Source organism: Diceros bicornis, chromosome X, assembly GCF_020826845.1.
Source record: "Diceros bicornis minor isolate mBicDic1 chromosome X, mDicBic1.mat.cur, whole genome shotgun sequence".
Taxonomy (NCBI): Eukaryota; Metazoa; Chordata; class Mammalia; order Perissodactyla; family Rhinocerotidae; genus Diceros; species Diceros bicornis.
In genome coordinates this window covers 19,130,689-19,274,867 of record NC_080781.1, presented here as the reverse complement: position 1 = coordinate 19,274,867, position 144,179 = coordinate 19,130,689, and the positions used below count along the sequence as shown (strand labels likewise).

The window sequence follows — 144,179 nt, the reverse complement described above, 5'->3', positions numbered from 1 at the left end:
CCTCTTCTTGGACATGGGCTCATAGCTGAATACAGCCCATTCAACCAAGAGGTGGCCCAGAGGGCTTTTCTTGGGGACAGATGGAGTTCCCCCCCTTTCAGCATTACAAACATACAGAACAGACAGCCAGGCGCGATCCCAAACAGAACAGACAGGTGCACCCAACAGATTCCAGGTAAAAGTCCTACAACTATTCCCACTCTGGTAGGCCAACTTATTAACCAGATGGCCCTGCCTCGCAAGGAGTTTGGACCCCAGATGGAGGACAAGGGAGTTCTTGGTGTGCCTCTGAGGTGACTTTCCCTACTCCAGATTGAGTCCCTTGACTCACCAGAAGCAAAAACAAACAAACCAACAAACAAACAATTCTAGAGCCTGTTTCTTTGTCACAAGAAAATGTGCCTAGGGTCAGAGGTGCCGGGTCAGAAGGAAAGTACTGGGGACAGTCCCTAGGGTAAATCACCTAGGCAGCTGGTGGGCTGCTTCTCAGGAAATCCCAGTCGGCCCAGGGCCATGGAGCCACGGGCAAAGAGCCTCCTGACTGGCTCACCAAATTGTTACTGGATACATACCAAGGTTCTTTACCCTCCACACAAGAGGGGCCAAATAAACACTGGTATGCCAGCCTTACGGCAAGGAAAGAGTTTTTATTTTGGGTGACATCAGCCAGCAGACGAGAGATCTCAAATTTGTCCCGTCTCCCCAAAAGATGGGATGCCAGGGGTTTGAAAGGTTGCAAGGGAGAGCATGTGCTTGGGTTTTCTGTAAGGGGCGGAGGGGAGCATGTGGCCATGCTGGTTGGCATCTTCCCATCAGCCTGCATTTGGCCTTGAAGATTGAATTTCTTTCCCTTGACTGGCTAGGTTTTTCCGGTTAGTTTTCATCGTCAGCCTGTGTTTGGCCTTGTGAAGCTGAATCTTGATGCCTAGGCCTTGATTTCCTGGGAAAGACAGCTCACTCATATACTGAGGAGGGACAGAAAGACCTGGTTAGTTTTAAACAACGGTTGATTATGCTGAATATGCACAGCTGCAGTTAGCAAAGCTTATCTCCAAGTTTTTGTTCTCTTCTTCTAGCCCAGGGAAGACCTTTTAACCTCTTCGTGCTCGGTTTCAGGCAAGTAAGAACAACAGTATTATCTACATCATTTGCATTATATACAGAAGCCAAACAACAATCCTTAGAATCGTGGGAGTTTAGAGGTGGAAAGGACTGACTTTGGAGAGCATCTCTTTTAACCCTCTCATTTGTAAGGGAGAAAGTGCAGATCTCCAGCAGCCCTGTCCAATGGAAATGTAATGTCAGTCACAGATGCAGTTTTAAATTTTCTAGTGGTCACATAAAAAAAAAAAAGGGAAAAGAGAGACTTCTGTTTCTGGCCGGTATGGTATAGGCACATTTTTCCCTATTCTTCCTGCTTATTTTATTTTATACATAAATCAAACATGAAGAATCTGAAATCCGCAGAAAGAAGGCAGACCAGGTAAGGACTTGGGAACTTGAGGAATGGCAAAATGGAGAGTTCCCTGGGTTGTCTTTTTGCCTCCCTTTATATCCTGGATTTGGGGCTGGAGAAGCCTGCAACCCAGAAACACCCACCGGCACAGCCAAAAAAACGTCCCAAGAAAAATCTGTTCTTTTAAGCCAAAGGACCAAGAAAGGAGCAGCCTAGCAAGAAAGAAACCTTTTTGATGATAACTGCCCTACTCACACATCATAGAAAAAAAAAACCCTGAAACGAAAACTTAGCGCACGTCGCCTGGCTCCATCTGCAAAGGCCGAGCGTGGAGCCTAGATTTCCATCCTCATCCATTGCTAATGAGATATCCCCACTTCTCCCCACTGGGTTGGTGTCTAAGGAGACCAAGTCTCCAAGACTATATTTTCAGCACTGCCTGGAGGTGATGAGATGCCCTCTCCACATCAGCACCACCATCATGTCAGCAGAAACCACATGGGGAGCCTGGATTTCCACCCTCACCTAGCAGTAATGAGGCATACCTCGCTTTCTCCACAGTGTACGTGAAGTCTGAATGGGGAGCCTGGACTTCCATACCCGCCTGTCAGTAATGAGGCAGGACCGGAATCCTGCACCAGCATGTTTTCAGTGGAGGCCTGCTAAAAGGAAGATTTAAATAATATCCAAGTCTCATAATATGCAAAATGTCCAAGGTAGAATTGAAAATCACTCCTCAAGAACCAGGAAAATCTCAGCTTAAATGAGAAGAAAACATCATTAATAGATTCCCCCATTAAGAAGTAATAGACAATGGAATTATCTGAAAAGGATTTAAAGGTAACTATCATAAAAAAAAAAGCTTTAATGAGCAATTATGAACATCTTTGTAACAAATAAGAAAAAAGACTTAGCAGAAGTAGAAGATATAAAGAAGAACTAAATAGAAATTTTAGAACTGAAACATATAGTAAACTCCCTGCATGGACTCAATAAAAAATGGAGATGAAGGGCTGGCCCCATGGCATAGTGTTTAAGTTTGGTCCACTCCACTTTGGTGGCCCGGGTTCACAGAGTTGGATCCGGGGCACAGACCTACACCACTTGTCTGCCATGGTCTGGTGGTGACCCACATACAAAGTGGAGGAAAACTGGCACAGATGTCAGCTCATGGCTAATCTTCCTCAAGCAAAAAGAGAGGAAGATTGCCAATAGATAATAGCTGAGGGCGAATCTTCCTCAGCCAGAAACAAACACACAAGAAAAATGGAGATGAGAGAGGAATGCAGCAGTGAACTTGAAGGTAGAACATTGGAAATTAGACAACTTTAACAACAATGAGAAAATAGACTTAAAAAAATCAGAGCCTCAGGGGCCTGTGGACAATAATAAAAGCTCTCATATTCATGTCATTGGAGTTCCAGAGGAAGACAAAGAATATGGGTATATGGGACAACGAGAACTGCTAACCAGATCTCTAATATGATAAATACATATGAGGTTTGTCTAGGAGGAAAATTTAATACTATAGCCTCTAGGAACCCTTTTATTTGAAGTTGACCTTCCCTCAAATGCAGGGATGGGGTCCTAGCAGCTATGATTTTGTTAGAGGGGCCTATTACAACCAACTTTCCCATCTACAGCACTTGATTGGACCATGAGTGCTGATGTCATGAGCAGATGTGATATAAACCAGAGAGCTGTGGAATGAGCCATCTTCCACCGTGTGCCTGGAGAAACAGCGAAAGACAGTCTGTGGAGGGAGAAGAATGGAGCAGACATGCACAGAGAAACAGAAGTCAAGAACATGCATGTTCCACGGGTAGAGAGGCCCAACAAGTGTGCTCTTCATGGGAACTCCTCCCCAAACAAAACTACCATGTGTTTGGAATTCTTTTGTAATACATTAACATTTATAATTTGTGGGAGTGACGATTAGGTTGACTTGGCCTGAGTGTTCACATCATCTCCCCGTACCATCTTCTCCTGTTTTAAAAAACTGTTGAGTATAAGCTGACTAGCTCTTTTATCCTGGGTGCTTTTTATGTATATCATTTAATCTTTATGAAGTAGAAGTTAAAATCACCATCCATGTTTTACAGCTGATAAATCCAAGACTTCGGGCTTTTATATAACTTTCCCAAAGTCACATAAATGATTGCAGGTGGCCAAAATGAGACTCTTATGCAGGTCTTTCCAACTCCTAAGACTTCACCTGTGACCATTATGTTATACTTGATTCTGAGGGAAGCAACCAGTATCTTCTAAAAAGGGAGAGAGATCTTTCTCCCTCATCTACAGGAACAGTTAAGTTCAGCTTACTCTGCATATTATGCGTGATGTTCTGAGCTCTGAATGACAGAGTGAGGTCTGGAGGAGGTAGTGTCCAGGCAGGCTGTGTGTTTTCAGGAAAACTAGACACACACACGTGTGTGTGTACTGTGGAAAGGGGGTGGAAGGAGGACACTGTTTCCCAGAAGCAGAAGATGCTTGTTGCTTTAGTTAATATCATTTTACACTCTTATCCATGAGATAGTAAATTTAAAATGGAACGTCATATGGTGCTACATGGGAATGCCCGGTGAAAGAGTGTTGTGTTGGAGGAAAGGCCTGCACACAGAACAGAACCAGAAATGCCTGGAAAGGGATGGGACAAGGCCACACTTATTGATTGCAGAGAAAATGAAAACATTTATGTAAAATAGCATACGGGTCCTCACAGGACACAAGCCTAAAAGCAAGTAGTTCAGCCTTCAAAGGGATTTCTGAATATAAGAAATGACTTCCAACTGAAATTTTAATTAGGACCCCAAAACACATCAGAATCCTTATTGCTGAAAGTTTACCACGAATTGCAGGCTTTGGATGATTGAGTGGACTTTATTTAAGCTTGGGTAAACACCATTGCAGACTTTTTACCCTAGAGGAAGGGCTAGAGGAAAAGAAGTTTGCAGTAGGAGAGAGGACCTGAAGGGGAACACTCACACGTGGTGGGAAAGCAATAAAGGCTTTCACTATTGTTTATGTGCCAGGTGAGGAGCAGATGTCAAAGATCATGGCAGTTTTGTGAACTCGAATGGCACTGAACGGCTTCAGCAGTATTTGGGAAGTGAAATGGAGGAGGCAGCATAAAGAGAGAGGACAGTCCTTCCATCTTTCCACTTAATTATAGATTTTGATCCAATTGATACACCAAGAAATCCTGAATTATCAGGTTTTTTTTTTTTTTTTTAAGTATTGAGGGAAGGGTGCTTGGGCTACAGGAAGGGGAGGGGGCAGAGAAATGTTTCACTAACTTTTTCAATATTGTTTTTAGAAAATACTTGCTCTTTGCATTTTTTGCTTTTTACATGGATTTTCAAGCTCAGGTGGAAAAACAAAAATGGCCCATCAATTCGTCTCTCCTTATTCCCCTTCTGTGTAAAAAGATTTCTTTTAATTCCTTGTGTTCAAGGGAAGATTCCCATTGCTTTTGGCTATGTATCTCCATTAGGTAGAATTCTTCACTCTGAGCCCCTCTATGTTGTCGATGGCAAGAAATTCTCTGGTCGGCTCCATTTCAACTCTGTCAGAGCCAATGATGTACTCCAGGTGCAGCCAAGTCTGTGTGCTGTTAAAGCTACTGATTCAGATGACCTTGATATTGGGCCTCTTCGTCCTTTCGACTCAAGTTTTCCCTAACCTCATGTCTTCACACAACTATGTACCAAAGCAGGAAGGAGAGCTTATCGTCACGTGCCTCTGTTCTTAAGGGAGGAAGATCTTTCTTGAAAGTTACCATGCAGACTTTCCTGTGAGTCCTATAGGCCAGGTGTGAGTCCCATGCCTATGCTTTAGCTGCAAGGGAAGCTGGGAAAGTCAACTTCTGGTTTCTCAACCTAATAATGGGAAGTGGGTCGTGCCAGCAAATAGGAAGGGGCATGGGAGGGAGATGGTGGGAGTGGCTGTTCCGTAGGTAAACCACCAGTGTCTGCCACCCTAAATATTGCCAAGGCGGCACTTCATAATTTTGTTTCCAGAAATTCAGATGTTAGAGATGATAAATTGATTACTGAATTTATGACTTGTTACACTGGCAGGTTCTTTTGCTTTTCTTGCACTCCCCAAATATTCCCATCCCTTCCTCCAGCCAGGAATATAAGGCTTCGTTGCAGTGTTTCCTCCTGTCATTTCTCACTTTTCTTTTATTGTTGTTCTGGTTCATGGTTTACTAAATGCCTCAGTGAACAGATATGCAACCATTCTGTTTAGACTGATCTTTCAAAAGGACTTCTGCAAAGTCTGGTTGCATTAATCCATGATTGTACTTCTGTTATTTTAAACTTTCAGTTTATCCTGCTGGTTTCTCCAGTGCTAGAAAGCTACAGAGACACTTCAGTCCTGAGGAGAAGATTAGGGAAAACTTTGTCTAGTGTGAAAATACCTGTACAGGGTAGTTTTTGGTACAAAATGAGGTACCCGTATGGTTTCCCTAAGAATGTCTTTCTCATCTTCTACCTTTCTGCACACTCTACCCTGCTTATTTATTGATCCCATAATTTTCAACACAGAGCTAGTCAGCTCTACTACTTACACGCAGAAGTACGTACTGTTTGAAGTTGGGAAAAGTATGTGACCTCTCTGAGCATTTGTCTGCTGAACTGTAAAACGAGATAAAAATGCCCCTTCACGTGGGTGCCATGGCACAAACAAGAAATCATCATCATGATCTCCCCCTCTTCTTGCTCATTTGCTTTATGGCATTAGAAAGCTCTTTCTTCACATGGACAAAATGGACAATGTAATCTGTATAATTATTTATGTCTTTCTCATTTTATTTTTTCATGTAATTATTTGCTTCGGCCTAAAAAGAAAACAATTCCAAATTTGGCAAGTTAAACCAAAAAGAAGCCACAAATTTTATTTTTGCATAAAAGTAGATCACTGTGGGGCCCGCCTGGTGGCGCAAGCGTTTAAGTGCACCCGGTCCGCTGCGGCGGCCCGGGGTTCGCAGGTTTGGATCCCGGGCACGCACCGACACACTGCTTGGCAAGCCATGCTGTGGCGGCATCCCATATAAAGTGGAGGGAGATGGGCACGGATGTTAGCCCAGGGCCAGTCTTCCTCAGCAAAAAAAGAGGAGCATTGGCAGATGTTAGCACAGGGCTGATCTCCTCACAAAAACAAACAAACAAAAAACCAAGAGGTAGATTTCTGTGATTTTCTGCAGATTGTTCTCTTGAAAAAGAAGCTGCAATGTTCAAGCCTTAGACTTATTCTTGATGATATATATGCCATCTCTTATTTTTGTACATGAAATATTCTTTATTACAAAACTAAGTTTAGTGTCATTGAGTCGACTCCAACTCCTAGCGACCCTGTGCACAGCAGAGCTGAACTGTGCCTGGTCTTTTTCCGCTGCTGTTATCAGACAATGCTCTGCTGCTGTTCACAGGGTTTTCATGGTCAAGTTTTTCAGAAGGGGGTGGTCAGGTCCTTCCAAGTCGGTCTTAGTCCAGAAGCTCCACTGAAACCTGTCCAGCATGGTGACCCTGGTGGTATTTGAAATACCGATGGTGTAGCTTTCAGCATCACAGCAACACACAGCTGCCACAGTGTGACAACCAGGAGGCCTGAGGGTGGGGTTGACGGCCATGGAATGGACCGTTCAGGAAGTGGAGATAAGAGTCAGGTCTTTGCTTTTGTCTGAGTGATCTGGCACTTACAAACATGCATGAGTATATTTACTCATAGTTGTAGTTAGTGTTTTTAAGTATAACTGGAATCATCCTCTTCAACAGTATTTCTTTTAACAATATCATCTGATCATTTTTGACTTTTTATTTTGATATGTAAGAGTCAGAATACCCTGACTGTGAAATCCATGTAACTAAAAAAAAAAAAAAACAAAAAAACTTGGCTGGAGCTGGTGCGTAGCGGTTAGGTGCGTGGGCTCTGCTGCTGGCGGCCCAGGTTGGGATCCCGGGTGCACACTGATGCACTGCTTGTCAGGCCATCTTGTGGCGGCGTCCCATATGAAGTAGAGGCAGATGGGCACAGATGATAGCCCAGGGCAGCTCTTCCTCAGCAAAAGAAGTAAAAGGAGGAGCATTGGCATGGATGTTAGCTCAGGTCTATCTTCCTCACACACACACAAAATAAATGAATAAACAAAAAACAACAACAAAAAAAACAGAACTGGAGTTCCCACTGGTCACATGTAAAAGGACAACAGGTCTCTAAAGTGGAAGCCATGCCCCATTCTTTTCTTTCTCTTTATTTACACTTTTATTGATGTACAAAGAATTGTACATATTTAATGTGTACAATTTGATGAGTTTGGACATAAGCAAAAACCCATGATACACCACAATCAAGGTAATAGACAGATCCAACAACTCCTGGAGTTTTCTTGTGTTCTTTTGGTTTGTGTGTGATAAGAACACTTAACATTATTCTTATTATTAAACAGAAGGTGAGTTATAGGCCAACAGATGTTACCAGACAAAACAAGGAACAGAAATAGAAAAGTTTACTTTTGCTCTATGAAAATAAAATAATGCACTTATTTTCATTCATTCATTCATTCATTTGCTCAGATATATACTGTGCTAATACACTGTTTTTAGCACTTAAGATGCAATGGTGGAAAAGAGACCAGTTTCCTACTAATGATGTTTACGTATTAATGGGGAAAACAGAAGAGATGCTTGTACTTTGAATACCTTCAACTACAATGAGTCTTGAATTAATTTCTTCAGTCATTTAACTGTTCATTAAGTTACTTTTGAAGCAATTATTCAAAACTTATGTTCCATATCATTTTTATTATAGTAAAAGAGATATTATTTTGTAGAAATTTTAGAAAACAATAAAAAGATTAAAACCACCTATAATTGCATAATGTAGAAAACTGCGGCGATCATTCACGTGAATTCATCTCATGTGTTTTTCTCTATATTTAGATTTATGGGGCAATGTAATTTTCTGAAAACAAAAGAATTGATTTTATAAACTACTTCCAGTAGTTTGTATGTTTGTATGTTTGCTTGTATGTTTAATAGTTTTTCCACATTGATATCAGAAATTATTTTACTATATGAGCTTCAAGTTCCTTTACTTTTCTATAAAAAGAAAGAATCTAGTGAGGATTTTTTTTAGTAGTAGGAGTTTTACGGTTGATCAATTGTCCAGGTATGTATGCATATGTATGTATTACGTATTTTTTAATATTTAAAATTTGTTTTGGAATAGACTTTCCTTTCTTCACTGATTTAAAAATTCCACTTTTATTGTAGTCTAGCTTTTTATGCAGATTTAGCTCCGGCCAGTTCTCTCGTGATTTGTCAATCGTACAGGATAAAACTGTTTTACCTGTTATATTTTTATAATGTATTTAAATATTTGATAGTGCCATGTCTCTTAATTCATTTGGATTTTTGAAAATTGTCTCCGCAGGAAATGTCAACTACTATAGTACAGATGTCAAAATTGTTGGCAGATTGCAAGAGCTAGAGAAGCTTGGAAAAGGAGGCGAGCAGATAGGATCTTGGGGAAGATGTGGCACTTTGGCTGGACTAGGAATGATGAATCGATTTGACCTAGCAGAGAGTGAGGAGAAAGAGTGTTCCAAGTGGGGGAAACGTGTGTGAGTAACAGCATCTGGAATTGTGAACAAGCATTATCTCATAGGTGATGGGACAGCAGGACGGAAGGGATCTAATATTTGTTGAGTACCTACTGAATGCAAATCCGCATGCTAAGCACTTTACAGGAATAACTCTGAGGTCAGCTGATTCCTCTTACTCTGTCATATTTTATGTCAGTGCATCTTAAGTGCGTTGCTTTCACTCTGCTCCAATTTGGATGCAGAACTCAGTATTTCTTTGAGTTTCTAAAAAACAATCCACTCACAAAAACTTTGTTGGTCAATGGAAACCACAGTTTCTTGACCTCAGTAGCGTAGACATTTTGGGCTGAAAACTCCATCATGGTAGGGTGCTATCCTGTGCATTATAGGATCTTTATCCCTCACCTCTCTCCATTAGATGCCAGGAGCAATCCTACCGTCTAGGTGTGGGACAACCACAGGTGTCTCCAGACATTGTGAAATGTCCCCTAGGGGGCAAAATCTGCTCTAATCAAGAGTCATTGATATAAATTATACCGCAGATAGGAAAGTTGGTGTGGAGGGTTTTGTACTGAACAGTGCAGAAGAAGTAAATGTCCTGTGCTTGTTTTCATCGCTGAACTCCCTTCGTGGTTTCTCTGCAGTTGAGTTTGGGGGAGAGATGTTTTGCTTAATGCATTGTAAGGTTACTCAACTATGGCACTAGTGACGTTTGGGCCTCATAATTCTTTGTTTTGGGGACTTGTCCTGTGCATTGTTGGATAGTAAGCAAAAGCACTGGGCTCCACCCAGGGTACTCTTCCGAGTTGAGACAACCGTATCTGTCTCCAGACACTGGCAAAATTGGTCCGGAGGAGAACCGCTGATGTAGACTATACCAAGGATAGGAAGGGTGTAGAGTTTGCTTCTGCACAACCCACAAGATACAGTTTAAAAATCCTCTATTTTTCCTCTGAAGTCCTTTCTTGGTAACTATGCAGTTGGTTTTGCTTTGTTTTGTTTTGCTTATCCTCTCTCAGAGACTCTCCATCTCAGCACTATTGATGTTTTGGGTCAAATAATTCTTTGCTGTGGGGGCTGTCCTGTAGATCGTCGGGTGTTTAGCAGCATCTCTGGCCTCTCCCCACTAGGTGACAGTGGCACCTGAACCCCACCCCCACCCCGCCAAAAGTTGAAACACCCACTACTGTCTCCACATATTGTTAATCGTCTCCTAGAGGGGAAGGGCAAAACTGCCCCTGGTTGAGAAGCACTGTTCCAGCTCTACTTACCTTTCCCCATACAGTGACTCTTCTTTTCAGCTTTTGCTTTTAGAAGGAATGCACATTTCTCTCCTTTTCTTACTCCTAGACATTGAGTGATAATTTTTGTTGTTGTTGTTACTTGAACATGATTGAGGAACCTCACTCTGTATCTCAAGTGGTTTAATTGCTACCTTTTTCTCTAACAAATATAGCATTGCCCCTAAGAGGAATTCTGGCAAATAACATATACTCCAACTTGCTAAACATTCATCATTTGTCCTCTGAGTGAACAGGAACAGACCATTTGAGCGTCTCTCACAGGTTCTGCTGTAGACTGCTTTTGCATCAGAGTGAATTTGCACACACCTCTCTATTACACTACATCTGAACACGTGGGCAACCTCAAGACGAGCACATTGTCTTGCACGTGGTAACCGTATTGAAACGAAGAGAATGTGAGTATTGGAATGAGGTCCACTTGAGTTAAAATATCCCTCAATTCCTCTCTAACCAGATTTAGTAACCTTAGGCAAGTCAGTTCCATGACCTGGTTTCACCTTCTGCAAAATAGGGGTAAGATTACCTTCTGAGGGGGTTTTTGACCAAGATTATAGATTATAGGATAAAGCACCTGGTGTATATATCGGGCACTCGAAAATGTTAACCATTGTTATTAATTTTATCAAGAGGGTTGGGGGCCTATAGAAAGAGCTTTTACAGCCAGACTTTAAGCCTCAAATGCCTAGAGTGTTTCCCTCGTTATTTCACTTAATTTCTGACTGATTTGTTGTGGTCACAGTTGAAGCATGCTGGGAAAAATATTGTTGCATTAATTTTTTTGTGTTGCCAGAAATTTAAGGCTTGACTAATTCTAATGTTCTCAAAAACACTGAATCTTCAAATTTAACATCATTGTGAGGATTCCTTCTTGCAATGCAAGAAGATGCACGTTGCTTCTAAATAAAACATAAGAGAGAGAAATATAAATTAGGAGTTTTAATAAAATTGGTTCCTATGGCAAAAGAATCATTTGATTGAGTTTTTAATGTTTTTCCCAGTTGTGATGTATTTTTCTTTCATGTTAATTTTCCCTGTTATGTGTATAAGTAGTTTTGACCTTTTCAAGACAAATTGAAAGATAAAATAGGATGAAAAGAAAATAAAGACAACTTGAGTATCATTTTACAAAAGTCAATAAACTGCAGAATGCTCACTTCCGGTCATTAAAAAGGGGTTCATTGTTCAAGTCGTTATACAGGGATGTGAATTTTCCCTGCATGAGAAAATAAAGTGTTCACATAAGGCTGATCTCTGCCCCTTGGGTATGCTATTATAGAACTTAGAGGTTAAGGAGACCCCAAAATTATTTAATATAACCACCCCAACTTATTAGAGGTGAAAGTGAGGCCGACAGAAGGCAAATGACCTCCCCAGAACTTTTAACCAATGGTTAATGACAGAGTTCGTATGAGTATCTGACTCCCAGTGAGTCAGACGCCCTGCTCTGTACATCCCAGCTATCGGAAAAAATAGAATTGTGGAATCTTCTAGGAGATTTAGCATTTATTATCCAAGGAATTAAAAAAGTTAGGGAATGATAGTCGAGATATTTTTAGGGATTGCTGTGGCACCAACCACCGGGGGAAAATAGAATATTTTGAGGGGATAAGCTTAATGAAAACTACGATCCAATTCAGTCCAACTATCTTAAAGCAAGGAATGCATCCTTGTTGTCTTCTACCAAGTCTTTTAGAGAAGACACAGATGGACATGGCAGGCTCCAAAAGAACCTAGACTTTAACCAACACACAAGATTTAACTCTTTCCCACATAGCCTCTCACGCTCTCAGTTTCAAAACACTTTTGATTTTATTAAGGAACATACACAATGTTGAAAGCTTAGCAGTGTTATTTAAGAATTGGTCACACGTCTTCTAACTGCCAGTATGTTTCCAATACTTCCTTCTGTATCTTGAATGCTGCATATCTTGAACACAACTTGAATCTTCCAGTAGCCTGGCACAACTTTTCAATGTAGACATCAGTGAAAGTCCTTGGCTTTTCCTTGAGGCCTTCTTGATTTTTTTCCCGGGTCGTTTCTTTCTTTACGTGACTTGTATTGCTCTGCCATTGTTAGAAGATCTTCTGGGACACTTTGATTGGCTCTTTTCAGAATCTGAATCAATTCCGTGGCAACCTTCCCATCATCTCGAGTCATAAGGGTAACAGCTACTCCAGTCTTCCCTGCTCTTCCAGTACGCCCTACTCTGTGGACGTATTCTTCAATATTCCGTGGGAAGTCGTAATTATACACGTGTGTGACATCGTTAACATCGAGACCTCGGGATGCTAAGTCGGTAGCTATCAATATTTTCGCTTGTCCGCTTCTAAAGTCCTCTAACGCCTGCTCCCGTTCGCACTGCTCTCTGTTGCCATGCAGGGATTGTACCCGTATGCCCTGGATGCTTAAATCGCTTGATAAGTCATCTGCAACAAGTTTTCGGCTGACAAACACGATGACTTTGTCTTTGGGTGACAGGCTCTGTAGGAATTCTTGCATAAGAGATCGTTTTTCTTCCTCTGTGGTGACAATTATATTTTGCTTCACCGTATTTACAGCAACTAGATCCAGAGTACCAACATAAACAATCATAGGCTCTTTCAAATAAGATTTTGCAAGTTGACGAATGCTATCTGGCCAAGTTGCACTTGTCATGACAGTCTGCCGGTCTGGGCGCACGTCTAATAAAATCTTCATGATCTGGTGTTCAAACCCCAGATCCAACATTTTATCTGCTTCATCTAAGACTAAGTAGGTTATGCTTCTTAGGTTGACAAACTTATTCATTTGCAGATCATTCAGTCGTCCGGGAGTTGCAATAACGATGTCCACGCCTTTGGTGATGTCTTGGATTTGTTCTTTCCTATTTCCACCGCCATATATACAAACACTTTTAAGACCTTTATATGAATACTTAGAACATTCCGCTTCCACCTGCAGAGCTAATTCCCTAGTGGGTGTAAGGACTAGCATGCCAGGTCCATTTCTTTGTCCTCGAGAGATTGGCTGCGAGTGGAGGTGAATAAACCCAGGCATTAAATAGGACAATGTTTTGCCTGTTCCAGTTTGGGCAACTCCTATGAGATCTATTCCTTGTAGAACAATCGGCCACGCCTGTGACTGAATTGGCGTTGGCTTTTGGAACCCTGCTTTCTTGATGCTTTTCATAAGCTCGGGATATTGCTGGAAAGCATCTTCAAATGTACAGGTTGGATTGGGGATGGGACGTTTTTCACCATCTTTCAAGTCGTCACACACGATGTTGAAATTCTCCTTTCTCCAAGCGTCTACTTGCACTTGAGATAATGAGCTTGTTGCTTTGGATTCTACGTAGAAGTGTTTCTTAATTGGGGGTAAATCCGCCCATTTCCTCTTTTCCCACTCCACAACCTCCGCCCTCACGTGGTCCCAATCTATCAGCGGCCGAACTTTAGCAACGTTATCTGTGCTGACGCCTCTTGCAACAGAGGGTCGGGACGCAGCATTATCGACACTGGATCCCGAACCGCACCTCGCTTCTTGCTTTTTAACAAGAGTTTCTATAGCTGCTTTGGCTTTAGCTTTCATTTCTCTGGTGCCGAAAATTTTCACCTCGGCTTCAGAATCACCTTTTATGATCTGTATTTTGGTGCTTGTCGCACTCTGGATGTCTTTTATTTTCGATCCACCGCGACCGATCACCACCCCAATCATACTGTTCTTTAATCTGAAGCAGAGGGGTGGGTCTCCGGAGCTGCAGGCCCTAGGCTCCAGGGAGCTGGAGGGGCCGCTGCCGCCCCTGCCGCCCCTGCCGCCCCGGCCGCCCCTGCCGCTCCAGCCGCCCCGGCCGGCCCTGCCATCCCGGCTGGCCCCGCCATCTCTAGGCTCTGCCCTCTTCCGCTCTGGGGCCCAGGCCATTGCTGCGTAATGGTAGGGTTGGTGAGGGCCTCTGCCTACCTAGAGTTCGGGGAAGACATCCCCTGAGACCTCTCTCTCTTCAGCCTCTTTGACCAAGGGACTCAACCGCCATCAGGTAGCTCTGTGGCTGTTACCTAGGGCATTCTTGTTTGACGTGGCCTCAGGGAGGGGCTTAGATGGTCTGACCAATCACAGCACCGGGACTAGGGTGAGGTAAGCAAGCGCTTCTGACGCGACATTTAAAGCGACACTCACTCTCAGGGGCGGAGCCTAGAGGCACTTACAGGACCCTGGCGGTGAGTGTTTCCTCAGCTTTTGTGTCCTAGGTGCCTGAGTCGTTCGCCTCAAGCAAGTTCTGGCTCAGCGTGGGAGTAGACTTGAAAAGGGCCCTGAACTTCTGCACGTGGTCTTTTTTGTAAGCCAATTATTTGCATAGGTGGAAAAACATAGTGGACTCTTACAAGTCAGCTTATTCGTGTGTGTATTTATTTAGATAGATTTCTTTTTGGGGTACAACAATACTTGGTCTAGATAAAGTCATCCCTTACCCGTCCTCTACTGTAACTTCAATTATACCGTCAGAAGTCTCTTAGCTGCACACTTAAGGATGGCATTCTGCCTCTGATTCTTCAGCTAAACTCTGACAGTCGTTCAGGCAGTTTCTCGATATTATTTCAGGGATGCTGTTTAGAAGAGAGGCAGAGTGGCATCTAAGGTACCTTAGCGGGTGTTTTCAGTAGTTTGCCACTTTTCCCAGTGCCTCTTGATGTTTTTTTCTTCCCAGTGGTTTCATAGATTCAGAGGGCCTTGCACTGGAAGTCTGTATAGAAGTCATGAGATTAGGTGCCATGGAGAAGACACCGTAGCAACAGTCTGGGCAGGGGGACATCCAGCTTCCATTTAAACAGTCCCAGAGGCAAGGAGCTCACTTTGCTTCAGGGGTATCCATCCCATTATGAGGCAGTTTAATGGTTACAAGGATGGTGTCGGAGTAAAATGTGCCACCCCTTGCTTCCTGAGATACTTTCTCTGACTTCAGGGGAAAAATTCCTAGTTTCTGTAACCTTTCTTATATAACATGTTTTCCAAGATGCACACGAATCCTGTTTATCTCCTTTGGGACTGGTTCATTGAGAACCTATTAAGATGTGGCCCCTAGAACTAAATAGAAACATCTGCAGAAACCTACCTTTACTAGTATGTCATCTTCCCTGAGCATGACAGTTCTACCTATGAACTCCCAAGACACATAGCTGCTCACGGGAACATGAAGGGCATTTTTCCTCATCCTGTCCTTAGCGTGGTTGACTTTTGTTTTTCTCTCTGCTTAACTAAATATAGGCTTTATATTTATCCCTTTACATTCATCCTGTTAGGTTTGTTAAATTGGAAGCAGCCTATTCAAAATAATTTTAATGCTGATTCTCTCATCTATCATATTATCCTCTAGTTTCAAGTCTTCTGTCAATTAAATGTTCATGGCATCTTTCTCTCTTTTATTTTATTTTATTTATTGTTTTTAATTATTTGTTTATTGCGGTAACATTGGTTTATAACAACATGGATGGACATTGAGGATATTATGAAAAGTGAAATAAGTCAGAGGGAGAAGGTCAAATACCATATAATTTCCTTCATTAAGTAGTAGGTAATAACAACAATAAACAAACACATAGAGACAGAGATTGGATTGGTGGTTACCAGAGGGGAAGGGGGGAGGGAGGAGGGCAAAAGGGATAATTCGGCACATGTGTGTGGTGATGGGTTGTAATTAGTATTTGGGTGGTGAACATGATGTAATCTATGCAGAAATAGAAGTATAATGATGTACACCTGAAATATGTACAATCTTATAAACCAATGTTACTGCAATAAACAAAAAATTAAAAAATTAACATTGTATAAATTTCATGTGTACATCATTATACTTCTCTTTCTGCAGAGATTACCAGAGAGGAAGGGGGGAGGGAGGAGGGGCATCTTTCTCTCTTTAGCCAAAGTTTCTGATTAAAATTTGAACATGGTCAGATATCAGGTCCAAGTCTTTGATACATTGGCGAAAACTTTCTCTATTTCAGTACTTTTCCAGAACGATGCTTTTTGAAGGAGAAAATAGGTTGCTGCAGACATATATTTGGGAAATATAGCACCCTATATCCCCTCTGTTAGACTAAGACTGCACATTAGGTACCTCAGAAACTCTCATAACTCTTGGAATTGAGAGAGTCCACCGGGCATTTTTAGGCCAAACTTGCCAAAGGAATTTGCTGATGGAAGCTTTTGTCAATAATTTAACTAAAGGTTTTATTAGGAATAATTTTAATTTTACAAAAATGTTGTACAATGGTGGTACAAGGGTTCCCATATCCTCCTCAGCCACTTTCAGGTCTTTCTAATCTTGTCATTTCACGCTGCCGTGGTACATCTGTGAAATAGGAAAAATCAATGTCGGGGTGCTAACATTAACCACACTCCAGACTTTAGATCATCAGTTTTACATCAATGCATTTTTCTGTTCCAGGATCCAGTTCAGGACACCACATTGCATTTAGTTGTCATGTATGATTTGCGACAGTTTCTCAGTCTTTCCTTGTTGTCCATAACCTTGCCGTTTTTAAGGAGTAATGGTCAGATATGTTGAAGAACGTCTTTCGAACGGGGTATGCCTGATGTAATTTCTCAGGATTAGACTTGGGTCATGGATTTTGGAAAAGAATATCACAGAGGTGAAGTGCCCTTCTTATCACATCATATTGGTGGGTGGTGCTTGTTGTAACATGACCCGTCACTGGTAATGTTAACTTTGGTCACTTGGTTAAGTGTTGTCACCTAGGTTTTCCCCACTGTAAAATTATTTCTCCCCTTCCACACTTCATTCTTTGTGAGCAAGTCACTAAGTCTAGCTGACCCTCAAAGGCCTATTTCCTGTTATAATGCAATTCTTATTAACATTTTGTACAACGAGTAATATTCTTTGTAATATGATTTGGAAAAGACTGCTCTGGATGAATGTAGATCATCTGATGAAATTTTCTTTATTCATTTTTTTAAGTCAGCAAGATCAGCCCTGAGCTAACATCTGTTGCCACTCCTCCTCTTTTTGCTGAGGAAGATTGGCCCTGGGCTAACATCTGTGCCCATCTTCCTCTATTTTATAATGGATGCCGCCACAGCATGGCTTGACAAGCGATGTGTCGGTCCTCGCCTGGAATCTGAACCTGCAAACCCCGGGCTGCTGAAGCAGAGTGTGCAGAGTTAACCGCTAAGCCAACAGCCCAGCCCCTGAACCTGCTTTGTTGCACCTGATTTTTCAAATGGATGTATTCTGAACAAATCACATTACAACTCCTCAGTTCATTAACTAGTAAAAAGGGAAATGTGTTTAGTCAAATGTGGCTGTTACTTGTTGAAGAGTATCTATGTTTCCCTGTCTCTCTGTCTTCACGCCTTCATCTTTACGTTGAATAATGCTACACGTTACAGAAACACGGAAATCTAGAGGCGTTGGCTACATCAGAGGTCATCTTGTTCTTCTCCTTCATTATAGAGAGGATGAAGTTGAGGCCTTAAAATCCTTCTGGACTTCATCAGGACTACTCAGCAAGTCCTTGAGAGTATCAAATTGCAACCATTTCTTGACTTACAGACAGGGGCTCTTATTCCTCTGGCATGAAGTGACTTGTTTCTGCTCCTGTTGTTTGCTGTGGGTGATAGGGGAGGATAGAAGAAGTCATGAAAACGAAGTGGAGAAAAGTCTTAGAGTGGGGAGAAGGGTTGTTGTAAAATCTACAAGAGCAATGACTTTAAGATGGAACTCATTGTAGTGAACTACTGGGATAGAAGACTTTTATGGGTATTGCAGGTACTGAGAGAGATTGTGCCTTCAGGGTCATCCATTACCATCTCTGATTGGCCTTATCATTGGAGCAATTGATTGTCCCCTGAATTAAGGGCCACCAGCGTGACATTCTTTGGATCAAATATCTTTGCAACAGGCTTATCTTGGATGTCTGAAATGTTGCCATTAGTTATTTGCCCCTGTGGGTTATGGCTTGGTACCTTATTAGCTTGCTTTTGAAACAAACAGAACACAAAAGTGTGAAGTTATCAGTTAGATGCTCTATTAGCTGGCTAAGAGGTTCTTAAAGGGCGGAGTTAGTCAAAGAAGGAAGGGTTTAACTTTTGGGTAAAGTATGTCTGAAGGCAAGAAGAAAGGTAATGAAAGGAAAACCAGTGATGTTTAAGACATTCTTCACTGTTTTGCTTAGGGTGGTCCCTTACCGCATACTTAACCTCACAGGCAACAGTAAGAGAGTGAAATATTGCAGGCCATGAATTGAGCTCATTTCAATCACTGTAATTTCCACAAAATTTCCCTGTAGATAAGTTAAGATTATTAGCCTGAAGCATTCCTGTAGGTGGGACTTCCTTAGGAACAATCTTGATAGTAGTTTATTTATTAAACATCCTTTGATGATCTAAGGCAAACCAGACTTGTGGAATTCCAGTTGGCATCGATGACTATAACACCTACAGTTGATTTTAAATCTGTACGGCACTTTGCAGTGTATAAATTTCTGTAGAAATCATCTACTTGCATGATGTATATCTGGCCATTTTTCTGTTCTACAGATGCAATATATTATGGCAAAAGCTGCCATCATTACTGCACATGTCGGCGTGTTCACTTTGTGCAGAGAACCATACTCAATACTGTAGAGTCTAAAGAAGTGGCAGCACTGTGGGGTAGTGCTCAAGAACGCTGGAGCCTAAGTAACCAGCTTCAACCCTAAATTCTACCACTTATTAGCTGTGCGTCCTTGAGCAAGTTCCAAGCTTCTTATACCTTCTGTCTGCTGTCTGTAGAATGACATACTAATACCTGTCTCATACACACAGAGACACACACATGGTTACACTGCTTGATTCATAGTAGGAACTCTCCAAGTTTCAGTTATCCACGTTACAGAAACCTTAGGTGCATGGAGATAATCACGGAGGTTTGCAAGTGCCTGTCCAAGAATTTTCCTGAGTTTCCTCTGGTCCGCATCAAAACGAAAAAATTAAGGATAATAAGGTTTTTTCACGAATGTAAATTTATTCAATTTAAACTTTTTGATTCTAACATCATGTCCTTCTATTTTTTTTTGTAAAATATCCTTTTAAACATAAAAGGAGGATCACAAATGATTTTTAAATGTCTTTATTAGGCAAAAAAGTAACACTAATGCCAGTAGCCAGATTCGGTTTTGAAATGTTATTGGTGTGTGAAACCCAAGGAAGTATAACCAGTCATCTAGCCCATTAGCAAAGAAACAATTCAGAGTGCTATTAGGTATTGATCACAATGGCAGGCAAGCAGGGTTGGAAGGAGGTCTCAGAGGCTGGAGAGTTGAGGCAAAGACCTATAAGGGCTTTAGGTCTGATCTTTTACTAAGAAGTGTGAAATTAGAGACAGGAGGATGTTAATGTTTCAGGGGAAGACACCAACGTGGCCTTGGGGAAGAGACGAGGTCGGCCTGGAGGACTAAGACAGAACGTTCAGGTTAAGGAGAAAAGGGTAAGGGAGAAAAATAGTTTGGTTAGGGGAAGAGACAAGGAAACTTTGAGGAACCGTAAAGATAATCATGGAAGTTTCAAATTAATATGGCCAGAAAAGGGAGTGACCCTAGAGTGAAGGAGTCATAGGACACTGTAAGTATTAATTAGGGAAGCAGGTCCATATAGAGAAAGCAGGATGCAGTGAAGTACAGTCAAGAAAGGCAGCTGTGTTTGTGGTATTTTAAGTACATTGGACTGAGAGGCTTGAACAGTGTGGCAGTGGTAATTCAGAGAAAGGAACAGCTGGAAAGCTTGCAAGTAACATTTTTTAGTCCCACTATATGCAAACATTTGAAAAGCATTATATCATTTAATCATCACAGCAACTCCATAGGAGGTGTTTTCTCCTTTTTCTTGTGAAAACGCTGACACTCATTGATCTTATATAATATACCTAGGTTCATGCAAAGGTATGGTATACAATTTAGCTAAATTTCAACACAGGTCTGCCTATCTTCACGGCCTTTTCCTCTCCACTCCACTCCCATTTGTAGGGGAGAACATGCTTGATTTGGTGCCTGATTCTAGAGATGGGATGAAAGGAGTATTTAATCAAAGATGACTCGAGCTTATAGGTAGAAAATTCATTGGAGCAAAGAATCTTGGAGCCATTTGAGAGGAAAGTTGGAGAGCAAGTAATTTTAAGGCAAGAAGAGGAGTTAGGCTTGAGACATGTTCAGTTTGTGGCATTGTGCGGACTTGCAAGTGGAAATGGTAAGTAGGACTAGAGATTTTGGACTGTAGTTCAGATGAGAAGGCAGGAGGAGAGATATGAGAATAATCAGCATAGAAGTTATATTTGAAAGTGGGAGAATGAATATTCTTCCCACGAAATAGAGAGTATCAAGAGAAAGCTGTAAGAATATCTTAAGCAATCAGAGCATTCATATAATTAGACAATGAGAAGAGGAGGACAGGGAGTCAAGTGACGAAACAAAGGAAAAATGAAGAGAATCAGAAGGGAGTAGTATAATAGGAAATAAAGTGAGACAACATGTCAAGAAGGCTTGGTCAACAATGTAAACTACTTCATAAAGGACAGGAGGTAAATAGACTACTGAACTTGGGAGAAGGAAATTTTCAATGACGTTCAAGAAGACCCTTTGTGTGGAGTGATGGAGAAACGCACCTTGCCGGGGAAGCATTTGGGATGAGAGACAACTGGGCCACTGGGGAACTTTGCAGTGATGGGGAGAGAACTTTACATCTTGTCCCGAAAGCTGAAAGGCACTGTCTTACTTTTTAAACAAGGCTCCTAGGAAACCGAGATGTCATGTGCAAGCTACTGGGATTGTTCTGTGAAGAATCCATTGGATTTCAGGAAGGGTACTTAACATGAATATTGGAAGGAAATGAACTTTAATAGTCTTTTGAAATATGTGGGACGGTAGGATGAGGGAGAGACTCACAAGGAAACAAGAACCATTCATTAGCAGTTTCAGAAAAAGAAGGTCTTTCTAAAAGGAGCGGGAGGGAGTACTGGGAGTTCTTTCAAGGAGCTTACAGCGCTATTTTTAGCCACCCATTAAACCTTTCTCCATCAAATTTAGTTTATTCTCCACAGAGGAGGGGGATGCATTACTTAGGTCTATGAAGAAGTGAGGCTATTGAGGTAATTAATTCTCCTTTCAGCACAAAGAGGAAAAAATATCGTAAGCTGATTAGCACCTGCAATACGCTCGTGTGGAGAAATTCTTCCTTACCAACAACTGCCTATGGAAATTTTAACATATTGGCATTCATTTTTAAAATAATGATAACCTTTAATTATCCCTTGGCTCTATTTTGAGGCATTTGAAGGGCTTTCCCGGACTCCAGTCATGCGTCATTTAACGACCGGGATGAGTTCTGAGAAATGTGTCGTGCCTTAGGTGATTTTGTTATTGTGCGAACATCATAGAGTGTCCTTAAATCAAGCACAAGAGAAAATGACGCAATCCAGAGATTGCAGTAAACATGCGATGTATGAGGCTGCTGCCATTGTAAAATGGCATAGTTTTTTTTAATAAGTGGAAAGAGTACACTCTAAAATACTGATAAAAATTATAGTATAGTGAATACATAAACCACTAACATAGTTGTTTATTATCGTTATCAAGTATTATTTACTGTGCATAATTGTATGTGCTATACTTTTATATGACTGGCAGCACAGTAGATTTGTTTATACCAGCATCACCACAAACATATGAGTAATGTTGCCCCATGACATTACAAGAGCTACAACATCACTATGAGATAGGAAGTTTTCAGCTCCATTATAATCTTATGGGAGCACCATTGTATATATGGTTCGTCGTTGACCAAGACATTGTTATGCATTGCACGACTCTATTTCGTTTCTGATAGCTACTATGCAGGTAAGTGGAAAGAACAACAGCATTATCTACATCATTTGCATTATATCCAGAAGCCAAACAAAAATCCTTAGTATTATGGGAGTTTAGAGGTGGAAAGGACTGACTTTGGAGAGTATCTCTTCTAACCCTCTCATTTGTAAGGGAGAAAGTGCAGATCTCCAAAAGCCCTGTCCAATGGAAATGTAATGTCAGTCACAGATGCAGTTTTAATTTTATAGTGGCCACATTAAAACAAAAGTTAAAAAGGGGACTTCTGATTCTCTCCAAGACAGTGAAGGCTCTTTTTTCCATATTCTTCCTGCTTATTTTAATTTATCTATAAAACAAACAGGAAGAATCTGAAATCTGGAGAAAGAAGGCAGGCCAGCTAAGGACTTTGGAACTTGAGGAATGGCAAAATGGTGAGTTTCCTGGGTTATCTTTTTGCCTCTCTTATATCCTGGATTGGGTGCTGGAGAATGCTGCAACCCAGAAACACCCACAGGCACAGCCAACAAAAGTCCCAAGAAAAATCTATTCTTTTAAGCCAAATAACCAGGAAAGGAGCAGCCTAGCAAGAAAGAAACCTTTTTGATGATAACTGCCCTACTCACACATCATAGAAAAAAACCCCAAAATGAAACCATAGTGCACCTCGCCTGGCTCCATCTGCAAAGGCCGAGCGTGGAGCCTAGATTTCCATCCTCATCCATTGCTAATGAGATATGCCCACTTCTCCCCACTGGGTTGGTGTCTAAGGAGAGAAGTCTCCAAGACTATATTTTCAGCACTGCCTGGAGGTGATGAGATGCCCTCTCCACATCAGCACCACCATCATGTCAGCAGAAACCACATGGGGAGCCTGGATTTCCACCCTCACCTAGCAGTAATGAGGCATACCTCGCTTTCTCCACAGTGTACGTGAAGTCTGAATGGGGAGCCTGGACTTCCATACCCGCCTGTCAGTAATGAGGCAGTACCTGAATCCTGCATCAGTGTATTGTCAGTGGAGGCTTGCTAAAAAGGAAGATTTATATAATATCCAAAGCCTCATAATATGCAAAATGTCCAAGGTAGAATTGAAAATCACTCCTCAAGAACCAGGAAAATCTCAGGTTAACTGAGAAGAAAACATTAATAGATTCCCCCATTGAAAAGAAGCAGACATTGGAATTATCTGAAAAGGATTTAAAGGCAACCATCATAAAAAAAACTTCACTGAGCAATTATGAACATATTTGTAACAAATAAGGAAAAAAGTCTTAGCAAGAAGTGGAAGATATAAAGAAGAACTAAATTAGAAATTTTAGAACTGAAATATATAGTAAACTCCCTGCATGGGCTCAATAAAAAATGGAGATGAGGGGCTGGCCCCATGGCATAACAGTTCCGTTTGGTCCACTCCACTTTGGTGGCCTGGGTTCGTGTGTTCGGATCTGCAGCACGGACCTACACCAGTTGTCTGCCATGGTGTGTTGGCGACCCACATAAAAAATATAGGAAGATTGACACAGATGTTAGCTCAGGGATAATTTTCCTCAAACAAAAAGGGAAGAAGATTGCTAACGGATGTTAGCTCACGGTACATCTTCCTCAGCAAAAAAAAAAAAAAAGAAAAGAAAAGAAAAGAAAAAAAATGGAGATGAGAGAGAAATGATGCAGTGAACTTGAAGATAGAACATTAGAAATTACCCGATCTTAGCAACAGAGAGAAAATAGACTTAAAATAATATCAGAGCCTCAGTGACCTGTGGACAATAATAAAAGCTCTAATTTTCATGTCACTGAAGTTCCAGAGGAGGAAAAAGAATATGGGCATGAACAAATACTCAACAGAATAAGGAATGAAAATTTTTCAATTTTATGAAAAGTATATACCTCCAGATTCAAGAGAATTAGTAAACGCTACACATAATAAACCTGTGGGAATCCATGCCAACACGTATCATAATCAAACTTCTATAATCTAAAGACATTGAAAAACTCTCGAAAGCAGATAGGAGAAATGACACGTGACCTATAGGGAAACACCAGGTCAAATGATAGCAGATTTCTCATGAGAAACCATGGAGACCAGAAGGAAGTGTCATAATATTTTTCAAATGCTGAAAGAAAAGAACAATTAACCCAAAATTTCATATCCAGAGAAAAAAACTTCAGAAATGAAGATAAGATCAAGATATTCTCAAATGAAGGAAAACTGAGAGAATTTCTTTCCAGCAGACCTATCCTAAAATAATGGCTAAAGCACATTCTCTACATGGAAAGGGGAATGGTAAAAGAAGGAACTTTGGAATATTAGGAAGGAGGAAACAAAACAACAAGCAAAATATAGATAAACATAATAGAGTATCCTTCTCTTCTCGAGTTTTCTAAATTACGTTTGACAATTGAATTAAAATTATAACAATGATATGGTTTTAAGTGTGTGTAGAGGAAGTAGTTAAAACAATTATAATTTAGGAGGATAAAAGAACATAAAAAGAGGGAAGGTTTCTATGCTTCATCAAACTGTAAAGTAAAGATGCCAGTAGACTGTGATAAGTTATGGATGTATAATGCAACACTTGGAGCAACCACTAAAAAGCCATACAAATACATACTTTCAAAAGCACTACAGATAAATTAAAATGGAATTCTAAAAAATTTTCAAATAACCCACAGGAAATATGCACATGAAAATATGCTTAAAGTTATTAGTCATCAGGGTAATGGAAATCAAATCCACAATGAGATATTACTTCACACCAACTAAGATGGCTATAGTAAAAAAGACAGAAAATAACAAGTGTTGGTGAGAATGTGAAGGAGAAATTTGAACCCTCATATGTAGTTAGTAGGAATGTAAAATAGTGCAGTCACTTTGGAAAACATTTTGGCACTTTTTCAAAATGTTAAACATAAAGTTACCATAAAAATAAATACGTAAATAAAGTTACTACATGACCCAGCAATTCCACTCTTAGTTATCTACCAAGAGAAATGAAAACCTGTTCAAACAAAAACATGTACATAGATGTAAATAGCAGCATTATTTATAGTAGTCAAGAAGTGAAAATAACCCAAACGTCCATCTACTGATCAATGGATAAACAAAATATGTTATCTCCATTCAAAGGAATACTATTCAGCAATAGAAAGTAATGAGATATTGGTAAATGCTATAACATAGATGATCCTTGAAAACATTATGTGAAGTGAAAGAAGCCAGTCACAAAAGACCACTTATTTTATTATTCCATTTGTATAAAATGTCCAGAATAGGCAAATATATGGAGAGAAAATAGATTAGTGATTTCCTAGGGCTGAAGAAGGGGGTGGGAGTTGAGGTGGACTTGAGAGTGTGGTGGGTAGTGTAATGGGCAGTGACTGTCACAGCGTTTCTTTTTGGGTGATGAAATGTTCTAAAATTAATTTGTGGTGATTGTTTCAAAACTCTGTGAATATACTAAAACCCATTGAATTGTTCACTTTAAATGCATGAATTGCATGATGTGTGAATTATACCTCAATAAATTGTTAAAATAAGTAATATATGGAACTATGGGAATCTCAGGTTTCTAAGCACTTTACCCCCTTCTTATATGTTGCTTAATTTCAGCATCTAATTTTCCCCTCTAAAAGAAATACAGTTTACAAATGAGAAAACTGAGGCACAAAGAATTTATTTTTCCAAGGTCACACAGCTAACTCCTGAGCTCCATGAATAAACTCAAACAGATTTCCTGACTACACACAAGGGTGGTTAACAATAGGCTGGGGAAACATGGGGAAGGCAAGAAAAGGAAACCATTTCCAATAAACATATTCAGTTGTGATAATCTGGGATAAAAAAGGCAATCCGGTGTGAAAGAAGTTTTTATTGCCTTCCTCAGGGGCTGTAGAACTGCCTGTAGTTGATAAAACCATTCACACTAACGATTTGGGGCAAGGGCTTATCCTCAATTCTTTGCAGTGTGCATTACTACTTGAAAGAGATCGCAGGTGACTTAAGTCTTTAGTAAGAACCATTGTAGGGGAAAAGAAACACAAATGACAATGTTAACAACTGCCAAAGCTTCTCTTTGTGAGATTATTGATATTCCTAAATGATAGGAGTAGAAAATTGATGGAAGAAAAGGCAACAGTCTTTAAGGGTGGATTAATTTGGCATCTTGTTTTTCTTAGTCTCATTATAACACTTGACAGGAAAATAGATGCATTTGATGGCATTTACTCTTTTCAACATAGCCATTACTTCAGAAATATTATCACTTTTGATTTTTCAATTTTTGCAGAAATGATGTTTGATATAGTTTTGTTCTCATTATGGAGCCTCTGTCTCAATTTGCTGAGAAAGATTGCAACCCCAGTGAAGTATGGCAGAAAATTAATTCATGTGTGTGGCTATTTAAAGAGCATTCAGGGAGAACATCAAATGGTACTTTCTAGACCGTCTGACTTTGATCTGAATATTCACCTCTTGGAATGACACAGATTTTGTGAATGGCAGTCGTGAGTTAAAACCTAGAAATTTTTGAGGCTTGCTTATCCTAGCTCAGACAGGCCGGGGTCCTCAAGGATGGGCCAGTGGGGAGGGGAAGCAGCTGAAAGAAAGGGGAATGGAAATGAGAGAAACTAGCTTGGCTAATGAGGATGACCCGAAAAGAGAGCTAGCCTTTCTAATATGCAGTGTCCAAAAAGCATGTTTATCTCAGACCAGGTCCAGTTACATGGTGGACAAAGGTGTTCTAATCCTATAGCTGTAATTCACACAGCTGGCAGTACAAGGCGTCTGGTATGAGAAGCTACTGTGGTTCCAGGCAACTCGCCAGTCAGAGAGGCTTTGGAATTATCCAACTCTCAGGGAAAAGTAATTGGTGAAGTGTTAGGACCCCACCAAAGCAGGCTATGGTTCAGGGTGGGATTTTGCTGCCAGTGGAAGATTGGAGTTTTGGGCAGAAGGAAACAGGATGAAAGCGTGTTGTGTAGACTGTTTCAACATAGGGTGAGGCTTTATGTGAGGCAGAGCCCATGTGGTACGCTTGATCCTATGTCAATGATAGCAAGGCTTATTCTAGCCCCGGGGGAAGGTGGAACAAGGTTACTGATGAAATTCATGCCATGATCAGGCCTTGTGGAGGACCCAGCTCTTGGTGAGTCCAGTTAGGAGTGTCTGGGAAAGACAGGCGCTGACGCCCACTCGCAGATGGGGCCAGCAATCATCATTGTTATGGAACCAGACACATGAAATAAGATGCAGTAGAGTGTAGTGAACATGAGCAGAGACTGTATAATACAGATTGAAATTTGAGTTTCAACTCTTCTACTTACTATTTATGTGACATTGGGTAAGTTACTTAATTGCTCTGTCTCTCACTTTCCTCTGCTGTAAAATGGGGTTAACACAATATTTATCTCCTAGGGTGGCTGTGAGGGTAAAATGAGACAATTCACATCAAGTACACATAGTGACATGTCAATAAATGTTAGCCATTCTTACTGCTGCTCTTATTAAATTATTCCTTCCAATTCTGGTCACTAATTTTGTCTCTCAAGCTTTGATCTAGCTAGAAAGATGGAATGTTTTCAATTAAATTAGTTCAACCTGGTGCAGTATGATATAATGCCTTGCTACTCAATATGGTCTGCAAACCAACAGCATCACCTGGAAACTTGTTAAAAAGGCAGAATCCGGGCTGGCCCCGTGGCTTAGCAGTTAAGTGCATGCACTCCACTACTGGTGGCCCGGGTTCAGATCCCAGGCGCACACTGACGCACCGCTTGTCCGACCATGCTGAGGGCGCGTCCCACATACAGCAGCTAGCAAGATGTGCAACTATGAAATACAACTATCTACTGGGGCTTTGGGGAGAAAAAGGGAAAAAAAGGAGGAGGATTGGCAATAGATGTTAGCTCAGGGCCACTTTTCCTCAGCAAAAAGAGGAGGATTGGCATGGATGTTAGCTCAGGGCTGATCTTCCTCACACACACACACAAAAAGGCAGAATCTTGGGCTCCATCCCAGTCCTCCTGAATCAGAATCTGCATTTTAATAAGGTCCATCAGATAATTTCTATGCACATTAAGATTTGAGAAAACCTGTAGAATGGATTACCTTAAGATTTGTATCTTGCTTTCATCAATTATTGGCTGAAAAAACTTGTTCAAGTTACTTAACTTCTCTGAGTATATTTCCCCACCTGTAAAAATAGAATAACACGTGTTATGATTGTGAAGAGTATGTGAAATAACACCTTAGAGTACTTAACAGTGTTAAGTAATTTTCAGGACTTCAGATGTGGTCAGTTATTGCTAGGCCTTTGATTTTATTTGTCCCTCACCATGATCCTAAAACAGATAGGAATAGAGCTTTAGTGAACTAAACTAAGCAATTCCTATTTTTTCCAGCTTTATTGAGGTATAATTGACAAATAAAATTGTATATATTCAAGGTATACAATGTGATGATTTGATATACATATATATTGTGAAATGATTACCACAATCAAGTTAGTTAACACATCTATCACCTCACATAGTTAGTATATATCCCCAAATGATTATAAATAGGAGTCAGCAACTTTTTCTGTAAGAGCCAGATAGTGATTATTTTTGGGTTTGTGAGCTACCTGGTCTCTGTTGTGACTACTCTGCCCTTGTAGTGAAAAAGCAGCTATAGACAATACATAAATGAGTGGGCATGGCTGTGTTCCAAAAACATGTACAAAACAGGTGGCATGGAGAATCAGATTATAAGAAAACAAAGAAAATTGAGGCAAACCTTAGAGTTCATTCCAAACCCTTTCCTTAAGGTCTTTGCAGACCTCGGAAGGAAGCAGAGATGATCACAGCATTGGCTGTCTCTTGGAGCTGAGAAGTGTGGGATGAGGAGGAGGATACATCTTTTGGGTGAGGTGAGTATTGCTTCTCAGTTATCACCAAGGTTGTGCCTGGGAGTGGGTTTATTCCTGGGGCAATGTGTCCTCATTCAATGTTCGCTAATGCCTAGAGCCTTCCTGACCCCAGTCTACTCTGGTAAAAACTTACCAGAGAGTCACATCATATTCCCCAGAACAATTTTTAAACAACATGGATCATATGTGGATGATTTTTCCATGGCCACACACTACAGATCCCAGTGGCTCCAAGTATGAGTCTTTGGTGGAAAGGGGAGCTGGGAAAGGGAGTATATTGTCATAATCTGTGTGCTCCTAGTTGGCAGGCTTGTTGGGCCTTTAGCTTTGAGGAGGGAAGGACAGGGGCATAAGCAGAGACCTGAGGGCCCTAGAAGGATTGATCCAGCTGTAGAATCAGTGTCTTAGGCTTTAGTAAATTTATGTTAAGAGATGGACTTCCATTGTATCCAGAGGATTCAGGCAGTGGGTGGGGTCTTGGCAGCAAGAATCTCAGGGTTGCAATTTTCTTTCTAGGAGAGTTGACTGAGATTGACGCAGAACCTGAGCAAGCGGAAAAACCAGGCACCAGCTCTCCAGGAAGGGAAGCTGACAAGGAATTTTTGGGCCCTAAACCAAGGTGGAGCAAACCCACTACTGGAGACGAAGGCCAGGTACAAAGAATGGGTACGCCAGTGGGATGGAGGGGACAACCACAGCTCCAGAAAGCTCCTGGTACCACCATCAGGCATGTTCACACTGAAGACAGGTTGTAAGGCTTCTGTCTACTGTGGGGCACAGAAGTATTCAGTAGAGACTGGCTTGCACAAACTCCCAGATTTGTATACGTAATTTTGAGTTTCTGTACATCACTGGAGGCTACAAGTTACTTTATGTATTTTAAATCTCACAACTTTGCCTACTCGTTCAAAGATTGCTGAGGATGTTCCGTTTGGTGAGAAAAGGGAAATTCACGTGTGAGTGCTCTGTGGGCTTTTCTAGCAGTCTGACTGTTCAGAGGGTTTCTGAAAACCTGTTGCATTGTAAAGGCTGGGTACTCTTGGGATTGTTTATCAGTCAGAGTCCAGTGAGGAGGCAGAAACCTCATCAGTTATTTTAACAGAAAAATATGTACCTAGGTATAAAGAATTGTCAACAAGGTGTAACATTTTTAACTAAGAAACTAAACAGGGAAAAGGAAAACACTAAGGAATCAGGGAAGGAGAAACTGCAGGAAACAGCGTCCAACTCAGGGGCTAAGGAAACAAAAAGAAGAGGCTGGAATTCTTAAAATTTATTCTTAAAGCTTAGCAGCTCAGAGGAGAGTCTCCATGAAGTTAAACCCAGATCTCTGAGGATGGCTGGTTCTGGTGTTTCTGAGGGGAGAGTAATGAAGCTGGTTCTACAAGGGTTGGAAAAACTGCTACTGCGTTCAGCTGCTGTCATGGGCAGGCACTACCACTGCAGTGGAGAAGTGTTGGTGGAGAAATCCTCACAGGAAGCAGCAAGTCCCTCCTCCTTCCTCCAGCCCTGCAGTCCCCTCTACAGCCTAATAGGGCTCCACCCAGCGAAGCAGAAATGTGGCTTGCAGAGGTCCAGCCCCCACATCACAAATCAGCCCAGGGAAAGGAGGGAGTTAGTTGCTGAGAGAGAATGAATTAATAACCCACAGTGCTTGTCTGCTCTTTTGGGACAAGCTTTGTGGGTTTGCTGGGCCTGTCTGTCCACTGAAATGAGAAATGACTCAGGGAACCTTCCCAGCTTCTCTATCCTACTCCCTCCCAGCACCTAGACAGTGATCCACAGAGAATCCCATGGTGGGTGCTCAGTAAGGACTGTTGGTTAAGTGACTGACAAGATGAAATTAAGGCTGTAGGATTCTCTGATCCTGCAGATGAGAATGAATGCAGCACATAAGGTCAAAATCTTCTATCTTTCTTTTTTCCAGAAAAGTAAAATTCATGATGCGTTAGCCCACACGTGATGTGGTAGGAAATGACTACATGGCGAACTTGAGTGTAGCCAGATTAAATGTTTGATTTTTGTGACAAGAAAATCAGAGGCAATGATTACTGCTGGGGAGTTCTTTAGGATAACACACATGTTAGAATGTGCTCTATCTCTTTCAGAAATTCAGGGCAGTCAGAGTGAGAACTTCGGTTCATACACTACTGCTTAGAGAGAGGAACCATTCTGAGATAAGCGAGAGATTATTAGCAGCCCATATTGGTATTGTTTCTATCCCCGCATCTAAAGTGTGTTTGTGGTGGGTGCCTGGTGAGGGGTGAGTGTGTGTGTATGTGTATATGTGTAGGGGTGATAGTAGGGATGGGTGAGTGTATGTGTGTGTATTAGAGATTATTTGCAGCCCATATGTGCAGGTAATACATTGAAAGAGAGAAAACCTGCTTATACTACAGAAGTGAGTTGGAGATAATTGGGAATGGCAAGAACTAGTGAATGTTAGACCACTGATGACAGACTGAGAATTTTGTAGAGTTGTTTAATTATCCCTGTTACGAAGATGAGACCTTTCCAAATTGCTATGTAAATAAGCAAAGGGCATAGAAGTAAAATACTGAGTCATAGAGCCAAGTGCTAAGAGAGGAAGAGAACTAAGATAGTACTGGCTAAGGTTTGCACCTTTCCTTTTTGAGGACTAATTAGAGATGATGCCAGATTTACCTTGCATATTATTTATTATTAGCATGTATGTGTTTGGTTACATCAATTAATTGTTTTATAAATTAGACATTGTTAATTGCACAGTCCATTATTCTTTTATTTTTATTTTTATTTTTTGTGGAGAAGATCAGCCCTGAGCTAACATCCGTGCTAATCCTCCTCTTTTTTTGCTGAGGAGGACCGGCTCTGAGCTAGCATCTATTGCCAATCCTCCTTTTTTTCTCCCCCAAAGCCCCAGTAGATAGTTGTATGTCATAGTCGCACATCCTTCTAGTTGCTGTATGTGGGACACGGCCTCAGCATGGCCGGAGAAGCGGTGCGTCGGTGCGTGCCTGGGATCCGAACTCGGGCCACCAGTAGCGGAGCGCGCGCACTTAACCACTAAGCCACGGGACCGGCCCCCATTCTTCTTCTTTTTTTTTTGTGAGGAAGATCAGCCCTGAGCTAACATCCGTTGCCAATCCTCCTCTTTTTGTGGAGGAAGACGGGCCCTGGGCTAACATCTGGCCAATCTTCCTCCACTGTATATGGGACACCGCCACAGCATGGCCCAACAAGCGGTGCATCGGTGCGCGCTCGGGATCCCAACCCACGCCGCCAGCAGCAGAGCGCGCACACGTAACCGCTACGCCACAGGGCCGGCCCCCACAGTCCATTATTCTTAACCTCGTCCTTTGCCTTTCAACACGTCTAGTTTACCCATTGAAAGGTGAATCGACATGTTTCAATCCCAGACTCTCTGTGTAGAAGAAATACACATCTATTTTTTTTCCTACTCCTCTGTAATTGCAGCTTTTCCTAATATACACTGACTTCCTAGATTCTAGTTGGCTCTGCATCATGATTTTTCTGACTGCTCTGATCATCACTTCTGGCTTTATTACCTGACTGACCCTTTTCAGAGAGCAGCCCTCTTTGATTGTTCCCTATGACCTGTGACAAAAGGCAAGAAGTACATGCCCATCCCAGTGGATCTCTGCACCAACTGAGGTCAGAAGAGTGGCATCAGGCATTTCTTAAATCATCCCACTGTAATCTTAATATAAGCTCAAGGAAGAGTAGCTCCATGCCTTGTTCTGGCACCAACGACAGTTACAGTTAAATTCTAATGCTCTGAATGATTAAACCAAGTAATAGTTGCCTCCTACAGAACAGTATCTAAATTATGTATATTCAATACTGATCTGCCACGTATTACACACTACGTTACATTAGAGATATGTATGGTTGCAGGCCAAGTTGGGGGAGAAGCAAAAGCCCCGAATTCCTTAGGTATTAGGGAATTCCTATTCTCCTTGTGTTCCTGTGTTCTGCTAAAGCTTGGGGGCATTTTTTCGGGTCCACACAAAAAGACTCTCGCTGGAATTGTTAAGTGCACAACGATGTCAGAAATGGAAAATGCAATTTCCAAGGGAAGCAGCAATATACAGGCCAGTGTAATAATTGCAAGTTTGGTCTGCAATGGGAAGTGTCATTCCTGAAATGAAAAACAAGGGTTACACACCTTCAATTGGTTGACTGGACTGTTAGGATTGCCTGAAAAGGTTAGGAATTACTGGTTTAGATCATTTCCATGGGAGAAAAATGGAAACTATAGAAGGGTAGACAGATTAGAGACAATAAACATTTTTTATTTGATGACATGGTGTTGCAAAGAAAAACTTTTGGGCAGAAACAGAAGGAGTAAGGTGTCCAGAAGAGTATAATTTTCTCTACATATTTGCATGCTTCTTGACAATGTTAGCTGATAGTTAGCAATGGGAACTAAGGCAGAGTGGATTTCTGAAGTTTGCCGGGTGAGCGGAGAGCTCCTTTATAAATCATCATGACAGGCTGCTTGAAATCTTGAGGTCAAGACTGCTAAGGATTATGAGATGATGTGAATCCATGTTGGAAATAAAGTGCATATCATTCAAGGATCAAGGGACCAAATTAGGTTTTCCTTTCTTTATGGAACGACACAGGTAAAATTATGAAGACTTCGTCATTTTTAGCTGCACTATACTTGTAGGATGAGGTTAAGCCTCATTTATTTGTTTTATCCAAAGGCAGCATGCCTTGCCCCTCAAATTTCAGGGTGAATTGTTATTTCAGTGACTCATTCCCTAAAAAACACGTTTACTATGTGCTTAGGCTTGTGCTAGAGAAAGTCATGCTCTTTGTCCAAGGAGAACTTTTCTCTATAAATTGTTTCTCTATAAATAGTTGATGGGACACCCATGAAGCTGAGTACACTGCTCAAGACCTTTACAATTCTTAATTCACATTTTCCTTACTGGATGAAACATTTGAGGATCACATGTACCCATTACTGTGACTTTATGGACTAAACACATCTGGCTTAGAAGTGAGCAGAAGTTGCCTGGTGGGAAATACATCTAGACACTGGATCACACTATCAAAAATAGTCAGGAATCTGCTGATTTCATCTTGGTGCCCACGTTGGTCAATTGGTTGTGGCTGCCTACAGGGTCTAATTGAAAAGGATTAATTATTAAGGCTCTGATTGATTTGTGGTGTCTGTTACATGTTTATGAGGAGAGGCAGCACACTGACACCGTGTATTTGCCGTCTCTGTCCTGAAGGAAAGCATCTAACTGAACAGTTTGATAAAAGCTTGGCTGCTGAATGGTTATGTTAGATTAACTTGATAAGGCTCCTTCCAACTACCCTACCGTGTTGTGCTCTGGATATTATGGGGCATAAAGGAACCATAAATGTTGTGAACATGAAAATTTATATACTATTTATTGAGCAATCCTACTTAGTGCTGTAATGGCCCAATAATTTTTAACCTTGTTGCAAAGGAGATAATGGAAAGTTAATGACCAAAATATTTTAAAGGAACCAAGAAATGTGTTGCTGTAGGAATTAGTTTGTACATGACAGTGAGAAGTCAAACCACAAAATACCTCATGAGGATTTTCAAAGCTTTGTTTTCATTGAGACCCACAGTTCATTGAAAAAAAAATTTTTAACACATTACATGATGAATACTATCTAATATTCTGTTCTGTATAACACAGCCTAATACATTTATGAAAATGCAAAGGAATATCTAGCAAAAGGGATAGCAGACGTTTTTTCTCCTAGGGTTATCTCAGCAATGATCCTTCTTCATGGAGTCTGTTTCATTAATTGGAATGCATATCCTCATGAAATTAGGCCACTATCCAGCCTTGTCTTTTCTTGAGAAGGGAGAGTTCTTTGATTTCTGAAGGAAAGACATTGATCCTGTTTATGTTTGTATTTCCAGTGTGTCTGTTGTGTGTCAGAAAATCATCCAGCATAGGAAATAGGAGGACATTAAAAGTATTTTTTTAATATCCTAGTGAGAACAAAATTTGGCCCAGTAAACCTTATTATTCCTTCCTGCATTTAGTTACCGAGAAGTTACTCTGATCCTGGAGTACTGGTAAATGTGTGTAAAACCAGAAGTCCTCTGGAAGTGAGACAGTAAAGATTCCCAGCTGAAATCTTCATGGCAGAAGGAAGCAGGTCCTGAAAGCAGTGTTTTCTTGAACTCAGGGACATTTTCCTGGTGAAGGAAATTAGATGGTAAGGTATGGCAAATGTGTACTTTTCTGACTTATTGGAAGGAAGTATGTAGTAGTCTGCATAATTCTGAACAATAAATTATTTTGAAGGAAAAAGCCTTTTAAAAAAGCATTTTTGTTATTTTCCGATACTATAAATGTCCACAAAGTAGGAGTGTTTTGGGGGTCTGCTTAATGAATAGCTAATTTGAATTTACTTAACAAAATTTGAACATGTACCGCTAACATGGCTTGGATGGAATAAGTCAGTGCTTTTTGTGCTTTTGTTGACCTTTTTGTCGGAGGCAGTGGTGAAATTATAATGGTATGTTTATCACGTTAAGGTTGGTGGACAGATAATCCAGTTCCTCACTGCTCAGCTGGCATACCTCTGAGGTGTATTCTCCACAGTCTCCTGGAGTTCCCTAGGGCGATTTCACTTGGGTTGCCCACAGAGGAAACGTGATTGATAATATTTTATTACATGCTTTCCCTTACATGCTTAATTTCCTCATTCCATCGCCAAGGTTTCCTGGGATCACCTCCTGCAATACCACTCACACTTGCATCTTTGTCGCAGAGTCTGCTTCTATGGGAACCCAAACAAAAGACACATTTCAACAACAACAAAAATATACATTTCATGAGACTGAAAGGGAGATCAAGGAATACAGTTTAGGATGAAAAACCTGGGGGTTTTATTTTACTATAAACCTAATATGAGTCAGTGTGATGTGGGAGAGGAAATTATTCCCATCTCAGATTCCAAAAATGGAAAACTAGTGTCTAGATCAAGCAAGGTTTTATACCCATTATCATTCAAGCTGTATGTGTGAGTAAGACCAGGCCCCTCACCGTAAGAAAAACATCACCAAGTGAGAGTAAAAGATATGGACACTATGTCACCCAAGGAAGCATTAAAGGAATTAACATTCAACCTGTAAAGGAAAGAAAATGTAGGTGAGACATCAGAGCTGTCCTCAAACTGTGAAAGAAGAGGGAGTGGGCTTATTTTGTATTGTTCAGTCAAAGAAGGACTGATTGGAGGGCGGGATCCAGAGAAGGGAATGTAACACTCACTGTGTAGTTGGAATGAGACAAACATGATTTAGAATATCACATAGAAAATTTACTATGTAAACTTTCTAAGCCTGGGTCTTCTCATTTGGAAAAAGGGAATAATAACACTACCTCTTGGGGCTGAACATAAAGAGTACAGAACCTTATCCCCTTCCCCAAATTTTCTACCAGCTGAAGATTGTAAACAATGGCCTTCGTAGCCTTGGGAGGGAAAAATTATGACAATCGAGTGTTTAAATAGAGCCTCAATATGTGATGTGTATTGCATATCAGATTCCTTTAATCTAGAGAATCCATTTCTGGCTCAAGATTGCCCTTATTTTAAGAAGCTAGGTATACTGAAAGCATTTATATATTCACATTAGGAAATGCAATCGTTCCATGGTATCTTTATTCCCCATGTGGCCAGGTGGATGCTGCTCCATCTTCCCTTCAGAGTTAAGGCTCTCTGTGGGATCATCCCCTGCTTGCCAGATCATTTTAGCTTAGAATCTGGAGAAGAGAACAATGGAAACCCTTTTTAGTATCATTCCTCCCCAGTTTCCCCATCTCAGGTAATAGCAACTCCACTCACTGTTTCCTGCATTCAGAAGGCTCTTCTTGAAGATACCTCCATGAATGAAGTGGAGGCAATAGTGAGTGCAAAGGCCCTGAGGCAACAGTGTACCTGGCTGGTTACAAGAGGAGGCCAATGTGACTGGAGTGAAATCAGCTACAGGGAGAGAGGTGGGACATGGAGTCAGGAGGTAATTGGAGGCCAGAGAAAATGTCCAGTCCACAAAGAGGGCTTCTCAACTCTTATCTAAAACAATATCCCCAACCTCTGTCACTTGCTAACTTCCTCATTCCCTTTACTTTCCTTCTGAGCACTTAGCACTATCTGGTATGTTCTATGTTTATTATTTGCTTAGCTGTTTCTTCACATCTGAATGTAAGCTCCACAAGAGTAGATACTTTGACTCTTTTTATCATTTATGTATTCGCTAAACTCAGAAGAGTGGCAGGCCATGGTAAGCAATCAACAAATATTTGTAAAGCATGAAATGCATGTTGATCCTGAAAGTATATCAGGGTCTTGAGATAGTAAGCTTTTGCTGCATGACAAACCCATCCCAAATCTTAGTGATGTACAACAACCACCATCTGCCAAGCAGTTCATCTAGTCTGGGTCAGGCTCAGCATGTCTCTTGGGCCTTGGTCATATGTCGGACATGTCTGGCAGTTTGGAGATGGGGGTCTGGGTTCAGTGTTGCTTTTTATCCTGCAGGCTTCTGCTTCTGTTATTTCTATCCCGTTGGCCAAGACTCCGAGAAGCAGCCTAGGTTCTAGTGATGAAGAACTAGATTTTACCTCTTGATAACCGGAGTTACAAAGACACCTTGATCACAAGAGTGTAGTGGTGAGGAGGATTTGTGGCCATTTTTGCAATCTACCGCAGCTCTTTGTTTTTCCTTGTCTAATTGCCTCATCTCTCTTTTATTGAGCCATATGCCTATTTCTACAGCAGCCAGTGAACTGTCTTCTCCATCTTTACATTATCTAGTGCAAACTTTTTGAACTATTTTCTGGAAGTTCATATCCTTCCATAAAACTACTGGGCATCGCTGATGGCTCTGATACTGTTTTACCCTGCTTTTTTCATAGACTAATTTTGAAACATGTAAGATATTTTAAATTTAGATAAATGTCACTTCTAGGTGACTCTGGCATGTGTTTTCTTCGTAGCTTTCATGGTTGGAACGAACTAATGCTATTTCTGTCTACTGCAGAAACATTTGATCATTGTGGCATTTTTAAGTCAACATCTGGTGTACATGCTGTACAGTTTAGTCACTCTGTTTTTCTTTTCAATAGGTTTTTCCCTTGCCATTTTGAGAGTCTTTTTCATTCCACCGTTGGCCTACTCTTTTTTCCTATGGTACAGAGTGTCTTGTGCCGCATTTATAGGAGCATTTTTCCTCATGTAACTACATACTAAAACACAGACACTAGAACATACTAAAATACACACAGAAGCAAACTTGTTTTTGTAGCAGATGTCCTTTCTGTCCCTCACTATTTCATGCAATTTGCCAGCAACCACATGTATTGGTCTGAGGGTTCTCTCGGGCCTCCGGAGTCTTATTTGCCTACCTGTAGCAGGTCATAAAAATTGTCATGAGATTACTCACTCCCTGCCCCTAGCCCTCAACCATGGACTGAAGGGAGTTAGTGCATAAATATCCCACCTCCTTCACCCCTGAGAGATAATTCTGAGTTGGCCGTCAAACACCGTCTTCCCGATTTTCCAGAGGGCTCAAGCTCCAATTTCTTACAGAGTAAACCTACTCATTCATGTACTCTTTATTGGCTGCCTTTTCCTTCCCTACTCATTTCTGTTCCCCTCCCAAATAAACTACCTTCCCTCAAATCCTTATCTCAGATTCTTCTTTTGAGGGATCCCAAACTGAAACATATGCACATATCTTTCTAATTTTTATAGTAACGATTCCTCAGTCATAAATATTACTTTACTTTTACATTACAGTTTCTTTCTGGTACTCCTGGGGACCCAAATCATAGAAAAAACAGATTTTGGCAGATAAATTGCTGCTTCTCTGACACTTTCTTTCCTTGCCTCCAAGTATGTGAGTAGGACGGAGAATGGAGGGTAGGTGTAAGTGTTTGTATGTTTGTCTGTGTGTGTTTAAGGGGAAGAGAATGGGTGAAAGTATATGTGTGTATTTATGTGTGTCATATGTCAATAGTATAGTGAGGGGAAAATGGTGGGAAGTCATATTTTAAAAGGATTTAAAATTTAAGTGTTTTGTATTTACTGTTGCTGTTAACAATTTCAAGAGTAGAAGTGTGATGTGACTGCTCTTAATGCTTTTAACTTGCTTGATGCTAAGGATGATTAGTAGTGAAAAGGAAAGCACAGTAACAAGAGATCTTGTTTGTATTATTAAATTATAAGTTGAAGCATCTGTAGAAACAAGGTTGAGGTTTGCCCTATAATATCTCTAAGTGTTGTCAGTGCAGCTAGGTAAAGACAGAGAAAATCTCTTTGTTCTCTGTGCGTTCCTGTAGGGAAATGGGATTATGCCCTAAAGTCTGCTCAGACAAGTGTTTTTGGTGTATGTGTATGTGCAGGGGACTGGGGGGCGGGCGGCAGAGGATATGTATGCACCACAACACAAGGTCGTCTCGGTCTCATGTTCAAATGCTTGTTTCATTCCTTACTACTCTCCTCAGCCGCCAAATCTGATGATGGTTTACTTTATGTGTTGCTGTTTTCCACTAGTATCCTGGGAAGGATGAGTTGCTCTCATTTTCTTAGAGGCACCTACAGAGGACTGGAAGACATATGGAATAGGGAGGTATTAGCAGACTATGATCATGCAGATCATTGCATATACTAGATTATCATCACCCCAAACTGAATAATCAGTAGTAATTATATAAATCATCTATTTACAGACTATGATCATGCAGATCATTGCATATACTAGATTATCATCACCCCAAACTGAATTATCAATAGTAATTATATAAATTATCTTTTTGACAGTTGGTTGTATTTAGAGTTTTAAGTGAATATCAATATTGGGATTTTAGTCAATACATGCTACCTATTTTTTAAATAGTAAAGAAAAAAGTTATAATTTAAGAATAAGACAAAAGATCAATGGAAGAGAAGCCTCAAGTAAATTCTTGTCTGATGATTCAGATCATGGTCCTGAGAAGGACCCAAACTCTTCACTTAACCTTTAGATGGAGTTTCTGTTTGTACATCATTCTTTTTAATGAACAATGGTGACAAATCTCATTTGCTGGTGAGCCAGAAATGGGAAACGAAGATGGGGCAATTGGGATGGAAGAGATTGCATAGCACTGGGAAAATTCTGGGAGCAGAAAATCCCGCCACGCCCTTACCAGCAGGCCTCAAGGCCATGAGGCCAGCTGGTCCAGAGAGGCTTGTCTTGGATTTGTAGTGCTGTGGATCAGCAATGAAAATTTCAAAATAATAACATGGCATTTGTCTGCCAGCAGCTGCCAAGACTTTATAGATTCCATCTAATCTCTGTCACTTCAACTAGAAGGTGACTGGGGTGGATGTGGCAGAAATGATTTCAACATGAGTTGTGAGCTTTGCACTTGTTCTTGCCAATGAGTTATGCTGCTCATACATATATTGTGGCCTAAATTCAAAACACGTCTAGTGTCAATATTGGATGTTTGGTTGAAATCACTACTATTAGAAGAACTACCAGAAAATGGAAAACTGAGCGCCTCTGGTTATTATCACTTCAAATACATGAATGACAGCCCTGCATTCGAATTCATGAGAAAGTGTTTTTTCTTTCTTCTGGAGATTTATCTCTTTATAGAGACACATCTGCAACAGCTACCTGCTTTACCCTTCTTGTAGTCAACTGCGTTAATTTCTCATATACTAGTAGGTCTCCATATCTTAATATCTTGAGAACAGTTTCTATCTAGTTGGGAAGAAATAACCTGTTAATTAAGCTCAATGTCATATATCAGTGGAGCTTTGCTGTGAGGCTTCTTGGGGCTTTAGTAATATATGAACTTGTGGAAGGAAAGAGAAAGCAGAGGCCTTGTGGGCCTAGGCCTGGCGAACTGATAGTTCCTAAAGGGCATATCCCCAAGGGAGTTAACATCATCATCCCTACCCCTTTTTAAGCATCATCCCATGCTTAAAAAGGACTCAGTGTAGTAGGGGTTAGCAGCTTAGAGCACTGATGGGGGACTTCAGCAGAACTGGATCCCCAACTTGATTACTCCCATTATAAGCTGTCACCTTAAGTCCTTTAAGCCTTATTTCCTCTTCTGTAAAATGGGGATAATAAGAGTACTTTCCTCATAGGGTGAGGATTAAATGAGATAGTGTATAATCCAGTACGTAGAACGTAATGGGTATGAACAAATGTGTTACTATCATTCTTATTCTTGCCGATGCTGATATCCTGATATGTCCGGTCTGTTAGATGGGGCACAGGAGCAGGGTACACAGGCAATGTTTGGTGCTTAGAGTCATCCAAGTGTGGGACAAGATGATTAATGAGGATAGGATCCAGAAACCTTGCAAGAGGTTGTGGGGGATGTGGAGGTAGACATGTAGCAAGATGATCTATCTGTCTAGGGAAGAAGGATGTGCTCAGATGTCCGTAAAATAATTAGGGTTCTGGTCAAGTGGTCTGAGGTTTAGAGAAGTGCTCAATACCAATATGGTACTAAAGTGAAAACTCAGCCCTGCAAGATGAACAAACACAGCGAGAGTGAGGGCAAAATATTGGGTACCCAGGGCTCACCTCATGTGTGCCTGCTATGGAGTCTACAACAGGACTAACTTCAGCTCCAAATGGTGGGAATGATGTTCCTGCCACAGTTGGAGTCTGTTTGGGACCTAGTGAGGGGACTGGTTTCCAGGAGAAAAACATTAATGAAGACTGGTGGAGGCAAGGGCCTAATTTCTGCTCCCTCCTACACTCTCATCGATGTTGCTGTTATTTAACTTTATCCAAGCTCTTTCCTTAGACACTGAGACTTGTCAGCCTTTTCCTATGCCTGAGTTGGATTTCTGGTTCCCAAACCTTTGGTTTGATTTGGCAACAATGGGTATTCTATTTCCTTTTTTTCCATGTTGTATCTGGATTTTATGACTATTACACTGTGAGCTCCTTGAGGACAGGAAGTCTTTGATCTTTGACTCTCCAGCCTATTCCCTGTGCCAGACATCATAGAGGTTCAGCAAATATCTTTGGAGTGAGGGAATAACTGAATATCCCAGGACCTGGCCCCACAAATCCTGGCCTTCTTGTTCCTTGTGTCTTAATATGGCTATCTGTATAGCTATAGATGGCTATATGAAGAGACAGCATGGGAGAAGCTATGTCATAAACAAATATGAATCCAAAGTTAAAATAAAACATAAATAACAAAGTCTTATGCATCATATCTTGGCAAGCTTCTGAGAAAAGGTTCCAGTAGCCTTTGTGATTTGTTCAGTGGTGACTAATTTTAGCTTATTAGGAAGGTGAGATAATTTAACTTTTTTTTAACAAACTGTTCCTGACAATTCCTAAATACCTCATGTACTAAATGTTTTTTTTTTTTCCATTATCTAACCGCCTGAGGAGGGAAAATCTGACATAAGTCAGACCCATCACCTTCTGTGCTCTAGAGACCTCCTTAGTTCCTACTCTTGTTTTCTCCTGGATGTGTCAAGCCCTTACTAAAAAAGACATCACAAAGTGTCCACAATACATTTTGGTAACTCCAGGGAATACAGGAAATGCTCTTATTTCGAAACCTACAAGTTCTCTTCTACATTTCTTTATTTAATTCTAGCCCTAAATAAAGAAATGATCTCAGTGTGAAGTTAATTAACCAGTATGCTTGAGAACATTTAATAGATTGGTGTGGCAGATGCTGCTGGTGCCTGGACCGTATTTCCCCCAACATTCTATGTGCCAAAGGACTCTCACACAAACAGTTGTATCTCCTGCTTGAGGACTTTCGCTGGTTATAGGAGCAGACTTGATCAGTGATAGGAGCAGACCAATAGTGCCAGGAGTTAATGCTCCTGGGAGCAGTCCTCCACCAATGATGAATAGGGAGTTGATCAATGCATATCTGAGTTGTTGCCTAGAAATCCCTAGCAGTTCCTTCTTGAGCCCAGTTGCCCACAGTGCATGTTGTAGTTTCTTCTTTCCCTTCCCGGCCTTATTTCCCCATTCAGCTGCCAGGGCTTCCTAGGTTCACCTTCCATGGCTTCCCGGGCTCACCTCCCAGATAAACTATTTATATTCACATCCTTGACTCAGGGTCTGCTTCTGGGGAACTCAGACTAGGACACTGACTAGAAAAAGACATGGACAGTCAATATTCATATGTTGGATATATTGAATATATCAATATTGAATATCCAATAGGAATATCCAATTTCCTATTGGATATTAAGGTGTACCTATAGAGGTAGAACCAGTATTCCCAGGTCTCAGTATTCAGGTAGATCCCGTACACATAGTAATTGGCTGATAAACTGGGGCAGGAAACAGAGAACCAGTAGGTCCCCAACACTGGTCCACATTTCTACAATTTAAATGAACGTCCTTTTCTCTGAAGTTATGTCTTTTATGAAATAATAGTTATGGTAGATGGTATATTTTTTCTTTTTCTTTCTTTGTAAAAAATGTACTCAGTGAATGATAGGTTGGAAACTATGTAATACACTCCGCAACCAACAATTTTCCTTTTTAAAATTGAACCTGTTGGTAAAAATCCAAAAATCTTGGAACACACTTGTCATGGAGGATGCAAGGACATAGAAAGTGTATAGGTATTTCTGCTATTGCTGGCTACATTATTTGTGAGGAAATCCATTAACCTTTTGAGTGAAGCAAAGATGTCAGTGGCCTCAGAGACTTCTAAGGTCTAAGAATCTTTGAATTCTCTGGCACAGGGCTTCTCTACTGTAAAACTGCAAATATTCTCTTTGATGGCCTCTCATCTCTCTTTTTCACATCTTTCTGCTTGTTCAAGGCCTACCCTAAACCCCGTTCTGCTGTTTTTCCTAATAAACATATCCATTCTGAGGCCATGAAGCATCTCTTTCATCCTTTAATCTATGATATTGGGGGGGAGGGAGTATTTATTTTCTGTGGAATAATTACGGCATCTTCAAGTTATGTACCAAAGTCACTTGGTCGAGACTGGATGAGTTGGTTAAGAGCTGAGTGGGACACGGAGGCCCAAGGAGAGCTAGTGCTCAGAAGTTAGTTCCGGAAGAGACGGTAACTTGAGGCAGAGAAAATCTGAGCAGAACCTTATTGCTCTGGGAGACCAGAAAGAGGCAAACTATGTGGATTCAGGAATCTAGAGGTGTTCTGAGGCTTGACCACTTTTCCTCACACAGTAAATTGAGCTTCAGCAATCTAAAGCGAAGAGACAAAAGAAATATATCTGTAGACTTGTAAGTGAAAAGGTAACACAGTGCCCTGGGAGTCTACCAGAGCGCTAAACCATTGCCTCTGACATGGGTGGAGGAAAATGCTAGCTGTGACCTGCTTGCTCTCCTAGAATGGAAGATAAAGGAATGTCCAGATGGAGACCCAGCCTCAGGTTATTGGCCCAAAGAGGGGAGAAAAAGGAGAGCATATGTCAATGCTAGCAGAGATGGGGCACAGTATGGTGGCTCAAAGGTCAGCTTTGAGTCGGTGCATGTATCAGATCCTTGAAGTGTTTCACCTTTTATTCTTTTCTGTTGTTGGTGTTTCTATGAGTCCTTCAAACATTTGCACTTTCATCTTTTTTCTAACTATTTTTAAAAGTAATATATTTTCATTATTAAAAATTTGGTAAATATGGATGTGATTATGAGTAAATCACCAATAATTTCCATGATTTTTCAGTTGTTTTTCCTTTTTGATATTTGCATATGCCTTTTGTGGGTTTTATGACAATGGCATCATAAAAAATAGGTGTATAGGTATATATTACATATATATAATATATATACTCTGATTTGTTACACCTAATTTTATGTTGTGATCATTTTCGTAAATCATTATTTTTCAAAAACATAGTTTTTCTTTGTTGAAAATTAGCTATCCATAGATGTGTGGGTTTATTTCTGGGCTCTTGATTCTATTCCATTGATCTGTGTGTCTGTTTTTCTGCCAGTACCATGCTGTTTTGGTTACTATAGCTTTGTAGTATATTTTGAAATGAGGGAGTGTGACACATCCAGCTTTGTTCTTTTTTCTCAGGATTCCGTTGGCTACTCAGGGTCTTTTGTTGTTCCACATAAATTTTAGGATTCTTTGTTCTATTTCTGTGAAAAATGTTGTTGGAACTTTGATAGGGATTGCATTGAATCTATAGATTGCTCTAGGAAGTATGGACATCTTAACTATGTTAATTCTTCCAATCCAAGAACATGCAATGGAGAAAGGAAAGTCTCTTCAATAAATGGTGCTGGGAAGACTGGACAGCCACATGCAAAAAATGAAAATAGACCATTATCTTACACTATACACAAAAATTAGCTCAAAATGGATTAAAGACTTAAATGTAAGACCTGAAACCATGAAAATTCTAGAAGAAAACATAGGAAGTACACTCTTTGACATCAGTCTTAGCAACATATTTTCAAGTACCGTGTTTGACTGGGCAAGAGAAACAATAGAAAAAATAAACAAATGGGACTACATCAAACTAAAAAGCTTCTGCACAGAAAAGGAAACCATCAACAAAATGAAAAGACAACCTAAAAATTGGGAGAAGATATTTGCAAACCATATATCTGATAAGCGGTTAATCTCCAAAATATATAAAGAACTCATACATCTCAACAACAAAAAAACTAACAACCCAATTAAAAAATGGGGGGTCCAGCCCAGTAGCACAGTGGTTAAGTGTGCACACTCTGCTTCAGCGGCCCAGGATTTGCAGGTTCGGATCCCGGGTGCACACTGATGCACTGCTTGTCAAGCCATGCTATGGTGGTGTCCCATATAAAATAGAGGAAGATGGGCATGGATGTTAGCCCAGGGCCAGTCCTCCTCAGCAAAAAGAAGAGGATTGGCGTCAGATGTTAGCTCAGGGCTGATCTTCCTCACACACACACACACACACACACACAAAAAGGGCAAAAGACCTAAACAGACATTTCTCCAAAGAAGATATACAGATGGCCAACAGGCACATGAAAAGATGTTCAACATCATTAACTATCAGGGAAATGCAAATCAAAACTACAATGAGATATCACCTCACGCCCGTCAGAATGGCTATAATTAACAAGACAGGAAACAACAAGTGTTGGAGAGGATGTGGAGAGAAGGGAACTCTCATACACTGCTGGTGGGAGTGCAAACTGGTGCAGCTATGGTTTCGCACTATGGAAAACAGTATGGAGACTCCTCAAAAAATTAAGGACAGAACTACCATACAATCCAGCTATTCCACTGCTGGGTATTTATCCAAAGAACATGAAAACACCAATGCGTAAAGATACATGCACCCCTGTGTTCATTTCAGCGTTATTCACAATAGCCAAGATTAGAAGCAACCTAAGTGCCCATTAAGGGATGAATGGGTAAAGAAGATGTGGTATATATACACAATGGAATACTACTCAGCCATAAGAAACGATGAAATCCAGCCATTTGTGACAACATGCATGGACACTGAGGGTATTATGCTAAGCGAAATAAGTCAGAGGGAGAAGGTCAAATACTGTATGATCTCAATCATAAGTAGAAGATAAAAATAACAACAAATAAACACATAGAGACAGAGATTGGATTGGTGGTTACCAGAGAGGAAGGGGGGAGGGAGGAGGGCAAAAGGGATGATTAGGCACATGTGTGTGGTGATGGACTGTAATTAGTATTTGGGTGGTAAACATGATGTAGTCTATGCAGAAATAGAAGTATAATGATGTACATCTGAAATATAAACAATGTTATAAACCCATGTGACCGCAATAAAAAAACATAATTTTTCTTATGACAAAATATTATGTCACTCAGCCAACTTCTGTTATATGTGTGGCATTTTGCAAGATGCTGAGGTTACAGATGTAAACAGGATAGAGCCAGTTCTAGCTTTCTTGATAATTGTGACATTAGGATGCAATCTCATAAATCTTGTTGGAATTAGAAGTTGTACCCAGCGATGTCTCATTGACCATGCCTTCATGCTTGAAGTAATAATTGTTTGTAGTTTATATTTTTTTTTATATAATCACTAGTGTGTACAGAGACGTACGTCAGAGATGTTCTCAGTTTTGTCTTGGCCTGTACTTTTTTAACTCCTGTGTAAAATGAAATAACCCAAAGAGAGGTCATGCCAACTTCCTGATGACAATAATGGGCAGAAAAGATCCAGCATAGGGGAATAACTGAGGTCCTCTCTAAACTCATCTTAAAACTGTGATGGGAATACCATTCCTCCTTCCAGGATTATTGTTTAAATATAAGGACTCTTTTGACCCAAGCCTTCCTCAGTTCATAAGGTGGCATATGGATTTGGAGTGAGGAGTCCTTACATATGCCCTTCACATCTCTATGGTTGTGTAGATAAATTTATTAAAATTTATTGGATTGATTACATTTTTTCTAAAGTAGCAAATGGCTTCTCAGACAAGTCCAAAAACAGCATTATTAGCACACCAGAAGCCTTGATCATGCCCACTTCCAGTCACTAATTCTCCTACCCAGGTAACCACTATCTTACTTTTAACAGCATAGATTTTATCTTTTTAAGTCTTTATAGAGTTTGTTCTCTTTTGTGTCTGGATTGTTTTGCCCAATATTATTTTTGTGAGATTCATCCATATTTTTGATTGCAGTTCTGTTTTTTTTCATTCTCATTGCTGTGTATATTCCATTTTAATGAATATACCACATGTTTTTCCATTCTACTATTGATAAACATTTAGGTTTTTTCTAGTTTTGAGTTTCTTAAGAATAATGCTGCAATAAAAATACGTGTAGACGTCCTTTGATATGAAATATGCATGCATTTCTGTTGAGTATATAGTAGGAATAGAATTATTGAATCATAAGGAATGCACACATTAAGCTTTGGTAGATAACTGACTGTTTTTCGAAGACTGTACCAACTTAACACTCCTACCAGTAGTGCGTGAGAGTTCTAGTTTCTCCATGTCCTTGCCAATGCTTGATGTTGAGCATATAGCTTTTCTTTTTGTTTTTTAATCACAGTGCTTACAGGAAATAATAAAGATTCAAAATTTTGGACAGTATGTTCAGAGAGCTTTTAATCATCTTTTTATTAATAGTGTTTAATAAGAAGACATAAAACTAGATACTTCATTAATATGGCATTCTTATTAAAGAAGTTATTTCAAAAATTAATAGTGTTTATATGAGTTTGTCTTTTTTCCTTTCCTCTGAACAGAATTCAGGCACAAATATTGGTTTTCCCCAATACTCAATTCACCAATAGCTAATAGTAACAAACAGCTGCAATTCCTTTTTACTTTTTGGAAAATGGTTCACCTGAACTCTGCTAAGAAAGAACAATGACCAAAGACAATTGACAAATAAACTTTAGCATCTCTATCATTTATCTCTGCCACAATGATAAACTTGTGATGGAAAATCACCAATTGAATTAAGCTAGGTTCCAAAGCTAATTTATTTTTTTGCTACAATATCTTTTTCTTTTTGACTCAAGTTCTTGAGAAGATTTAAAGGACCCGTGTCTAGACCTAGCTAGAAATCCCTACCTAGGAACTGGTTAGAAATGCAGAATCTGTGCTCTAGCCAGAGCTGCATCCAAATCTGCATTCTAACAAGATCCCCAGGGGATTCATAAGCATAGCAGACTGAGAAGCAAGGTTAGCATTCCATTTACTACTCTGGTAAAAAAAAACCCAAAGACTCAGTTCTCATAGGTCTTCAACTAAAATAGATGCAAGTGTCAGTCAAACCTTTTCTGTAAAGGGTCAGATCCCAAACATTTGAGGCTTTGTGGGCCACATGGTCTGTACCCAAACTACTCAGCTCTGTAGAGTGAAAGCAGCCATGGACAATATGTAAACAAATGGATGCGGCTGTGTTCCAAAACAACTTTATTTATGGACACAATTTGAATTTCATATATTTTTCAAGTTTCATGAAATGTTCTTTTGATTTTTTTCAGTGATTTAACCATGTAAAAATCGTTCTTAGCTCATGAGATGTACAGAAACAGACAGTGTGCTGGATTTGGCCTGCCTGCCATAGCTTGCTGACTCCTACTCTGGGGTTTGAATTGCTGATAAGCCCTGTGAGGGCAGAGACTTTGTCTTGGTTTCACTGTTGTTTCTGTAACTCTGGCACTGAGCCTACACTTAAAAATATTTGTGGAATGAAATACTATTGCCATTTTTTAATTATTCAGCACGGCAGAAATCCCAACTGAAGTTTTGAGAGCTTTATTCCTTTTATTTAGCTTGTAGATATCACATGCCTACTATGTGTTCTGCATTGTGCAAAACAACATAATGTTTACTGGACCTGATTCCAGCTACTCAGGAGAAAAACTCATTAACTTGTCATTCATCTTATACCACAAATGTCCTACATTCGGCACAGTGGGTATTAGTATAGTAAATGCATGTGTCTATGAATAGCCACAGTTATTATCTGTCAGGCATTCTGATGAGAAAATCAAGAGCATAACTTAACAATGAAATGGGAGATACATTTTTCCCCTTTCCCATGGGCAACCATGGAACAGCTAACATTTCTTTAGATAATGCACAATAAATATACATAAATGCAGAATTATAAACAAGTCAAATCTCAGTCTGCAACATGAATTGATATAGTACATGCTGGTAACACTTGAGTTTTCTTTTATCATTCTCATTCTTAAAGTAAATAGTCATCAAATAAAAATTTTGAACATTCGCAAAAGAAGAAAATAAATAACCAGTAAAATTATCACCACGGTGACCAGTCTTGACATTTAATTGCATCTTCCCTCTCTTCAGTATCTCTCTCTACAGTTAGGACACAACGAAACTGCAAACTTTGGAGCCCAATCTAATTGTGTTATATCCTCTTTTTGTTATTTAATAACCGTGTGACTTTGGGTAATTACTTAATATCTCCATGCCAGAGTATTCTCATCAGCAAAAGTAATAATATTCCATTGTGTGTGTATATATATACATACACGCACACATTTTCTTATTCTACTTATCCATCGACAGACATTTAGATTGTTTGCATGTCTTAGCTCTTATAAACAATGCTGTAATGAACATGGGAGTATAAATATCTCTTCGAGATAGTGATTTCATTTCCTTTGGATATATACCTAGAAGTGTATTGCTGGATCATAAGGTAGTTCTATTTTTAATTTTTTGAAGAACCTCAATACTGTTTTCCATAGTGGCTGTACCAATTTACATTTCCACCAGCAGTGCACAAGGGTTCCCTTTTCTCCACATCCTCGCAAACTTATCTCTTGTCTTTTTGATAATAGCCATTCTAACAGGTGGAGGTGATATCTCATTGTGGTCTTGATTTGCATTTCCCTGATGATTAGTGATTTTGAGCACTTTTTCATGTACTTATTGGCCATTTGTATATCCTCTTTGGAGAAATGTCTACTCAGGTACTTTGCCCATTTTTAGATCAGATTATTTGTTTTGTTGCTATTGAGTTTTATGAGTTCCTTATATATCTTGGATATTAACTCCTTATCAAATATGTGGTTTGCAAATATTTTCTTCCATTCTGTAAGTTGCCTTTTCATTCTGTTGATTGTGTCTTTTGCTGTGCAGAAGCTTTTTAGTTTGATATAGTCCCACTTGTTGACTTTTGCTTTTGATGCTTGTGCTTTTGGTGTCATATCCAAAAAAATCATTCCCAAGACCAGTGTCAGGGAGCTTTTTTCCCACGTTTTTTTCAAGTAGTTTTATAGTTTTAAGTCTTACATGTAAGTCTTTCATCCATTTTGTGTTAATTTTTCACAAATTTTTTAATATAGGGGTCCAGTTTCATTCTTTTGCATGTGAATATCCACTTTTCACAACACAATTTGTTGAACAGAATATCTTTTACCATTAACTATTCTTGGCTCCCTTGTCAAATATTAGTTGACCATATGTGTATGGCTTCATCTGGCCTCTCGATTCTGTTCCATTAGTCTTTGTGTCTGTTTTTATGCTGGTACCATACTGTTTTGATTACTATAGCTTTGTAGTATAGTTCAAAATCAGGAAGTGTGATGCCTCCATCTTTGTTCTTTCTCAGGATTGCTCGGGTTATTCTGAGTCTTTTGTAGTTCCATATGAATTTTAGGATTGTTTTCTGTAAAAAATGCTATTGAAACCTTGGTGGAAATTGCATTGAATCTATAGAAGAATTTGGATAGTATGGACATTTAGCAACATTAATTCTTCTGATGCATGAACGTGGGATATCTTTCCATTTATGTATGTTTTCTTCATTTTTTTTTCATCAATGTCTTATAGTTTTCAATGTACAGGTATTTTACCTCCTTGATTAAAGTATTTCTAAATATTGTTTTTGATGCTATTGTAAGTGGGATTGTTTACTTTATGTCTTTTTCAAATAGTTTGTTGTTAGTGTATAGAAATGCAACTGATTTTTGTATGTTGATTTTGTATCCTGCAACTTTACTGAATTTGTTTATTGGTTCTAACAGTTTTTTTTACCAAGTTGTTAGGGTTTTCTATGTATAAAATATGTCATCTGCAAATAGAGACAATTTAACTTCTTCCTTTCTGACTTAGATAATTTTAATTTATTTTTCTTGCCTAATTGCTCTGTCTAGGACTTCCAGTATCATGCTGAATAGGAGTGGTGAGAGTGAGCATCCTCGTCTTGTTCTAATTTTAGAGGAAATTCTTTCAACTTTTCACCATTGAGTATGATGTTAACTGTGAGCTTCTCATATATTGTCTTTATTATGTTGAGGTGTGTTTCTTCTAAGCCTGTTTTGTTGAGAGTTTTTATCATGAAAATTTTTATCTGAAAACATGTTGAATTTTGTCAAATGCTTTTTCTATATCTATCGAGACGATCATATGATTTTTATCTTTCATTCTGTTAATGTGATGTATCGCGTTTATTGATTTGTGTATGTTGAACCACCTTGTGTCTCAAGGATGCATTCCACTTGAATATGGTGTATGATCATTTTACTGTGCTTTTGAGTTTGGTTTACTAATATTCTGTTGAGAATTTTTGCATCTATATTTATCAGGGATATTGGCCTGTAGTTTTCTTGTAGTGTCCCTATCTGGCTTTGGTAGCAGGGTAGGTGTTGGCTTTGTAAAATGAGTTCAGGAGTATTCTCTCCTCTTGAATTTTTTGGAAGAGTTTGAGAAGAATTGGTGTTAATTCTTCTTTAAATATTTGGTAGAATTCAGCTGTGAAACCATTTGTTCCTGTGCTTTTTTTTTTGCTGGGAGGTTTTCGATTACTGATTCAATGTCCTTACTCATTATTGGTCTGTTCAGATTATCTATTTCTTCATGATTCAGTCTTGGTAGGTTGTATGTTTCTAGGAATTTATATATTTCTTCTAGGTTGTTCAGTTTGTTGGTGTAAAATTTTTTGTAGTAGTCTCTTATGATCCTTTGTATTTCTGTGGCATCAGTTGTAATGTCTCCCCTTTTGTTTATAATTTTATTTATTTAATTCTTCTCTCTTTTTTTCTTGGTTAGTCTAGCTAAAAGTTTGTCAGTTTTGTTTATCTTTTCAAAGAACCAACTCTTAGTTTCATTAATTTTTTTATTGTTTTCCTATTCTCTATTTTATTTATTTCTCCTCTAATCCCTTATAATTTACTTCCTTCTGCTAACTTTGGAGTTGGTTTGTTTCTTTTATTCTAGTTCCTTTAGATGTAATGTTAGTTTCTTTATCTCAGATCTTTGTTTTTTCTTAATGTATGTATTTATAGCTATAAACTGTGTTGCTTTTGCTGCATCCCATAAGTTTTGGTATGTTGTATTCACATTTTCCTTTGTCTCAAGATATTTTTTGATTTCTCTTTTGATTTTTTCTTTATCCATTGGTTCTTCAGGTTGAGTTATTTAATTTCCACATATTTGTGAATTTTCCAGTTTTCCTCTTGTTATTGATTTCTAGTTTGATACTATCATGGTCAGAAAAAATACTGGATATAATAATTTCTATGTTTTTGAATTTGTTGTGACTAGATTTGTAACCTAACATGTGATCTATCCTATAAAATGTTCCATGTGTACTTGAGAAGATTGTGTATACTCCTGTTGGATGGAATGTTTTGTATATGTTTATCGGGTCCATTTGGTCTATAGTGTTGTGCCAATCCACTGTTTACTTGTTGATTCTCTGTCTGGATGATCTATAAATTGTTGAGAGTAGGATATTAAAGTCCCCAACTATTATTATATTGCTGTTTATTTCTCCTTTTAGTTCTATTAGTATTAGCTTTATATATCCACTATATATATGTACAGATATATATTTATGTATTTCCACTAAGTTTTGAACATGTATCCCTTTTTCATTGCTTTTTTTTTTTACTTTTATTAAAAAACCTCTACATTTTAAAATGAATTCTTCCATTATATTGATTCATATATTGATTCATGTTCTATTTATTAAAAAGTATTTTTACAATGCCTATTATGAGCTGGACACACTGATTTAGTTATTCCAGTTGTATAATGCGTTTAACACAAGGGAAGTTCTCTCTCTTTGAAATCATTCTTTTACCAAAAAAATAGTTACTTAATAGTATATTCTTCCTTTTGGGTTTCATTTTGTTAATAATAACATCTATATTGTGATAACTTAAATTTATAAATTAATTTGAAGCAATTGACTTATTTTCATGATTCACCCTTTACAGGTGGATCATTGTATGTATCTCCATTTACGCAAATAATCTTTTTTGGCTCTCCTGAGTACATATACCCAAGATATCATATAGCTATTCCTTTTTGATAAATATAACATTTTATATTTTCTATATCTGTTCTGCATTTTGTGACTTTACTAAATTTTGATTGATTTCAAGAATTTTTCAGTGGGTTATTTTGAATTTTATAAGGCAATTTTTGTCTCTTCTAAATGATATAATTATTATTGTTTTCTGTTTTATTGAACTGTCCAGCACTTCCAGATCACTGACAAAAGTAAGAATATGATTAAAGAGACACTTTTATTTAGGAATTAATGGAATGGTTTTTGTGTTCATCGATAATTAGTTTAACATTTTTCCTTTTAACTAAAGTGAGGTCACATTCTTCCCATTTTTGTTTAACAAAAAATATCTCAGAAATAGATACTGAATTTTATTAAATGCCTCTTTGACATATATAGTTTTTATTTTTTGACTTTTTGATGTGATATATATTTAGTAATTGTCTTAAGTCATAGTGCAGTCTAGTGAAAACTCTACTTGTATTGTATAAGATTTGAAGTTGTTATTGAAATTTTTACTAGTACTTAATGTGGAATTTTTGTGATAATTTTCATAAGTGGGATTGGGCTCTAATTTTCTTTTTTGTGTTGCCTTTTGGGGGGTTAAGTATGAGAATTATTTAACTTCACAAAATGAACTGGGTAGCTCTCTACTTTTTTCTGCCATTTGGAATAGTTTATATATCCTGGGAATTATCTACTTTTGAATATTTTAAAGAATAGATAAAATTGTAAGATAGTGCATCTTACAATCAAGGGGATGTTAGAATTGAGGAAATAATATATTGTTTTGTTCTCATTTACAGATGAGAAACCTGAGGCAGAGAGATATTAAATAACTCATGACTAGTGGTTGGTAGAGTAAAGATTTGAAATCAGGTGGTCTGGCTCCAGAGTTTTGGCTCTCATCCAGTGCCCCATATTGCTGTAAGCTTTCCACAAACTCCTTTACTGTATCCTTTACTCTTAGCTTCTCATGCTGACTGGATTATGGCACATTTGGCTGCTCTAAGCTTTATTATTTAGACTAGTATGCCTTCTTGGACTTTCTGCACCTCATATCCTTTATACCTGCATGCTGTGCTCATTTGCTCTGCTACTCCAGACTTTTGAAGTCCAGGGTCAAGCCTTAGGCCTGTCCTACTCCCACTCTGTGCAACTAACCCTCCATCAGCTTATCCCTCATCCTTATCTTGGTCTTCTTTGTCTGACTTCTGCTTCCCCTGTGTGATTCACTTGTTTTCTCAATGTTCTAGATACCTACCGATAGTGATACCAAGAAGCAGATGTAACAATGGAGGTTCCTGGAAAAATGCCCCCAAAGAGATTTTGACTAGCACACAAATCTGTTAGTGACATATGGATGTAGAATACACAGATAGATTCAAGTGTTCACGCATTTGTCTACTTATATGCAAGCACAATAGTGCTATGGTTTTATAACTAGTTGTTTGATGTAAACTCTCTCCACAAATCCTTAAATATTCTTAAAATATTAAACTAATAATTTCCCTGAGGGTGAGGGCTGGGTCCAGGGACCTTATCTGGTATTTTCTAGCTTCCCTTGCACTTACCACAGATTCATACATGTAGTGGGTGCTCAGCATGTTTTTAACTAGATTTGTTATCTTACAATGCATTTGGGTCCAAGAAATTACATTATATCCCCCTTGCATTTATTTTTCAGCATTTCTGAAGTGTCATTTGCTGCCTAGGTGGGAAACTTTCCTATAAACAGAACACCTGCTTTCTGATCTGGGCCTGTTCTATACAATAAGAGAAAGAAAGTTTTCTCAGTGTGGCCTTAAGGGAAACTCTCTGGATGAGGATGATGACTCATCTTCTCAGGGTCTTCCTGCCGAAACGCTGCAAATAAATATATTCTGCAGAGGATGTAGAGTACTGCGGTGCAGATAAGAGAAAGTTCAGCCTTGTTGGACAAGGAGGCTCTGCAGTCACAAAGCTGTCAGCTGCAGCTGAGAAACCCCTTTGAAAGGGAGAATCAGAGGATTAAGTAGTGCCCCTGGGTGTTTTGCCACTTTAAAACAGTGCAAGCTTATTTGCTTAAAATCCTGAGAATTTGCTTAATTGCAGAGCCTGGAAGGTAACATTGAAATGCAGAGATAATAAGAAAATGTCAGGGCTAGAAAGCTAAGGATCTAACATATCAACAGTGCTGAACCAAAATTGGTGTTTGGCTGTATTTATGCAAATAGCTTAGTTTCTGATATGCTTGTAATTATACAACAATTATTGGGAAACACAAGAAAACAGTTTTTGTTGTCTCTCAACCTAGATGGTAAACTCCTTATTGAAGATTTTCTCCAGGGATGAGAACATAAGGGATAATAGGTCATGAAAACTATATCCCTTCAACACACCTTTATTGACTTGCTACTATTTGTCATGCCAGGCGTGTGGGTGGGGTGGGGGATGGGTATGATGGGTATGTGGCTGGAAAAGAGCCTGAAGGAACCCAAAATCAATTGGAGAGCAGCTTTGTAAGCATAGGGTGATATAAGAACACATAAGAGACCCTTAGTTGGGGGGAGGGGGCGACAGTGAACAGGGATGAGGTGGATACTGGGCTGTGTTTGTAAGGACAGGCTAGAGATTTCTGGGTGAAGAAAGGTGGAATTAAAATTATTCCAGATAAAATTAGTAGCATCTGCAAAGGAACAAAGCATGAGACACTATGTTACCTTTGGTGAATTATACATAAAGTCGTTCAGTACAGCTGCAGATTAAAGGGAAAAGGGAGGAACGGCACGGCTGAAGTGGAGAAAAGGTAGATCACGAATGGCCATATGTGTAGGTTGGGTTCCTCCAGAAACGGACCCTGAGATAAGGATTTGCAGGCCAGTGGTTCACTTGAGAGGTGATCCCAGGAAGCACTGGTGGAGGAGGAGGAAGTTAGAGGAGGTTACTGCTGTGGACAACTGGGGCTTATTCCACTGGAGACCTCTAGAGAGACTGCATTTCTGAGTTGTCCTATCTGAGGGGTGGGAGCTGGAATATATATTCAGCCATCTCTCATCTATTATTGGGTGAGGGCTACTTCTAGGAGAGTTAACTCCTTGGCTCTTTGGCATTTCCCTTAAAGATGAAAAAAAAAGCCCTCAGGAAGAGATTTATAGGTGCATGTGGTAACAAGCTGTTGGCATGTACAAGAAAGGTGAGTGCTAAGGGGATAAGAATTAGACACTTATGGCATCTCCTTTAGGCCAGTATGCCATGCTAAGGATTTAGACTTTTAACCTAAGGAAAATGAGGAGCTACTGTATTTTAATCTGGGGAATGGGGACATGATGAGATTTGCATTTTAGTAATTTTTTTCTAATCCATTAAGAATGGATAAGAGTGGGTCAAGAGAAGCAGTAGAAATAGACAACTAGGATGCTTTGCAGAAATTTAGAGGAGAAATCATGAGGACCTGAATGTTTAATAGCTGCCTCTCCCCCTCACCCCCCAAAGACTCCTGATTTGTAGAGTTTGCTGATTCCCATGGTGTAAATACTATGACCACAGCCAATTTCAAGATACCAATGTGATGTCACTGAATGCTGAGTTGGGAGGAGATGTGCACAACTGGCTCTCACTCCAGCACATCACTGGCATGACCTGAAGTAGTGGTGATGGTATGAAGGATAAGGAAAATATTTGAAGAAAAATCGAGTAGAATAATTACTGAGAGGATCAGATGTAATGAGGTAAAAAGAATGACACACAGATTTTTGCCTTTTGTATCTAATTAGGTGATGGTGCCCTTCATTGAAATAGGGAATTTAGAATAATGATAATGATGATGTTGATGACAGTAGTAGTAGCAAATAGAATGCTTAGTACGTGCCAGACAGTACTTTAAGCCCTTCACACATATTAATTTATTTAATCTTCATAATAACCTTATGAGGAACTTATCATTATTGTACCTATTTTGGAGATGAGGAAAAGGAATTGCAGAGAGGTTGATTCATTCACCCAAGCTCATTATGTGGCTGATTTGGAATTTCAAACCCAAGCAGCTTGGCACAGAATCCATGCTCATACTGGCACACTAGCCGATTGAGTAGAAGGAGATGATTTTAATTTTTGACACAACGAGGTAGAGTGTCTACAGGAGAGGCAGCTGAGAGGTTTATTAGGGAGTTGGCCACATGGGTCTGAAACACAGAGATGGATTTGGGATCAAGATAATGAATTTGTGGATCTTTAGTGTATAGGTAGTTGAAGCGAGGGGGGAGGATGAGATGACTAAAAAGTAAATGCATTGAATGAGATGATAAGGAATCTTGAGGGCAGGGCTTATAGAAGAGAACACATATGGGTTTGATGAGGAAGAGAGTCCTGAAAAAAGAAGGCAAAAGGCAATCAGAGGCAAGAAAAAACAAGGAAGAGGAATTTTTAAAAATATTCATGTCTGAATCTCACCTCCGGAAATTATGATTGATATATCTAAGTATGGGGCCGGCCCCGTGGCTTAGCGGTTAAGTGTGCACTCTTCACTACTGGCGGCCCAGGTTCGGATCTTGGGTGCGCACCGAGGCACCGCTTCTCCGGCCATCCTGAGGCCGCGTCCCACATACAGCAACTAGAAGGATGTGCAACTATGACATACAACTATCTACTGGGGCTTTGGGGAAAAAAAAAAGGAGGAGGATTGGCAATAGATGTTAGCTCAGGGCCGGTCTTCCTCAGCAAAAAGAGGAGGATTAGCACGAATGTTAGCTCAGGAATGATCTTCCTCAAAAAAAAATAAATAAATAAAATAAAATAAGATATATCTAAGTATGCCCTGGGCATCAGAAACTTTAAAAGTTCCCCAAGGTAACTCTAATATGCAACCAGTGTTAGGACCACTGAACTAGAAGGAGACAGAGAGTCAGAGACAGGTAATAATTGATGGGGGGAGGTTCTTGAGGAACACTGCAAAGGAGTTTTCCAATAGGGATGAGGAGGTTAAGTGAGTTTGTCCCTGAGGCTGGGGTGCCAAATTCAGGCTGATTGAACTTTTATTAAGTTCACAGTTTATAAAGACCTTGAGAGGGCTCCCCTTAAGGAAGTGGGTAACTGGTCATGATCATGTAGCTGGAACATTGTGGAGGGTTAAAGAGGAGTGCAGCAGGGAGAGAGAGAAACCTGGTCATTTCACCTCCCAAACTTTTTGGGTCCTGGCTCCCGTTTTAGCCCTCTTGTGGGCTGTTCACTCTTGTTTGTTTTTCTGAATGTTGGGCCTATGGCTTTCCTTGACGTTCACAATCTTCCCAATTGTCCGGCCTTGCCTAGCTGCTTAGAAACCAGTCCATGTGACTGTTCTGACCGTCACTATTTCTTTTTGTCCAAACTCCAAGCACCTAAATGGTTTTGATTCTTGGACATGCCTAGGTACTTCTACCCAGGCACATTTCTTTTATATTTTAATACACATTTTATTTTAGAATGGTTTTAGATTTACAAAAATGTTGTGATGTAGTACCGAGTTACCATATACCTCACACTTAATTTCCTCTATTATTAACATCTTACATTTCTAGGATATCATTGATTAATGAACCAATATTGGTACATTATTATTAACTAAAGTCCATACATTTTCCTCAGTTTTTCTTTCCCTTTTTCTCTTCCAGGATCCTTCTAGAATACTACGTTACATTTAGTCATCTTGTTTCCTTAAGTTCCTCTTAGCTGTGACAGTTTCTCAGACTTTCCTTGTTTTTGATAACCTTGACAGTTTTGAGGAGTAATGCTCAGGAATTTTGTAGAATGTCTCTCACTTGATGTTTGGCCAATGTTTTTCTCATGATTAGATTGTGGTTATGAGTTTTTGGGAGGAAGATCACAGAGGTAAAATGCCATTCTCGTCATATGATGTCAAGGATGCATGCTATCAACATGAGTTAGTACTGATGATGTTGACTTTAATCACCCGGCTGAGGTAGTACTTGCCAGGTTTCTCCACTATACTCTTATTCTTTTTAATACAGTCATGTGCTGCATAACAACATTTTGGTCAACAACGGACCACACATAAATGGCAGTCCCATAAGATAAGTATCAGATAGCCTAGGTGTGTAGTAGGCTATACCATTTACGTTTGTGTAAGTAAACTCTATGATGTTCACACAATGACAAAATAGCCTAACAAGACATTTTTCAGAACATATCCCTGTCGTTAAGCTATGAGTGACGGTACCATACTCTTTGGAGGAAAGTCACTGTAGGTGATTTTTTCCCCTGCTTTTCTTTTATTTCTTCTTCTTTTACTTTTGTATTTGGAAATTTTCAAACATATAAATATATGCAGAATAATATAGTGAATCCCCACATGCTCAGCACAAAACTTCAACACATCACATCATGCTCATTCTTGTCTTATCTATATGGGTGGTCTCAAATGTTAGCATGCATCAGAATCACTTGGAGGCCTTGTTAAAACACAGATTTCTGGACTTCACCTTAGCGTTTCTGATTCAGTAAGTCTGGATTGGTGCCCAGAGAATTTGCATCTCTAGCAAGTTCCCAGATGATGTGCATGCTGCTGGTTCAAGGACCATACTTTGAGAACCACTGACCTATTACCTCCCCCTACATTAGCTCTCTTACCTCCACTTCATTATTTTGAAGTCAATCTCAGGTATCACATTATTTTATCCTTAAATAGTCAATGGTATCCCTAAGTATAAGGACTTTTAAAAACATAATTATAATACCATTTTCTGATCAAAAATATTAATAATTCTAATATCATCAGATATCCAGTTAGTGCTCAGATTTGCCTAATTGTTTCATAAATATGTGTACAGTTGGTGATTCAAATGCAAATAAGCTCTACACATTGTATTTGATTGATATGCCTCTAAATTATTTTTTAAATCTATTGTAGGGGTCAACAAACTATGATGCATAGCCTGTTTTTGTAAATAAAGTTTTATTGGCATACAGCCATACTCATTCACTTACAATTGTTTATGGCTGCTTTCCAACTACAACAGTGGAGTTGAGTGATTGCATCAGAGGCTATACAGCCTGCAAAGTAAAAAATATTTACTATTTGTTTCTTTACAGAAAAGGTTTGCTGACCCCTTTTCCCTATGCTCTTCTTTCTCGTTCTTCTTTTGATTTTTCTTTGAATATATTTATTGAAGAAACCAGATCATTTTTTCCTACAGGGTTTCTCATATTCTGGATTTTGCTGATTGCATCTCCCCCCATTGTTATTTATCATGTTCCTCTGTCCCCTGTATTTCTTGTAAACTGATACACAGACCAAAAGGCTTGAACAGATTTAGGTTGGATATTTTGGCAAGAGTTGATCAGTAGGTTCAAGTGTTATCAGTCAGATCCATCTATTGTTAAGTTCATAATCAGGTTTTCACCTAATGATTTTAGTAGCTATTAATCATCATTACCTAGATTCGTTATTTCATTAGACGTTACAAAATGATTATGTGGCAATTTTATCGTTCCTTTTATTAGCTGGAATGCTTTTATAAATGAGAACTTTTCCCCATTAATTATTTGATTACTTTGATGTATACTTTTGTGAAAGAAAGGCAGGATAAATGCTTGATTTTTGTCCCTTCAGTTGCCACTTTCAGAATAATGAGTAGGATCACTAACACCTCCAAAGATAACCATTGTTTTTTTTTTTTTTAACTATGACACGAATGCCTGGAGCTTTATTGAAATTTAATTTACATATCATATAATTAACTCCTTTTAAATGTACAATTCAATGTTTTTAGTATATTTACAGAGTTGTGCCACCATCACCACTATCTAATTTTAGAACATTTCCATCATCTCAAAAAGAAACCTTATGTATATATGGATTTTTTAGAATGTATTTGATGTGTTTCAATCCATTTTAGTATTATCCTTTTGAGGCTCAAATTGTCCCATTTTTGGTCTGTGAGAGCCCTTTTGAGATTGGTTACTCTACCAGGTTATTATGAAAATAAAACAAGAGAATAATTTTCAAGATTCTGATACCCAGGGGATGCTACATAGCTATGATAGTGGCTATCAAACTTGGATGCATAGTAGAATCACTTAAAGAACCTTAAGACATCTTGATGTTCAGTCTATTCCCTATACTAATTACAGCAAAATATCTGCAGGTGATGCCCAAGCATCAGCACTTTTTAAAACCACCTAGGTGGATTCCAATGTGCAGCGAAGTTTGGGAACCATTGCACTTTGAAGATGTGGATTAATTTCTTTCCTTCCTCCCTCCCCCTTTCCCTACAGTCTGCCCAACTTTGTCTCTCTTGGTCCACTGCTCTCATGTCAGGCAACTATAGCACTTTTTTGCCCAGTCACTCAAGCTAGCTACCTTAGTCATTTGACTATTTCTTACCTACCACTCTTCAAACCCAAAGGATTTTTTGGAGAGAAATGGCTGGCTCAGATCTGTATTACGCAAAGATACTTTTGTCAACAATATGAAAGAGATATTGTTGAAGCGAGCAAAACTACTCAGTGTTTAAGTGCTTCCCCAGGACTCATAGTAACAACCTTCACATTTCTTAGCATGATACTCTAGGTTTCTCATGATCCAGTCTTGACCTCTGTTACCAGCCTCATCACATACTCTAAATCCTTGTACCCTGCAGTACTGTCATATTAATATACATTTTCTCTAATACCTTGCCACAGAAAAGGTAGACCACCATGGACCTGTATCTTGGAATCCCCTGAGAGCTTGCTAGAACAGCAGGATCTCAGGCCCCACCCACAGGCCCAACTGAATTCCAATATACGTTTTAACAAGATTCTCCAGTTGATTCACAGGCACATTGAAGTGTGAGAACTTTGCTTTCTTTCTAGCTTTTTCCACTCTTTCTTATGCCTTAATCTCTCTATGTATGTCAATTCTTCCCCTTTCTATTTTGATTCATCCTTCAAGCCTTAGTTCAAATGTTTTTGTCCTGAATTCTTTACTGATTTCCCACCTCTGAATATAAGGGCTCTTTCCTTCTTCATACTTTGATGCTATGTTTGTCATACCACTCTCTTAAAATACTCATTTTATTTTCTTTATAGTGACTCAGGTATATGAGAAACTACTACATTCAAAGCTCTTGAGTGCAATAACCATGCCTCATTCATTTCTGTATCCACCCAGTGCTTTACTTTGCAGATATTAGAATTTCTATTTTAAAAACAAAAAGTAGAATACATAAATGGATAAACCTAGTTAGAGGATGCCAGCCATCTGCCTTCCCCTGTCCCTTCTAGCAGAAGTTACTGATATGTTCAACTGGCAAATTCAGCCTTATTTATTTTCGTATCCAGTCTTGACCAAGGCAAGCAGCTTATATTAACATCACACCCACCATATGTTGATGTCTGGAATTACTATTGACGTGAATTCAGTACCACATGTGCCTGGTGTGAGCTCTGGGCATTGCATGCCTGCCAATCTGCTTCCTTTTCACTATTCCCATCCCCTCCTAATCTCACTATGTGTGCCCAGCATGTAAAATTAAATTCATCTCTATGCTTGGTTTGAAATCTCATTCTTCTTTTGTTGTCTGGTTTAACCCACTGCCAGACTTAGTTTACCCTACTTGGATGCAGATTTACCTATGGTCATCAACACAGATCTTTTGGATAATGCAATTGACACTGCTAGTCAATGCTGCCTGCCAACACGCATGTAGACACACACATGCACATACAACATGGCTAGATTGCTTCCTCTAAACCCAGTTCTTCTTTTTTCTCCATGGCTTGTGGTTGAGCTTGTTATAGAGAAATGCAATCCCTGAGACTCTGACTTGGAGTTCAGGGACATGGGGACTGCAGATTGGCCAATTGTAGCTTGACCAGGTGCTGGGAAAGTTGGTCCATTTTGGCAGGAAGGAGAGAGCAGTATTTTTATCAAGATCCTTGGGGGTATGCTAAGGTAGTTGTACAATGTTGCGTTGTGCTGGTATTTCTACCTATGCTTACTACAATGCTATTGCTTCTTGTACCTACTTAGAATGTACATCAATTTATATCTCATTAATTTTTCCAACTACATTCTGTAGATGCACAAGTATTAACACTATCAGTATATCTCCTACTTGAGTGTTCTCCTTTATCTCTGAATTATCCAAAAACGAAGGGGCTTACCTAGCTTATCTGGGCAGGGCCTCAGTCCTTTTCTACATGCTAGGGGGAGGGACAAATTATATCTGCACTACTCCTACTGCTTTTTGCTGTTATATGATGTTGTATGAAGCATTGTCCTATGACATCCTGTGAGTGTTTGTTTCCCTTGGGGTAATATGTCTGCTGATCCAGGTTCCTACATGGGCTACAGTAGTGTTCTAGACTTGCTCTTCAAAACAACAGCTCTCTTGGTTCATACTCACATGTTTATGTCTTATCTCCAAGTATCACCACTACTAGGTGTCTGGGTCTGAAGGAGCTTCCAGCATAAGCCATATGCTGATGTGGTTTTTGTTAACTACTGATTTATGGGTCTAGCTATGCCTATGTTCTTGGACTAGATTTACTCTCTGTTTCTCTATTCATCTATGTAATAAATTCTAGTCCCTAAATTTGACCTATGACCATCTCCCAATGCCAGTTGCTGTTCTTTTTTTTTTGTGTGTGAGGAAGACCAGCCCTGAGCTAACATCCGATGCCAATCCTCCTCTTTTTTGCTGAGGAAGACTGGCCCTGGGCTAACATCCGTGCCCATCTTCTTCTACTTTATCTGGGACGCCGCCACAGCATGGCTTAACAAGTGATGCGTCGGTGCGCGGATCCGGACCGGCGAACCCCAGGCTGCCGCAGCAGAGCGCGCGCACTTAACCGCTTGTACCCCTGGGCCGGCCCTGCCAGTTGCTGTTCTTGACTTACCAGTTTTGGTCCCTATTTTACCATAATCATCAATATTGGGAAATCATCACATTTGCATATTTCTGGATTCATTTGAAAATTGTTTTAGGAATGGATGGTGGGTTTGCATGTTTATTAGATAATTGTAAATAGCTAAAATACTGATAAACTAAATATAAGCTGGCCAATCATGTGAGTTTGTTAGGAAGGAAGGGTTATAATGGATCCAATTCTGTGCATCTGGGTTCTAAATAAATGAAAGTGCTTTTCAATTTTGCTCCAACAACTATTTTTTTCCTTCATAATTCAAGTGATATCCAACCAAAAAGTAGGTCACAATCTTATCTTAGAAAATTTTATATTCATCTTAGAATACATTAGCCTCATTAGTGACAATGTGAATTTCAGCAATCCATCTCCCCTTTGGGAGATGAGTATCAAACCATAGGCTCTCTGGGGTATTGAGAGGAGAAAACTTTTCCCTGAAATCCATACTTGCAAAACAAAGAGAGTCAAATGCCTGCCTAGCCACGTGCAACTTTGGGTGGAAATTACTTAAAATTCCATTAGAGAATTAGTTTGTTCAATATTTAGGTAAAGATGTATGAAATACTATAAATGATCTTTAAGGGTAACATATTCTGATAGCTGGTCCCAGGAGACTGTTTTGAATATTTGTAGTAGAGAAGAACGTCACCATTCTATTGAGACATGCATGCTGCATACGTATTACATGTACATCTCTGAGTGAAGTTCCAGATGAGTTCCTTGTTCTTATAATTTTTAAATTTGATGATTGACTTCAGACTGAAGTTCTTCCACATAGAGGAGTTGGTGTTACTGCATCTCATCTAAACCTCATTGAATTGGAGCTTTTCTATTTGTGGAAAAACTGACTCCCACATCCATGACCCAATTCTCTGGGGGAACAGCATATTCTGCCTAATGTTGCCCTCATTACAGGTGTCTGGCTATGGAAATGAGTAAGCATTGGCTACTACGTGGTCATTCTCTACTTAGTTTCTTCATGGTAGAAGAAGCAACAGCAAGAACATGCCTACTGTTGGGACATTTATATATTCAAGGAGTGTATACATTTGCCCCCATTTAATTATTTCCTCTGAAGAGTACAATAATACATACTCACCATAAGCATTCAGACAATGCAGAAAAGTTTAAAGCAACAGAAAAAAAAGGTCTTGCCTATAATCCTAACAGCCAGAGGCAATGATTTATCGTTTTTGGCGTATCTTCTATTTGGTTCTATGTGTTGCTTTACATAGATATGTAACAAAAATTGTAGTTTGAGCCTAAGTCACATCCATTGCTTGCAGTCAGGCAGGTGTGACAAGCTTGTGGATGGCACACTATAAATCTATTTGCATGATGGACAGAAGAACCTTCTTTAAGAGAACTTGAAAGAATCTGGCAAATAAGCAAATGAAAAGATGCTCAAAATCATTAATCACTAGAGAAATGCAAGTTAAGAATTACAATGATGGGACCGGCCCAGTGGCATAGCGGTTAAGTGTGCGTGCTCCGCTTCAGCAGCCCAGGGTTCGCTGGTTCGAGTTCGGATCCCGGGCATGCACTGACGCACCACTTGTCAAGCCATGCTGTGGCAGCATCCCAGATAAAGTAGAGGAAGATGGGCATGGATGTTAGCCCAGGGCCAATCTTCCTCAGCAAAAAGAGGAGGATTGACATTAGATGTTAGCTCAGGGCTAATCTTCCTCACACACACACAACAAAAGAATTACAATGAGATACCATGATGCACTCATTAGACTGGCCAAAATTACAAAGTCTACCATAGACAAGGATGTGGAGCAACTGGAAATCTTATAAACCGCTGCTGTAAATGCAGAATGATACAAGCATTTTGGAAAACACTTTGATGGTATCTAAAAAAGTTAAAATGTACCTACAAAATGACCCAACCATTTCACTCCTAGGCATTTACTCAAGTGAAAGGAATGCATATAACACAAAAAGACGTGAATTTGCACAGCAGCATTCAATATAATTGCCCCAAATTGGAAACAACCAAAATGTCCGTCAACAGATGAATGGATAAACTGTGTGTCTTAGTCTGTTTGGGCAGCTATAACATAACACCACAGACTGGGTGGCTTATAAACAGTAGAAATTTATTTCTCACTATTCTGGAGGCTGGAAGTCCAAGATCAGGGTGCCAGCATGATTGGGTGAGGGCTCTCTTCTGGGCTGCAGACCTCTTATTTCTTCACATGGTGCAAGGGGCTAGGGAGCTCTCTCAGGCTTCTTTTATTAGAGTATTAATCCTACTTATGAGGGCTCTGCCTTCATGACCTAATCACCTCCTAGAGGTCCTACCTTCTAATAGCATCATCTTGGGCATTAGGTTTTCAACATAAGAATTTTGGGGAGACACAAACATTTACTACATTTACTCTATAGCACTGTGGTATATCCATACAATGGAATACACAAAACAACTTTTATGAATCTCATAATACTTGTACTAACTGAAAGAAGGCAGAAGAAAGTAAAAGAGTACATAGTGTATGATTTCATTTATGTGAAAATCTAGAAGATGCAAACTAATCTCTGGTGAAAATACATAGATTAGTGGTGCTTGGAGATAGGGGTTGTAGAGGGACAGGATGGAAGGATTACAAAGGGACACAAAGAAACTTTTGGGGGTGATAGATATGTTAAATATCCTCCTTTGTAGTGAAAGTTTCATGAGTATATACATACACCAGAATCTGTCCAGTTGTACACCTTAAATATGTGCAATTTCTTGTATGCCAGCTGTAGCTCACAAAAGCTGTAATGACGTATTCTTCCCTGGATGAGACTGGATATATCAGTCATGGCTCATTGATTGTAAATCACAGAAAGTGACTTGATCTAAATTAAATTAAAAGGAATTCACTGAAAAGATAAGGGGAACTTATAGAACTGTTAGGAAGGCTGAAAGAGCCAGACCTAGAATGGAGCAGGACATAAGACAACTTCAGAGGCCCAGAAAGCAGATAGGAGAGGAATACCTTGTGCCTGGCACCATCTGGTTAGGGCGCCTCTTCTGCTCCATGAATAGATTCCACCATTTTCAGGCCAGGGCAATGGGATAATTGACTTCCACCGTTATTATTCTGCTCAAGAGTAAGATTCTAGGGAGAGAGTATTCCCTTTGGCTAGGGAAAAGAGGCTGTGGTTAATGTTTTTAAGGAAATCAGAGTGTTATTAGGAAAGGAGAAAGGATGCTGGGTACCATTAAAAATCAAAAGCTTAGCGCTCAAAAACGTTTGCATTGTGTTCTAGTTACTATTCTTTTTTTTTGTGGGATCAATATTAATTTATTAATAACTGAACAGAACTACATAAACACAATGTTTTAAAAATGGAAATAAGTTAATATAGTAGTTTTTCACTGTAATATTAATATATACTCATTATAGACCATTTAGATAATACTAGAAAACTAGAAGGAACAAAACAAATCATTCATAGATTCACTACCAAGAAGCAAGCATTCTTAAAATTCATTAATTTTTTCACATAGATCACGTTTTTTTAATGAATAAAAACATTCTTTTATTTTTAAATTAATCTTCACAAAAATTATACAGAGAAATAATTGGACATAAAATTCCAATTATGTTCTTTGAATTCAGTGCTTCCCACACTTCAGCTATGGGAACACCACTGTCACACCAGCCATTTTTGCAGTATGGGATATTTAAGGTTGATTTGATATCAACCCGCTTTTTTAAATTAAGATTTCATTTTTTACAGCAGTATTAGGTTCACAGCACAATTAAGGGAAGATACAGAGAGATTTCCCATATATCTGCTGCACCCACACATGTGTAGTCTGTCCCATTATAAACATCCTCCAACAGAGTGGTACATTTGTTAAAATTGATGAACCTACATTGACTATCATAATCACCCAAAGTACATAGTTTACATTAGGGTTCACTCTTGGTGTTATACATTCTATGGGTTTGGACAAATGTACATCTGGGTACTAGTAAATTGATGCATAACAAATCACTCCTAAACTTAATAGCTTAATGCAACAACAAATCATTTTATTATTTCTCATGTTGGTCAGTAATTTAGAAAGAGGTTGGCTGGGCAGTCCTGGCTCTGGTTTCTCATGTATTTGCAGTCACATGCAGCTGGAACAGTGGGGGCTGGAGCAATTCGTGGCTTCCCAGGAGTCTCTCTCTTCACGTAGTCTCAGGTTTCTCTTTATGGTCTCTATTCAAGGGCTAGTCTAGGTTTCCTTTTGCATGGCCGCCTCATGATGATTGAAGTCTTCAAGAGAATATTCCAGTTGACAAGTCAGAAGTTTCATTGCCTTCTGTGACCCACATAGTGTCACTTCCACCTCATTCTAGTGGTTACAAGCAAGTCACAAGCCCACTCAGATTCAAGGAGATGAGACAGATAACCCATCCATCTCTCAATGAGAATAGCACCATGATCACATTGCAAAAAGGCAAGTGGGATGGGAAATATTGTCGTGGTCATCTTTGGGATATATATACTGCTATACTTTCTCTCCATAGTTAGGAAATTTCAACTCTTCTGGGCTCAAAAGTATGTAAGTCGGCACACTGAATTTAAAACCTCTTGTGGGAGGGTGTCTTTAAAAATGAAATCAGTGTGTCTTCTGCTTTCTTAGAGGAAACATATCTTCCTATTTGATTCTTAAAAATCTTCTCAAACTGGGTTCCAAATTTTCCCTTGGCAATGCCTAGAGAAGAGATTTTACGGTAAAGAAAAGAACACTAGAATGATATTCATAAGCTCTTGGGTATACTCTATCCTTGCCACTATCTTTGGCTACTCAGTCTCAGTTTAACTCTCCGTAAAATGGAAATATACTTCTCCTATGCACTCTATAGCTTTATGTTGAGGAGCAAATAAAGTTGTTAGTGTGAAAACACTGTAAGTGAGAAAATGCCACATAAAAATAAGATATTATTGTTGTTTTTCTAAAGAATTTTAATGTTTTACTGTCCACAGGGGCGAGAAAGCTCTTCCTCATATCTGACTTAAAGGTATTCATTTGCCACGCTTCTCTGTATCCAACCGACTTGAAATTGGTTGTGCTCATTTCCCTCTGGTGAAATGGTGACAGTCACATGCAAAGGTTTAGATATGTTACTGCTGTCATTTTTACAGTATTGTCACCTTATAATTTGATTTGTATTCTGTGCATCACATAAGCCTTTTGCTCAGCTAGCAAAGTTCTGGGCTTCTAGCTTCTAGCGTTATTACTCAAGAATCCCTAAAGCATTTTCCTGATCATTGCATTGCTACCACTTAATATGGTTCTCCGTTTTGGTTCATTGTCTCCAGACTTACTATTTTACATCTGTCTACATTAAACTGCACTCTCAGTTTATTGGTCCAGTCACCATGGTACCAATCCATCTGAATCATGCCGTTGTATTTTTTCCTATGTGCTGTATATATACCATATAAAACTAATAAAAATCTATGTACCTTAGAGGAGGATATAAATATTTTATTGGTTATACTTTAGGGTCAGACTAACAACTCAAAACAGGTCAAGCCAATGTTCAAGATACCAGGCCACTGAACACAGCTTCCACGAGGGAAGGAAGCCAATATTTTCCAAGGAAAAGCTTTGATAAAATCTGGTTCACTCGATAAACTTGTACAATATTCACTGGTGGCCTAGGGCTCATACTTTTAGAACTCTCATTTTATCTTTGTTTAAATACCCATGTTATAGTCCTCTTTAGAAATACTTTCTTGAAAAGGAATATGATCCATTCAAAAGTAGACTACCTATGTCAGAAAACCAATTAGCATGGACCACTGTTAAGAAAGTTGGTTAAAAATTAGATAAACACAGTTAATGAAAATTAAGTTCTAATAAATTCTAGTTTCATTCATGCAAAACGTGTTTGGTACCTACCATGTGTCAGGAAGTTAGCTGGAATAAAATATAGACTACAGAGATCCTCTTTCAAAAAGTTATAGATTAGTGAAGGAAAAACTTGATGACAAATCATTACAGTTCACTTCTATGTGAAACATCTTTAGATGTTTCCATAGAGAGCTACAGCTGTACAACACAGGAAATGAGTAATTCTGCCTGGGAAGTTTAGGAAAGGTTGAAAAGAACAAGAACTGGGTTTAAGAGATTGTCAAGAATTGAGCCATTTTCTTGTGTCTTGAGACGTTGTGGAGTATGGAGGAGTCACATATGCACAGAGAAGATACAGTCTGTTACTTCCCTGGTCCCTCCTCACCTGTCACAGCTACTGGAAGTGATAAGGAACACCTATAGAACTCCTCAGGAATTAGAGAGATGATCAGGGATACTATCTAATGCTTACTAAGGATAGTCAGACGTTCCTATTGAAGGATCTGGTAGAAGAAATCTGCAGGAGAACTTGAGGTGACAGTTCTAAAGAGCAATGTATTACTTAAGTAGACAAAAGCAGCTAGTCACTGTGTTCTTTTAAAAGATGCATAGGCTCTCAAGAGGCGCGCGCGCGCGTGTGTGTGTGTGTGTGTGTGTGTGTGTGTGTAGGGAATCAGAAAAATATCATCTCTGTGGTGGTGCTTTGAAAGAGGGTTAAGAAAACTTGAATAAAATATTAATGCTATAGTTTATTCATTTATTTTGATAAAATCTTAACATTATTGGATACAAAAGAATATTGTGATTTCTGAAGGGTTCCTTTAGCAAATCCAAGTGACAGTGTAAGTTAGTTTTCTTCAACTGATAATTAATTATCCATGGCAAAGGAAGTATTAAAGCAACAAAAACATCCCTTTCCCGAAGGAGCTGGCCATGACATGGGAGACAGTCAGTCACAAACACAAGGAAGAATAAGCCATCAATCTGAGCTCATTTGGTAATTTATCTCTCCCTTCACTTTGAACAGCTATAGCATTTATCGTATGTTATGCCTAATTTAGCATTTAATAACATAGTTTCTCATTGTCCTCTAATTGTTTGACAAATGAAAGTCCTGTTTCCCCAACCAGACTGTATTCTCCCTAAGGGCAGGGACTTTGATCTTGTCTTGTTTTCTCTCTCCTCATTTACCAGTGCCCAGCAGAGGTATTAGTAGCCAACTATTAGGTGCCTTGTGAATGCATACTCGTCGATGGTCTAAGAAACTATCTAATCAGGCTCAGCTATTTTACTTTTTCATCCCCAATTTCCCTTTCTGGAAAAATAACAAAGTTAAGCATGGTAATTTCTAAGGCCTTTTCCAGTCCTGAGGATCTTTAATTAAGACTTTAATCTGCTTGTATTTTACTACATGGAATAAACATACCATTAACATCCATAATCAGATATTAATATTACACACATATCTGATATTTTTCTTAATTTTGAACCCAGTATATTACCTATTTCATTCAGCTAGCCATAAAATTATTTCAACAGATATACAATATGCACATAATGTTTGCCAGGTATTTTAGGAGATGCTGCTAAGTTACTGGTGAGCAATGTAAACATAGTTCTCACTCTCCCAAAGCCTACAGATAATTAACAGGGAATAAAGGAAGAGAGATAGTTAAATAATAGCCACAAAGTGAGATGAAGGCTATGCTGGGATGGGAGACCCAGTTATGGGGGCACATATCTGAGCACCCAGCTCTGTCTCTTGGGCTTCTAGAAGTCTTGCTTGTTAGTGATGTTTGGTCTGAGATAACTTGAAGGATTGAGATGAGGCAAGCAGCTGAAGTAGGGGAGCAGAAGAACAACGTGTGAAAAGATCCTGAAGTAAGAGAAAGCATGTATACTGAACGAATTTCGGCTAGGTCTGGAGTGAGATTTTAAAGGAGAGAGGAAGTGAGACATGAGATACAGAGATAGGCCAAAAGTCAGGCCTTGAAAGAACGTTAGAACTTCTATTAAGAAGTGTGGAAGCCACTAGAGGGTAGGAGGGATAACACAATCAGATTTGTATTTCAAGAAAAAACCCAAAACAAAACACTTCAATAGTTCTTTCATGTTTTATGTTCCAGCCTTTGAAATCCAATACACATTTTCTGACATAATCTGAGACCATTTGTATCTGAATCAAATATAAAATGATGACTTTGTTATAGGTAGCAGATGCTCCTAACCAATTCCAACACATCTCCATGTTTTTCAACAGAGATGGACCATAGCTGTTTTAAGAAGCATCAATGCAAATTGAAAAAAGTTAGTGCCACTAATTATTTTTGTAATTAACTTGCTGATATCCTCATTAATGTGTTTTCTTTTAAAACAGTTGCTGATCAGTAAAATTGTTCAGTGCTGAGTTAATATGAAAGAACAGCCAAGTTGGTGGAAAGAGCATAGATTTTGGATTTGGATGCAGACTAGCATATTAGCTCCTTAATTGCTAGCAGTGAGGACTTGAGTAATTCACGTGACCTCACTAAGTTTCAGTCTCCCTTCTGCAAAACAGACAATAAATCAGGGTGTTTGTAAGGATTAGAATGACTTTTTGTAACATATCTAGCAAATGATCTCACACATAGTATGAGCTCAGTAAATATTAGTTCCTTTTCTCCTCCTCAAAGGCTCTTTTCTCTTCAGTGAGAAATGGAAACCATTTGAGATTTCTCTTTATTTCACATCAAAAACTTAATAAGACCTTCCACATGACAAACATAATGCTTGCTAGGAATTAAGGAAGGGAATATGAATTAGCACCTGCCATAAAACTCAGCCTAGTAGGGTAGAAAGATGTATTATAAAAAAATAAGATAAACTTTCTCTTCTCCACTCTTTATCCTTCCCTCACAGGACAAAGAATTGTTCCACCTTTTGGCTCAATTTGGAGGAAGATTTTGATCATGTCCCAGAATAATCAGACAAGCATGAGATTTGAAAGGAGCCATAGACCTGCCCCATGAGACTGTTTTTATAATTCCATTGCGCTTTTTATTCATGTCAAGTTTATAGAAGCCACAGCTCAATCCACATAAAGTTACCTCTACCAATTCCATATAAAACACTTTAGGAGAAGTATGTAATTCTGTATGAAAAAGTAAATAAGTGTAAATAACTAATACTAGGTAGAAATTGAAAAGCATTGGTCAACAAATATTTATTGAGACTCTACTATATTAGTAATAATAACATTGTGAGTAATATTTATATTTTGGAACCAAACACTTAAATAGCCTTTTCAAGTTTGATCCACATCGTAAAAGTCATATTTGCTTTTAGAAACAAATATGTAAACAGCCTAATATTTACTGGTATTTACTGAATGAACATATATTTGTTTACTGAACATATATTTCGTATATGCCTGGCTCTGTGCTAAGCCCTTTATTTGCATTAGTTCATTTAATCTACACATCAATCCTAGGAGATGACTATTATGATAATTTCCATTTTATATATGAGGAAACTGAACCACTGAGAGGTAAAGTAACTTGTCCAAAGACACTCAGCTAATAAATATAGTAGCTGGAAACGTAACCCAGGCGATTTGGTCCCAGAGTCCATACTCATTACCTCTATGCTATACTGCCTCTATATGTGATACTAGGTGCCACGTACCACTCAACATGCCAGCTGCTATCTGCCAAGTATTCTGTACACCAGGAAAACAAAGAGGATAATATATCAACCACGACCTCCAAGAACGCATAATCTAATTGAGAGACAAACCCGCTGACAAGCAATTATGTTACAACCTAATAATTACTAATATAGTGTTTATTTCCCCAGGTCCTAGAGGTGAGGGGTGGGGAATAGTCAGGGTGAAAGATATAAACAAAGCAATGCACTCAAGTAATGTACTCTTTATTATCTAAGGCAGATTGCAAAATGACAGCCCCAGTTTTGTTTGGCCTTCAGGGTTTCTTAAATTGAATTAGTTACCAGCATTTAAAAATCAGATATTTCAGGGGGCCAGCCCAGTGGCATAGCAGTTAAGTTCATGTGTTATGCTTTGGTGGCCTGGGGTTTGCTGGTTTGGATCCTGAGCGTGGACCTACTCACTGTTCATCAAGACGTGCTGAGGTGGCATCCCACATAGAAGAGCCACAACTCTACAACTATGATACACAACTATGTACTGGGGCTTTGGGGAGAAAATAAAAAGAAAAAAAGAGGAAGATTGGCAACAGATGTTAGCGCAGGGCCAATCTTCCTCAAAAACAAAAACAAACAAAAAAATCAGATATTTTGTAAAATTCCAGATTTGTGGTTTTCCTGAAAAACTAGAATACCTGGTAATACTGGGCCCATAGCACACCGGGACAAAACTCACCCTGAGTTGAGCAGCTGGTACCTGCTTTAAACAGGGGATGTGCCCTCTATTAGCTACAGAGCCCAGCAGATATGCTTCACTCATTCATGTGACATGGTGGTCCTTGTAGGTGCATCAGTTTGTCACCTGCTTTTTCTAAGGGTGCAAGGTTCCCCAGAGGTTTGCGATTTATCAGAGTATGTGGTACCCTCATTGATACCTAAATAATCAAAGTAACTTTGTCCTGACCACTCAGAGTCAGAGACAGACTTACCACCGAGCTGATGAAGCTTGAACTCTAGGGCTCATCTCTTGTGCGACCCCTGAGACGCTGGGAGAGGTTCTAGCAATGTGTTCACATGATCATATGTATTTGAAAAATTTTTAAAAAGTCAGCTATCTTAACTGCAATTGGTTAATGCTGTCTCTTTCCATTCCGAGTTCCTTTCTTACACATTCCCTTGTGTCAGGGGTGTTGGAGTGGCTGTGGACATTCAAAATACGTATTCTCTCCTAGATAAATATTCATTTTGCAACCATTTAAGCCTTCTTTTTTCTTAAAGATGGCCCCTACATTGTATAAGCTTCAATCTCCCTCTGCTCAGGATGCTTCATTCTTGTCTCCAAAGGCAGTGGTGTGCCGGAGTCAGCTTGTACGCTTGTAAGAGCTGATGTTACATTATCGGGAATTTTGTGAGCAGGTTGTAAACACAGCCAATAGGAACAAAATTATATAAACTTACAATTATATTATAAAAATAAATACTCAAAACTCATCAATTCCTAATTATTTTACTACATTTTACTATTATTTATGCTCTTGAGGTTATTTGTCTATCTTATCTGTGTGGTAGAAATACTATGAAATGGGGTGACTGTACATTCCTTCCCAACTCAGTGTTCAGTGACATCATGTTGATAACTTGAAATTGGTCATGTTAAGAATATTTACACCATAAAAATTGGCAAACTACAAATCAGGGCTTTTTTTTCCTGGAGAGTCAATTTTTACATGTTTACCAGCATACCACTCTTCAATGGTTGGCTGCATTTTGGTATGGAGACTGCAGTGTTGCTGCATCTTCCCTGGGGCAAGCAGCCTGAGTTCCAAGGACGCAGATCAAGCTATTGGAATGGCTAGTGGATGCCTCGTTATACATTTGGGTGCTTTAAAAAATGTTTTTTTCCTTTGTCATGGAAAAAGTGAGAAATCCAAAGATCTGCTCTTCTTCAAAAATCTTCTGTTTCTGAATAGAGGTATATTCTAAGCACAGTGGGAGCATAGGAGAAGGTATACCTAACTCAGCCTAAGAGGGAGGTAGTATTATTCAGGGAAATACTCTGAAATATAGGGTAAACTCCTAGAATTTCTGAATAAGATAAAAAACTTCTACAATGCAAAACAGAAACTAATAAGATAAATAAGGTTGACAGCCAGTGGTGGATGACAGCTTACTTTTATTGAGCTTTGAAAGCAGTAGGCGTTTTGCTAAGCATGTTACACATATTTGATCTCATTTGATCCTAAGAATAAATAACTCTGAGGTTGATACTATTCTCATTTTACAGAAGGGACCCAAGGCTTAGAGAGGTTAAGCAACTGGCCAAGATCACTAGCTAGTAAAATGTTAAAGCTAGGATTAAAACATTGGTTAGTCTGACTGCAGCACTCTAGCCAGCTCTTAAATATGATACTATGCAGCCTGTGTGGTAAGAATAGTGAAGATGACACATGAGCATTTTTCAAACAAATAGAATTATTTGTGACTCATAAAATAGAAGCTCTGATGCAATTAGTTATCACATGTTTAAACTCTTCTAGAAATTTGTGTGATATTGAGTTGAGTTAGGCAGACTTGAACACTTAATATTCTGTGATCTTGAGCAAATTGATTAACCTCTCTTTGTCTCAGTTTTCTTATCTTTAATAATGCCTCTTAACATTGTTGTGAGGAATAAATTATACAATAATGTGCCTTGCATAGAGTCTGTTACATTGTAAGGGTATAACAGTATAGCTAACAAGTATTGAAGGTTTTCTAGATGTCAGGCACTATTCTAATCACTTTCTGTATATTACTTAATTCAATCCCATCAGGCAGGTATTATTATTACCTCCATCTATAGATGAGAAAACTGAAGAATAGAGAGTAAGTAACATGCCCAAGGGCATAACACTTAGTAAGGGATAGAGCTGAGGCTCAGTCTCTGGCTATTAACCACTATGCTACAGTAAACATTGATTATTTTATTGTTATTATTATAGGTATCAATGCCTAAATTTGGGATTAGAAGACTTTTCATCCAACAATCAATTATTTTTTTTTTTTTTTTTTTTTTTTTTGTGAGGAGATCAGCCCTGAGCTAACATCCGCCAATCCTCCTCTTTTTTTGCTGAGGAAGACGGCCCTGGGCTAACATCTGTGCCCATCTTCCTCCACTTTATATGGGACGCCGCCACAGCATGGCTTGCCAAGCAGTGCGTCGGTGCGCGCCCGGGATCTGAACCAGCGAACCCCGGGCCGCCGCAGCGGAGCGCGCGCACTTAACCACTTGCGCCACCGGGCCGGCCCCCCAACAATCAATTATTAAGCATTTACTAGGTATCATCATACTGGGTTCATAAATATGAAAAGAATATTGTTACTGCTTTCAGGCTGATAGGCTAGTGGGAAATTAGACTTGCAAATGAGCACTTACAATACTGTTATATGCATTATAATAGATAAGAAAACACCTAACATTGTTTGGAGACCTTCAGTATGATTTTCACAAGAGATGACATGAGCTAATATTAGGAAAAAGCAGGTTCCTGTCTGATGGAAAAGTGAGAGAGAAGGCATTAAAGGGAGAATATACAACAAGAGAAGAGACATAGAGGTATTCATTTATTTCTTTAGCAAATATTTGTGGAGATACTACTATATACCCAGCAAATCCTGAGTGCCAAGGATACAGTGGTATACAAGATAGAGACTTTCCCTGAGCTCATCTAGCCAGAAATAGAATATTCAAGGAAGGACATGTGATCAAAGATAATTAGGCCATGGAGCATTTGAAGGGGAGTGGTGGTAGGAGGTGATGCTAGAAAGGTAGACGAGATCCAGGTTAGGAAGTGCAGAGGGGTAGAAAGACTCCTTGACTCTGGGTGCAATCTGAATCTCCCCTCCCAGTCATTTGCTGCCCAGAGCTCAAGACTAATACTGATGAGAAATGAGGGTTCCCTTCTACAGAGTGACTGCTACTTTTGTAGGCTGGTAAGATGCCTTTCACTGCTCCCCATTTCTATTTGTACCTTTCTTCCTACATTTCTTTATTATCTTGAAACATCAAGAAAATAATTGAGTAGCAAGTGGGGAGGTGGCAGTAACTAATACATCTTTGGAAATATAGATTGTATGGGCAAAGCTAGGTCTGAAAAAGGGGCTCCATGGTGACAGTTTATGTTAAAAACTATAATTTATTGATATTATTAATTCATCATTTGTATTCATTCCTTCTCCTTAAATATACAAGGGAGTGAGAACAGTGGGAAAAACAGAGATTTTGTTTCAGTAAGCACAGAAGCACTGGAAGAAGACCATAAGATGAAGGACTATGAATATCACCAACTTGCCATTCCAGCTATAGACATAAGGTAGAAATTTGACCAGCACCCAAGTGGTCAGATTATATGGCAGAAGAAAAGCCACATTTTCTCTAGATGGCAAATACCTAAATAAATGGGAAAAATAAATAAAACAGGTGGGACTTATGGAAAAGACACTGCCAAAATAAATGAAAGACGATATCTTCCTGAAGACTTAAAGGAAGAGTGGACCTCTGAAAACTATTTATTAAAGGAATGAGGAGATTTAAAAATGTATATATGTCTGAAGGCCTTTAAATTATTAGTTTTCAAACTCTGTTCTATGGACTCCTAGGATTTTTAGACATTTAGCATTTCAGCAAAGATAACTTAAACCTGAAGATGAAATTACATGTGTAGCATCATTCAAAGAAAGTTATGGCATCAAATATAAGAGAGGAATTCAGATTGTTGGTGAAAGTCCATTAACACTTGTGGTATTTCTATTGTCATTGAGAAAAATGTGGGTAAGATGAGCAGTCTAATACAAAGGTAGAAACAGAACCAACATATGGTAATAAGGCTCAGAGAAGAATACTCACAAAATGTACTTGAATTAGTTTGAACGGTGAGATTATGTGAATTTTTTTGATTTAACTAAGAGTATGATTATTATGGATCACTCCAGTTTGCCTGTTTTTTTGTTAGCTATAGTCTCTACAAGAAATGTTACTATTTTGTAAAACATTTGATATATACTCAATATAACAAAAAATTTGAGGTGTTTCACGTGTTTTTAACTACCGCCAAATAAGGTGGAATATATTTAGTGATATCTGTACTGCTAATGGAAAAACAATGGCAAGAAAAATAGTAAGGAGAGTAGGTCTTATAAAAGTAGTTTAAAAAATGTCAGATATTCAAGGTATGTTATGAAGACAAATACTAAGATGCCAACATCTTTCAAAATATTTCAAAATAGTATTGTTTAGTGTCATAAATATCATCATTTTATTTCAGCTCATGCTTGCTCTCACTCTCTCTCCCCACTCTCCGTATTTTTCAAACTAGAAATAGGTTTATTCTCTGAGTACATTAGTAACACATGCTTATTGTAAAAAAAAAAAAAGAGAGAGAAAAGAAATTAGAGAAAAGTAAGGAAGAAAACCAAGCTATCATCGAAACTTCTGCTAATGTATTGGTATTTATAACATGAGACATTTTCTAAGCATATATTCCCGAACACTGAAAAACGTGTTATATTATAATAGGCCTTTTCACATTATGATGCCAATATATAGAATTAGATTATAATTTTCAATGACTGCAAAATATTCCATTGATTAGCTGTATAGCAATTGAATCAATCTTCTATTAATAATTATTTAGTTTTTTCCACATTTTATATCATAAAAATCAATTGCCACAAATATTCTTGTGCACACAGCCTTTAGCATTTATTTTACTATTCTTTAGGATAAATTACTAAGTTAAATTGCCAGCTAAAAGGGTATTTACAGGGTATGTTATTTTACTAATTATTTCAATATTTAATTGAATATATTTTATCATTTTAAGAGAAGAAAAATAAAAGCAACAAATTAGCTAAAATCCCAATACCTAGGGGAAAAAATGTTGAACACTCAGAGAACTTCATTCCTAATCCCTAATATCTTTCTATCTGTATAGATTAGATCGATGGATGGATATATAGAGAGAGGTGGAAATAAGCGGGGGAGGGAGGAAGGATGGATGGATGGATGGATGGATATCTGGGAATGTCTGGGATTCAGAAAGCAGATGGGAGTAAGTCAAGGGATGAAATAAGCACAGATGATAACATGCTGTAAGGGACTTCAGAGGATTAGCAGACAAGCCCTGAAGTTGGCACCAGCAAAGTAGAGGGCAGAAGTGAAAAGTAGGTATGAAAATTGGGCAGTTAATTGAAGAACAACTGAAGCTTCTTTACCTACCCATCCTCCCCAACCACACACACACACACACACACACACACACACACACACATACACACACGCATGCACGCACACACAATGAAGGACAAACAGGGAACCATTTAAGTCCCTAAGTAGCATACACAATTTATTTAGGGGATAGTGGGTTGAACACATTCTTTGCGGCAAGGGCTAGTGTTTGATGTAGTGAAAGGTGGTTGCTGGAAAAGAGAGTTAGAATTCAAATGTTCGAAAGCTTGTCAAATGAAGTAGACCAAAATGTTTGGGGCTTCCAGTATGCATGTTGCTGACTCTAAGTTAAGTCCTTCTCGACTCTAGCACATGGAGGTTCTAAGACTGACACTGGCTTCTCTTTCTAATACTTTAAAGTAAAGGTGGGCAGTTTATATGCCCTGTCAAGACACATACAGAGCTCCAAGTCACAATTACCGCTGAAGGTTCTTAACATTTATAATAATGTTATAAATTATAAAGGTTTTCATTATAAAATGTCTTATTTTATATGTTTTGCTTGGGATACTGCTTGTGTAAAAGTAAAGTTGAAAATTATTTTTAATTCTCATTTTTTAGTAGTTAATTTTAATTATTTCAAAATTATTCCTTAACTTATTTCTTTCTATGTATCAATCATGGTGAACTGAAATTTTTTGCATTTTCCTCTTCTGTCTTTCAGACAAGACTTTTAACATGCTTCACTTTCCCTACTTGTTTATGTCTTCTCGGCCTTTGTTAAAAGCATTTTCATTGTTCGATTATTGTTATATGTTTACATTAAAGGTATTTTATTTCTGGAGTTATATTTGACTTTTGAGTTCCGATTTATAACTCTATTTCAAACAATTATGTATACATTTCTATATTAACTGATCTTTTCATTTTCAAATGCTTTATTCCATGTTCTCATTCTTGAACTTTTATTTTTTATTTAATTTTCAATGAGCTGGAAAAATATCAAAATGTTTTCTTCAGAAATGATATGAAATACTCCATGTTGTCTGCCCTTGAATACCTACAAACATCTTTCTGAAACTCTTCCCGATAAGTTAACATTTAGTTGGCTATAAAATTTGAAATCATAATTTTTTTCCATACAACTTCCTAGAAATTGCTTCTTTGTGTTTTACTGTTTGGTGTGGCAGGTAAGTCTGAGGCTAGCCTGACATTTTTCATTACAGGTAACCATTTTTAAACATATTTGTAAGATATTTAAAAATATCTCATTATGTATAACAGTAGAAATATGAATAAATATACTAAAATTATATTATTGATAATAAGTATATAATAGTTAAGCTGATGGCCCTCCTGGCTTTCAAAACTGGCCTTTTCTGCTATTTTACCACTTCTCAGAGGAAGCAGCCTTCTTGATAATTGCCTTCCATGATAACACATATTGGTTTCATCCACTAATAATAATTTTAAAATAGACTTCATGAAATCTCTTTCTTTGTTTCTCATATAGCATCTACGGTATGGCAATGCTATCTTTGGAATGGTTCATGAGGTCATTATAACACCTTCACTTGCTGAAGAGCAAAATGTTTTTCTTTGGTTCAGATTCTATTTAAATTTCCTCTGTATCTCACTAAACAACATTCAGGAAGGAAATCACTCTAAAATGTACTTTATCAGCCCAAAGATTTTTAATGGACAGTTCTGTGGAGTCTATGCAGTACCTTTTATGCCAGAACATCTAAAGAGGTTAATTAAAAATTACTGCTTTAATTCCTACTGCCAACCCCCTTAAAATGATGGGCTTGGCTTTGTTGTAAAAAGAAAGAGTGCATGTGAAAGTGTTTAGTAAACAGAGACAGTAGGTGAGGTAGTGGGACACAGATGGGCTTTGATATCCGAGGGTTTGGATTTGTAACCAAAGTTTGGAAAATTGGTACTTGCAAGCTGATAGCTTTGTCATTTCTTTTTAAAATAGGAACAATGAAAGTACCTACTTGATATAATTTTTATGATAATTACATTAGAATGGATATGAAGCACCTAGCACAGTGTCTGGCACAAAATAGCTTTTTGATAAAAGTTAGTTCCCTCTCGTAAAGAGACAGACATCCTATTAGCTGCTGTCATGCTATAAAGATGAGTAAATAGATGGAGAAGAAAAACATTTCCCATTGAAACTGATATCCATCAAGCATTCCTCCTATAAAAGCCATGATCACTAGCGGAGGAAAATAGTGTGTCCTACCCTGGAAGACAATTATCAAAATATCTGCTCTCTAAGAAAGGTAGTGAAATAGCAGAAAAGGCTAGTGGTGTCAGCCAGAAGGGTTGTCAGCTTAGCTGGGAGCTTCCATCTGAGCAGTGACAATGTTCTGAACTCCAGACCCTTGTTGATGTGCACTCCAACTCCTTACTAGCCAAACTGTGCTCGGTGAAGCTCTAAAGCTTGATAGAAAGTGGCCACAAGATTCCTGGGTGTCAGGTAGTAGCCAGGTAGGAGGAGGAGTACCTCTGACCCATGGGATATGGGAGTGGAGAGATTGATTGCTTGACAATACCAGAGACTAGGTGGACTTGTAAATGCAAAGAAGGATGGACAGATAAATCAAGGTCTTTCTCGTTATCCCTTTCTAGTAGCTTGGATTGGGAAGAGGAAAACTTGTCAACGGTTAGATGACCACGTGAATTTATACTCTCAGTCTAAGCTGCAAATTGCTTATTGATGGTTTCATGTCTCATACCAAGCAGAATTTCCCAAGGGTTTTAGAAATTGTCTGAAATATGAAAAAAGAATTATTAGCTCTAAAATATGAAAAGAAAGTCTGTCATTTTGCTAGCGTTCTCAAGTAGGCAGCGTGATTACTGAGATGTCATGTCCAATGACAAATTAAATCACTTATGCAAAGACAAATAATTTCAAAACCTAAATTGCAGAAAACCTTTATTATAGAGAAAAACATTTATATTAACTGTGGGATATGAGGACATTCTAATACATTTGGTATGATGTGGGATGGAAACTCTAAATTTAGATGGTTTAGAGCCTACCTAGATTTTAAAATTACTCTGTTGCTGAGTGATTTCTATGTCATTTGTAATTGAAGACTCTAAAAGCTTAAAATATTTTACTGTTTCCTTGTCAAAAAATTCTACAATCCATAAGACTGAATATTGTGGAGTTGGCTTGTTTCTGTGAGTGAGTATTTTAAGGAAAATTTGAGTATATTCTCTAAGCTCTCAGGTCCCATGTTCAGCAACATTTGCAGCATCTAAAAATCGTCCACATTTCCTGAAATCTGAAAGGCTACAAGTAATTAAATCCTTGAAATGAAATAATCACAAGGGACTCATCTGTTAACATGGCCACCAGAGTCTTTCATTATAGGAATAAGCCTAACTTGGCACTAATTTAGGCTCTTAAGCTTGACATTGCCTAATTTATCATCTTGTTAGTGATTGCATTAATTCGATGGGGGTCTGACATCTTGTCCAGGTTTTTAGAATATTTATGATGATCCATGTTTTAAAAGTTGAAAAATTCCACTAATTATATTGCAGAATCTGTCTATTCGTGCCTGTTTTGTCTTGGCATCAAAGAAGATGTTCGGCAGAGTTTGCTCAGCTGTTCCATTATTGATCTCATGTTTCTGAGTCTCAATATTTAATCCAATTGTCAAAATCCAGCTCTGACTATAAATCACTGCTGTCAGGATTCCCTTTAAAAGCTACTGTGGATACTGTTACTCATCCTTACTTCCTGTCCTTGTCTATGCCTCTTAGATCACTGACTAAGCCTTGGTCAGGAAAACAGCAGCTACTCTATGTATTTCCAGCAGGAAGAGGTTTAACAATGAGAATTAGAGGCTCACACAACCATTGAAGCCTGAGGGAACAAAAGTCAGGAGGGTGGATTTCAGGAAATCTACCGTCTGTTGATGTCCATGTTCCTAGATGCAGTTGCCAGAGAAAAATAATGCTCTCCTTGTCTTGAGCCATCCAAATCTCTTGTTGGTATCTTTCGTTGGCAAGATCTAGATGAAATTCTGCTAGCAATGGAGTCTGGGAAGTGTACTTTCCAGATTTTATGCCCCCGTCATACAGGGGAGAGTAATAGAGGGGTGAGAATGGTTCCTAAAATCAACAAACAATATCTGGTTCACAAGTGTTTTTTGCCTAATCATTCAAAATATATTTGGAAAGTAACTAAATAAGCCCATGTTTATCAAACTGGATAGCATCAGAAATACTGGTGATTTTTATAATCTGTTCTTCTTTTGTTAATCTTTCAGTCCTATAAATACATTATGCAAATTTATATTATGTTCTATATCTGATAAAACCAAAATCTCCCATCTTAGTGGGTCTGATTTTGCACTTTGTTGTTTCTCTTAGTTCTTTGTGGTTTACCTGTCTTACTCATGTATTTAATGATTTCCTTTTTATTGTGAGCTCATGTTTCTTGGAACTTTGGTGCCTATATTTATAGTGCATTGTTCCAGTGAGAATTTGTATTTGTTTCTGCCAAGAACCCAAGGACACTATCATACCAAGATCATATAATCTAATTTTTCATCTTAGATATTTTGCACCATACGGATAGTGTGAATTTAGACCCCAAGCCCACTTGAGTACAGACAAGTAGTTAAGCTTTTGGGGGTTTTATTTGTCCCCCATGTTCTATGCAAAGTCATGACTAAGACAGACACACATCCCTACCATTTTTTTACTAGTTTACCCATTGAAGGTATGCCCCTTAAGGAACCGTACCTATATGTGGGATCTTTGACCTGAAATCTCCATCCTTCTTGGATCTCAGGCTTTGTTTATTTCCTGTTTCCACATATGTGGCCATTACAACTCAGACTTTACGTCGCTATCCAAGAGAGCTTGCTATGTTGGACTTGGAGTCTATGATTTGTGTAGTTGATTTTTTCTTTTATGCTTTTAATATAGATTTTATTCTATTACTGCATACTTTTTTTAAACAATATTTACTTGTTATCTAGCTCTGTTTTCATTTTACTAAGACTCAAGCTTCACGTACCTGAGCAAATATCCCTTTGTCTGAGAGGCCTTTCTTTTCTTTCTTTCTTTTTTTTTTTTTGAGGAAGATTGGCTCTGAGCTAACATCTGTTGCCAATCTTCCTCTTTTTCTTTTTTCTCCCCAAAGCCCCAGTACGTAGTTGTATATCCTAGTTGTAGGTCCTTCTAGTTCTTCTATGTGGGATGCTGCCTCAGCATGGCTTGATGAGAAGTGAGTAGGTCCGTGCCCAGGATCTGAACCGGCGAACCCTGGGCAGCCAAAGTGGAATGCACAAACTTAACTGCTACCTCACCAGGCTGGCCTCCTGAGAGGCCTTTCTTGACTCTATAATATAAAATAAGATGTCCTCTCCCCATTCTCTTTCTTTTACATGTTAATTCACTTTATCATACTTATGTAAACCATGATTATCTTGTTTATATTTTTTGTTTCTTTGATTATAGTCTGCATTTCCCAACCTAGAATGTAAGTTCTATTAGTGTAGGGGCCCTTTCTGCCTTGTTTAAGCTTGTAGTCATAGTACCCACCCCAATGGTGACTTCACGATAGGTGTTCAGATCCCCTAGAATGCCGTCTACCTTTTCTATGTGCCTATCCTCCAGCTACTCTGTGCTTTGCTTCTAATAACTGCATAGTGTCTGAATCCTTTGGCTACTGGAACTGCTTTGCTTATTCACAGAGAGAGCTAGAACAGCCTGGGAGTTTATATAACCACTATGGGTGGGCTTTAGCCAAAGACTCTGTGAGAATACTGGAAGTGCAACTTACATTTCAGGCTGAAGCTTGGAGCTTGCTTGAATTCTCCCCTTTCCATCTCTGGCTTTTACCACTCCCTCGCTGGTCATTTCTGGGAGCTCTTCCTTATAAAATCACTTGCATAGGAATCTTCATCAGGGTCTGCCTCTTAGGTCTGCCAACCTAAGACTGCTCGATAAATTTTGATTAGATAAATAAATAAATATCTCTCTGCCATCAAACTCTTCTTATCATACTGTTGTGCTAGCTCATATTTTATCTCTTGTTTTAAAGACTATTTTTTCTTGGATTTTTTTAAAGTCACAAAATAATTCATTATATGGTATACTTAATAGCAAATATTTTTCCGCTTCTCAAGTGTTAATCTCTAGTATAGGATATTCTCATATCGTATGCCGTGGGGTTTTGTTAGCTTGTTGACCTGTCATTGAATGAGAAACCATCGAGCCCTGCCATTAGTTGCCACTTAACGGAGTTGACCAATTGTCATCTGTTGCCTTTCATGTTCACCTGGTTGCCCTTCAAATCCACCTTTCTGGTCTTACTTGGAAGGCATTTGTATTGTTTAAGGCTTCTACCTGAATTCCCCAATGCTAACAGTTATTATTTTACGTTGGTACTAAAATTAAAAGAACCTCTGCTGCCTGGGTAGTGTTGTATGAGGTATATGTAGGTAGGAGGGGGTAAATTGATTTATTGGTAATTTCATGAAATCTATGCTTCACCATTTACTTCATAGACTCTTTTCTCTCCCTGAAGAGAAAACAATTTTGATTCATTGTCACAGTTTAGTGTTCAAGTTATTGTAAATGCATTATTCTGCCCTAGATTTCCCTCTATTCCAATCACCCAACCTCAATGCTTGCAAAAGTTTCTTCTTTAAATAAAATCCTATTCCTCCCTTTAAAACCCTTGTTAGATCTAGATTTCTTTATAGGAGAAATTCTGTATTTCTTGTCGTAGTTTACAAGACTCCTTTAAAATCACTTCCCAAGCCCCTTCTTTAGCCCCATTTTCTCTCTTTCTAACATCTATTCTAAGCTCTACTTCAATTAATCTTTAACCTTTCTCCAATTATGCTTTGCTCTTTTTTTCTCCCTTGCTGAGGAGGACTCACCCTGCACTAACACCCGCTGCCAATCTTCCTCTTTTTGTATGTGAGCTGCCACCACAGCATGGCCACTGACAGACAAATGGTGTAGGTCCGCACCCAGACCGAACCTGGGCTGCTGAAGCGGAGCGTGCCGAACTTAACCACTAGGCCACCAGGGCTGGCCCATGCTTTGCTCTTTTGACTCCATTACCTTATACATGCTGTTCTCTCTGCCTGGAAAGTGATTCCCTAGCTTTGTTGGAATAATTTTCATCATAGTCCAAGTTTCAGTCCAAATGCCAATTCAGTAACATTATACCCAACCTGTACTTTCTACCCACATCACACAGTTCACTCCCTTCAACTAAGCCCCATAGCACACTCTGTCCGTACCACTTGTGGAGGCTGTGCCTTTCGCTTAGATTCTCCTTTAGGACTAAATGGCTTATTCCCCCTAGTTTCGGAGAATGCTGCCGCTGACAATCTTCGATTCTCAGCTCTCTTGGGAAATTTCCCTGATCTGCAAAGAGCTGCTTCACCCAAACTCTTGCTCCCTTCTTAGGGCCAGACTGCATCCCATGACTTGTTGACACTGAGGTTCTAAAGACCTGACCTCTTATCCCAACTTAGGACAACTCTGAATGGCCATCTCATCTTCAGAGCTTCCCATGGCGTCAGCTGAGGACACTGTTGAGACTACATGGTAGACTAGCCTTTCCCTGTGTCAAATCTCTCTTCCTCCCCTTCCTCCACAGGTGTTGATCCATAGAGCACTCCCTAATACTCCTGCATAATTAAGCTTCTAAGAGTCTGCATTCCATGGAAACTATTTTCGATACCACTATTATGGTTGATCAAATTTAATTTTCATTTTTCCCTATTGCTTTCTCCACTTAACTGTGAACTTCTTTAGGATGGTACCATGATGCCCATTTTTATTTCCTAAACATTTAGCATAGGCCCTGACATACAGTAGATGATCAATAAATGTTTCGTAAATGAACGGATAGAAGGATATTCCTTTATTCTGAGTTGGATAAGAAAATTAATTTTGTCTATTTTTCTCCTTGTTTCTATGAGCTTATATGCTATCATTAACTTTCAAAATCTTCTTATGCCCAAAATTAGTTTTATAGTAGTGTCTACAATGTATCACAATGATTCTGCTTTCCCCTTAAACATAATCAACTGGATAAGATTGAATTTATTCTTCCAAGATTAAAATAAATGGTTCACATAGGAATAAAACTTCAAAATTCATATAAACAGAAAAGTCAATTTTTTCCTCCAGAATAAAATCTGCAAGTGATTAAATGATTTCTTTCTGAAGTTAGGCTTGTGATTTCTTTCTGAAGTTAGGCTTATATTTATACAAAAGCTGTTTGTTTGTATAACTAATGATACAGATGACTTGAACTACTTAGAAAGGCTTACTCTTTCTATATATTACAAATTTCCATTAAAACTTTTTGAAGGGCTACACCGAGGTTTACTCTACACTTGAAAGGGCCTTTACATTTGCGTATACTCAGTATATATGAGAGTATATGCATTCTTCTTTATTGATAGAGATATATTTTACAGAGGAAACGTTATCAAAAGATATCTAATTAGAACTCAGATAGCATAAATTTGATCATTTCTTTTCTCTTAGTTCCCGTTTCCTTTTCTGAAAAACAAGCACGCTCACAGAGGCTTACTCACTTACTCTATGCCAGGGTTTCTCACCTCAGCACTGTTGATATTTTGGACTGGATAATTCATTTTTGGTGGGATAGAGGACTGTCCTCTGTATTGTAGGATGTTCAGCAGCATTCCTGGCCTCTATCCACTAGATGCCAGTAGCATTCCCAGAGTTGTGACAACCAAAAATGTCTCCAGACATTGCTAAGTGTCCCCTGGGGGACGTATCGCCCCCAGTTGAGAACCACTTCTCTTTGATCAAGGTGATCTGTCTTTCACCCTCAAGTCAACTGGAGCTATTCTCTCTAAAGTCATCAGTAAACTTTATTTGTCATATTAATGACACTTTCTTGGGCCTTTCTATCTTAATGCCTCTGATTTATCCCAGAGGATATTTCTAAAAAGTTTCTATTTGTGATGATTACCTAAGGGACTGTGATTCTAGAAGATAAATTTGGGTTAGCTTGTAAATTAGAAACTTTCTCATAGAATAATGCTATGTTTTTCTCCCCTTGGGGGAAGTAGCAAGGGTCACGTTATATTCAGGGTTTAAAGTGTATTTGGGATGTAAAATGTACCCTAGATCAGAGATAACTCTATACACATCAGAACAACTTGCCTATAGAAATGTTTTCTCTCTCCCTTTGTAAGTAAGTTAAACACTGTCTTCCTAACAAAGACAATATAGGTGATCCAAAAATGATTAGAAGCCTATATTAGTTTCCTATCCCCACTGTAGCAAATTACCACAAATTTATTGACTTAAAACAACATAAGTTTATTAACTTAGTCTGGATATCGGAAGTCTAAAATCAGTCTCATTGAGCTAAATACAAGGTGTTAGCAAGGCTGGTTCCTTCTGGAGGCTCTAGAGGAAAATCCACTTCTTTGCCTTTTGCAGCTTCTAGAGGCTCTGCATGTGTTCCTCTGCTCATGGATCCTTTCTTACAATGGCATCAGGCCAACCTGCACTTCCATCATCACATCTTCTCTATCACTCTAACTCTACTGCCTCCCTGTCTTTAAGAACCCTTGTGGTTACATTGGACTCACCTAGAAAATCTAGGATACTCTCCCCATCTCAAGATCTTTAACTTAGCCACATCTGGAAAGTTCTTTTTTCTAGGTAAACTAACATATTCATAGGTTCCAGGGATTAAGACATGGATATCTTTGGGGGACCATTATTCAACTTATCACAATACCCCACTCCTCTGACTGGTCCTCATCTACCAAGTGGAGAGAGACCCTCTTCTGATGAATCAGCTTTGGGTAGTATGAACTATTTATAAACAAATCTGCTTTTGATGGACAAGAATGGTCATAAAAAGGATGGAGTGAAGAGCAAGGTGCCCTAGTCAGAGTGTGGAGTTACTGCAGTGCATATCTTGCTTCAAATGATATTTTGAGTCTCAACTTAAACCCCAATATTTCCTTCTTAAAACAAGCCAAAGAACCAATATACTGGGGTCTTGGCACAGAAAAATTGTGGTTCACAATGGGTCAATAATATAAATTCTGTCACCACACATTTGTCACGCTTTGTAATCAGAGGAGGGAGAATAGGAGATGGACCATTGGGACCACTTCTGTGATTTTTTGGTTATCCTTTCAATCAAGCATAAATTTTATCCGTATCCTATGCGCTCTCAGAGGACTTGGTAATTACCTTGGTAGCTGGTTTTCACTATGAAATCGATTCTATGTCTGTATGTCTCTACATAATCCAACATGGATTATGTGTATGTATGTGTGTGAGACTGTGTCTGTGTGTCTGTGTATTCCACTAGCTCCTTTGATTCATAGGTCCTTAACATTAATCCTGTGTCAAACTAACTTGAGGCTTACCTGTTTTTGTCCTAGACAGCACTTTTCAACCAGCCTAAAAACTACTACTTTTAGCTCTTTGTTTTTATAACCAATAAATCTCTATGAACTGCTTATTTTAATTGTAATTTCTCAAGCATCTTTTTAAGCCTTTATAGTCTTCTCATCACTTTTGCCTGACTTATCACAGTTATCTACAAGATCTTTTATCTAAAATCTCATCTCTCTGAATTAACACATTTACATCATCCTATTTCATACACCACTATTATTCTCTTATTATGAAATGAAATCCAAATTCCAAAACCTTAAATTTAAAACTCTCCAAAATTTAATTACAAACTTGGTTTCCAATGACTGCCTTTTATTACATCAAATACAAGTTATTGCTTCAGTGGATGTGTTGCACCTACTATTTATTAAGTAAATCATTTATGCTACTGAGGTAATTTAAAGGGTCAGATTGTTAAATCAGACTCTATAGAACTACAGATTTTACCTTGTATCAAACTTCACTAATAACTCTATGGCACAGGCAATTGCTATATACAGGTGAAGCATGGAGAAGTCTGAGACTGCCAATGAGACTCCCAGGGTCTTCTTTTCTATGTTAGTATGTGCCCTGGTTCAGATTTTACATATAAGCTGTCTAAGTAACACATGTGAAGCATCAGTTACACAAAGGAAGTTCTTTCAGTCATAAACATCTCCATTATATGCTATTATAGTTACGTAGCTAATACTGACATTTTCCAATATGCTATGCCTCAAAAATAAAAAAAAATTCCAGGTTTGTTTTCTATAAGCAAGTCAGCGAGACCAAGTATATGCTGATAAAAGTATTCCACAGAAAAGAACTCCCCATTATTTCTCCACTGGTAAATACCACCATGAATTCTGACTGGATTAGCATGTTACAAGGAGATTTTACATGGACCTTTCTTTCTTTTTCCTTTCTCTCCCGAGGGTGTCCTGAGACCAGCTCCTCATTTTCTCCTTCCCATCTGCCATCTCTAAAACGTACTCCTTCTGTCTATAAAGGAGTGCTCCCTCTGCCAGTTCTACTACCTAGAAAATCTCAACTTCAGTCCTAGTTGCTCTATGATGGACCCAATTTATTCTAGCTCCTGGTAATTTTTTTGAACTTTTGAATTACTATTGTATTTGTTATCTTCACCCTGTCATTTAGCATTTATACTGGAAATAGTGCAAAATTAGTTAATTTAATCATCAGAAAATCCTATAACTAAGCTACTTTCATCCTCATCATACAAAACCATTAAGACATTGGAAGTCTAAGCAAGTTGCTTAAGATCACAAAAGTAGAGGAGCTAGTATTCGAACCTGGGGCTCAGTTACACTTACCATTAAATTTCTTTTAGGGCAAAAATACAAATTGGATGAAATTTGTTCTGAAGCCCACCCCTGCACCCTGCCATCAAACCTACTAATAACTTTAAAGGTATTAACTGATAAGAGCTTAAAATATGGCTTCAGCCAAGGATGTTAACATTTAAAAATTGAGTAATTAAAAGAGACTATCCTTTACTTTTACACAGCTGGACAACAGAAATGAAACACAGTATAATATTCAAACTATGTCTTCCTCCTTCACTCTTCCTCTACCCCTCTCCTCTCTCTCATCAAGTGAAATGGTGAACAAAAGGAGTCTTACTATAACTCTTTGGTTTTTCAAAACCTTGTTTATAATGCATGTTTCCTATAATTAAATTATAAAACACTAACACCATGCTGAATGATTGGAATTCTCCATTCATTCCCACCTTTTTCTATGGACCACCCAATTCTGTAAAGGCTAGAAACTAAAGACTACATTTCTCAGACTCTCTTGCAGCTAGGATTCTAAATATGAATTAGCTCCCTTCAACTAGATTCACTCATAAGAGATTTAGAATGCAGACTTCAAGCAGATGCCAAATTCCAGATGCTGTTTCTGCTGGCCTGCAGAGGCTGTGAAGACAAGAGAGTGTTTAGAAAAAGCTGTGGCAATCAAAATCAGAGTTTCAGAATGAAGTAACCAACTCTGTGGGTCTGCAGAGGCAGTTGTGCAGAGGCAGCCTCCGAATCCTTGAATCACAACTACAGTAGCGTGTTTTTAAGCCCAAGAGTTCCAGTGATAGCCTCTGATTCCTGCTCCTCCAGTGCTTCCAATTTCATTACACCTAAGTCCCTGATTTAAATCTTTTCTTTCTTAAAATACCTAGAATGATTTGTGTTTCCTGCTAGGAATCCTGACTTACACAAACACAAATTATAAACACTTCATGGCAGCAGTTTTTTTCCCTGTTGTCCCTGAAGTTTAGAGGGTAAATCTTAAACCAGTGAATTATTTACACTGAATAACTACGACTACCTAGTTATAGATTGTTAGCATTGCCAAAGATGGTATTAAATAGAGTCCTTCTTTAAATCATGAGGTAAAAAAGTGCTGTTACCATCTAGCTCAGTGCTGAAACTTGTTCTAAGAAGAGATTCCTCTGATGTTTTTATCTTCATTCCTTCTTTTGACATCATTTTTTGCCAAGATTAAACTGAGTTGAGTGGGAAAGCAGGCTTAAGAGTCAAAGAACAGAGGTCAAATGATTGACTTAGAGTCTACAGCTCAGCTTCTAACCACTTGTGTGACCTAAGACCAGTCAGTTCCCCATTCTGAAGCTGTTTTTATATCTTAAAAATGAGGATACCGATAATCTCTGAGCATGAGGCCCAGAATCTTACATGAACCCTAACAATGTGGTCACTGGTTAAGCTGGCATGTGAATCCCGAACACCTCTGAGCATTTGCACTGATTGATTTACAGTCAGTTTCATGTGGATACAGATACTTGGGTAAAATATTGTTTCCCTCTGACCTTCTAAGACACTAGTGTTGACTTCCACTCCTCCATGATTTGAATATAAGACAGACCAAAATTTGCTTCACAGCCTCTACTAACGAAACCCATAAAAACCACATTTAAATAGAGTTTGCTTGTAATTAAATGCCAATTGTGGTCCTAAATATCAGCATTATTCTGAAGCTCCACTGTGTTTACAAAGAGGAAGTCACCTGGTAATTGAATTTCATTATTGACAAAATCATTGATTTTGCCAAGATTGTCTGGATAGATGTGTTTTAACTTGCCCTAGGACGAGAATCATCAGTTTGGAGTCCAGTATTAAAGAAATTTGCCTTACAACTAAAATTGTCAGTCTGGAGTCAGCTCTTGAAAAGGCTGAATAATGTATTGGTTAAGAACATGAACTCTGGAATCAGGCTGCCTGAGTTGGAACTTTAGTACCACAGTTTATTAACTGTGTGACCTTGGGCCAGTTACTTAACCTTTCTGTGATTCAATTTGTTCACCTATAAAGTGAGAATAAAACTGGTACCCATCTCATAGGGTGATTTTGAGGATTTATTAAATGAATATTTGTGAAAAATTTAGAAAGTGCTGGGCACACAGTAAATGTGAAGTGTTTTGTTAAGACTTCACTGTCATAACACTGTTTTATTTTTTTTTATTTATTTTTTTTTTTTGGTGAGGAGATCAGCCCTGAGCTAACATCCACCAATCCTCCTCTTTTTTTTTTGCTGAGGAAGACGGCCCTGGGCTAACATCCGTGCCCATCTTCCTCCACTTTATATGGGACGCCGCCACAGCATGGCTTACCAAGCAGTGCGTCGGTGCGCGCCCGGGATCCGAACCAGCGAACCCCGGGCCGCCGCAGCGGAGCGCGCGCACTTAACCGCTTGCGCCACCGGGCCGGCCCCATAACACTGTTTTATTAAGAGACACTTGCCTTCTGTACCACCGCCTCTCCAGTGGCTAAGAGTTGAGCTCTCTATAGTTTACTTTTACTCAAACTTTTCATGAGCTTGCTAAAATGTCTTCAGCTAGCTATCCTTTTCTGGTTAATGAATTCTATGCATTTGTTCCCCATGTGTAAATATTTCTTTTCTCTTGGCCAATTGCTAGGTCAATTGTGTTAATTCCTTGTAAAATATCTGCTAAGTTTAAGGTGATACTTCTTTCTAGTGTTTATTAATTCAATGCTCAATGGAAAATTCAAATAATTTTATAAATGTATACTTTATTTACAAAAGAATCCTATGTGTCAATCTCCTTTTCATTGCAGATTCCAACTCAGTTGAACAAATTAATCTTCCAGTAATCTGCAGGCTTCCTCTCTCTGACTTTGGAATGAATGTACTTCAGACTGAGAAAACATTAGGCAATTCCTCCAAATACCTGGTGGGATGGCAAAGAGAAGGCTCATAATGGTCCTCAGAAATCCAGAGGTCTTGAAGTGGCTGGAAAGCAACTGACCCTAGACATTCTCAATACCTTGGTGACACTTTTGGAATCTAATCCCTTTGATCTCCCATTGAGAGGTTAGAGGTTTACCTACCTATCTACTTGGGTCTCTCAGGTTTCAAGAGCATGAGAAGGACAAGGCTCTCTATCCTGGATTACTGATCAGAGTCTGATTTTCTGCCTTTACAAAACTAGGTTTATTTCCCAGAACTGAGTCCTTGACTCCACATCTTCCTATCTTATCTCAGGTAAATCTCCCTAGATGCAACCCTGCTTCTCAAGATATGCTACTAATGTATCTAAATTCATGGCATTAGCCCATGCTCCCAGGTTATACCACCTATTCGATTTTAGCATCTGTCTGAAATTATACTAGATTCTGAATCCAATGAATTATATTGAGTGTTGGGTCTTACATTTTGCTTTAGGCTTACATTTCCGTTAAGACTTGTCTATATTCTGGTTCAGATTATAATTATCCATTACTTTGGAGCTACTATTTATGTCAAGCACTTCCCTGCATGCCAACTAACTTATTCCCTCCAGTTTGATACTTCATCCCTGCCGGCATGCTATGTGCCTGCTGAAGTAGCCTGGAGCCCTCATGTAAAAGTTTCACAGACACTATATTCTCAATGTCTCCATATAGCCTTTGACTTTGTTTGTAGAAATGTGGCTGACTTAGACAAAACTTAACATTCAGAGGATCTGATTCCATAAAGCTTAGGTCAATGACCTCTGAAGAACTGGATCAACTGAATTTTTGCACAATTCCTGCTTATTTACACCTATATAAGCCAGACTTTTCAATTGAAATGACTGGAATGCAAATAGAAATAAATTCCTCAGATAATTTTATATATAACATCTTGTCTTGTTTTCAAAGAATCCCATTAAAGCTTAGTCATTACAGTAATCTGGACATTTGAATCATTTTGTCTATTAAACTGTTTTATTATGTAGTATTTGATATTGCCTAAGTACTTTATAATAATTTCTTTGAATAGTTATTCTCACAATGGTCCTATGATATAGAGCATTACTGCCATATCATCTTCCTTCTGTTTTCTTTTGGGAGAAGTAAAAAGCAGTCAGTTTATAACTTGTCAAATGTTGCCAAGTGAGTCAATGGCAAAATGGGATTTTAAATCCCAGTGTCTATATCCCTGATCAGCTATTATTTCTATTCTACCCAGATAACTGTACCATTTCCCTATTTATTGTTTAGTCTGTCATTTCTTACTTCAACAAAATCCAATTAAATTGTTCAGTGTTTTATCTCCCTACTCCCATACTAATTATTTCTTTTTTGTTTACATAACCTTATCGTGGGTATGAGGTGAAAACTTGTCTAATAGCAGAAAAATGTATTAAATTATTTCTTTATAGCTTTCTAACTCTTTCAGCCTTTGATTTTACCTAGTAAAACTAGATTTGCGAATATCTTATATGTGATGACCATAGGCTAAATGATCAAGTCTTTACTCTCCACAATTATATATAGATATATACATTTAATGTTGTAAATATTAAGTAATTTTTATGATAGTGTGATTTGTCTATAAAGTTGTTGAAGCCAGAGATCACGGCTTCTATTCAGGAAGGGAGTATGATACAAGTGGTAAAAGACCGTTGGATTAAATTTCTGTCTCGTTCCATACCAGCTATGTGACCTTGGGCAGTAATTTATCTTCTTCATCCTGTGTTCTTCTTCTGTAAAATGGAGATAATATTTACCTCATAGACTTCTATGATGGCAAACTAAAGAAACATGTGTTGAAAGTACTCAGTTACCATACAGGCAGTTAATAAACATCAGTCTTATCTTCTAATTTCTTATATAGACCCAGGCTGTCAGTATGGGTGGCCAAAAACTTTTGTTTATTGGCAAAATACTTGCATAATCAGCAAGAAAAGACTTTACAGAGTCTTTTTTAACAAAATCTTTCCCCTGCAGCAAATATTTATAGTTATTGAACAAGTATGTCTGTTTTTATTTTTGGGTCTCAAATAATCATTTCAGTGACTTGGTCACTTGCAGATGTTGAATGTTCTGTCTTTTTCAAGAGACAAATGTGCACAAAAGCTACTTGTTATCAAGAAGAGATAGTTCAAAAAATTTTAGGGGGCATTGTGAAAAAAAGATTAGTCATTTTCTAATGTATCAGTTATGATCTAGTTATTTAAGCATAAACCACACTAGGTATTCAACAGAAGGAATTTAATATAGGCAAATGGGTATACAGGTGTTGGAGGGCTAAAAGAGCAAAAAGAAAACAGGTAATCTTTTAAAGATGATAACTGAAGGAAGCATCTACCACCTCTAAGTCTGAGAATATAAAAGGGAAGAGATTGGGGTAATCAGAAATTTGGAGCTAGGAGGAGGGGACTGGCTGAACTGGTATTCAGACTTAGGTCACCACCCAGTTGTTTCTGGTAACCTAGGATCTCAGAGGGAGGGACTCTACATAGCTGGAACTCAGATCTCTGAGGGGGTGGGAACACCTGGCTACTTCTTGTGCCTTTGAGTAGGCACAGTGAGGCTGGTTCTAGCAATGCCAAAAAGAAATTAAACTGAAAGGAGCTGCTGAGGCTGGGGCATGAAATAAAAACACAGTCTTTACCACTGCTTTCCAATCTCTCTCTAGTCTCTTCTATTAGTTGATCCTAACAGGAAGCCAACTGGCAAAGAAATCTGGAAAATATAGTTTTCAGAATTCCAGCCCTAGTATTGTAGAATACAAAAGGACATATTTGCAGCTGAGAGACAAAAGAGATAAATAACTGGTACACATAACTAAAAAAATAATAGCAACCACAAAAATTCCTTTGGGTTTCATATAACATTTCTGAAGTCCATCCAAATCCATCAGTTTATCATGATTAAGTTGCATTCCTTATATGAATTGAGGCTTTTAATAATGCCAGGAAATGGGTTGTTATGTGATTCTTAAAGTGACCCCCATAAAACCACATCCATTTCTAGTGGTCACTTTCTCTTCCCCTTCCAGAAGTATGCTCCAGTGTTACTCTGCACCTGAATGAGCAGATTGGCTTTTCTTTGTGAGGCATGTGTTTCATAAAGCCCAGTGAAAAGTAGAACAGCTGCAAATGGGTGTCTTGAAACTCCCAGAGAGATTGTTGAACAAGCAAGCCTCCGTGTGAGCAGAAAAGTTCTCAGATTACTAGGACTCTCATTTATTTACTGAATCAGAATGATGTTGAGGTGTTTAAATACTTCCTTTGAGAACTGCATAATAGGATCTTATGCTGTTCACCTGATGTCTACTCCATGGAATAATCTAGTGTTCTGTTGGGCAGCTAGACTGGATGGAGTGTAAAATTATTTCCAGTATACAAACTGACCAGTAATACTTGCAATGATTTGCTTATTCCAGGGATTGTGTATTTGGATTTCAATAAAAATTAAACCTGAAAGAGTTTAGTATACTCCAAAATTTTCTGCCTTTTCTAAGCTGACAAACAAAGATTGAAACTAAATAAAGAAACCTGACCTGAGGTAGCTTAAAGTGATTGGCCATTATCAATTAGTTGATATTTTAGCAACTGTGCATATATTTGGGGAAATGCATGGAGAGTTAACCTACATGTTATTTCTGTATGGGAAAGCCAATATTCATTATTGCTTTGTCTTGATAAAAAAGAGAATAATATAAGAACTGGATAATTGTACACTTAAGTAGATTTGCAAGCGTTTTGAATGGCTGTATTCAAGACACATTAGATAATGGGCTATATCAATATTTGTGTAATGGGAGAAGATTTAGACATCCCACTGCATTCCCACTTTCTCTTTTAGTCTGTTAAACATAAAAATACTTGAAGGGGGGCATAAAAGATACGATGATCAATTCTCAGATGTTAAAAACCTGGGATGAATAGCTAACATTGAATGTAAGACCAGTATCAAAAATAATCTTGATAGTTTGAAATAATGAGAGTTAATCAAGATGAATTTTAGTGGGATAAATACAAAGGAAAAATATAAAATGTGAGTGCTGTGATTTAACAACGGAACTTTTGCAAAAGAACTGACTGGAAAAACAAAATTATTTAATGATAGAATGTGTCTGCCAATAAAGTCTATTCTGCTTAGGCTACATTGTGCTGGTGTCCAAATCAAGGGAAAATAGAGTCCCACAACTCTCCATATGTGAGGTAGCAGGTAAGAGGTAGTCTGTCTTTCTGGTGTTCATTTATACTCTAATCAATCCAAAATTTATCACCGATTTTTACTGTACCTCCCAAAGGTACCATTCTGCGATGTCTTGAGAGCTATAGCTAAGTATCTAACTGCTGGTCAGGACTGGTGACTCACGAATACATTTGTTCGTCTCATTTTACTTTCCTTCCATCAAACTTCTTATTCATGGGTTTTAGGGGAAACTACAGAATGTTTCAGAAGGCTGCCAGACAATGAGTTCCATTCCCCGTTATGACAATCCCTCCGAGTTTCATAAAATGTCTGATGCCCCCATATTTATGAGAATGTATGCACGGGAGTCACATCTGGGTTTCTTTCCCCCATCAACAACAACAGCAGAATGACTATCATTTTCTGAGTATCGACTATGTGCCAAGTATACACAATAACTCATTATGAATATGAGTAAACTAAGGCTTAGAGACAGGAGCAATATGCCTAAGCTTACCTAGCTAGTCAACGGTGGAGCCAGAGCTTAAATTCAGGCCATCTCACTCCATAGATACAGCTTTGCCTATGGTTTGGAAAGAGCTATGCACTGGGTATAGAGGGGATCAGGTCCTAGGACAGGTCTGCCTTACCTAATATTGTGATGAAACACTTTGCTTTTCTGGGCCTCCGCTTTCTCATCTGTAATTTGGGTTGGCTGGATGGAATTGTCAGTAAGGTCTCTTGCAGATCCAATCCTCCAAGTCTGCAGTTCTTTGAGAATTTGGATGTCTCTTCTCTTTAACTTAATGGAAGTGAAGAATCAACTAGAACCTGTCTCTGAAAATAATTACCTCTAGGAGAAAATTTCAGTGCTAATCTCCCCAGTTTTAAAGGCAAGAGGTAATAAGAACAGATGGAATCAATTCCCTGATATGCTTTTGAGGAAAGATATCAAACATTAAATGTATAAATTAGAGTTATTTCTTGTTTGAGTGGATCTCAAAATTATTCTAAGAGGTTTGGTCTTTTATTCTTATAGATATGTCAGAGAATGTTGAATGGAATTGTGTATAGTTTCTCAGAATTTTGGCTAAAGCTCAATCAAAAACTGAGAAAAAATAGATTATATGTGCCCACACATTCTATAGAGAGCTGCTAGCTAAAAATATGTCAGAAAACTAATATGTGGTGTGAAAAGTCAATGAATGGAAGGGGGCATGAAAGGAGCCTTTGTGGGGTTGCTTGTGTTTTGGGTACTGGTTATGAGTATGTTAATTGCAAAAAATCCAATGAGCTGTACATTTGTGAGTTGAGCACTTTTCTGTGTTTAAGTTGTATGTCAATAAAATTTTTACCAAAAAATGTATCAGAAAGGTTCAGCTGCTGACAACTTTAATCAGTCACCTTCAGGATACATAAGAGAAAATTAACTATTTGAAAACATTACTGAATAAAATCATTAGGATGGAGCGTTGTCAATCAAATTCATCCTCTGTATCTTGTATATATTTTTATTGTGCCAATCAAGAGACTAAAAGTCGCACCAAAATCATTTCAGCCTAGAGTTTTTGTCAGGGAAACCCAATTGAAAAGTGAAATGGCAAAACTAATTTGCATTAGTATATTCTAGACTCTGAACATCCCCTCCCTTGATAATCTGCATTCTAAAATAAGACCATTGGGAAAAGCAGTGCAGAAAAACAGAAAGAAATCCTTGAATTATGGAATATGAGGCATCAGGAAGGGAAATATTTGGGATTCGAGATTTTTTTTTTTCAGATAAACACTTATTCTGCTTTGCTACAGATTACCCTTTCTATGCTTGGTAGAGTTTTAATATAGACCAGAAGCCCCAATTCTTGTAAATACTTATGTATAAATTAATATATTTGAGTGTAAATAGTTGAGTAAATAAAAACAAAGAATTATGATCATTGTCAAAATTGTATATATCAACTTATTCATTCATTCAACAAATTTTCTATTGAGGACTTATAATGTACCAGTCACTAGGGACAGTGCCATGAACAAAATGAGAGACACAGTCTTTTCTATTATGGAATCTTAGATTTGGTAAGGGAGAAGGCCATTTAAAAATTGTCACCCAAATAATTATTTCATTACAAGCCTGATTAATACTGTAAAGCAAAGTACAAGTACTTGATTTCTTTGAGGAAATGGTGTTTAAAAACAAACCTGAAGTATATTTACATTGAGCATTGGATGTTATAACCTTAGTATATGATTTTTAAAATAAATTACAAAGAAAAATGCCACTCAACTAAGCTTTACTATTAGACTCAATAATCTTTGTTCCTTTTTTGTGTGCCAAAGAGGTATGTTAATGCTAATGGCATAGCACATGTAATGCTGTATATCTGATGCTATGAAGAAAGTTCCTTCACTTTTTAAAAATGCATTTCTGGGGCCTGCCCCGTGGCTTAGCGGTTAAGTGCATGCGCTCTGCTGCTGGCGGCCGGGGTTTGGATCCCGGGCGCACACTGAGGCACCGCTTCTCTGGCCATGCTGAGGCCGAGTCCCACATACGGCAACTAGAAGGATGTGCAACTATGACATACAACTATCTACTGGGGCTTTGGGGGGAAAAAATAAATAAATAAAAATCTTTAAAAAAAATGCATTTCTGCTTATCTTTACATGGTAAAAGTTGTGTTGCAATAGCTACAAGATATTTACTTGGGTCATTTGTCCTTAATAGACAGGGAGGTTGCAATTTGGCAAGAATCAATAGTTTTGCCAATTAATTGACTTAATTTTTAAATGAGTCAGTGCTAAAGATTAGTTTTGAATAATGAACTCCTATCTTGATTTCATGGTTATTTTCTATTTAGATGTAATGCATGGCTGGAAAATGCTTGGACACAGTGGAGAAGTTTTACATTATTCTGCTTTCAACATCAGGAAAACAAAATTCTAAAAGAAATATTTTTTAATCACTGTGTTTTCCAAATACTCAAGAAATCCACTTCATGGGATATTTATATAAAAATATTATAGATTTCTCAGAAATAAAGAGAGTTAAGGGATTAATAATTGGTGAAGATGGGCCCAAATACTGAAATTGCAAATCTAGAATTATGTTGTCTCAGATGGTTTATTCTGGGTTTACTCATTGAAAACATGTTTGTTGATCAAAATTCGAGTTCATTGGGCATTTATTTTTGCTTTACTTAACTAAATGCCATCATTCTTGCTATTAAAACAGTGTGTAAATTTCAAGCAGTAAAACATTATCCAGTGATCACAAACAAATTTATGAGGAGATATTTAAGCAGCCATTCATTCCCATTTTTTTTCTTACTATCTCAACTCCTTTTCTGAGGAGCATTTGCCACCTCTGGACTTTACAATATGTTATGTATGGTTAAATTTGTCTTTTGTTATATAATGCATAATGTTCTGTTATTCTCACTTGGTAATCCTTTTGATTATTTTCTTCATTGATCATTGTGACCAAATTCTTTTGGAAAAATTGGTATTCATTTTTGTTACTTTAGGCCATAAGACCTCATTGCAAAGTAAAGTAGCAAGCAAACAAAAATATTTCCTTATCTTAAGTTGGCTTCCAGATTCTTCTCCTAATATTTTCCTATATAATCAGATCTGGGCTTCCCTAAGTCTCACCAGTCTGTGACTGCAAGTGAACAGTAATCAGTCAATTATTGATGACTTCTTCTATCAGTGATAATGCAGCACCTTTAGCCACAAGTCATCCCCTTCACCTCACTGCCTCATTTTCTCATCCAGGTATTTTCTGGAAGTCCCAGCACTTCTGTGGAAACTCTGGAACTATAAATTTGGGAGTATGTCTTTGGCTCCCCTCATCTTTCCTCAGCTACTTTATTTCGTATATATAGAGGTTGTCTGTGAAGTCACTTGAAGGTGACCTCATCACTGCCATTGTTTTTCAGTGCCTTCCACAAGAACTCTGATGTCTGGACCAAGAGAGTTGCCACCCAGGATTCACAATGAGGAATCCTCAAGATGCCAAAGAGGTTTCATGTTCCTGAGAGTTCTCTGGGAACTAAGATGAGGAGAATGACTATTACCCCTTCTGTTTCACATTTTGTCACAAGGCACCAAAGCAGTATTTCTTATAGCACCATTGTCATCCAGAATCTCTAATAAAAACAAATCACTTCCTCTGTCTCCATCCCACTCCCATAAGAGCTGGAATGTCACTATGCACTTTGGCTTGGAAATTAATATTTTAGGCTTACAGGTTCTTAGAAGACTTACTGAATCCATGGTCCACCGCAGCATCATGAGAGTAAGTAATGTTTTCTCAAAGGATTCAATTCTCATGAAAGCTCATAGAGGTTAAATCTCTGTATTAAAACGTTTTCTCCAATCCTCTCCAAGTTCAACTCCCTCCAAATTCATACCCTCACTCCCATCACCCTAGCAAATCCACATTATAGTCATGCTTGAATCCCCACTACCTATCAAGAGAAAAGAAAGAGTGAAACTATAAATATGACCTTCCTCCAGAAAACAGAAGTGGTGCAGACGTTATCCTTTTTTTTTTTTTTTTGCTGAGGAAGATTCACCCTGAGCTAACATCCATGCCAATCTTCCTCTATTTTTTAGTATGTGGGTCACCAGCATAGCATGGCCACTAACAAAGCGGTGTAGGTTCTCACCAGAGAACCGACCCCAGGCTGCCAAAACAGAGCATGCTGAACTTAACCACTAGGCCACTGTGGCTGGCCCCAGACGTCCTCTTAAAAGCACAGTATCAATAGATAAGGTGAGCATTCACATTTTGAGGGAATATGAAGAAAGTATTGAATTCCAGCTAAGTTTTAAAATCTTAATCACAAAAGGAGAAAACAGAGCATTCCAAGATAAAAAGGGATGTGGCATGTTGTTATGATTGCAAGATGTTTCTGATTTATAATACTACACTCTAGGAATCAAAAGATTAGAAGAAATAGACCAAAGTGGATTTGAAACAGCTACTGATCACAGCTGAATGACCAATAAAGTGTGTATTAGTTCTGCGTGAGTAATATCCTCTATAAACCTCTTCAAAGATGAGGATACTGATGTAGAAATGTAGGAGCAAAAAGTAAGAACCATATTGTAGCAACTGTTCTCAAGACACAAAGATTTAGAGCAGTGGTTCTCAAAGTATGGTCCTGGACCCAGCAGCATCAGCACCACCTGGGAATTTGTTAGATATGCAAATTCTGATACTCTTCACCAGACCTAATGAATCAGAAACTCCAGGGGTGGGGCTAAGCAATCTATGTTTAATCTGTGTTAATCACCCTCCTTGTAATTCTGATGCATGCTTAAGTTTAAGAACCACTAGTTTAGAAACAACTTTTAAACGAATTTTCGCATATGAACAAACATTGAGTAATTGTCTAGATTCAAGAATCCACCGGAATAAAAGAGGCATACAACAAAACCTATGCCCTTCAGGGTCATGAAACTTGGTTAAGAAACAACATAATTTACAGATATTTTTAAAATCCAAAGCAACAATAAAGAAGATGGCATAGGGTAATCAGGTTTAGATTAACTACCAATTTAATGGAATTGAATATTTCTTAAGCAGTTCCAGAGGAAGGAAAGACCAGTTACTCCTGGTGAGATGAAGACTGCTAAGAGAAAGTGATGGTTAAGATTATTAGGGTTTTGAATGGAGGTTGGAAAGTTAGAGGGAAAGTGAGTGGGGTCATTCAAGACTTGGAGAAAGTTCAAATAGCATTTCAATGACTGAAGAAATTGATTATTTGGAATAGAAGGTTCATATTCATTAAAGACACATAGAATGGGTTTCAACCTTGTCCTTAGAGTTTGGCTTTGGAATTTATTGGTATCTTTCTAGCATTGTGATGCTTTGAATAATTTTCTTTAAATATTTTATCCAGTATTTCTATTTAAGTGGGAGGGTGGTCTGAACAAACTGAACTTCCATTACTGGAAATGGATATTGAATAACTTTATAATTCACACATCTTTCTTAGATGTCAGCTATATCCAAGTCACTGTACTAGATTCCATAGATGCAAAGTTGAACTAAGTGCAGTTTCTGCTCTCAAGCTCATGGTCTACTAGAAAAGACAGCACAATGTGATATGTTATGCTTTGAGCATGTAGGGTTTACTGATTCCTGAGATTTAATGATTGAGTGTTCCCCATATTGTATCTCCACTGTGAAATAAAAGATTTGAGGCAACTATTTAGATTACAAAGTCATAAAAATATATATGGAAAGGAATTTATATGGTCTTTAAAATCGTCTCATGTGTACCATACAATCCAGCAATTGCACTCCTTTACCCAAAAGAGTTGAAAACTTATGTCTACACAAAAACCTACACACAGATGTTTGTAGCAGCTATATTCACATTTGCCAAAACTTGCAAGCAACCAAGATGTTGTTTAGCAGGTGAATGGATAAATAAACTGTGGTATATCCAGACAATGGAATATTATTCAACACTAATAAGAAATGAGCTGTCAAGCCATGAAAAGACATGGAAGAATCTTAAATGTATATTACTAAGTGAAAGGAGCCAATCTGAAAAGGCTACATACTGCATGATTCCAACTATATAACTTTCTGGAAAAGGCAAAACTATGGAGACAGTAAAAAGATCAATGGCCTGCCAGGGGTTGGGGGGGGTGATGAATAGGCAGAACACAGAGGATTTTTAGGGCTGTGACACTATCCTGTATGATATCATAATGATGAATACATGTTGTTATACATTTGTCCAAACCCATAGAATGCACAACAGCAGGAGTGAACTGTAATGTAAACTATGGATTGTGGGTGATAATGATGTGTCAATGTAGGTTCACTTGATTGTAACAAATGTGCCACTCTGGTGGAGGATGTTGATAATGGGGAAAGCTATGCATGTGTTGGGAGTGGGGAGTATATGGGAAGTCTCTGTACCTTCCTCAGTTTTGCTGTAACCTAAAACTTCTCTAAAAATAAAGTATTTAAATATGAAAAATAAATCTTGTTCCTGTAATGCCTGACATGGTCTGGCTACCTCTTTGGTCTCCTCTCATACTGCTCACCCCTGACGTTCTGCCATCCAGCTCCTAGGCTTCTTTCATCCCTCCAGAATGTCTTGGTTCCTTTTGCAGGACAGCCTTCACACTTGCTGCCCCTTCAGCCAGGAGTGCTCTCCACACCTCTCCCTACTACCTACTCATTCATCAGCTCTCAGCTCTAGCATCACTTCTTCAGGAAAGCCTCCTTGTTACCCTAATCATGTGAGGTTCCTTTGTTGAACCCTCTGGTAGAATCTGCCTCTCCTTTAGCACACCAATCTCAGTTTATAATTATACAACCTGTAATTACTTGATTAATGTCAGCTTCCTGCATCAGACTGTAAACTTCTTGAAAGCAGGGACTGTGTTCATTAACAATTCACATAGTGCCTGGTCCATAGGAAGATATCAATGAATGAAATGTTAAATGAAAAAAACCCCACATATCATTTGTTCAGTTAGCATTTATTTTTTCCTTGTGAGGAAGATCAGCCCTGAGCTAACATCCATGCTAATCCTCCTCTTTTTGCTGAGGAAGACCGTCTCTGAGCTAACATCTATTGCCAATCCTCCTCCTTTTTCTCCCCAAAGCCCCAGTAGATAGTTGTATGTCATAGTTGCACATCCTTCTAGTTGCTGTATGTGGGGCGCGGCCTCAGCATGGCTGAAGAAGCCGTGCATCAGTGCGCGCCTGGGATCCGAACCCGGGCCGCCAGTAGTGGAGCATACGCACTTAACCGCTAAGCCATGGGGCCGGCCCTCACTTAGCATTTTCAATGAGGTTTGGCTAATGAAGGTATTACTGTAGGCCAGTGGTTCTCAGCCCTGGCTGCACATTAGTATTACCTGCAGAACTTTAATAACTACTGATATCTGGATCCCACCTTCAGTGATTCTGATATGAATCCGGTAGGGCAATTCTAAGCTGCAAACAAGGTTGAGAACCACTGATCAGGTCCTAGTCTGAAACAGCAAATCATAAGCCTGAGACGCCTGAGGGTTTAGGAAATGTGATTGCAAGATTCTTTGAGTGTCTCTCAAGGAAAAGAAAAATAATTTACTTTCTTCATGAAAATACTGATTAATATTTGCAACATTTCATTGTGGAGTCACAGCCAAAAGTAAAACCATTTATTGAATAAATTTGGTAATTAGGAACTGAACAGGAGTATATTTTTATATTTTTCCTAATTAGATACATCTTGGATTAATCAAAATGTAACTTGACCAAGAAAGGATTTTTTTAAAAAAACATAATTCATATTGTAGTAAAAAGTATCATTGTAGGATATGAAGTTTATATGAGAGAACTGAAAGCTCTCCAAAAGTGTAATTATCTGAATTGCTAAACAAGGAGATAGAAAATTCTTCTTATATGCAATGAAAGTTTTCTGATAAATTTTAGTGCAAAAGAAACTATTTTCATGTTTTTATTTGATTTTTATTCTTTATTCCATAGGTCTTCACTGTAAAACACAAATATTTAATCACTAAATTATTGCTTATAATTCTAATTCAGCTTAACTGAATGAATAAAAATATTTAGTTTTCTCTTTTAAAAAGGTAATGTCTTAAAACACTATGGAATTTGTTCAGTGATAAGTGAGACAAAAATAGGTCTACATGTCTACATTGTCCCTCTGTGACTGGCTTACATCACTTAGCATAATGTCCTCCGGATTCATCCATGTTGTCGAATATGGCAGAATTTCCTCCTTTTTTAAGGCTGAATAATATTCCATTGTATATATATACATATGACATTTTCTTTATTTTTTAATTTAATTATTTTATTGAGGTCATACTGGCTTATAATATTGTGTAAATTTTAGATGTACACTATTTTATTTCAGTTTCTATATAGACTGCGTGTCCACCACCGATAATCTAGTTTTTATCCATCACCATACATATGTGCCCCCTTACCCCTTTCACCCTCCCCCCACCATATTTTCTTTATCCATTTATCCATCAATAGACTTTTAAGTTGTTACCATATCTTGGCTGTTGTGAATAATGTAGCAATGAACATGTGAGTGTACATATCTCTTCCAGATCCTGATTTTAATTCTTTTGGATATATACCCAGAATTGGAATTGCTGGATCATACAGTAGTTCTATTTTTAATTTTTTAGGGAACCTCCATACTGTTTTTCATAATGACCACATGATCTACATCAAACTAAAAAGGTTTTGCAAAGCAGAGGAAACAATCAACAGAATGAAAAGTCAACCTATGGAATGGAGAAAATATTTGAAAAACAAAAATCTAACAAAAGATTAATATCAAAAATACATAAGGGACACTTGCAACTCAATAGCAAAAAAACAAATAATCTGATTACAAAATAGGCAAAGTCTTGAATAGACATTTCATTAAAGAAGATATACAGGTGGCCAACAGGTTTATGAAAAGATGCTCAGCGTCACTAATCATCGGGGAAATGCTAGTTGAAATCACAATGAGATATCACTTCATGCCTGTTAGAATGGCTATTATCAAAAAGAAGATAAGATGAGTATCGGCAAGGAGGTGGAGAAATTGGAACTCTTGTATATTGTTGGTGGAAATTTAGTAAACTTTTAAATTGAAGTATAACATACATAGAGAGCAGTGAAACACAAGTGTTCAACTCAATGAGTTTTACAAAGTGAATGCACTCACATAACCACACCAATACAGAACAAGAAAGAGGCCATGAACTGCACTCTAGAAGCTTCCTTTGTTGCCCCTTCTGATCACCACCACCACTTCCTGACCAAAGATAACCACTATCTTGACTTCTAACATCAAGGGATAGTTTTGCCTTTTTTGATTTTATATAAGTGGATAGAGTATGTATTCTTTTGGGTCTGGCTTTCCCAACAACATTATGTATTCATGTATTTTGCTATGTATATTAGTATATCATTAATTTTTATTTCTGTATAATATTTCATTGTTTAATCCAATCACAATTATTTATACATTCTATTGTGACAGGACATTTAAGTTTCCAGTTTTTGGTTGTTATGAATGAAGCTGCTATTAAAGCTCTTGTACATGGATTTTTTTTGCATATATTTCAGTTGGAAATATAGTTCGATATGCCTGTGATCCACTTGCATAGACACTGACAATCAGTTTTACAAAGTAGTTGAGTCCATTTGCATACAGTCTTACCTAGAGTTTATGGAAGTCCTACTTGCTCCATATCCTCATAATATTTTATACTGTCAGTCTTTTTTAAAGTTTGACATTCCATTGGTCATATAGTGATATTTTATTGTGGTATTAACTTGCATTTGTCTGATGACTAATAAGATGGAATAACTTTCCGTATATTTGTTGATTATTTAGATATCCCTTTTTGTGCCTGTTTAAATATTTTCCCATTTTGCTATTTGGGTGGTATGTCTTTTTCTTGTCGATTTGTAGATCTACAAAATTGGCAATATGTTTAGTGGGATGTTGAGGAGCAATCATTACAAAATTTAGCAAGATAGAAAAAGTCAGAGAGAAGAGGAAAAATGATTATTTAAGGAATTTTTGGGGTCATCTTTGAAAGAGTGGTAATCTGCCAATATAAAATGGAATTATGTCTGGAATCAAAACACAAAATTATTTTCTAGACTCACCTGCTGCTCTAGCATTACATCGAATTATGGTTCATTTCCTAAATCTTCACTGGCAAATGAGAGAAACTCATCTCTAGTCAATCTGTCATTTGTTGTTGCTCTGTTATGTAGATATTTACTGTCTGTCAGCTTCTAAATAGAGAGAGAAATGGATGAGGATGGGGAAGAGAGAAGGATTCACATTTAGCACTCTCTTCTGCACATGGTTGCTGATTTGAAAAATCACAGCAGCCACAACATGGCAGATTTTCAGCCTTATTCAAATTGCCTTTCTAAAGTGCAATTCTTCTGTATAGTGGAAACATTCCTGTGTGAAACTGATTAGGAGAATGTGAGGGGACATCTTTCCTCCTCCCTATAAATATTAGTTCGTTTATGATATAAAAATGAATGTTAATTTTCATTTATTTGTCTTAGAATAACATCTACTCTTACAACATGAAGTACTGTTTAATCAAAAGACATAATGTCAGTCTTCCCATTTTATAAAGATAAATGTTTTTTTCCCTTTACTTAATTAAATATCCTACATGGTTCTTAAGAAACTTGCTAGATTATGCCACATCTTACAGAGACTTTACAGAATTCCAAAAATGCATTTCATAGTCAAAAGGTTTGCTTTTCACCAGAATTGAAATTTGACACGGTATCCGTCTTTCATCTATCTCCCTCATCAACTTGCTTTTTGCTGATTTATTTTTGCAAAGTCCTCCTGCTCATTCTGACTTGAGATATGGATAATGTTTATACCTGGGGCATGTAGCAAGCAGCCTCCCTTACTGCAATGAATCAGAAAAAAGACAAGAAAGTGAAGGGAAGGAAGAAAGAAAATGGAAATTGAAATATGTAGGAAAATGACATCCTTTACTTTAAATAAGGCTTACCGAAAATATACTTCTATATATATGATTTTCCAAGGCTAATATTTCCTTTCTAGGAAGAACATCCTAGGTCAAATATGGAAAAGGAGATCCTATATTAATATTAAATCTGTTGAAAACCTTTGGCATACAAAGCTGTCTTACCAAAATAGTCTGTGGAATGTGGCTGTCTTCCTGAGAAGAGGAAGCATACCAATTTTCAAGTTAGCATCTCTCAGCTCCAAACCCACCCTTCCATGCTCTGCTTTGTTGTCCAGGGCTGGAACTCTGCAAAACACATTTCTGCTTTGCCAGCTGCTCCTTAATAGGCTCTGCTTATAGGGGTACGAGAGAGAGAGAGAGAGAGAGAGAGAGAGAGAAAGAGAGAGAGAGAGAGAGAGAGAGAGAGAGAGAGAGAAGGAGACTGCAAGGCTGGAATGGGGAGAAGAGACTTATGTCCAATTGCTTTTTTTCTCTGTCAGCATCAAAGCAAAAACTCCTCTTTACCCAAGCAGTAGTAGTGCCTTCCTACAGGAACAGCCAAAACCAGTTTGCAGCTTTTCCAATATTCATGTAGAGCCAGCCTCAGCCTACCGCTGTTCGAGACACCAACACCAGCTGAGCTATACCAATCCTCTGTGCTCTCTATGAGGCCCCTTCACTAAGCAACAATGTTTTCACAATTCCAACTTCCTCTTTGTTCCCCCAGCCCTACAAGTGATGACTATTTCCTGAAGTTTCTACTTCTGTGATACCGTGGAATCGTTTTCTTCTGTCCTTACAGTTACCTAGTTAACAGTTTTATACCTTTTAACAATTCTTTACATTAAAGAATATTTATAGTTCTCTCTGTTCAAATAACTGTTGTGCTTTCTGTATCCTGCCTGAACACACACAGACACATATGTACAATATATAATATGTGATATATAATATGTATATAGCATACATGTAATATATGCATACAAATAAGTTATTTGTATAATTTTTCTTGTTATATAAACAATCAAAACTAGGGAAAAAATGCCATGAAACATATCAATATACACACGTATACCCTCCTGAATGAGGCATAGTTAGGTCTATTTGCTCACATTCAAAGATCTTGTAGGACAGATTTTTAAAATATGAGTGATTTCTTATTCAAATAAAGGAAATTGATCACAGAGGATTTTATTTATTATGTGATGATGGTGATGATGCTGATGATAATTTTAGTAGATATCTGCTAATGACATTTATATTTTCCTTTAAAGTTTCTTTGTAACTGTGCAGTTGCTTTGGAAGGATTTTATTTCTTATAGAATTCTAAAAGAAAGATAACAAATTCCTCAGAAGTTCCCTGTGGAGTGGACATGTTGACTATTAATCATGATGATTTCTGACATAACTTTAGAGGAAAGAAAAGAATGTTTGAAGGGTGGGAAGTGGTTCCATCTATTTAGGCAGATAGGTAGGTTTGACTTGTGCTGTCATTTATATGAATATGTGCTATAAAAGGCCCGATTTTGATGCTAGTTGAAAGCACCTGACAAGAGTAATTACCCATCACCAGTCCTCTTGGACATTGCACATACTTTAGTTGTAGCGGGTGTATCTAGTAAAGGGGAAACAGTGTCTCTGCATTGAAAGAGGCTATGTTATCCACAGAAAAAGAAAAACCTATAACTTAAAATTGATGCAAGTTGAGAGTTTTTTTAGTTAATATTCAAAAACTAAGTTTTCATATATTTTGAAACTACTAGGTCCTAGGAAATTATGCTATGTATGAGTTCTACTCTCAAGGAGAAATATAAATATAAATACAAAAAAGGACAATTATAACCAGTGTAATAAATGTTACACGCTATATAATACACGCTAACCAATGAAAAAGTGATTAACTTTCTAGGATGGAATAGATTAACAGGGAAGTCAGCTGCACTAGGTTTTGAAGTATCTTTAACTTTATCAAGTGGACAAGGGGATGAAAAAAAAATCCTAGGAAAAGGAAGCAGTATGAGCAGAGGCACCAAGATGTGAAGTAGCTTGCATGTTAGAAAAACTACGAGCAGTTCAGAGTTGTTAGAGGATAAAGTGTGAGGGACAATGAATGGAAAACTAAGTACAGCAGATAGCCTCTTGCTAGGGGCCCAAAAAATCAGCTCAAGGTTGGCTTGAAGAACATTAAGAAGGAAGGCTAGCAGTCAAGCATAGTCATCACTTTCTTCCCTTTCCACTCCATTTGCTTTTCCAGTGCAATCGTGCTTATGAGTCAATACTAAGTGTTGTCCTCTTATGAAATGTAGTGACAAACAGTTTGAAGATGTTCATAGAAGATGAATAGGCATGATGCATTTGAGACCAGGAAACAACAGTAAAGCACATTTGAACCTATTCTGTTCAAATTGTTTTCTAACATATTCAAAAAGAAAAAAGTTAAAATCATTTAAGAAGCCAATTGGAAAAAAAAGAAAGAAAAAAATCTGCTCTGGGCCTTCTGCATCAAGAGATTCATCTATGCAGATTCATCACCCTATGGAGTTATGGAGATAGAAGGAGAGGAACAAGTGGCAGTAGCAAATTTTCCATAGTGCCAAGCTCTCCGCTTAGCAAAACAAAACTCTCAGATTATGAGTTACAACATGTTCCTGGCAACATGGCCTCCCTCTTTTTGTTTTTAACCCCGCTACCAGGTACCAGAGGAAGGGTAGGATGTGAGAGCTCATGGAATGAAGACATGCAAAGAAAGCAAGTTTTCCTCTGGCAGGAACTTTGCTTCACTAAGGCCAACAGGATACAAAGAGATAAGGCCCCAGCTAGAATAATTATAGGAAGCATGTGATGATGGATGCTTGGCACCAGAAGTGGCTTTCAAGACAAAGTCTGATGTTTCAAATCAGCTAGTAGGCGCCAGTGTGTCTCTTCATGTGTAGAATAAAAAGTATAGTTAAAATGTGCACTTGATTGATAACCTAGTTCACCGAGTTTTTATAAGGACTATATGAGATAATATATTTAAAGTCAACACAATGCCTGGCACAAAGCAAGTGCTCCTTATGGATAATAGATATTACCTTATTCTTCATCCTATTGTTTTTTTTTACTGTTTTTATTTTAAAAGTTGAGACTCAAAGTAAGACATACTATCAACATGTACAGAGGTCTTTCTAATTTGATAAACACATATTTTTAAATGTTTTTTTTTTAATGAGGAAGTTTAGCCCTGAGCTAACATCTGTTGCCAATCCACCTGTTTTTTTGCTTGAGGAAGATTAGTCCTGACCTAACATCCGTGCCAGTCTTCCTCCACTTTATATGTGGGTCACCGCCACAGCATGGCTGACAAGTGGTGTAGGTCTGTGCCTGGGATCAAAATCTGCAACCCCAGGCCACTGAAATGGAGCGTGCCAAACTTAACCACTATGCCATGGGGCCGGCCTCTAATTTGATAAATATTTTTATATTCTAATGATAATTTATAAAATCTAAGTAATAATGCATTTAAAGAATCTGTACATTAATCTTGAAGTTGTATTTAATTAAAATATTTGACCATACCATAAGTGCAAAGTAATGATATAGTGGCAGGGGGTAATATCAAGATTAATAACAATATTAAAGATGACAATTCTGTAAGGGAAGCAAATATTAATAAACTAAAACAAAACCTCTAGAAATAAGTGCCCACTATGGCCATGGGAGTGGAGAAGAGGAGAATTTGATAGATGTTGTAGAGGCAAAATTTACAGGATTTAATGCCAAATGAATATAATTTTTGAGAAAGGAGGCAATCAAGATGAATCTTAGCACGCTACTGTTTAATGAATTGAGAGAGCAAGGGATTGCTTGAGTGCTGCTTCTAGCATACACAAATGGATTCACCGGTAGAGGGCTTGGAACTGGATATAGATCTCAGAAACAAATGTCAGGGCTGGATATACAAACTTGGGGGACATTTGCAAGACGACAGTCTCTGGCACCATGTTTTCATGTTTTATTTTAAAGAACATAAAAATATGAGTAATATATTTATACTTTTTGTCACATCTAGAATAAGCTTTAATGGTTAATGAATACAACAAAACCTAAGATAGCCCTCTTCATTTAATGATGGAATATTTAATTTATTTTTTCCAGCTTTATTGAGATATAATTGACATACAACATTGTGTAAGTTTAAGGTGTACAATGTGATGATTTGAGACATGGATATATTGTGAAATCTTGACCACAATAAGGTTAGTTAACACTTCTATCACCTCACATAATTATCATTTTGTTTTTGTTATGGTGATATCATTAAATCTCTACTCTCATAACAACTTCAAGTATACAATATAGTATTGTTAACTAGGGTCACCATGCTATGGTTAGATCCTTGGAACTTATTTATCTTATAATTGAAAGTTTGTGCCATTTGACCAACATTCCTCATTTCCCCCACCTCTCAGCCCCTGGCAACCACCATTCGACTCTCTGTTTCTATGAGTTCAATGTTTTAGATTCCACATATAAGTGAGATCATACAGTATTGCCTTTCTCTGTCTTATTTCACTTAGCATAATTCTCTCAAGGTCTATCCATGTTATCTCAACTGACAGGACTTCCTTCCTTTTTATGGCTGAATAATATTTCTGTGTGTGTGTGTGTGTGTGTGTGTGTGTGTGTATGTGTGTGTTATGTTTTATTTATCCCTTCATCCATTGATGGACACTAGGTTGCTTCCATGTCTTGGCTATTGTGAATAACCCTGCAATGGCCATGGGAAGGCAGATACCTCTTTGAGAGAGTGGTTTCATCGTCTTTAGATATATACCCAGAAGTAGGATTGCTGATCTAGATGGTAGTTCTATTTGTAATTTTTTGAGGAACTTTCATACTGTTTTCCTTAGTGGCCGTATGAATTCACATTCCCATCACCAGTGCACCAGGGTTCCCTTTTCTCCACATCCTCACCAGCATTTATCTCTTGTCTTTTTAATAACAGACATTCTAGCAAGTGTGAGGTGCTATCTCATTGTGGGTTTGATTTATATTTCCCTCATGATTAGTGATGTTGAGCACCTTTTCATGTACTTATTGGCCATTTGTATGTCTTCCTTGGAAAAATGTCTATTCAAGTCCTCTGACCATTTTTTAATCATATTGTTTGTTTTTTAGCTATTGAGTTGTATGAGTTACTTATATATTTTGGATATTAACTCCTTATCAGATAGATGGTTTGCAAATATTTTCTCCCATTCGGTAGGCTGCCTTTTATATTGTTGATTGTTTCTTTTGCTGTGCAGAAGCTTTTTAGTTTGATGAAGTCCCACTTGCGTATTTTTGTTTTTGCTGCTTGTGCTTTTGGTGTCATATCCAAAAAATCATTGCTAAGATCAACCTCAGGAAGGTTTTTCTTTTTTTTCTCTTTTTTTTTTTTTTGTGAGGAAGATCAACCCTGAGCTAACATTCATGCCAATCCTCCTCCTTTTTTTCTCTTTTTCTCCCCAAAGCCCCAGTAGACAGTTGTACGTCATAGTTGCACATCCTTCTAGTTGCTGTATGTGGGACGCCACCTCAGCATGGCCAGACAAGCAGTGCATTGGTGCATGCCCGGGATCCGAACCCCGGCCGCCAGTAGCGGAATGCGCACACTTAACCGCTAAGCCACAGGGCCGGCCCCAAAAAACTTTTTCCATGTGTTTTCTTCTAGGAGTTTTATGGTTTCATGTCTTACATTTAAGTCCTTAATCTATTTTGAGTTAATTTTGTGAGTAGTGTAAGATAGAGGCCTAATTTCCTTCTTCTGCATGTGCATATCCAGTTTTCCCAACACCATTTGTTGAAGAGACCATACTTTGCCCATTGAGTATTCTTGGCTCCCTTGTCAAATATTAGTTGACTCTATATGTGTAGGTTTATTTCTGGGCTTTTGATTCTCTTGCATTGATCTATATGTCTGTTTTTATGCCAGTACCATACTGTTTTGATTACTATAGCTTTGTAATAAAGTTTGAAATCAGGAAGTGTGATGCCACCAGCTTTCTTCTTTCTCAAGATCGTTTTGGCTATTCAGGTCTTTTGTGGTTCCATACGAATTTTAGGGTTGTTTTCTCTAGTTCTGTTAAAAATGCCATTGGAATTTTGTTGGGGATTTCATTGAATCTATAGATGGCTATGGGCAGTATGGACATTTTAATATTAATTCTTCTGACCCATGAACATGGAATATTATTATATTTATTTCTGTATTCTTCAATTTCTTTCCTCAATGTCTTAAGGCTTTCAGTGTGTAGATATTTCACTTCCTTGGTTAGAGGTGATGGAGTATTTGGATGAGAACATAGAAGGAAAAATAACCATCCTTTCTAGAGGTGACCAGGTAAAATCAAATATAGTAAGTGGTACTTTTAAAATAATTCAAAATGCTAGCAGAGCATGATAGGGTATTTTGTATAAGGTATCCCTCCCCTGAGAATTCATTTATTTATTTTCAAAACATTTTGTCTTGAAGCATATTTGATATTAAGGAACTGAAACTAATTTAAAGAAACTCAGGTTAAAAGTGAGCATGCTGCAAGAGTACAGGAATTCTCCTGGAATCTGATTGCTGGAGTTATAGTATATTGTCACAGAGTAAAATCAAATGTTGTGCTTTGTCTTTGCTTTAGGTTTCAACAAAGCCATATACATGAAAGCCTTCTTCTTAAGGTATGAATTCCAAATTAAATACATGTTAATATGTGTGGTAATGCAGTGCTGTTGAAGCTATGCCATTGGCAAGTATGAAATATATCATCACTTGATTAAGAATGCACAATGTTTCAGAGGCCATCCATAGAAGCCATCTTATTTAGTAAGATTTCCCATTAATGCTTTGTAAAGATTATAGTCATCTTGAATTCTCACAAAACTTATGACCTTCCCAGGACAGACTGAATTTGGTCACCAGATTGTGTTAACCAATATTAACACTGGTACTTATTTGAAGTTTTCATCATGTACAGCTGATATGTGTAAGGTATACCTGCACACAGAAGGTGGCCTAATGGCCAGATGACCGGAAACCCTACCATTTTCTTTTTTATTTAAATATCTTTAATTCTTCTCTCTGATGGCTTCCCCTGTCACCTCATGAGTAAGTAGGGCTAATACTGGCTGCAGCAAAATCACACTCCCCATTTATCATGCTAATTACAGTTTAATGAGGAGAGGCCTGAGGCTGGAAGACTTGTCTACCTAGACTCCTGTTGGAGTGGAGTTTATTATGGTAATTAATACAGCTTGTGATAATTAAATTGCTCTACTAGACAGGTACTGTATTTATCATAAAGATTCGCTATAGCAAAACTTTTTTGAGGGTATTCAAAGAGCAATTTTGAAAATCAAGTTCTCTGGAGTTTTTTGTTTTTGTTTTTTTTTTTTAGGAGAAATTGTAGTTTGGATCCCATTTTCAGATATTTCTCTTCAGAGCAAGACTGGCTACATAATTGGGAGATCCCAGTTCAAAATGAAAATGCAGGGCCTATTTTTCACAAAGAACAAAGAAAGTGCCATAAAAGTACTAAAATGTAAAGCTTTTTTCTTTCTTTCACTATCCTGTCTACTCATATGCATGCTCCATTGTCCCATTGAACTTTACTTACAAAACACAAGTTCAAAGATAAAATTAAGAATTTTCAAGATGGCGACAGCATGAGGCCTGAGTATGTAGTCCTATGTGACTGCTCAGATGGATTGCACTCCCATGAAGCCGGCCCTGCCTCAGCGAGCAGAAGTGTAGAAGGCAAACCATTTCTACATAGTTGAGACTGAGCTAATCTAATGCCAGACTTTGTAATGCAATGAAGAATGAAGGAAGTCCAGTCAAACTTGGACCCACAGACAGCTGGAGCTCAGGCTGGGGAAAACCTCCGGAGGGTAACCAGGACAATGAAAATGAACCAGCAATGAGGAATCCTGTCTCAGTCAGGAAGCTGTGTATGTTTTCTGTTATGACGGGAAGTAATTCCGAGACATGGCCGCATCAAAGCCCTTAAGAGGGAATGAAAGAACTAAAATAAGAGAATGATGAGTAGTTTAAACTTACCTATAATTACAGGTAGCTGATGCATTAACACAAACATGCTTGCATACTGCAACTGAATAACAGTAAATTTTCCAAACTTTCCTTTTTTTCCCTTCATACAAATTTTTGAACTATTGCAAGGATGAGTGTGAATAAAAATATTCCGAAATGTATTGAAGAAGGTGGAGTGGGTTTTGTTGTGGGTAAATTAATTTTCTCTTTCTTTACTTTGATGACTAATTTGTTTCTTTCCTAATCATGGGGTGAGTTCAGCAGGACCCGGTACATTATCCTACAGGTAGATGGTGATCAGTAAATGCTTATGGAAATAATTATATATAATTTACTCTCCACAATGACTGACTAGTAAGCCTCTTAGGAGTATGTTCCCAGGAACTGAACATTCATTGAAATCAGAATACTAATAGTACTCTACCCCTTCAACGAAGTGGAGGTTGGATATTGTTCAAATGTGGAACACTAGTAATAATAAGTAAACAACAGCCTAATTGAGAGATTATTCTGCTGTAATTTCCTGATGTAGGCTATGATTTAGGTGGGAGAGTAATATCTTCTTGTAACAAAAACATCATTTATAATAATAATAATAATAATAATAATAATAATAATAATAATAATAACCTAATCACACAGAATCCCCTGTGAATGTCCTACTCCTCACAGTTTACTGTAGCATCTCACTTGAATTTGAGTGAGTTCTTTTTTATTTTTTGTGAGGAAGATCAGCCCTGAGCTAACATCCATGCCAATCCTCCTCTTTTTGCTGAGGAACACTGGCCCTGAGCTAACATCCGTGCCCATCTTCCTCCACTTTATGTGGGACGCCACCACAGCGGTGGTTGGTTCGCGCCCGGGATGGGGATCCGAACCCGGGCCGCCAGCAGTGGAGCGAGCGCACTTAACCACTACACCATGGGGCCGGCCCCTAAGTGAGTTCTTTATTTAGTTCTATATAGTGAGATTATAAAGACAGACACTATTTGGAATAATTTTTTGATGGCTTGGAGAAAGACATTTATTTATTCACTCAAAAGATATATATCAAGTGCCTGAACTGTACTAGGCCCTGGGAATATAACAGTGAATGAGATAAGGATGGTCTGTCTCTTCACAGAGTTTATAGACTGGTGGACTTCTAGAGTAATCCTCCATGCTGTTAATTTCGGTCAGGTCCACAGGCCTGTGCCTTAAGAAGAATCATGCATTTGAAGATACAATTGAACTGAAACTAGGCTTAGAGCAACTAGACATACTCAAAACCAATTTCCACCAGTTAATTATTTTAAGTGGTTTCCCCGTTAGTTAAAAGGGAGAAGAGATAATAGGAAAGAAAGAAATATTGATAAATTTCTAAGTTGGACTAAGTTTGGTAAGTATAAAAAATGAAGTGTAGTTAATAAAGCACAAAGCAGAAGATTTCCTCTTAACTCATCATTATTATACATCATCATTAGAGAGGGAACTTGCTGCTCCCTGTACTAGATTAATAGCCCGGGCATTCGTTTCTTTGACCTCAGCTGAAGTATAAGCACCAGGCAACAGGAGCAGAAAATGGAGTGAAAAGAAGTACTATCCAGTATTTCATCTGGGCAGGGAAATTAAAAAGAGGAAGCACTTAAATTGTAGAGGGGAACATGAAAGGAAAGGATAGTGCTCTTTTTTTTCCCTTGATAGTCTTACCCTTTGAGAACCAGCTGGCAGCTCCTGGGTCACTAGGCTTAGTCATTCCTCTTTTCAATTACAGGAACATCCTATTAACAAGGAGATGGAATAGGGAGAGCAATTTTTGGGAGAGAGAAGGAAAAGAGAAGGGGAATATTTTTCACATGGAGAAAAAGGCACATCTGTCAGGAACAGGGACTGAAATGCAAGGTAACTTTTCCCTGCCCCTATTTTCATTTTAAACATTGTAAAGTGAACCAATGTTTCACGAAGGTTAAAAAATAATGGAGAGCAGGCCTTGGAATATATAACTGTTATCTGGAGATTTTATGTTCTATGGCAGGACATATAAATAAATGAGGATATTTGAGTGTATATGAGTAAATATCCGAGGTATTTGTTTAAAAGGATAAAGATGCTTAGTGCTGCTGTCAGAGAGAAAAAATTGGATTGAATGTACCATAGGTTTTTCATCTAATTCTCCCAGAATATCATCCATTATTTATGGCTTTAGTATATGTACAAGAAATGCAAGTGCATCTCAAATTATCATAACTTTTGTATAGCCGTGAGTTACTGAACACTGTGATGCAGGAATTTGTCAGAAGACCCTTCCAAGTCTGTCTCCATTATTTTGTTAAATTACTTATTGAAAGTGAATGTTGCTTCTGACACTATTGTCATCATGTATCAAACTAAAAAAGGAAACAAAAACTCTTAATTATGTTTTCAAACTTAATCAGGTGGCTATTTTAGAAGCTCTTTCCCTGTAGTGAAACCAAAATCACTATCAGAGGCAATGACTAATGATCTTGATGTGTAAACAGAATTGTTTTCAGTAATTTGCCAAATTTCTTGATATGAGTAAGCCAGGAGTAAAAATTAATTCAGATAGCTTATCCTGAACCACTGGATTCTCCAATCTTTGTGAGAAAACTTTGAGGACTGAGAGTTTTAATGTCATGATAACACAACATAAAGCAACTTGAATTTTCATTTTATATTCTTCCAGCATACTCTCTTGGGAGATTTTCTTTTTGGATTCCATTTGTTATATCAGAGATTAATTATTTTCATGCACTGATAATATTTTTAAATGTTTCAGGTTCTGAGAAAGTGCTCTGTAATCCTGGTTTGGTCATGGGCCTACATATGTGAATTTTAGTCAGTCAGTTTACCTCCTTGACATTCCCATCTCTTTACTTAAACTAGCCAGTAATAAATCTGGCTTATATCATGGCTTTACTTTTTGAAGAACAACTCATAAAGCAATTTGAAAATGTGATCTCAAATGCTTAACAGGATTAAAGTTATTAATGAACTAAACTATAATATCAATATTTGTTTCTTCATGTAACAGAAGTGTTCCCATAGAGCTGTGTTTATTTTTTAATTGACTTACATTGCAATTGAACTAGAAAAATTTAAAATGTGATTCTTTTAATTGGATGACTTTTAATTTAAATTCTTAACGATCAAAAACTGAAGGTATGTTTTACTTAACTCAGCTGTATGTGTGCACGCATGCATGGACTTGGTCAGAATAACACTATTAGAAACCGTATCCCTGATTTTTCTTATGATGATCATAACTAATTTAAGGCTTTCTTTCAAATGTAATTCATAATTTTTCTCAATAAATATCTTCCCAGGGCGTTGCTTTGCTGATGCCCTAAGCACATAGCATTGTGTGAATGTGGTTACCCACATCAAGATTGTTCAATTTTAATAAAATTAACCAGATATTGACAAATCTCTGCCTCAACTCTATGAGCAAAGCTTCAGAGTGCATCTTCCAGGCTACTTGATTTTCTAAGTGTTTGTTTTTAACCTAATTTATCCTCTTAGTCTCAGCGGGAAGGAGAAAATTTCAGTGAAATATGTGCTCAGTTTCTTGTTTGGCCCCTAATGAAATTTGTACTTGAAAAGGCTTAGTCTTTTGGAAAATTTTAGCATTAAAAAAACATTTGACTCCAGTTACTTTTTTAAACCAAAATAAAATACCTCTAGTGAAAAAGTCTAAATCATACAGTTGAAGAACTTTTCAATAATAATCCCTAAAGATAAATTAAAGTACTTTGTTTTCTCTGTAATTATTTTTTTGGATAATCTCATAGAGCCTGGTATGGAGAGAATATTATGAGTTTCTCCATTAAATTTGTTCTCACTGCACATTAATGCCTAGTGTTTTATAGTCTTGCAGTTGTCTTTTTTGGGAGGTTTATACACAGTTTCCAGCTGACATGGTCGTGAGCAGAAGCTAATGAACTAAACCCAATAGGCACCAACATGACTGCATTTGTTTGATTTATTCTTCTGTGTAGTTGTTTTCTCTCTCCCTTGCATTTTGGCTTCCAAGGCAACTAAGGGCCAATTTTGAGGACTGCCTGTGGTGGTTCTTTAGCCTAAGATTATTAAAAAAATGTGGCCCCAGACCAGAGCTACTGGGGCAAAGAACAGGAGAGAGGATGAAGTTGACAGCCATAGATCAAAGCCAAAGTCCAGAAAAGAGACTATAATCCAGAACAGTTGAGGGATCACAGCAAGTCATGGCTGAAAGTGGCAGCACAGGCAGCACAGGCTCGGGAGGACTCTTGGAACAGGACATAGAAGCAGAAACCGTATAAGGGCAGAAAGAAAGTAGGGAAAGTCACAGAGTTCATATAAAACTGAAGGGGGAAAAGCAGGGAGACAGACAAACGGACTTGAACAGCACAGGTGAATACCGATATTAGAGATGAGCCTATAAGAATAATACCAGTATTAGAATAATATCAATAATAATAATACAAATAATAATCAGAAGAATGCCAATATAATAATAATAATACCAATTTTAGAGATAAGCCTACAAGAATGGAGGGTGTGAGATAACACACTATAACTCTGTAACAGAAGGCAGAGGAAAATAGGCAGCAGGGATGAGAGAGAGGGAGGGAGAGAGAGCAAGAAAAAGAGATAGGGAAGGAAAAAGAGAGAGAACGAGGCCTAGGGGTGTGTTATCTAAAGTAAAACCAAGAACAATGAGCTATGTAGCAATGTGGCAATTCTGGAATACACTTATTCATTGTATTTCTATTTATATTATTCTATTCCTGGAATAAACTGGGTTCAGACACAGGAGACCAAACTGCTAGCCAAGGAACTAATACTTCTTTACTTTATAATTATGGTCATATCTGGGTCTCAGTTTGCTCATTTGTAAAATGAGTTTGAAAGAGCCTGAGACTGCACCTGTATATGCATGTATGTGTGTATGATTCAGAAAGCTGAAAGATTTAAACATGATTTATGCTTTCTCTATTTCCAAAAATGATTTGAATATTTCATAATATTAAAATATACACAGAATAAGAAAGTTATATTATATAAAAGCAGAGCTATGAGACCACATAGAAAGAGGCTCATATACCTAAGAAAATGAAAAGCAGTACTTACTAAAGTGAGCACTAAATTTAGCTCTGAGCTTTCCGTAGCAGAGAAAAGGGCACAACAGGATGAGTTATAGAGTTTTCACTGTCAGATAAAAAGAGGTATACAAATTCAAGTAAAGAGACCAAAATTTTTCTTTAATTTCCTTTTACAAAGAGTTTATCGTATAGTGCAGAGGTTAGCAAACTACAGCCCATGAGCCAAATTCAGTCCTTTGCCTCTTCTTGTAAATAAAGTTTTATTGGAACACAGTCATGCTTATTTGATTACCTATTGTCTATGGCAACTTTCTTGCTACCATGGCAGAGCTGAGTAGGTGGTATAGAGACCTAGGGCCCACAAAGCCTAAAATATTTGGTATCTGAGCCTTGACAGAAATAGTTTGCCATCTCCTAATACAAAACTTTCTAAAAGGAACACTGAATAAAATAATGCACTTCTGCCAAACAATGGCTAAAGAAGTTACTCAAACTTCTCTCAGGAGATTTCTTTTATTAATACCATATAAATATCCAAGGTAACTGTTTAACTTATAATTTATTAAAGGCATGAGTGTATATGTACGCATGTGTGTGTTGTTGTGACAGGGTGGGGAGGCTCTTAAGACCAATATACTGTAGGATCTTTGCCCTCCTTTTAATAAATTTGTGGTGGAGCCCTATTTAGTTCTGAGAAAAATTATTTTTTATTTCCAGATGTATTGAGATATAATTAACATAACATTGTATAAGTTTAGTGTACGTGTTGATTTGATTCACTTGTATATTGCAAAATGATTCCCACCATAGTGTTAGCTAACACTTCATTCATGTCACACAATTGCCATTTCTTTTTTGTGGTGAGAACATTTAAGATTTACTCTCTTAGCATCTTTCAAATATATAATGTAGCATTATTAACTATAATCACCATGATGTATATTAGATCCCCAAATTTATTCATCCTATTAACTAGAAGTTTGTGCCTTTGACCAACATCTCCCCATTTCCTCTACCCCGCCCAGCCCATGGTAATCACCATTCTCTCTATTTCTATGATTTTGGCTTTTTTAGATTCCACAAAAAAGTAATATCATACAGCCTTTGTCTTTCTCTATCTGACTTATTTCACTTAGCATATTGCCCTCAAGGTTCACCAAAAAACTGTTAGAACTAATCATGAATTCAGGAAAGTTGCAGGATACAAAATCAATGTGTTGAAAACAGTCATATTTCTATACACTAACAGTGAAATATCTGAAAAAGAAATACAGAAAACAATTTCATTCACAATAGCATCAAAAAAAATAAAGTACTTAGGAATAAATTGAGCCAAGGAGGTGAAAGAGTTTTACAGTAAAAACTACAAGACTTTGATGAAAGAAATTGAAGAAGATAACAAACGGAAAGATATCCCAAGAATTAATATTGTTAAAATGTCCATACTACCCAAACCATATATAGATTCGGTGCAATTCCTATCAAAATTCCAATGGCATTTTTCACAGAAACAGAAAAAACAATCTTAAAATTTGTATAAAATCACAAAAGACTCCGAATAGCCAAAGCAATCCTCAGAAAGAAGAACAATGCTGGAGGCATCATACCTCCTGATTTCAAACTATATTACAAAGCTATGCTAATCAAAACAGCATGGTACTGGCATAAAAACAGACACATAGACCAATGGAACAGAATTGAGAGCCCAGAAATAAACTTTTGCTCTCTGGTTGTAGTGGATATCCAGAGACACTGAGTGCCAACCCATTCATATTGATAAAAGTTGCCTAATTTTATTCAGATATCTATCCATCTCTCATGCCCTCAAAGTGTTTCAAGGGAAACCCTCCATACTTCCACTTCCCCCTTCACCCCATACTCCAAGGGGTGGACCCTGATTGTCTCAAATCAGTCAGCATATTCCATCCCTCTGGCCACAGTGTTTGATTCAGGTTTTGGGCACAGGACTCAGTTCAGGACAATAAATATGAGTAGAGATTTCTTTCTAGAAGCTATGTAAGATGTATTTGTTTCATGCCAGACACAAACAAGGAGAGCATGGAGTTCTTAGAAGCCATAGTATTGAAATTGCATGCCATTAAGGAAAAGTGACCTTAAAAAGAAGCCGATACAAGGGGAAGGCAAAAAAGAAAATGGTAAACAAATAAATGTTTTCTAGATCAAGCCTCAGCTGAAACTTACTCCATCTCTAGTCTTACTGACATCATGAAGTTTAAAAAGTTGTCATTGTGTACGCCACTTTGAAAAGTTTATCTTATTTTTGAATGAAAAACTAGTGAACAAACTAGTCATCTTTCAATACATACAGAGAAATAAGAGAATTTGAAGAAATGATTAGCTGATGACTATCAGAAATATCACCTGAACTTTTGGTTAAATCAAAGTCTACTCATAGTAGAAATCTCTGAAAATGCCTAAAAGATAGAAATATCATGGGCTGTATTCATGTGCTATATGTGCTAGATGAACAAGTGGTAAAGGTAACATTCTTTTAGGAAAAAATGTATTCTTCCTTAGAGAACTATTTCACTTGGTAGAAAGGAGGGCTTTAAGGAGTATTGCAAACCATTAAAAAAAAAGCTTTATCAGAGCCTTTATTGAATAATTATAATTGTTCATGTTCAGTGCAAATGAAATGCAGCAGGGAGCTCTGGGTAAATAGGGTTGTCATGGTAACTGATGACACTTTTCTCCTCTGGAAGTCGAGATAGTCAGAGACTACATAAGGCCATGTTTCTTTACAGACTTTTCCCAAGTAAAGGAAGTAAGAAAAGAGAAATAAAAGGAAGATCTGGCATTTGGTTGAACTCTGTTCTGTCTACAAAGATAAGCAGACTTAGAAGAAAATGCTGTTTTACCCAATTAACTGAGTCAGGTGAGAGTGGCGTCTTTCTTTTATAATATAATCCACCCAAGACAGGTGGACAGATGATTATTTTATAATCAGTCTGAGAAAGTAGTGCCTAAAAAATAACTCAGATTAAGTTTAAAATAAAAATTATTTAAGGACAACATTTAACATTTAACATGAGGAGGGATTGTTTTTCTTTTGGAATTGGCTATGGACTTGTCAAAAAAGAAACAACAGGCTCAAAATGGTGTCACCTGTACTAGGCCCCATGTCAGCAAACCAAGACTTAATACCTAACCTAACTGCAGTGTCAGCCTCTCCCAGGAATGTGACCTTGAACCAGTCAATCTGGAATTACCTGGTCAGCACTAGTGAGGTAATCTGCCTGATAGACTCCCGCCTTCCCCCCAAAGAAGGTGAACTTGCCTGAAGCAATCCACCCTTTGCTAGACTAACTTCCTTGTCCCGCCTCCTTCTGCCTATAAAAGTCTTTCATTTTGCACAGCTCCTCAGAGCTCCTTTCTATCTGCTAAAATGGGATGCTACCTGATTCAGGAATCATTAAATAAAGTCAATTAGATCTTCCAATTTACTCAGTTGAATTTTGTTTTTTAACAGATTGAAGACTGGAAAGCAATATTGAAATACTCTCTGAAAGGCGTGTGAGCTTTCTGAACTGAAGTTTACTTATCTGTGAAATCAGCAGTTTGCGCTAGATCTTTAGTTTTCAAACATTTCCCTCAATAAAAATCTACAAGAAAACTAAATCTGTAGACAGATAAAATTGCAGAGTCTCAGGATGGAGGCTGAGTGGGAGGCCCAGAAACAGAGCTGCTGGGCTTCCTTTCTCCTTGTGATTGTCCTGAAGACATTTTATAGAAAATAATTGACAGACATATGTGTTTTAAAGCTTCTGCCTTTTAAATAGTCACACATGAAATGTCTTAATTGCTCTAACAGGAACTATTCTCCATCTGGTAGCAGCTTTCCAAATGGCTCGGGAAGGAGGAAGGAGGCCCCAACTAGATCAGAGTAATCAACTCTAGAGTTGAATGGGTTGACATTTGACATAGATAATTCTGCCTTCTAATTTCTGGAGGGAAACAACCAAATTCTAGAAATCTTGCTTTATAGATATGTCCTTATTATGTGAAAACAAATCTTATAAAGACCTGTACATATTCCTACTCTACAATCTGATAGAATTCTTGTGAAATTAGCAAAGGTAAAATTAACTGCTGAATATGAATGCTCTTTGAAAAGCTAAAGAGATATGTTAAATATAAGATGGTGTCTATAATAGAATATATTGGCTTAAAATAAGACCTGAAGTCTAGCTCATGGGCAACACTAAGAACGCATTGACCAAGTTTAAGATCCTGTTGCAAATTGTGTGAAATTACATGTGTAGAAATTTTAACATGTTATTAAAATGTGAGTTCTACTTTTTTGTCCAAGCTGGGACATTTTTGAGAATGAATGGGGGAACTAAATATAAGTGGTAGGCATTGATTGACCTACAACAAGTATAAACAGTGACAATCCTAGGAAAATCAGACATATAATCACCCAAATGATAGTACCTTTAATGATGGCAGATCAACTGGCCTGAGTCCTATGACAACAGCATGATATGACACTAGCTAATTTATTCTAAATATTCAACTCTGGTCTTCAGTTTTAAAAGATAAGTACTTTTGGAACTTTGAAATAAAACAATTATCCTTCAGTTGTTTGAAAACCTTTCCAGATGCTTATGGAATTCTGAGTATTTAAGAGCTATACAATGAGGCATTTACCATATGTCCAGTTGGTATCTCACTGGATCTTACTTAGCTAAAACCAACTCACTGACCTATTATATCATTAATACAGTGTCTGTCTTCAAGATATTGATACTCTATTCTCCCTTTTAGGTCTTAATGTCTGAATATGATCCTCTTAGATTTATAGAAGATTTAACTGGTATTGTTTCATGTGTCTCTTAACTTCCGGAGACTTTTCTTAATCTTGCTGTTTGTTATGTTGTGCTTGGAAAGGAAGCTACAAGAATAGATTTGTGTTCACTTCATTGATTCAATTGTCATCATTTTCTAGTATGGATCATTGCTATGATAGATTATATTTGAAAGACTCTTGTTTTAAAATATCTTGTGAAAACATATTACACTACTCTTGCAAAAATGTTTTCATCTGCTTTCTCTCTGCCTGTCTCTGTCTCTCTCTCTAGTTTTATCAAATGAACAAGTCACTAATTAAGAATGGATGATTATAGCAATGAAAAAATAATAACAAGTAGTGGCAAACACTCTAAGTCAGTGGTTTTCCACCCTATCTGCACATTAGAATCTTTTGGGGGACTTTTAAAATCCTAATGTGCAGGCCACATCTCAAACTACTTACATCAGAAACTCTGAGTGGGACCCAGATATCAGTACTTTTTCAAGTTCCCAAGTGATTCCAATGAGCAGGCAAGGTTGAGAACCACCTCTCTAAGTACTCAATAGTATGAGCTCACTCTTAGGAAAATATAGCTATTTTAGGGACACAGTTGTGAAAGAGGAGTGTGTGTATATGTGTGTGTGTAGGGGTGTGTGTGTGTGTGTGTGTGTGTGGTATGTATGTGTGTTTGAAGTATTTGACAGCAACAAAATTAGGAGTTTTGAGAAAAAATCTTTGTGATGAAAAAGGAGGGAGAGTGACGATACTTTCCACATCAAGATGGGTAAGCCCAAGAAAATGAATATAGTGTTTGCAATATATATTTTATCTGAAAAGAACGCTTGGAAAACACCAAGGAAATATTGAAAGAATTAAAGTTAGCCTCCTCTAGATGACAATAACATATTGTTGTGCTTCCTTTTAGTCTTATTTCTATACATGGTGGATATTTGTTAGCGTGGCTATAATCAGGTTTAATTGCTTTTAGTTTACTGGTGATAAACTCGTCTAGGGGAGACTTTACTAGAGTAATGCCTTCTGTATATTTCCATAGTGTGGTAGGATTATTGTGACCCCATTTCAAGCCTTTCTGTAGTCTCACCTTTTGGTAGTACCTACCCACACTGACTTTGGGCTTGGCATGTGACTTAATTTGTTTAGCGGGACAGTAGCAAACTTGATGCAAGCAGTCTGAGAAATTACTTGTTTACTTTAGCTTCCCCTCATGTTCCCCTGCCTCTACCATGAGAACCTGCCTAGGCAAGCCTCCTGGAAGATTAGGAGAGATATGTGGAGGAAAGCTGTGTCGTCACGGCCAAAGCCATCTTTGACCAGCTAGACCTCATTCATCTTGCCAGCTGGACAAAGACACATAAACGAGCCCAACCAAGATGAACTGAGTCTGGGTCATATCAACACAACCACCCAGCCAACCCATAGACTCCTGAGAAATAAGTGATTTTTATTTTCAGCCATTGAGTTTTGAGATAGTTTGTTATGCAGCATTTATGTGGTAATAGATCATTGATACAAAAGGTCATGGCTATCAGTGTAAGTGTTTAGCTGTAAGATACCATTATGATTGAGTGACCAATGCATTTAATGTACTACATGCTTATTTACGTTTGGATGGCAGAGATAAAGATTTTCCTCAGGCCTCTTGCTGTCAGCTTGTAGTTGGGACTTCCATGATAGTATCAGTCCTGGGTATTCTCCTTGCCCTCAAACTAAGTCTAGGCTTGCTGAAGCAACACAGTGATCAATATATTTTAATGATGCTACCTTTATTTGCCACATGTGAGCAGTGAGAAAAGGTGCTATACATATTTTTACAAGCCATTTAAGGACTTACAAGTCTCTCAGTCTGTTCTATTCTAAGTGTTCTTAAAAGCTTCCTTGTAGTCATTCTCCACTCCATCGCACAATACATACTGGCAGAGCATGCTCAATATCCAATAATATCTCCAAGAGAAAGGGAAAAGTTGTCTAAGACCGTAGGGTGTGGGATATACACCCATATTTTAGTGGTTCCCTTTTTTTCTAAAATGTTTAAATAATTTATAGTTAGCTACTGAGTACAGTTCTATTTTAGTTTGGAATCAGTCACGTTCCCCAATCCCTCCTAAAGCTCCCTCTTCTCTAGTAGCCATGAGTTTAAACTGACAATATTCAAAGTAAGTATTTTTCTCCTTGTCTTCTCTCTGTTTGACACTTGTTATTAACTTTTTATAATCTCATAGTCCCACAGCAGGCTCTACCAGGGTTCTTGTACCAAAATGTCCCCATGTCTGACAGGTTTATTTGAATAATCCCTTAGAAAGCTGTGGTTAAGTCGTCATTTTATATTTTTATAATGAGAAACATGGATGTTTCTGAGTCCTGTTTTATTGTTGCCATCACACATTCATTCATCATTTTATTTATTCATTCAGTAAATATTTATTGAGCTTTGGCTAAGTACCAGGCATTGTTTTAGGTACAGCAGAAAAATCTGAGCCCAGTCTTATTCTTTTATAGTTAATCTGTGCTATACAACATGAATACTTACATTTTTTCAATATCTTTAAAGTTAAATGTTTTTGTATATTTTGTATGTGTCTAAAGTTGGAGTTCTTTAAATCACTTTTGCCTGGTATATGGTGAGCCCTTTCAATTTGCTTTGTGCATTTTTTTCTCTTGGTCATTTTTTAAAATTATGAATTTATTGCTTCTATTCCAGTTACTAGTTTTCCTGAAAAAGACTTTAATTCTTAAGTTGGCTCTTCATTCTTGTTATGTATTTTGTCAACTAGTTTGAACTCTTTTTCCTTTTTCTCTGCTTTCTGCAAGAACTTCTCAAATGTGTCCACTGATTTAATTAGCATCAACTCCCGTAATCCGATGTTCTTCAGAATGAATTCTGCTCTTTACTGCCTTCAATGGGATTTAATTCTGCATTGTTTTTAATTTCAGTGTAATTTTTTCTTATCCCATCCATTTTCCTTTATATGTAGTTTGACTATCTTTTCTTCTTCTTTGCTTGAACTTTTATTTGATTGAGGTGATATCTTCTTGTGATCTTTTAAGAATTTGAGCTTTGCCTTTCCTGAATTTTACAGATAGTATGCTCTTCCCTTATGTTTCATAGTGTTTCGTATTTCTGTTTTGCTAATTGTCACATAACTAAAGAAATATCCTGATATTATGTTTGTAAATTGACAAGGTATATAAATAACTTTGGCCTCACTATTTGTTGAATCCTCTTCTCATAGCAATAGCTAAAAGACTGATTGATGTCTACAGAAAAATTGCCATCAATTATCATACTATTTTCTAACACGGGATTGTTGGACTGATTTGGAATATTCTCCTATCCTCATTATCTGGAGGAATTACCAGATAATTTAAAAAATTCTGTAATTCCCTTTGTGCATTCCCTTTTGACCCTTATTTTGTCTATTTCTGCCTGTGGTGTTTTATATGTAAATAACCTATATTTTAGAATTCAATATGTTGCTGAAAGCTTCCTATCCACTTTTGGTCCTGTGGCCTTCTGGAAATTTCAGGTTCAAACTGGTTGTAGCAAGATATATACTAGTTGGAGGAAGGAGTAGGGGCAGAAAGATGACCAGTCAGTGGAAGGATGGATGCTCAGCTCTCTAGCTGGTATAGGCTTTAAGTTGCTGAATAAAGCATTCAGAGGAACAAAGGATATTTCAACTGACTTTTAGAGGAGCTTAGCATGGTGGACCAGCAACAATGTTTTCAATCTCTTTCCATCAGCCTTCTATTAGTTGAAATTCTTCTCATATCTTAAAAACAGATTGACAGTAAGGCTCATTTTTCATGGTTTTGAGTTGTCTTTTTTCATATCATCAAGGTTATTCTCATTGCAGGTTAAGAGAAGTCTCAACAGAGGCTGCTAGCCAGATTCTATTTTAAACTAGAAGCCCTACAATGTTGGACGTAGGGAATAAGGTAAAGGGACAGAGAGAAACTAAACTTCTTGGAATATTTCTTGTTTGTAGGCTTGACTTTGAAACTATATAAGTGTTTTAAACAAGTAAACAAAAATTAAAATTAAAAAATCTCTTCCTTTTCTGCCAATATTATCCTTTCATCTTCTTGCCTACAGTTGTGCATCCTTTGCTTATGCCTGTCACACAGAGGTGCCCCATGGCATGCCCAATCCAAGATATCCTAGATCATTTCTCCTTGCCTTCAGCTCCATTGTCACTTAATATGTGGTTTCTCTCCTTTCCTGATTATTCCAGGGGCTGCTGCACCTTATCCTTTTCTTCCCCACACCTAATGAGATTGGAAAATAAAAGAGATCGTGGAGCAGAAGAGAGAAAGAAGAGCTGTCTTAGTTTTGATTCTGTTGGTTGAGATGAGATGAGTTTCATGGCCCCAGCTGGAGAAGTTATGAGCTTTTGAGGTTTGTATAACTTTGGGAAATTATGAAGTATTAATTCACTGTTTTCCAGGGACATTTTTATGAAGAGGCATTTTTAATGCAAATGTTCTAAGTTTTAAATCAATGGTAAATTCATGCTATTCAGGATTCTTAAGCTATAATACATTTGTTGTAAACATGAAAATGAAGCATTATTTTGTTTGTTTGCTTATTGCGGTAATATTGGTTTACAACATTGTATAAATTTCAGGTGTACATCATTATACTTCTATTTCTGCATGGATTACATCATGTTCTCCACCCAAATACTAATTACAATCCACCACCACACACATGTGACTAATTATCCCTTTCGCCCTCCTCTCTCCCCACTTCCCCTCTGCTAACCACCAATCCAATCTCTGTCTCTATGTGTTTGTTTGTTGTTGTTGTTATCTACTACTTAATGAGTGAGATCATACGGTATTTGACCTTCTTCCTCTGACTTATTTCACTTTGCATAATACCCTCAATGTCCATCCATGTCACAAATGGCTGGATTTCATCGTTTCTTATGGCTGAGTAGTATTCCATTGTGTATATATACCACATCTTCTTTATCCATTCATCCTTTGATGGGCACTTAGGTTGCTTCCAAGTCTTGACTATTGTGAATAATGCTGCAATGAACACAGGGGTGCATGTCTCTTTACGCATTGGTGTTTTCGTGTTCTTTGGATAAATACCCAGCAGTGGAATAGCTGGATCATATGGTAGTTCTGTCCTTAATTTTTTGAGGAATTTCCATACTGTTTTCCATAGTGGCTGCACCAGTTTTCACTCCCACCAGCAGTGTATGAGAGTTCCCTTCTCTCCACATCCTCTCCAACACTTGTTGTTTCCTGTCTTGTTAATTATAGCCATTCTGACGGGTGTGAGGTGATACCTCATTGTAGTTTTGATTTGCATTTCCCTGATAGTTAATGATGTTGAACATCTTTTCATGTTCCTGTTGACCATCTGTATATCTTCTTTGAAGAAATGTCTGTTCAGGTCTTTTGCCCATTTTTTAATTGGGTGGTTAGTTTTTTTGTTGTTGAGATGCATGAGTTCTTTATATATTTTGGAGCTTAACCCCTTATCAGATGTATGGTTTGCAAAACTCTTCTCCCAATTGTTAGGTTGTCTTTTCGTTTTGTTGGTGGTTTCCTTTGCTGCACAGAAGCTTTTTAGTTTGATGTAGTCCCATTTGTTTATTTTTTCTATTGTCTCTCTTGCCCGGTCTTGCATGGTGCTTGAAAATATGTTGCTAAGACCAATGTCAAAGAGTGTACTGCCTATGTTTTCTTCTAGAAGTTTCATAGTTTCAGGTCTTACATTCAAGTCTTTAATCCATTTGGAGTTAATTTTTGTGTGTGGTGTAAGGTAATGGTCTACTTTCATTTTTTTGCAGGTGACTGTCCAGTTTTCCCAGCACTATTTCTTGAAGACTTTCCTTTCTCCATTGTATGTTCTTGGCTCCTTTGTCGAAGATTAGCTGTCCATAGATGTGTGGGTTTATTTCTGGGCTTGAAAATGAAGTAAGATTTTAATACCTACTTTATATTCCACATGGTACTGAGGTCTATAAGGAACACTGAGGAAAAGGATCCTGTTCTTTGTCCTTAAGGATAAGAAGCACTAGTTGAGAAGACAACGTTAGACTTCCAGCAACAAGACAACATGATTAAGCCCTAAAATATATGGCATAGACTCAGTATATTATGAGAACAAATGATGAGATCCATTAAGGCATTAAAATATAATATCATTTAAGTCTTAAACGTTCAGTGTAATTTAGTAGAGCACAGTGAATGAGTGACTATAGCAGAATGATCCTGAAAATGGGGAGAGAATTAACCTTCACCTCTGTTATTTTATTTTATTTTATTTTGACAGTCTCTTAAATTTGATTTTTTAAGTCCTGGCTACTGTTATAAATAGGGAACCATATCTGTTGAACTTCCCAAGGGTTACATAAATAGTTTGGAGAAATATGTGTGTATATATATGGTATACTTTATTTTTTGAGTGGTTTAATGTTTATAGAAAGCTCGAAGCCTAAAGTACGTAGTTCCCATATACCCACTTATCCCTCCCCAGCACACCTCTTATTAACATCTTGAATTAGTGTGGTACTTCTGTTATAATTGATGATCCAATATTAATACATTATTATTAACAAAAGTCCGTAGTTTACATTAGGGTTCACTCCTTGTGTTGTACATTCTATGGGTTTTGACAAATGTTTAATGATATTTGTCCACCATTACAGTAACATACAGAATAGTTTCACTGCTCTAAAATTCCTCCATGCTCCACGTATTTCTACCTCCCTCTTTCCTTCCCAAACTTAGCAACTGCTGATCTTTTTACTATCTCCGTAGTTTTGCTTTTTCCAGAATATCATATAGCTGGAATAATGTAGTATATGGCCTTTTCAGATTGGCTTCTGTCACTTGGCAATGTGCATTTAAATTTCCTCCATATATTTTCATAGCTTGATACCTCATTCTTTTTAGTGCTGAATAATATTCCATTTATGGACATACCACAGTTTGTATATCATTCACCTCTTGAAGGACATCTTGATTGCTTCCAAGTTTTGGCAATTATGAATAAAGCTACTATGAACATTTTTGTGCAGACTTTGTGAGGATATATGTTTTTCATTCATTTGGGTAAATACCAAGGAGCACAATTGCTGGATCCTACAGTAAGAATATGTTTAGTTTTGTTAAGAAACTGCTCAACTGTCTTGCAAAGTGTCTGTACCCTTTTTCATTCCCACTAACAGTGAATGAGAATTCCTGCTGCTCCACATCCATGCCAGCCTTTGGTGTTTTACGTTTCAGACATTCTAATAGGTGCATGGTGGTCTTATTGCTGTTTTAATTTGCAGTTCTCTAAAGACATTTGATGTTGAGCGTCTATCATATGCATATTTTCCATCTGCATTATCTTCCTTGGTGAGGTGTCTGTTCAGATTTTTTGCCCACTTTTATTTAGCTTGTTTGTTTTCTTACTGTTGAATGTTGAGTTCTTTATATATTTTGGATACCAGTCGTTTATCAGATAAGTTTTTTGCAAAGTTTGTCTTCTAGTCCGTGTCTTGTCTTTTCATTCTCTTATCAGTGTCTTTAAAACAGCAGAAGTTTTTCATTTTAATGAAGTCCATCTTACAATTTTTTTTTCATAGATCATGCTTTTCAGGTTGTGTCTGAAAAGTCATCATCAAATCCAAGGTCATCGCCTATGCTATATTCTAGGAGTTTTATAGCTTTGCAGTTTAATATAGATTTAGGATCCATTTTGAATTAATTCTTGCTAAGGTATTTTTGTGTCTATGTTAATGAGGGATATTGGTCTGTAGTTTTTTTGTGATGTCTTTTTCTGCCTTTGGTATTGGATTAATATTAGCCTCATATGACGAATTAGAAAGTGTGTTCCCTCCTCCTCTATGTACTGAAAGAGTTTGTGAAAATTTTGTATTTTTTTCTTTAAATATTTGATAGAATTTACCAATGAAGCCATTTCTACCTGGCCTTTTCTTTGTGGGATTAAAAAAAAATTTTAACAGCTTTATTTTGCTATAATTGACATACAACAAACAGCACATATTTAAATCATACAATTTAATAAGTTTTGACATATGTATAAAACCATCACCACAGTCAAAATAATAAACATATATGTTATCTCCAAAATTTTCCTCATGATTCTGTTTTGCCCTTCTCTGACCCCAGATCCCTTGGAAAACATTGATCTGCTCTCTGTCACTATAGATTAGTTTTCAATTTCTTTAATTTTATATAAATTGAATTATACATTTTATGCTCTTTTCGGTCTAATTCATTTCATTCAGCACATTTACTTTGAGGTTTATCCATGTTGTAGAGTGTATCAATAGTTCATTCCTTTTTACTGCTGAGAAATATTCTACCGTATGGATATACCACTGTTTTGTTTTGTTTTTAATCCATTCATTTGTTGATGTACCTTTGGTCTCTTTTCTGTTTTGGGCCATTATAAATAAAGCTGTTATAAACAGTCATATACAAGTCTTTGTATGGACATATCTTTTCATTTTTCTTGGGTAATACCTAGGGAGGGAATGGCTGAATTGTATGGTAGGTGCATACTTAACTATTTAAGAAACTGCTAAACTGTTTTCCAAAGTGACGACACCATTTTACATTCCAACCATGAGTGGATGAGAGTTATAGTTGTTCCACATCCTTGCCAACAGTCGTTATGGTCAGTCTTTTTAATTTTAGACTTTCCATTGGTTGTAGTGGTAACTCATTGTGGTTTTAATTCTCATTTTCCTAACGGTTAATGATGTTGAGTATCATTCCATGTACTTATTTACCATTCTTGTGTCTTTTTTGATGAAGTGTTTTCTGAAATCCTTTGCCTATTCTTTTGTTGTTATTGTTGTTAATGTTGTTGGATTAGATCTGCTAAAATTTTGTTTAGAATTATTGCAGTTATATCCATGAGGGATATTGGTCCTTAGTTTTCTTTTCTTATAACATTTTGGTTGCTTTTAGTAATAGCATAATGTTGATCTTAGTAAGTGAGTCAGAAAGTATTCCTTCCCCTTCAATTTCTGGAAGAGTTTGTATAGAATTGGTATTCCTTCTTTAACTGTTTTGTTATTCACCATTGAAGCCATCTGATTCTGGAGTTATCTTTGTGGAAAGAATTTTAACTGCAATTTTAATTTCTTTAATAGATATAGGGTTATTCAGGTTATCTATTTATTCTTCAGAGAGCTCTGGTAGTTTGTGCTATCAAGCAATCTACCATTTTATCAAAGTTTTCAAAGTTACTGGCGTAAAGTTGGTGACGATACTCCATTATCCTTTTAAATTTTCTAGAATCTATAGTGATGCCACTTCTTCTATTTCTGATATTCATAATTTGTGTATTTTTTTGACCAGCCTGGCTAAAGGCTTATCAATTTTATTGATCTTCTCAAAGGATCGGTTCTTGGTTTTATTGATTTTTCTCTATTGTTTTCTGTTTTCATTTCATTGATTTCTACTCTGATCTTTATTATTTGGTTTCTTTTATTTATTTTCAGTTTAACTTGATCTTCTTTTTCTAGTTTCTTGAGGTGTAAGTTAAAGTTATTGATTTGAGAACTTTCTTTATTTCTAATATAGGCATTTTGTCTTTAAGACATCATTAGAGGCATCCTGCACATTTTAATATATTGTCTTTTCATTTTCATCCAGTTCAAAAAATTTCTAATTTCATTTTTGGTTTACCTCTTAGATCCATGGGCTATTTAGAAATATGATATTTATTTTCCAAATATTTGGGAATTTTACAGTAATCTTTTTGTTATTGATTTCTAATTTAATTTCATAGTGGTCAGAGAATATACTTAACATGACTTGAATTCTTTTAATGTTATTGAGAATTATTTTAAGACCCAGAATATGATTTATCTTTGTAAATTTTCCCTGTGCACTTGGAAAGAATGTGTATTCCACTATTGCGCAAAGAGGCTCACTCTGTTTTGACCACCTCAGTGAAGCTGTCAGTCCTCATAGTCTGCCGTGCCCTGGCAGAACCTCCATGCTGATGGAGCTGGAGGGGTATTGGGAGCATCCCAGGCAAAAATGCCACAGACTTTTACTATTTCTACACAATATTCAGCAGTTTTTCAAGCATAAATACTTCTTACATTGTTGTATGCCTTTGGACTACCGCCATAGTGCTGAAACGGTTGGTTTTGCCAATTTTGTTCAGCTTTATAGTTGCTTCTTGGGGAGAGGACTTGCCAAGCTCCTCACTCAGCCACAGCCAGGAGTCACTTTATGGCTACGGTGTTTTAAGCAATGAATGGGAAAGTTTTGAGGCAGCACTCCTTTACAAAATTATTTTCTTCTTCCAAAATCCAGGGCAGTCTCTTCAAGTTTTGCACCAACAGCGGAGAGAGAAAGGCACCTACCTATATATAAAATGTAAGTACAGTTAGCCTATTTTGCAAAGTGTGCATTGGAATTGATATATTCCTTGTTAATTAGCAGAATTTTTACATGTATGCTAAGGAACTATTAGCAATTGGGCTACAAAAGTAAAATACACGGGTATAGTCTCTCTTATTTAGTCTGCATTTTGAGCAGTTGCTTACAGTACAACTGAGATGTCAGTGGGATTTTCTCTGAGGCAATTAAAGAGATCTGTTCCCTGTAGAATGTCATGGATGGTAAACTGGGCTGAGATACAGATAAGGATAAGTGGATAACAAAGAACCAGAATGAGGATAGAAGCAAATCAGGACATAACATTTCCTTTAGCTACTCATAGCTAAGGCTTTTTCTAGCTCTCAACAAGTCTGGATTGGAGTTAATACCATTTACACTACAGCAACACTTAGTAATGATTATCTCTCATATATTTGTATGAGATATCATTTGTATATCTTATATACAAATATACTATCAAGACTATTGCTTAAAGATCCCAGATATTGTGAGGTTACATGTTAAATTGTAAATTTTTTTCCGGTAGAGATGCAAATGATTTCTGTCTTGTGGAAAGGATAACTCTACAGCTTACAGTTTATTGCTCTGTAGATAATTACCAGTTTTGTATTTAACCCAGCATTCTTTATTGAATTGCCTACAATTAGTTAGTTCCTCATTCTTTATTGAATTGCCTACAATTAATTAGCTCCACAAATGTTCCTTGAATAGGTCTTAACATTTTATTGGTTCCTTCATTCATTAATTTTTTTTAAAATTTGACACGAGAGTTATAATTTTAAATTTTTGAAAATTACACCTTAGTAATACATGTGTAGATAGAGAGGTCGAGAGAGAGAGAGACAGAAAGAGAGAGAGAGAGAATGCACATTATTTAGTATACAGTGTATAATTATTTCCAAGTGGTAGGTTCCTTTATAATTTTTCATTTTAAGACCCTGGATTAGAAGAAACCTTTCAGGCACAGTTGATTTGTATGCATGTGTCTCAATGACACGGCATAGGCAAACAGCTCTTCTTTGTAAAGCAGAAGAGAGTTCACATTAGAATTTCCCAGGGAGCAATTTCAAAGTATACTTATTCATGTTCCCACTTCTTCTTCTCCCTCCACTTTTATCACACTGCTAGGGTTGGATTCAACTGCGTGTAAGAGAAACCAAATTATGTGACTTGCCTAAATAGGAGTTTACCAGTTTATTCTCACTGACCAGGAAATTCAGAGATAGACTACCCAGAGGAAGTGCAACTACTCAAGGAAGTCACGTCGATTCAGGCTCCTTTTTGCTTCCTGCTCCTTCAATCTTAGAATGAGGCTTTGTTCCTCATGGTGGAAAGACATTGGCACTACCTTTAAAAGTTGTCGTTCCCCATTACAGGCAGGAAGAAGGGAGAATGGTAAAGAGTAAAATGCATGTCAGCTAGATTTGTCTCCCTTTTCAGGAAAACTGTAGATTTCCTAGATGCACCACCCAGTAGATTTCCACTTTTATCTCATAAGCTAGACTAAGTCACAGAGTCAGCTTTAGTTACAGAAGTCTGGGAAAGTGAGCATGAGTGGACATAGCACTCTCTGAATAAAATCTCTTTTCTCATAAGGAGAGAATCCATTTTGGACAGACAACTAGCTGTTAGAACCACCAAAAGGATATTTGAATCTGGAGGATAAAGTACTTCTATGTATTTTGAAAAATTTTCCCAAATTGATTCTGGTAAGTCCTCACCTTACCAAATTGATAATGGCTTGAATAATGGTGTCTGAACAAAGCTCATTCTTACCTGCTGAGGTCCTATTTTATAAGGCCGTTCAGAACTAATCATTACTTGTACTTTTATAATTGTAAATACAAATGTTGTTGCCTTTCTAATATTTAAAATTTATCCTTCTCTTTTTAAGTTCAAATTTTTATTCTTTGCCTCTCCCAAGTGGCCCTTTGTCTGATGTTGTTGTTTTAGACACTGCTTCCTGAATTGCAAAAGTTTAAGCCAAGAAATAAAAATCATAATTCTACTATCAAGCTAAGATCAGCTTTTCGTTAAACTGTCAGTATTTCAAAAGATATATTTAAATTTTTATATTTAATTTAAATATACAAAATCCTTTTGTAGGGAGAATTTATTAAGGTTTGGTTACCTAGCTTCAGTTTACCAGTTTATTTGTTGGTTTTCTCTCTCTCTTCATGCATAAGCTCACAAAGGTAGAGATCCAACTTGTTTGTTGTTTGTATTGGTACCACCAGAGTCCAACGCATATGTAGAACTCAATAAATCTTTAAAAAATGAGTGAATAGGGGCCAGCCCGATGGCACAAGCAGTTAAGTGCGCGCGCTCCACTGCAGCGGCCCGAGGTTCGCCGGTTCGGATCCCGGGCACGCACCGACACACCGCTTGTTAAGCCATGCTGTGGCGGCATCCCATATAAAGTAAAGGAAGATAGGCACGGATGTTAGCCCAGGGCCAGTCTTCCTCAGCAAAAAAGAGGAGGATTGGCATTGCATGTTAGCTCAGGGCTGGTCCTCCTCACAAAAATAAAATAAAATAAAATAAAATAAAATAAAATAATAAAATAAAATAAAAATAAATTAAAAATGAGTGAATACATAACAATAGCCAAATTGCTTTGGAGAGATAATTTTACATAGTTATCATTTGAATATTACTCTCTGTCTAGCTATTGGGAAGATTTCTTCTTTGCTGAAGCTTTGCAACTGAGATCATTTACTCATTAACTTTTCCTTCAAAATCAAATTTATATAGTTCTTATATAGTTTCCTGGTGGCTAGGATGATTTCTTGAGGTATAGACTCATATTTCAGAAATGTATAATGGCATATCTTGGTCCGCTTTAGAGAGAGATGAACACAGCAGGGAATGCAGATACTGACCTTATTCAAGTAGTACTTGTGTGCAATTTCTGCCTTGTTATCTGATTGTGAGATTTGTTATGTTTTCTTTCCTGGAAGCAAATATTTTTCTGCAATTGAAAAAACCATGAGGCTAAAAATTACCTTTCCAACCTGCCTTTGTGACTATGATATGCAATTTAAAATATCAGAATACCTTACGCATGAAATAGTACTCTTGAAAACAATGACTAATGCTTTCTCAAATTGAATATAAAGAGACTTAAGGAAATAATCTATATGCTTGTTGTTTATATCTTAATTCCCAATGTCATTTTGTAATAAATAGTATTTTCCAGTTTAAGTTTTTCACTTGTGCTTCACTGGGAAAGTTATCTCAGCAATCTCATTGTAACATTGCCTGTTAATACCTAGCTACTCAAATGTTCTTTTGACTGATTTTATCATCTTACTGATTCCCTAATTAATTAATGAGTTACAGGAAATATTTGACACATATTTATTTTATATATGTGTAAGAATCCTGATTTGGTCTTTTGGAAAATTATATTTTAATGGTTTTGTAAGTCCCCACTGAGATGCCCATGTAGCCTCACCCCATGGAGCCGAGTAAACGGCGTTGCTGGAGAAGTGTACCTGATGGGCAGTTTCAGCTCACTTAGGTCTTTTCTTGGTTCTCAGAATAAATCCCAAGCAGCAATAGAGCTTTACATTTATTTATACATTTATTTGTTCTCTATTTTTGTTTGTTTGTTTGTTTGTTTATTTATTTATTTTTTGAGGAAGATCAGCCCTGAGCTAACATCCATGCCAATCCTCCTCTTTTTGCTGAGGAAGACTGGCCCTGAGCTAATATCCATGCCCATCTTCCTCCACTTTATGTGGGACGCTGCCACAGCATGGCCTGACAAGCGATGCATCAGTGCGTGGCTGGGATCCAAACCCGGGCCGCCAGCAGCGGAGCACCCGCACTTAACCGCTACGCCATGGGGCCGGCCCTGTTTATTTTTGCTTTTGCTTTCTTTGTTTTCCCTACTAATTTTTTATTTTTGTTTCTGGTTAATGTATGGGAAATAAGTTATTCTCATTGGTGGCAGCAATAATTGTGACTTTGGTTTTATCAGCTGACCATTTGATGATCTCTATGGGATGAATAATGGACATCCATTTTATGTTGGAAATAAGTGCTTATATAAATTGAAATCCCCCAAACGTACAGGAAATGAAGAAATTCAACTTCTGATATTTTGGAAATTACTAGTTTAGAAACACTTTAAAAATCGAAGCTCACATAATAAAGATTAATCTTTTGACACATTAGGCTAAATAATTTTGGTTTAAAAATAAATAAGTTATGCATCTTTTCCTTGAATTTATCAAAATGTGGTATAATACAAGTGTAAATTTTATATTTTTAACAAGATTTTGATTTGTTTTCCCTCATAAAGAGAATAGTTATTCTGAACTTTCTGAACTTCTAATATTGGTTTAATAATCAAATAAGCTTATATTACTCCTACATAGTATTTAAAATTATTAAAAATATACATTTGTGTTCAACTACATTGTCTCATTATTCTGGCAAACTTTTTATATTAACAATAATTATGTTTTGTAGTTTGAAAGCTTAAACATAATTTTAAACATCTTTAGTTAATTTAAATGTTGGACTAATCTTAAATTGAATTAATTTATGGATAATTATTAAGTACAAAGAATTTTTAAGAGCGATTGAATACTGAAAAGTTGGTTACAAAGCTTATATACTTTTATTTAGAAATGTTCCCCTTCTTCTATGTTCTAGAGTGGCCATATCTTTCAGTCATGTTGATGAATGTGTTCCTTTTTGCCATTTTAATAGATACAAAAGAGATGTGAGTGGCTATAGAGAGTTGTGTTATTTATATTTATGAGCTTTGAGAGTCTGCTAATGCTTTTATACGACAGAAAGTCCTCAAATATCCACCAATTTTTTATTTTATTTTTTTCTAAAAATACAAGTTAGTTACTTTGGTTATATGTGGTTCAGGCTATACAAGGAGCAATACTGACAGAAATGCATTGGCTTATTTGCAGATGTAAATTAAATGAGGTTTTCTGCAAGGGGAAAAGAAAGTATTTTTA

General features: G+C 37.7%; 1 protein-coding gene and 1 long non-coding RNA gene across 2 annotated transcripts; one reads left to right on the top strand and one right to left on the bottom strand.

Annotated features, from left to right (window-relative positions):
• Positions 1–12,173: 12,173 nt before the first annotated feature.
• LOC131400445 (probable ATP-dependent RNA helicase DDX53) lies at positions 12,174–14,356 on the bottom strand. Its single transcript, XM_058535173.1, has one exon. The coding sequence runs from the start codon at positions 14,265–14,267 to the stop codon at positions 12,351–12,353; it is 1,917 nt and encodes a 638-aa protein (XP_058391156.1). The 5' UTR covers positions 14,268–14,356; the 3' UTR covers positions 12,174–12,350.
• A 14,649-nt stretch (positions 14,357–29,005) lies between these two features.
• Positions 29,006–103,606, top strand: LOC131400444 (uncharacterized). The gene is made up of 3 exons (XR_009217361.1): positions 29,006–29,103; positions 29,620–29,756; positions 103,253–103,606. It is a non-coding gene; the product is annotated as an uncharacterized LOC131400444 (long non-coding RNA).
• The last annotated feature ends 40,573 nt before the right edge of the window (positions 103,607–144,179 follow it).

Excerpts from the sequence above, each read along its gene's own strand:
- LOC131400445 (XM_058535173.1), bottom strand. The coding sequence starts at position 14,267 with ATGGCCTGGGCCCCAGAGCGGAAGAGGGCAGAGCCTAGAGATGGCGGG.